Consider the following 132500-nt stretch of genomic DNA (forward strand, 5'->3'; position numbering starts at 1 on the left):
AGAAGCCAAAGGTTGTTTGTAAATGAGGTGCCTTTTTAAAGAATGTCCTTCTGTAGTTTTGTCTGTTATATTTGACAAATATTGTATACTACTTACTGTGTGTTCTTGTGCTCCATACCATGTATTATGGTAATGCCATATGAAAAAGAGAAAGTGGTTGTGTTTCTGGAAAGTACCTTTTTAATAGACTTGTATTTATCTTGAAACCACACCATAGTAGGAGTGTCCACCCTCATTGAAGCACTTGTATGAACAAAGAAGGGCACGCACGGGAATAGTCTGAGAACTCCTCATGTTCATGTCCTGGAACACAGAATCACAACAAAAAAAGAGCATATTATCACGTCAGCTGCTTTATATTTATCCTGTTTTTTGTTTATTGTAACGTTTACAAGGAGCCACAGAGTCTTTTTTTATTTTTTTGAGCAAAATCTTTAAGAAACTCTTTCACACCTTCTTCAGACTGATAAAGTGCACACACTCCAACCAGGTGGTGAGGAAGGGGTCCAAGCAGACCGCACAGCAGCTGCTGTTGGCCAACATGGCGGTCAGAAATGGGTGGAGGGGAAGCATCCTGTGGACTAGAGAGGACTTGTTCCGGTCCTCCCGCAGGACACGTCTGGCAGCCAGCTCCTGGGAAACAAAGAAGATACCAAAACAATGTTATTTCATAACACGAAGCCATTTCTTGATCGTTCTCACACCGTTCATGGTTGAGAGGATACGTGCTGTTCAGTCTGCTGTCCTCCAGAGTCACTTTACCTTTAATGTCAGCACTACCACATCCTGCTCCGACCACATCGGCTCACAGCGCACAAACCAGTTGTCTTCAAAGTACAGCTCCTTTAGGTGCAGCAGGGGAAACTACAAAAAAGCAAAGTGTGTTGTTGTGATTCCATGGAGTTCACTATGACATCACATTATGCAAATCATTTAGCTAATACTGTATACCGCACCCCAACAGGGAACATGGACAACTTGTTCCCAGCCACATCCAGAACTTGGAGTTTAGACAGTGCCCCAATTCCCTGGATAAAAAAACAAGTGTTTGGTTATCGATCTGCCAAGTAAAAGGATTCAAATTCTACCTTGTCAGCAGTTTAACTTGAAGTGGCCGGCCTTTCATTTGCATTCATTTTTAAAATCAGATTGCTAAGTAAATGCCTGGTCACTCACCTCTGGTAGGCTGCTCAGCTTGTTTCTGGCGACATGCAGCTTGGTGAGTTCTTTACACTGGTACAGCTGCTGAGGTAGCCGAGACAAACTGTTGTAAGTCAGGTTTATAACAGTCAACCTGGTGAGATGACCCAACTCAGCAGGAACCTCCTCCAGCTCGTTGTCCAGCACACTGAGATGTTCAAGCCTGCCTAATCTAATAAAATAAAGGGTTTCCCCCCTCTCTGTGGGTTAATTTCACGTTACTTGTAATCATATGTTTTACAACATTACCGCACAACAGTTGATCTTTGATACCTTTTCATCTCTGGAGGAAGTCCTCGGATCTGGTTGTGGTTCAGATTAAGCACAACAAGTTTTGTTAAGCCGCCTGTAAACCAAAAATATGACAATAAGGGGTCTTCATCTTAACTTTGTTCCTAGTTACCGTAAAAAGCCCATCCAAATTTAAAGGCCTGGTCCCTTTAGCTAACCTGCCGTTGCTGCAGTTTAGACAAATACAGGCAGATCTCATGTAGAGCCTTCTGTGTATTAAGTGTTGATTAGTTTGCATATCAAAAATATATTAAGGGTGTCTCCCTCTCGCCCTGAAGTGTCAAAGAAATGTTAAATTAGTGATTTGTATTTCAATTGTTTATCAATGTCCTTATTTGGTTTACATTTAAATAGTCCTACTAGTGTGGATTCTATTTTATAATCTTTCTCTTTTTTACTGTGCATGGGTTTTGTTTGAAAATAATTAAAGGCCCGTCTCAAACTGACACCTGTCCCAAACAAAGCAGGGTCATCTCATAGACTGAAGTAAATAAAAGCCTGGGCTCTTAATTGAAGTTTTTACGGTAATCATCACAAACTGTGTGCACCTACCTATCACCTCAGGTGGCACTGCTCTGATTTGGTTGCTAAACAGATACAGTTTCTTCAAGGACTCCAGATGGCCCAACACAGCAGGAACCTCCTTCAAGGCATTATTTCCCAAATTCAGCTCAGAAAGCTTGCAGGCATTACAAAGAGAAAAATATTTTATCACTACTAATCTGCGTGGTGTGTTAAACATTTAAAATTTGTTTAGGAGTTTTTCCAGTAAAACACATAAACTTGGAGGGGGGGGGGGGCTCACGTGTTGTAGAGAGAGCAGCTCTGCAGGCAGGCAGCTGATGGAGTTGTTGTTCAGTAGGAGGACTGACAGGTTTGTTAATCTGGAAATACACTCTGGAACTTTCTTCATTTTCTTTGAACTTAATGTTAATGAAGTTGCTTTGCCATATAAAGCTCTGACCACGGAGTCGGCCATTTGGAAAACTCAGCCTCAAGCTATCGCGTTCACGTTTCCATGGCGACGAGGAGACTACTGTCCAAAACATGGTCCTGAAGGGTTGGCTGTTGGGCAGCAGCGCCCTCTAGTGGTGACAGCTGGTGGCAACCACATGGTGAACTAGAGAGGCTCATTAAGATATGAAATGAAATGTTTTCTGTTTGTGTGGACAATAACATAAAAACCACATATAAAACACATTTTAAAATCTGTCTCCTTTTCGACCTCCACACAGTTCATTTCTTTATTAGTTGAAGCAAAACACATATCCCAACCTTTAAATGTTTGTTGTATGTTATATCTCTCATAAAGGCAAATGTAAGTGTAGCCTTCAAATCATTTCCATTTAGTCTAACAAATAGAAAAATTATATATTTCTAAAATATCACCCAGCACACTAGAATTACTGAGGATCTTTTATTTGTGTGTAAGAAATGTGTCCATCTAGTACGTCATCCTGTTAGTGAGATTGTATGTGTGTTGTCTTGTTGTCCCAGGATTGTATAATGTGTTTGATGTTTTGTAAGTATCTGCTTTTTAAGGCATGCTCTTTGTATGTGTTGCTGATAAATGTGCACTGTTCTTAAAAAATAAATACATTTAAATAAAGACCTATTACCTTGAATTTACATGTTGAGTGCATTACAGTATTTTACATTAAACTTTGCACCACTGGCATTTCTCAACCTTTAGTGACCACATATAGGGCACTGAGTGTGTAGCATTATACATACATGAACAGTTTACCGTGAGTGAGTACGACATATTCAGTATGTTTGAACTATTCTACAGAATGAAACAGAGAACTTTGGTAAACCTAAGAGAGATCTCTTGTGGTTTGATGCGGCATGTGTTTGCTGAAGGGTTACATTCTGCTGCCATGTTTCATATTGTGTCTGTTTTGATTTTACTGTTGATGTTTTCCTTGTATATGTTGTCTTCTGTGTGCTCCTGCTGCAAAGCATTATTCACCTTGTGGGACAATAAAGAATCTGAAAGGATTGAGTAAAGCGGAGGAAGTAGTGTTCAGGAATTACTTGAGTTTTTTTCTTCCAGAAAAACAAAAAGACGAAGACAAGCTCGTAGAGGTGATTTTCTCTGCATTTGAAACGTTGAAAATGATGCGAAGACATCCCTTATTAGTATTGTTAATGTTTATGTAACATTGATAGTATGTACAGGTTCATTCACTTCATTCCTGCAAGATTTCAACAGACCTGAGGGTGACTATCTTTACTTCCTCTCATGTTCTGAAAAGTATTCAATGTGTTGCATCATAGTTTCCAAAACATTTCTTAATAGAACCCTGGAGGTTTTTGTGACAGTCTAAAAATGTTCATAAACTTTTTATTCTACTGTCTGATATTTTTCATGAGCACAATGATGTTTTTTTTTTCTTTAATGATAAACAGTTTTCACACTCCCCACTTTCTTTTGACCTCTGAGCAGTATCTGACATGAATCATTTAACGCATTCTGAAAACAGCCATGTCTTTGAATTGGGGGGAGGGGGGGGGTCTCACTCAAAATACATTTGTATTGAGGGGCCCTTATTGTGAGTGATTCAAACACTCTATGCGTCACACACATTGGATTACATCACACCACGACTGAGCCGTCTCTCAGCTGTCCTCTGCATTCGCCGGTTCCTTTAGCCGCTCCACAGAATTGTAGTGCTCTCCAAGTCCGTAGGCGTGACGCATGTAGCTGCAGCCGTGAAGAAAAGTGGATTTAGAAACGTGAAATAAACTGCCAGTAGAAATAAAGTTTACCTGTTATATGTCCACCATTAAAGGCTTTATATGCGATTTTTTTCATCCAGCAGATGTCGCCATTGAGCACCAGCATGAAACCAAAACAACTCGCTCTGCATTGCTGTTAGCATGCTAATACTAGCGATCTTTATTATGCTCGTATCTTCACACTGCATGTAAATTTACCTGAAATGAGCGTGATCTAGAAACACAGTTAAGCAGTGAGTACAGTATGTTATTCTTATTTTCTCTAGTCCCTCAATTAAACAACTTTTATACACGAGGGGAGGAGTCAGCCGTCGTCCCGGCGATGTAAACACACTGAAGATAGGACTCTGAAAGCATCACAGACAGTGGGACTCAGGTGTCACACCCATTGTAGACAGTCATGACTCAGAGTTATTTTTAAGTTATATATTATATATATTATATTTAAGTGTGAAAAATCACATATGAAGCCTTTAACAAACACAGTTTTGGATAATCAAGCACTAAAGCCTGCTATGTTTTGGGGGGTGGTTAGTGTGGTGTAACAACCCCAAAAACATGACTCGTTACATTTCCAAAAAGAAATACACAACTCACACAAGAGTGATAGGATCACTATCGAATTCCTCTCCAATTTTGATCGCTGAGGAGTTTGCCTGAATCACTTCGATTGGCAGGCGAAGCACCTGGGTCAAAGCCTGCAACTGTCGAGGAAGAAACATTCAAAGGAAAATTATAACTAAAAAAAAGTTCACAAAGCGACAGTACAGTTTCATTCTCTGTACCTTTAATTTAACTACTCACCTCTAGTTGTCCACCCCAAGCTGCTGTGTGCTCCACCTCGCTGCAGTAATGCTCAAACTCCTCTGGAAGTACACACACACAAACACTTGCATGAATACCTTAAACACAGATGAATACTTAGAAAGTTATGAAAAGAAAACACAAAAGCACTACCTGTTGTGTACATGTCTCCGGTGTTCGGCTTAGTGAGGAAAGGCAGGAAGTCATCCGCATGGCTTCTCATGTGCTCAGCTGTTCGGGACCGCAGATCTTTCACGCTCATGACAATCTCGGGCTAGAAGACATCGGGACAGAAAGCTGAAGCTCTGAAGCTAGCAAATAAAACATAAACCAGCACTCTGAGGTTTTTTCAGAGCAGCACAGAAGTAGGTGTATGTATCACCTACAGCTTAATCGATTAAAAAATAGAATGTACCTTTGATCGCTTTGCCAGTTGGTCTTCAATGGCGCGGTACATGCAGTGACCGTCAGAAGAGATCTCCTTGATCTGAAGCTGTTGCAGTGCGAGTTTCTGGGCCAGCATCAATCCCTCCTGGTGCCTCACACCCTGCAGGTTCAGCACCTCGGCCTCGGCAATCCGGCTCTCCCTCTCCTTCTCCTGGGCCGCCTTCTTCTCCTGAGGACGATCATTTGAAAAAGTGTTTTTAATTAGTCATGCAACCATGAAAGAAAAAACACACACACACATTGAAATAACCAGAACTATTTATTAAATATAGGGAAACAATTAACATTCGTCCAGCTGACCAGGAGAATGTAATGTAGATTATTTTAGTGGTGTGTTTTGTGCATGAAAATTCTAGTAAACAAGCTCGATTGCAATCGCCCCCAACATTTTACACTGACTATGTCAACATAGAAGTTACACTGCTATGGGCAAAAACAAACAGCACATGAAGTGTCCTGTTTGAGAGGGAACCTGTTTCTCACCCTTCTCTTCTGGGCCTTAGTGACACGACCTTGTGTGACGTCTTCTTTTTCTCCATCGTCCATCTGCAGGTTTTCGACTCCATTTAACACCGCTTCCACCTATAAGATGCATAAACAATGATATTTTAATATGAAACAATGGATTCTGTACACCATTTGGAATGATGCACATTCTAATAATATGATATATCTTTATGAGGCATGTTGTAAAGCATAGCTATATGAATACAGATGTTTACCTTTGTGTCCCCTGTAGAGTTCAGCAGGCTGAGTTCCTCCTCATGTTTCTGGTTTAAATCTGCCTCCAGCTTGGCGATCTCATCCGTCATCTGTTTCCTTCTTTTCTTGTCATTTTTGGGAACTGCATTTTTCATGCTCTGGATCTTAGCTGGAAGTGAATCACATTCAGAGGGGTTGGGTACAGTGATAACATCCCTATATTACCAGCAGCAGTTTCTTCCCTCTGCGATTTCGTGTAGGCAACTTTAACCGAAAAACACACAGCACAAAGAAGTAGAACATACCTTACAATTTACAACACAATAGAAGTGGCTTCATTTTACGTGATCTACCTTGCAGATCTTTCTTTTCCTTGCGGTGCTGCTTGGCCAGCTGCTCCTCTGGACTCTCGTCTGTCTCTCCGTCCATGACTGGATTTAGTTGAGTTGCTTCGATGGGTCAAATGGAGATGCTTTGACGTCACTGTACAGCGCATTAGGTTACACGATGTGATCCACACAACACATCAAGTGTGCCGATATCATGGACTTGCATCCATGGTTGACATGGCCTTATCCGGAAGAAGGGAGGAGGCGAGGCGGAGCTTTCTTCTCCTTCTTCTTCTTCTGTTACAGGTTGGCAAACATCAGAATGGTGCACTATCGCCCCCTACTGGTATGGAGTGAGGATCAGCCTATCTAATGTGGACGACTTTCTATAAAAAATAAAATAGAAATAATATATTCTCAATCAACTAAGTTTTTCTGAGATACTGAAATAAAATTAGAGTTATTTCTGCATGTTTTCTAACATTTTACAGCTGTCTATCTCATATTTCTGACAGTGTATAACCCATTCCACTGTTTCCTCGTGTCCAGTTTCCCATCCGTATGTTTTGCCATTTGAAATAATGTGTTATTTTATCTAGTCCGTCCAAATCTTAGTTAAGATATTATTGTTTAATATCCCCTATTTATATGTGTACTTCTAATTTAAACAACCTTCCTTTTGGATCCTGTAAAACCATCGTCCTTGCCTTTTCTTTCTCTCGTTGCTTTCTTCTTTGTCACCTGTGTTATCTCGCCACCTGTTGGCTTGTTTGAATTATATTCTGGTACAGCAGCCAGCTCACATAGGTGTACATTTCTAGATCCATTTGCATAGATAAATATTTATCACATATGATCTCAAGAGAAGCGAGAGGGAGAATAGTTGGTCCTAGATACAGGACACTTTAATTTGGTTAGGTAATCTTTTTTTTTTCTTTTTTTTTAACAGCTGTTATAAAATTCCTTTGGGCCACTTATAACTATTGGTGTTTGTTTTATAGGCTATACTGCAAACAACGAAAATTACAATAACAGGTTTTGAACACAATTTGATTAATATGAATGTATTAGTATGAATTTATTGCAATGCCACACTTTGCCAAAAAAGCTATTAAAAAAACAAACAAGAAACGTGTGAAAACAAGACTTTGCAATGTGTCCATAACTATACAGAATCAAATATATTTTATGGACACATTGCAAAGTCTTGTTTTCACACGTTTCTTGTTTGTTTTTTAAGAGCTTTTTTGTGTGCAAACGGTATAATCGTTAATATACCATGGATCGCAAAATACAACTCAAGCTAGTCTTTATTTTGTTAGAAAAAAATAGATAGATAGATAGATAGATAGATAGATAAATAGAGATATGTATAGATAGATAGATAGATAGATAGATAGATAGATAGATGTATAGATAGAGAGAGAGAGAGAGAGAGAGATATGTATAGATAGATAGAGAGAGAGTGAGAGAGAGAGAGAGAGAGAGAGAGAGAGATAGATAGATAGATAGATAGATAGATATATGTATAGATAGATAGATAGATAGATAGATAGATAGATATATGTATAGATAGATTGATAGATAGATAGATAGATATATGTATAGATAGATAGATAGATAGATAGATAGATAGATATATGTATAGATAGATTGATAGATAGATAGATAGATATATGTATAGATATATAGATAGATAGATAGATAGATAGATATATGTATAGATAGATAGATAGATAGATAGATAGATAGATAGATAGATAGATAGATAGATAGATATATGTATAGATAGATAGATAGATAGATAGATAGATAGATACTTTACTGATCCCGAGGGAAATTCAAAGCATCCAGTAGCAGGTTACACAGACGAACATGACATGAAACATTTGTTACAAATTAAGTCTCAACACAATCCCATACATATATATTAACCCGAAAAAAGATTTAAAGAATACCCCTGGATGAAACAAACTTAAACTGTGCAATTAAAAATAGACTTACACAAGAAATGTACATAACCCGTGCAGGGATAAAAAATATATGTGCAATTTAAAGCAAGAACCTATAAACAGTTGAGGGAAAAAAATCTGTAATTAGACCTGAATATAAAAAAAAATAAGAAAGTGTTGACCTTCTGAAGTTGTGTTGTTTATATATGTACAGCAATGTTTTAAAAGCAGAAAGTGCAAAGTTATCAAACACAGACATTAAATAACAGGCAGTGCAAACATTAAATTAACATTAATTAGTAATGTATCCACTCGTACTTTAACACTAAATTATAACTAATTCAAAATGTGTGGGGTGTTAAATAGCAGAGAAACTCTCGGTGGAGAGCAGACGTGCAGTGTGACGTGGCACGGGGGGGCGGAAGAGCTTGTTTGTGTTTTGGTTCTGAGGGGAAGTTGCGAGAATAAAGAAAGGAGGAGACGTGACGGGATTGTTGAAATTATTTTTCTTGGGTCCCTAACATCATCTCGCCATCGTGTCCTGGGCTCCATATTTAAAGACTACAGGCGTGGTATTTAAATATCCAAACATCGCCTGGCTCTCAGGTAACTGACATGAATCGACAAGTTGTGTTTCCATCGGGGACTGATGTTAGCTAGCTCTGAAGCTAGCTGACTGCAGCTAATTTATGGGATGTTAGTTAGACAGCAAAGGGAGTGTTGTCTATTTTTATGACTCATTGGCTTTAACTATTCTAAACTGGTGTGCTGCCATAAATTACGTCAGGTATAGCAAGCTGTATGACAGGTTTATAATTGACCATGCTATGCTATAAGAGCTATCTGGATGGAAACAGGTCAGTGGGTGGAATGCTAACAGTGTTTTCAGTCTAATGTTTGGGTTTGTGTTGACCATCCCTTTAAATAACTTTACCAAAACAACAATTTACACTCATAGCACTAACTAGCAATACAACAACTAGCCTGACAGTCGATTACTTTGGCTTTGTTTTATGTAGCCGAGCCTGTCGCAGTGTATTTGGGAGGCTAACGCAAACAGTCACTTAGGTAGCTAGGGTTAGCTATCAGCAAGTATGCTAACTAGCTAGACAACAAAAACAATTGTGAAAATGGCATCCCCCTTCTCAAAATATGAACAGATACATGGCTACAGCTAAGTTGGACAAGCTCGTTTAATGTGAAATAACAACAATATAATAAATCCGCATATATGCTGTGAGCTATATTACAGCACTCTCTCTTTTAATTTAGGGAACAATTCAGAGGAGACATTGGTTTGTCACCATTGGGTTAGGGTTAGCTGTATTAAGACTGTTCTTTGTGATTGATCATGAGAGAACATGTAACAGGGCGGACAAACATTTAGCTGTCTCACTAAAACCGACATCAACAAGATTCAAGACTTGTATTTGTCACATGCTCATACAGATGTGCAATAAACACTCAAATGACTAATACACATATACAGTAAAATAGAATATAATGTAAAATAAAATAAAAAGAAATATTTGAATATACAAAATATAGAATAATGTAAACAGTGTAAAGTGTCCAGGGTGTCAAAGTGCAACACTGTAGCTACTTCAACCCCTGTCTCTGCTTGTATATGAATACAACAGTATCTCTTAAGAAATATTCTATCCTACACCGTACAGTCCAATATCATGAAAAGCTTGACACTTAGAAACATAGTTGTTGTGTATAACTGCCTCTGCTTTACCTGGTCTCATGCACTACATCACTTTATTCTATCCTTTTTATATCAGGATTCATCCAGCTCTGGTTACTTTATTCCTGATGTTTCTTATCCATCAGTGCACTACAGTCACTTTATTTATCTCATTTTTACCTTTACAGTTATATTGTATATATTAGTTCTGTTGTTATAACTTATCATTTAGTATTTGCCTACTTGCACATAGTTCTGTATATATATATATTTATTTCTTGTTTACTGCATATAGTTAGTATCTGTTAGTCCGATCACTGTCCACTATTATCTACTCCTTTATATTTTGTATTTTTAAGTTAAGTCTAAGCTTTTTGAATTGAATTGAATTCATTGCATTAGTTAGCATACGTGAGCATGACAAGGTGTTGTTGGTTGGTGGGGGTTGCAAGTCCTTTTTTGCAGTTTGTGATCAAGTTCTTGAACAGTGAACAATATGCCCAGGACAAATTCTTCTAGCAAAACAACACAGACACCGTGATTGTCTCCTGACAACAGTCATTTGTTGAATACAAAACTGTCAGCAATTCAATTCTTAAATAAGTTACAAAGAAATGCATGGCATGCATCCATTCAGAGGGCCATGCAGATATGTCACAGTCTGGTAATGTGGCTGGGTGAAACTCTTGAAACTGCTGCAGTCTTCCTTTGCTTTATATTACTATGTTTGGTTGCTATCGGCTTTGCTCTCTCTGTCATGATCATTCATTATGGAACTGCCTTACAGTTGTGGGTCTGCCTGTACTTATTCATGCTTAAATGGGGGGTTTGCATGTCTGTAGTGCTTTCCACAAATAATGAATTGCTTTAGGTGGTTACCTGCAAATAGTTTAACTTGAACATTTACGATTCACAAATATTGACCTAGGAGACAGGCTCAATGTTTTGTTGGTTTCCCCCCCCCCCCCCCCCCCCCCACTCAAGTGTTCATGGGGAATCTTCAGTAGAAGCCTGCTGTATGAATTGGCCTCTCTTCTAAACATTTGCCGAGCAGGACATCAAAAACAGTGATGCTGCACTAAAGCCTGTATCTGACATGTTAAAGACAGGGTATGGAAGACATCACATGCAATGCACTGGCTCTGTTATGACTTGTAAGTTAGACATTTTCAATCAGGGCTAGTGGGACCTGACAATCACTAATAACAGAATAGAGAGAATCAACGATTGTGCAGACCGCTTGAAAGAGCTGCAACTATGAAATGACTGGCAGCTGTTTTTTTTAAGACAAGCTTTTTTAAGGTACAAGTTACATTTCCTGTAAAGTTAGAGGAAAATAGTCTGATGTTTCTCTCACATGAAAATAGATCAGTCCTGCTTTATTTGTTTCAGTGATGAAAGTTTTTTTATTTTTAATGCATTTTTATGCAAACCTTTATTTTGATAGATCCAGACCTTTTCTTTAAAAAAAAAACACCGCAAACTGCCCACACTAAATGATTAGTGTTTTTAGAACACTTTATGCACAGAAGGTTACTATAATTATCTCAGTATGTGTCATAGCCATGTGTAAAATTCCAAATATGTAGTTCTGTTTTGGGCTGTGAGGGGTCCTTGTTTCAAAACAAAGAAGTTCTGACTGCTGATTTGAGTAACTCTTGACGGCTCAAAAAAGTGTCCGCTGTCATCAGGGTTGCTGATAGTATTCTCTACCATTTTAAAAATGTGCCTATTTGCTTTAAATGAAGGATCACATGACACTTATTCTAAAAGGGAAAGGTTTTATCATGTTTAGTATTAGAAATGATTAGCAGCACATTGCTCTTTGATGCTTTAACTCCTTTTCTCTCGCTTTCTTGCAGCAGAAGTCCTGATAGTTGGTTTGGCCCACAGGACACCCGAGGATCTGCCTAGGTCATGGCCAATCGGGGAGGAGCTACGAGACCCAATGGACCCAATGCAGGGAACAAAATCTGTCAGTTCAAGCTGGTGCTGTTAGGCGAGTCAGCTGTGGGGAAATCCAGCTTAGTGCTCCGCTTCGTCAAGGGTCAGTTCCACGAATTCCAGGAAAGCACAATAGGAGGTAAGCGTAATATCAACAGAACAGGCGCACTTTTGAAGGGCTGCCATTTGTTTGTAGATCAAATGAGTTTTGTTTGTGGCTGCATTTGACTGCTTTGGGCTTTCTTTTGCTAACTTGCTATTGTCACTGAAGCACCTTTAGGTTAGACCGAGAAAAAACTCCTCGAGTCATTTGCAGAAGTTTTGCTCTTTATTTTTAAAGTCAGATTCATTGTTACATATTTACAGTACAACTAGCATTGATTTATCAAATCATTGGTTGTCTAAAATTCTTTCTCTTTAAAGAGGTCATATTATGCCCTTTTTGGGGTTCATATATTTAATTTATGTACCTACTAAAGTATGTTCACAATAGCTAAAGTTCTAAAAAAGTGTCTGTTTTCATGTACTGCCGCTCCATGCACCGGCTCGCTTCTGACTCTCTCTCTAAGGCTCTGAAGTGCCCACGTTCAGAGTCCTCACGTGTGCCAAGTCTGATCTTACTGGTCGGCCTGTCGGCTCTGCCGTAATTGGTCAGTTGCTCAGCACGGTTCTCGGAAATGTCACGCCCCTTTTACCATATTGGGAATGCAGCCACTTTGGCTCCGTCCGAGGGGAGCATAAACATTAGCACCTTAGCACTACTGTGCTACCGCAGGCTACGGCATATCGTGGGTGTGCTACAGAAGTTAACGGGCGTGCAACATGAGCTGCAGGGCTTGCCACAACGAGCCAATGGGCTTAGATCTGTGATCTCACACTGAAAATGACGTCGGAATGACACATTTTTCCGAGGGGGGCTTGAACCGAGCGTTACATGCGGCTAATGTTACAGCTAACAGGAGGACGTAGGAGAAGCCGCGTTTCCACAGACTTTTTTTGCACATAGATGTGCCTAAACATACACAGGACACATGGAAAACACACTAAAGAGCATATAAAACCAGAAAAAGCAGAATATGGGAACTTTAAGTCGAAGTGCTTTGTTTTTATACATTTATGATCTTTTTATGTTCATACACGATTCAAAAAAAAAAAAAGTGATGTTTTGACTCACTCCTCTCCTTGTCCTCACATTTCAGCTGCCTTTCTCACCCAGACAGTGTGTCTAGATGACACAACGGTGAAGTTTGAAATCTGGGACACTGCAGGTCAGGAGCGTTACCACAGTTTGGCGCCAATGTATTACAGAGGAGCACAGGCCGCCATCGTCGTCTACGACATCACGAATGAGGCAGGTATCACTCGGTAGTAGTCTCCCCCTGAAGAAGCGGAAGGTTTCAACACAGTGTTTATATTGAAACGCGTTATTAAGAAGCAAATATCTTGTGCAAATGCCCGTGACGTTACATCACTGACAGATGTCACTTTGTTTGCTTTGAACAGGAGTCCTTTGCACGGGCAAAGAACTGGGTGAAGGAGCTGCAAAGACAAGCTAGCCCTAATATAGTCATTGCTTTGTCAGGCAACAAGGCCGACCTCGCCAACAAGAGAGCTGTCGACTTCCAGGTCAAAGAAAACACACACACACACACACACACACACACACACACACACACACACACACACACACACACACACACACACACACACACACACACACACACTCTGTGGTTTTGTTTCCTGCAGTTACATTCAGATCATACATTACAAGACACTGGTTCCATTTATTTTTGCCACTGACACCTGCAGTCCCAGTAAAGCACATTTCTTTTGATTCCTCTTCCCTGTGTGCCCGCTTGTTTGCAGAAGCATTGAACACTAACTCTGTTTACGTTTTGTAAACAGGACGCCCAGTCCTACGCAGATGACAACAGCTTACTTTTCATGGAGACGTCGGCCAAAACATCTATGAATGTTAATGAGATATTTATGGCTATTGGTGGGTATTTTTTCTGACACTTAATTCAAAGATGAAGCCAGTGAATTTAAGAAAAGTAATGTGAGCTTTTTTATGATGTTGTGGATTGGGTAATGGAATTTTTCCATTTCTGCACCTTGCAAATGAACCGTTGCGCTTTGTTTTATTGCTGTTCTTTTTCCTTTTTTTTTTTTTTTCCGCCTTCAGCAAAGAGATTGCCGAAGAGTGAGCCACAGGCCGCAGGAGCCAACAGCGGGAGGAACCGAGGAGTAGATCTGACAGAAGCTGCTCAGCCAGCCAAGGCCCCGTGCTGCAGTAACTAATGTGAAGAATGACCCTCAGACCAGCCTGAATAGCAGTAACTAATGCAGCTGATGCCCCTGAACGATTTACTAATGCAATGTGTTGTACTCTTATCTCCAGTGCTCTCATTTGCAAATCAGGAAAAGATATCCCCCTTTCCCTCCTTTTTCTTTTTTTGTTGTTACACGGTCAGTTCCATCACACCTCACATAGCTCTACGTCTTTTCCTCCATCGCGGCTCCGCCTCTAAAACAATTCTCTCCTACTTTCTGCCATCCAACTTTGAACATCTACCAATAACGATTGATAGATCACTCACAACAGATATTAAAGACATTAGTGCACCTTGCCTTTCACTGTGTAGATATGAGTTTCATTTAGAGGACGTGGTCACTTCCCTGTTTTGGGGATAGCTTAAGACTTTACTACTGCATTTCTAAAACCTGTCTTGTTTTTGTTCTTTTTTTTTTTTTTAAACATTTTCGTTTGGGTTTTTTGGATGTTTTTTCTTTTTAAATGATAGATGCACATACTTGCTTACGTATAGGGCCTAAATTGGTCAAACAAAAAAAACAGTTTGACCCTTTGTCTGTAGCAGCACACCAACGGAGAACAGGAGTGTGGGCTTTTGAATCTCTGAAAGGAAAGGCTGAGAGGAACCCCAAGCTCCAAACCTTCTCTCCTCTCATTAGGACCCTTTTTTGTCATGAAATTAAGTAAACATTTGGTAACTGTAGTCCTCGTAGATTCTCTCCCTGTCTGTTCCACTTTACCTGTCCTTTTGTCCCCCCCCCACCCCCCCTTGACCCAGACTACCACTAGTGTATGTCCTCTTCCATTATCCTTAGGCTCCATTTTGGGGTCATGCCTGCTTTGAGCTATCCCTAGTGGCATTGTGCAATGTTTCACAGTATGAACTCTGTGACTTGAGTGTCTGCAAGGATCAGTGCAGCACAACAAAACACCCGTACATCCTCCTCCTTATCTCTTGACCCAGTGTCATTCATAAAGACCATCCCTTTGTTGAATACTTTGTCTCTCTGTCGTTGGATGATTTGGTTTATGCAGATTGTCTTGAAGTTGTAAAGCGTAAACATTTCTGGGCTGTGCTGGGTTTCCACCTGGTAAAAAGAAAGGTTAAAGGTAGCAAGCTGCAATATGTGAATCTGCTTCTTAATCAACTTTTTGTTTGTTTGTTTCTCAATTAGGAAGTGCTTTAGACACAATTGTGTGTCATTGTGTACAAACTGGGCCTGGGCCAGCTGGCTGATGACAGACTCCTTCCATAGACTCACTCACACGTGCCCATTTATGTGTGTGTGTTTAGACACACACACATAAACACACTCATCCTATTGACTTCTTCACCCTGAAATACTTTGTACATAAACACCCACAAACACACTGTCTGTTACACCACTTACTTCTGTTAAGCACACACACTTTTGTTTATACCCCCATCCTGATTACACATATACACACACACACACACACACACACACACTTCTCCATGCAGTTGTGTGGTCAATAACTTTCTACAGGTCGATCTTACTCATGCCTTGCACTATTGATGCTCATGAATATATCTTGTCATAATTACAGCCAGTTTGATATAAATATATATATAAATATAAATATATAAATAATATACTGTAAATAGGGTGTTGCGGTGTAGTCAACCTTTTTTTTTTATTTACCAGTGACAGGACTAATGCTTGCTAGGGAGTTGGCTAGATAATCATTAAAAAAAACTGCACAGTTGGCAGGAAAAAAAACAGCTACAACCTGGGTTTGGAGTTTTGTTGCTGTTCCTTTTTTCACACAAATGGTTAAATTATAATCTGTGGTGGTCTTTATAAATGTATGTAGTGTTATTAACAAACAACATGAAATGGCATTTATTTAGTGGTCTGTCTTGTACCTTTTTCTTAACGGAAAGGAAATAATCTCTGAACGTTTGGTTTCATTTTTTAATCCCTTGTCATTTCTTAAATTATTATTTTTTTCATGCGACTATGACTTGGTTTGTTAAAGCTCCAAACGGAGACAGACACAAAAACAACAGAACAGAGTGATTAACGAACAGTCGCCCCCTTTATAAGATATCAGTAACCTTTTTGAAGATATTGTAGGAACAGGCACAATGGTAGATTCATGAATAAACAGTGTAACAGATGATACGGTTGTACAGTGTATGGTATTCTTTGCAGTGAACACTTAATTACAGCCAGAAAATACATTTAAATGCAAGCATTTTACAGTACTGTTATGTAATGATGAAATAAATACTGAAATAAATTTGATCATTTATTATTGTAATCAGGCTGTTTGCATGTGTGTGTATGTGGAAATGGTACTTCCTCTTAGATATTACACTGATGGAGAGTTTTCCATCTCAACAGTTTGATGCTCCTACACCTCAACTCTCTACCAACCTTACAAAGTTTTCTGATAAGATGCAATGTTCATAAGTTTAATTACATTTGAATGTCTCTATTTTCTGGTTAATTTATATTTAGTCTTGACTATTGTTATTGATTCAACCTATTCTATCCTATTTCATGAAATTACCAAGAACATCCAGTCACCATGTCTTCTGCCAAGGCTCTGCAAAGAAAGGCACATTTGACCTTGAAATGTTCCTATAAACGGTTGCATTTTGTGACCTCTCCTCTGAATTAGGTGGAATTGGACTATCCCATTGAGTCCCCTAGCGGAGGAAAATGGGCCTACATTGAGAAATTGAAAATAAGGATGAGCGCCATGTCTGATCCTCCGCTTGTGGAATAGAGCTGACGGCAGAGCGAATAATTCCCGGGCCGGGGGTCCCGTCGGGGGTTCGGAGCGAATCATGGCGGACAGCGCTGGGATTCAGCAAGGTTCGCCGGCCATCGGGGCTGCGGGCCTGGTTCCGGCCGCTCCTGGAGCCGGGGGCACGGAGGGCTCTGGCGCCGCTGGAGGATCCGCACGTATCGCCGTGAAGAAGGCGCAACTCCGCTCCTCACCTCGGCCAAAGAAACTGGAAAAACTCGGAGTGTACTCATCCTGCAAAGTATGCTTTATATGCAAATACCTGACTTTGTGTACACTGCTGTTTTTAACGGATTGGTTTTTGAAAAGGCTATTTCCTGGGCTTGGTTGCAATAGTTTACAAAATGCAAGCGCAGCAAAGGAAGCCATTGTCGCACTTCATTTTTTTCATTTAGCATGCACGAGCCAATTATCGAAAAAGCGATATTAATAAATAAATGAACGAGACGTTATTTGAAGTGGCGGGCTGGTTAGCAGGTTCCCTCCAGCTGCAAGCTGTTCGCTGTTAGTACAATGTTACTATGTTTCTGTCGTGGTGGGGGGTTGGTGAACGTAAACATTGGCTTGGCGCTGGTACATGGGAGTAGCTGGCTGTGTGCACAAGGGCTGCATCCCACTTTGTGTGTGTGTGTGTGTCTGTGTTTGTGTGCGTGGTGTGTTCCTCGAGGAAACGTTCCGGAGTCGCCGTGCCGTCTGTCAGCGCACGATGGTACAAAGAGAGGATTTTATTGGGTTTATGCAGTGTATCATCCGCAGAGAGGAGGGACGGGGTCTTTGTTTTGACAGGGTGACAGCTGCCGGGGGGGCGGAGTTTGTTGTTGTTTCATTGCGCATGCCCAGTACGGCAGCTCCAGCTGACGGTGACAGGCCTCCTCACCCTACCTCACCTCCTTGTGTTTTTACTAAGTCTGTCTTAAGACAATAACAATACACTGAGCTGCATAGTTATAACAATAGTTCACGCTGCTATGCCCATTAACTGGACAAGAAAATACATGAAATAACATTAAAGAATCCAACTTTACAAACTAAATACATAATACATTCTGCATGTGTTTATTCCTACTCATCATCACAGTTGAGTCTGAATATAAACCGCAAAGACTGAGTGGTTGATCCACCTTGAACTGTTAATGTCACATGTTTCGTTCTAGGCTGAGGGAGCCTGCAAGTGTAATGGCTGGAAAAGTCAGAACCCCCCTCCTACACCACCTCGGACTGACCAGCAGTCCAACACAGTCAACCTGCAGGAGCCCTGCCGGAGCTGTTCTCACACTTTGGGTATTTGAACCATAATCATGTTTCATTTTTTATTGAACTTGTTAAACATTATCGATAATGGTGTATATGTGTTGTCACTGCTGAATAAAGTATTTTCCCTCTTGGAATAATGACATATTTAATGACTATATTTACAATATAACAACCATTTGAATTGATTTTATTTTTTCATTCTAGGTGATCATGTGACCCATTTAGAAAATGTTTCCGAGGAGGAAATGAACAGACTGCTAGGTATCGTCTTGGATGTGGAGTATCTTTACACCTGTGTTCATAAAGAGGAGGACGCTGACACAAAACAGGTCTACTTTTCCCTCTTCAAAGTAAGCCTCTGCTTTAAAAATATATATATGCACTGTATGAATGTACAGGTTTCCTGCATGCAAGTGTACAAGTGAACACAATGCTTTATCTTGTTTGTTTTTTTTAGCTGTTGAGGAAATCCATCCTACAGATGGGTAAGCCAATGCTAGAAGCACAGGAGAGTCCTCCATTTGAAAAACCCAGCATCGAGCAGGTGAACACATGTCTATATGAGCTTCAACTACAACACAAACGCAGCACTATTCAACATAAAACTTTTTTTTATTTTTTATTTGTCCGTGTAACTATTTACTTATTTGACCGTTTCCAATTAGGGGGTAAACAATTTTGTGCAGTACAAGTTCAGCCACCTGCCATCCAAAGAGCGACAAACCATCATGGAGCTGGCCAAGATGTTTCTCAACCAGATCAATTACTGGCAGCTGGAGACCCCCTCCCAGAGACGCCAGAGGGTTGCCAACGACGATGTAGCGGGATACAAAGCCAACTACACCAGGTAGCGGCCCTGCCAGACACCATGTAAACATGAATCACATCTATATACAGCCAGGAGGTTGAAACAATGTTCTGTCTCGGCTCTAGGTGGCTCTGCTACTGCAACGTGCCTCAGTTCTGTGACAGCCTCCCCCAGTTCGAGACCACGCAGATCTTTGGCAGGACCCTGTTGCGTTCGGTGTTCACTGTGATGAGGAAACAACTGTTGGAGCAGGCCAGGCAGGAAAAGGACAAACTGCCACCTGAGAAGCGCACACTCATTCTCACACACTTCCCCAAGTAAGACAACAAACAGACACAGACGTGAGACCTTTTAATTTCAGAGAGATTTATTCAAACAAAGAAAACTGTAGGATGGAAAAGTAAAGACGACATCCTCAGTAGCAAGGCTCACAGAGGTAACACAAGCATGCCTGGCAGCCTTTGTCAATGAAGGCAAGTTGTGTTTTTCTTTTTTACTTGGCTCAGGTTCTTGTCTATGCTGGAGGAGGAGGTGTACAGCCACAGTTCTCCCATCTGGAGCCAAGACTTCTTGGCAGGAGCGTCAGGAGGGCAGATTCCGATCCACACAGGTAACACACACCCTCACAAGTCCACCGTTGCAGTCGCTACATTTTTGAAGGAGTTGTGGACAAGGAAAGAAGAAATATCACTTAATATAATTTTAATTTCCTGTCTGTTGGGATGTAGTCATCAGTGCGCCTCCTGTAGCCAGACCGTTGTACTACAGCACCAGTCCTGTGTCAGTGGACCCCTCCACCTGCGGCAGTGTCAGTCCTGCCAGGAAAACAGCGTCTGCACTAGAGCCAAACCCAGGTATGACAGGCAACCCTATAATTACTCGAAGGTTACAATGACTCCACACTGTTACATAACATCTCATGTCTAACAGTCAACAGCTACACAAAGGACAAATTGGCCTTTTGTTTTCATCTTTTTCTGTATTTGTGGCGATTACACCCGACCCTTTGCAGCTAACAAAGATTTGTCATATAAATGGGAATACTTGATAGACCATCAAGTGCCTCGAAAAAAGCACACCACCTAAAGTTCATACACACATTTGATAAACTCCTCTGTGTCTCTGGGTCACAGTTGGAGAAAAGCGTAAACCCTCTGAGCCCCTCAACCATGAGGAAAATAAGAGACCCAGGGTGGTTGGCGACATCCCCATGGAGCTCATCAATGAAGTCATGGCAACAATAGCGGACCCTGCAGCCATTCCAGAGGTAACCAGATGTTCTTTGTTTGGATGTCCAATCGCACGGAAGCCGATAAGTGCATTCGTCCCATTAGCCCGCAGCTACAGTTGGGCAAAGACAATTGAAGTAAAACAGATTTTTAGCTTAAAGGTCAAATTCCTTTTTGACAATTTGAAATAAGAATCTGTGTTCGACCGCGCCCCTCTCTGGAAGGGGATGTGATTTGGGGCTTTCTTGCACCATGCCCAATTGTGTACAGTGAGAAGGCAGACTCAAAGCAGGACGAACACCTATAGCTGTGGGAGCTTCACCCACCTGGGGGAGGGGCTACTGCCCTTTGTGATGTCACAAAGACAAAATCTCCAAACGGCTTGTCTGAGCCCACATTTTCTGAAAAGTGGAGCAGGCAAAAGACAGAGTGGATGGACTTTATTCATAATTGGGAGGTTTGCAGACAGACAAGGGACATATTTTGCATAATATGTGACCCTTTAAAAGTTGGGAAAACACTGTCCTGCTTTTAAAGAAAAAACTTTCTGACTGTCACAGAGATGATAGAAACAGTTGTAATGGCGGTTATGTGAACGGCGTTCTTCTCATCAGACCAGCCTGCTGTCCGCTCACTCTGCTCGTGACGAAGCAGCCCGCCTAGAGGAGCGCAGGGGGGTGATTGAATTCCATGTCATCGGTAACTCCCTCAACCAGAAGCCCAACAAGAGGATCCTGATGTGGCTCGTCGGCCTCCAGAACGTCTTTTCTCACCAGCTGCCCCGCATGCCGAAAGAATACATCACACGGCTGGTCTTTGATCCGTGAGTGTAACCCTACTCTGACATACTCACACATGTAATGAAGCAACTACAATCCATGTCTATATTTGTTTGTTTTTGACAGGAAGCACAAGACTCTGTCACTGATCAAAGATGGCCGCGTGATCGGGGGAATCTGCTTCCGGATGTTTCCATCGCAGGGTTTTACAGAGATCGTGTTTTGTGCGGTCACTTCCAACGAACAGGTCAAGGTGAGAGTGTTTCGGCTCTTCGGCTTTTATGAGTTCATGCTCTCTGATTGGTCCGCTTTTTAACCTATTGTTGCCTTTGTTTTGGCTTCGTGGTTGTAGGGTTATGGGACCCATTTAATGAACCACCTCAAGGAGTATCACATAAAACACGAAATCCTCAACTTCCTCACTTATGCCGATGAGTACGCCATCGGCTACTTCAAGAAACAGGTAACATGTTTTTACAGTACAAGCTTGTATTTTTGTCACATAATGCAGTATACTTTCTACATCTTTCCTCCTGGAGTCTCACTATTTAATCAAAACTTCTCTTAGACCGGCAAAAGAAATATAAAGTCCCTGTGAGACTTTCAAGTAATGGTGCTTTTGGCGACCCGTGTAGAGTTAGTCCTACCTTTTTTGCTGATCTCATCATGTGTATGTGAAAGAAGTGTCTAATACGCAGCAGACAGTGAATCTTTGGAGATGACATTTTTAAAGGCTGTTTCTTCAGCGTGCTGTTCATGTCCTCGTCTGACACCACCTCTGCGGCAGGGATGATAAGCATATACAATTACAAATCTAGAAATACTTTAACTTGTTGCTTATGGTCCCATTTGCTTATATTGAATAAGCAGCATAAGCATATTACCAACTAAAAACTTAGGCAGGTCAGCTTTTTAAAAAAGAGCTTTAAATTCACATGATTTCAGATGCAAATCACCATCTTTTAAGATTTTTTTGCCGCTTATATTCAACCGGTAACACATTTCTGTTATTGTCTTCAAAGCTATAAGAATGGCTACCTCTTGTCACTGAAACGCTTCTTTTGTAACATTCTTTGAATTCCTATTACAAGATATTGAAAGTATCATAATAGAAACGATTAAAACACAAGATGAGTGTGGTTTTCCTGAGTGGGCTTTTTAAAAAAAATACTGCTCTAATTCTCTCTCTCAGGGTTTTTCAAAGGACATCAAGGTTCCCAAAGCCAAGTATGTGGGCTACATCAAGGACTACGAGGGCGCCACGCTCATGGGCTGCGAGCTCAACCCCAGCATCCCCTACACAGAGTTCTCTGTCATTATCAAGAAGCAGAAGGAGGTGAGTGTTATTATTTCATCCTTTTTTCTATTTTTGTATCTGCTCTTACTATCTTTTGAATCATTCCCTCGTGTCTCACTCAGATCATCAAGAAGCTGATAGAGAGGAAGCAGGCTCAGATCAGAAAAGTCTACCCGGGACTCTCCTGTTTTAAGGAAGGAGTTCGTCAGATACCCATTGAGAGCATCCCTGGCATCCGTACGGCCACTTACTGCTTCACTTTTCTTTAGCAGATTATGTTTGTCTTGCACTTTCTTCTTTTAGCATGAAACATACGATTAATGTCAGTTTCTTTACATGAACAGGTGAAACTGGCTGGAAGCCTGTGGGTAAAGGGTGAGTGTCACTCTACTGAACAACATTTGAACATTCAGTTGATCTTATTCCTGACCCAGTGACTTGGCTGTGGTATCCCATGAAGCACAAGTTTGGATCCTCAACTTTGTGACCTTGAAACTTGGACGAACAGGTTGGAAAAGATCAATCATATTTCTTTGACTTATTTTACTTCAGGAAGGAACTGAAGGACCCAGATCAACTGTACAGTGCTCTGAAGACCATCCTCCAACATGTGAAGGTAAGGCTGGCAGACACACACACATCCATGAAACGTACCCGTAACACATTCACGGACTCATGTCTTACCAGACTACTCTGTATGTCTCAGAGCCACCAGAACGCCTGGCCTTTCATGGAGCCAGTAAAGAAAACAGAGGCACCAGGGTACTACCAAGTAATCCGCTTCCCCATGGGTATGTATGCAGTGGACAGGATTTACTTTTTAATCCCACATTGTTAATAATAATGAGTGATTAAAAAAGTACAGAAAATAGTGGTGCGTTCCATTTGATCTCAGAAGTTGGAATTTCCAAGTTGTCGGTCTGATACGTCAGTTTCCAATTGGAAATTGTAGGAACTTCAGAAGCCTCAGCCAAAATCCAACATGGCTGCTACATGCATCAAAAGTAAAGTTTAAGCTGTACACTACAGTGTTTATTGGAAATGTAGTCTTGTTTCAGTGTAATCGATTACACCGATAGTATCTGTGGACATTGCATGTTAAAAGCTAACAAAACAAAGGTACTCCATGAGGCGTTCATGTTGCTCCTTTGACTTCTAAGGCTCTGTTTACACTTCTTTTTTTCAACTGCCAGCACCTTTTTTACATACAACCCTATGGAAAAAGGAAAAGGGATGATGCCTTTTCAGAAAACGCTGCGCCCGACGCCTTTTTTCAGTTGAATTGTTTTAACTTTTCAAAACAGGATGTAGATCTTTAACAATAGTAAGTGAACAAACCTTTGACACTGTAACATTTCAAAGCGGCATAAATGAGAAGTGTCCTTTCCTTTTCCTTGCAGACCTAAAGACCATGAGCGAGCGTCTGAAGAGCAGGTACTACACAACGCGCAAGCTGTTCATGGCCGACATGCAGCGCATCTTCACCAATTGCCGTGAATACAACCCGCCAGAGAGCGAGTACTACAAGTGTGCCAATTTACTGGAGAAATTTTTCTACACAAAGATCAAAGAGGCGGGGCTCATCGAGAAATAGACGAGAGGAAGAAAGAAGTTCCTCCTCACCTTTAATGAAAGGATAAGACAATCCTCAAACTGTGTGCATGGAGGAGTTAAGAAATGGACTTCTGATGCTGTAGCGCATAGGATTCAGGAACACTTTGCGTTTTGCATCCTTGTCATTTTTTGATTGCATGCGGGTCCAGAGCTGAAATCTGAAGCTTGATATTTTCACTGAAAGACGGGCCACATGGGAAGACCTGCAAGACTTCAGGAAAAAGGAAACATTGTCTTTATATTTCATCACATCATCCCGAGTCCCATGGAAAAACAGGACAGTGGGAGATTTTGGGTAATATTTTTTTAACGACGCAGGAAGAATCCATAACTACTTCTGTTTTAAGACATTGAAAAGGTAATACAGGACGACAGCTGATTGGAGGTTCACCATACACCTTACTTTGTCTCTCTCTTTCTCTCTCTCTCTCCATTCGTTCACTTCTCTCTCTTCCATCCTTTCATTCCTGGCCTTTTTAAATGTCTGCCTCATCCCCTTAAGTAGACTCAGGTAGAGTTGTCATTAGCAGGAACCACATCTTCAGTGTATTAAGTCATAGTAACATGAGAGGAACCTGACTGAGTCTCTGTTACTGTTAGTGAAGTTGAATTTTGTCTGTGATGAGTTCATCCTGCCAAAAAGAGGAATACATACTTTAATCTGTACAGATTAGAAAGAGTACAAAGCGCTTACACCCACTGTATCATTGAAATGTGTATATAGCATATATTTTGGGTTTTGAAACTAAAAGATAATCTTTTTTCCCCCCCAATAAGCCACTTAGGGCAGGTTGTCTATCAAAAAGCACTTTTATTTTTCCAAGTATTAGTTACCACAAGAGCATCTTTTGTTTGACATATAAATTACCGCTATGGAATAAGGACTAATTCAATTATCTAGAGTTTATTCTTATTTATGTGCAGTAATTTAAGAACGATGCTAAAGAAAAGGTCTTAATTTATTCGTTTTTTGTTTTTTTTTGTCCTGCAGATGGAGATTGATCACTTTATACTTTGGAGATAAACGAAAAGATTGTGCAATACTATGTAGTTTTGCTGTTTTGTAAAAAGGTGTTTGTACTTTTCAGACTTTAGGAAAAAAAAATACATTTTGTAATATGTCTCGAGAAATGAATCCATGCTCTTTGTACAATTGGTTTTAATGACATAGTATTAGCCTATTTTCTAGACTGAATTAAACAGAAGTGAGGCTTATCTGTCTGTGGTTTTATTTATGACAACTGCTTTACTAACAGAGTTTATAATTATGTAATATTGATATTTTTAATGCAGGTTTGTTTCCTAAAGAAAGATATTTTACAATGAAACTACATTTTTGAAAAACCCAGACACAAACAGAGCTATATCTAAACTTTGAGATGTTCACATATCATGATAAGGAAACTCCTTTCAAAGTACATTTTAATGAAATGTAGTTCACTGTTGTTCCACCAAAGCCATTCATTTAATAAAAACATTTATCGTCACATCACACAGTAGTAGATAGAAGAGACAAAGAGGAAATGATTAGACGATAATAACATATACTCATATACAGACCTTCAGAATACGACAGATAATCTTACTAGAAAATATCGCCGGTTAAAAAAAACAAAGAGCCATTACTACATTTTCCAAGAGAGTCAAAGATAGGGACAAATAAAAAATTAATGCCCTGCGAAATAAGAAGCAACTGAGTCACAAAATGATTTACTTTGACATCTAAAACTTATCATACAGCGTTGCTTTTTATACAGAAAAAAAAACAGACAGTTAAAAACAAAACTCCACCAGCTCTTATAAAGATTATCTGACAGTGCACACCTTCAGTCAGAGTTCAGACAGCACAGAGTAACTGCTTTCAGCGGCATCCAACAAACGACTCGTTGTATTTCTCAAACGGCTTTTTGCTGCTCGTGGACTTCCTTGATTTTTGCATAGAGGTCCTGCCAGACTTCTGCTTGAAAATAGGAGAGCAGAGGAACTGCAAGTCTGTGTGCTTGTCTCCGCGCCGTAGTTTCCTGTCAAGATAAGAATCTAAATGTTAAGCCTTCATACATTAAAAAAACATCAAAAAACACAAGAGAGGCATCAGTGTGTTAACTTACCCATTCAGCGAGGGTTCCTTGTAGTCCACCGTCATGGTGCAGCGGCGCTTGCGAGCGACAACAGGGGTGGAGCATCGTGCATCTGATTGGCGGGTGGTACCACAGGAGAACTTGCGATGGGCTGCAGGGGACATATTGGTCACATCACACAGACTCAAGCCCCTCCCTCCAGTCCTTATACCAAGCCCACCTATGAAAACGTGAGGAAGATGTGATCCAGAAGCAAGAAATAGTGAGTGAGATAAAGCAAATGGAGATAGAGGGAATAAGCCGAAAGTGTGATCAGTCTCCCCAGTGCTCACCATGTGACAACCGAGATACAAGTCATCACAGGGTTGGGAGGTGACAAATACACTCACGTTTCTTGACTGTCCTGACCCTCTGGGGTGTTTGGTGAGGAGGAGCTTCACAGAAATCTCCAAAATTGGACAGGACGCTGTCTATTCTCATCATCTCCGCCTCCACTAGAGGGCTCACAGGAAGCAAACAATCCTCTGCAATGACCTTTGTGTGAGGCTCTGAAAAACAGATACATGGAATATTCTTTATTCAGCTCAAATAGACACAGACGCCCCAAAATATAAGCCTTTTGACATTTTTCTACACATTTGTATCTGACATCTTTGTCACACAAGAAGGTCGTCAAGGTAACAGACAAAAATCAGCTGTTGCAGGAAGGTAAATCATGAAGTCAGATACATTGACGTTAAAATAATCTTCAATATATTTTTTCAGTAGACGAAGTAAGTTGAAGACCAAAATCCACTCAACAGATGGTTTTGAAGATTATAGCCGGTTACGCCACTCTTTATTGTACCACCCCTGATCCAGTAGAATGTCAGTGTTTCCCACACATAGACGATACCTGGGCGGGCCGCCTTTTTTTTTTTTTTTTTTTTATGTATTCATAAAATTTCAGAACATGCGTGAGAGAAAGTGCAGGGGAGAGAAAGAGCGTTGGAGAAAGTAAAGGCGAGCGGAACCTCACTGAGTGCACAGAATTTTAAATTGTGCCTGAGCCCTCAGCAGCACCGTGCAACATAACTCCAGTAAAAAAAATACAGAGAGATAAGACGTAGTAAAACCAAGAAAGCAGAATCACATCAGCTTCAGAGAGTGGAGAGATAGAAGGTTCGCTGTCCGTACATCACTCTTGTAAATGCACCGATTGAGGGGCCTTGCTCCTATCAAAAACTGAAGCTTCTCATGGCTTCTTTTTTTTTTTTATGTTAATGCTGTGCTGAACTCCTATAGATAACGAGTGGAACTTTTCAAAACCCGAGGCGTACTCCTGGTGTTTGTGTTTGTGCGTGGATAATATGAGCAGATTAAAGTTCATAAAGTTTGATTATAAATACAAACCGAATATGAACTATACCTTCCTAAGATAAGAGTATTAAAAAAAGAGGCCTTGTATTTATTTAACTAAACTGTTTTACAAGTTGGTAAAACCTGATGTTTCCTTACACATAAATGATTCCCAGTCTCATTCTCACCATGAGAAATATAGGTTATTCATTTAACACCAGTATTGGAATCTGTACTTCAGTTGGCAGATACCTAATCCTCAGGTATCAGATCATATTGGAACTCAAAACGTTTGATAACACTGCTGTCAGAGAAACTATTTCCTCACCTTGGGGGTTTTCCTGCCCTAACCTTGCTGGGTCAGGGCTGTTAGAGAAACTGGAGTCAGGGGAAAGTTGGAGATTAGTTTCTTCCTTTTCCGGTTCTACTGCCTTAGGACTTTCTTCCTCATCTCTAAAGACTACAGAACACAAAACATTAAAGAAAATGTTCAAATTCATGTGTAAGGATTTGCTCTTTAAACTGTAAATATTAAAGGAAAGCTCACCAGAGATCTCCTGTTTTGGAGGGATGTTTTCTTTCTGTTTGATGACTTTAGAGGGCCGGCCTCTGCGAGTAGTGATCACTTTGGTCTTTTCAGGTAAGGTCAGTCTTAACCTTTTCTGAGGGACATAAAGACTGTCCTCTGACTCAGAAGATGATGATGATGAGCTTGACTCACCCTGTTTGGAAACCATGGGTGAAGCCTCAGTTTGGGCATGTCCTCCATGTGAAGATTCTTCACTGATGGGAGTGGCCGGCTTATTTTCCTCCACCTTTGCCCTGAACGGTGTGACGTGAACTGTTTCTTCACAGTCAAAATCAAATGTGTCATTGAATCCCAGTGAAGTGTTCAGCTTATTGCCCTGTGAGGGAGGAGCTGTTTTGGCCCGTGTGGCCGATCGGTCCCGACTTTTGGAGCGGGCTCTGGGTTTGGAATTTTCCCAGGGCTTCTTTAACGGAGCACGGTCTGGCTTCCGGCCTCTTTCTGGTTTCCGAGGAGCAGTTTCTGGTTTGGCACTAACCTGCTTTTGCTGGGCCTGTTTCCTTACAGGCCTCTGCTGGATGGTCTTTTTTGGTGGGTCAGGTTCCGGAGTAGAATGCTGAAACTCCTCTGCAGGGTCCACAAAATCTGGTTGTGCTTGCTGTGGCTGATTCAGATTGCCATCGCTACAGTGAATAGGACTCGCTATTAAAGAACCCAAGCCCGAGACAACATCTCCCTCGTCCAACGACCTCCTTTCTCTCACACGCTCAGACCTTCTCCTGCTTTGTCTGTCGACATGGCGACGCCTCACGCCCACTGTGGACGGGAGTGTTGCCTGCCTGTCACATTCAGACTGTGCAGTGTTTTCAGAGGGCTGATGGACTTTGAAGAAAATTACACACACACAAAAAATTACAAAATGAAAGTTGCACTGGTTTACAGAAATCACAAGACTAGTATATAATAAATACAGTGTAAAATATTTATTTTCATAATTCTTAAAAGACTCAGTTATCCAGTGAGCTGCTTATCAATAATTGTATTCCATGGATTAGTCTAAGAGAAGCTTTCAAAGCAGAATCCTTATCCGTTACTATTAGAATTTAAAAAAACTAAAAAGATACTTCTCTAATAATATGTCATATTTTGTGTGTCAGTGTGGGTATACCTGCAGTAATTGGTGAGGCTTTACACACAACAGGCTCATCAAGGTTCTGTCTGGTGCGCTTTCTCCTATAAATTGAAAAGAATACATTACTAGTAGTCAGAAAATTAAAAATAAATAACATCATACAATTTTAGGCCATTTTTTTTGCTATTTAAAAGGTTACCTTTCTGAACTCTCGTGTGGTTTTGGTTCATCAGAGGTGATTGGATGCTTTGTCTAAATTGGCACAAAAAGACAAGATAATACTTATTTGTATACAAGCAGAAGCAGGCATGCAGTACTTTAAAATGTACTTATTAGCCAGGAGTAGTTCAAAAAAATATTCAGGGTAGACAAAATAGGTCCTAAAGGTTCACCTCTGAGGAACTCACTGCCAGAGCCTCCTTATCTTTGAGCTTCCTCTTGAGCAGAAGCAGGTGAAGGAACAAGGCCTGTTGCTCCCTTTTCAGCTGCAGGATCACTGCATTAGCCTGCCTCACTTTCTCCTTCTCAGCCTGCAGCCCTACAGCCAGAGCTTTGTTGTTCAGCTGGACGCCTTTCAGGATGTTGTGGGTGGTCGTATCCACTAGGAAAATAAAAATTAGGAAGGATGTTACTTGTTTGTGACAAAGAGTCCTCCTGCTGTAGAACAGAAGGTCATAGCACGACATCAATAGAACAACAGCGTTTCATGAAATGTCAGACGGTTGATTGAATGTTTGCAGTGACTTGTTGGTGTATTCTGTGATAAAGAAAATGTGTTTTGTAAAAATAAAAGTCTGTTTAGTTTAAAAGTACTCAGATGTTGCTGTGTGACATTTAATGATGTGTGTTGTAACATTTCAAAGTCTTTTGTGAATTGTTATTGTATAATGATATATATATATATATATAAATAAATAAAGACTATTGCAAAGTATGATTTTGTGATATATTGTTGTTTTGATATTTCTGTCTGTGCAACTTCATGTTTTGAGATTGTTGGCATACTGTATGTCCATGTAATTCATATGACATCCACGACCATACGTTTTCATTGTATTTAGATTTTAAGATCTAGCTGTGGGTAAAAGTTAATTAAAATGTGAATGTAAATGTCCTTACCACTGGTTTTGTTTATGATTCTGGACCGTCCTCTGCTGGGAGCTGAGGCACTAGCTAACCGTCTGTTCCTCTTCTCCTTCATCTTCTCCTTTATGTCCTCCAGACTCTGCTGGAAGGACTTCTTCAGGACCCGCTCCTTCGCCATGACTCAAGGTCTTTGGTTCGTTTGCAGATTTGTGACGTTATCCAACTTGTCAACAACGAAGCATACTGTTTAACCCTTAGCAAAACAAACAGCTAAGCTAGCGTGCTAGCTCGGTGTTTAACGTTAACTACAGTCACAGCAGCACAGCGGTATTTAACGAAGCAGCGTAATTTTAAACCTACCAGTGTTTATGTCGCCTAGTTCTGTGGAATAGTTATACAATTAACAATATGTTTGAAAGACTTAAGTTAAGCCGGAATATAGTTTTATTTTAATAGTTTATTTTATCGCAGCACGTCCGTCTCTTCCGTTCGTTGACGTTCGAATTCGGGACCGCAACTCCTGATTGGTAGAAACTTGTGATTACGTCACTTCCTCCACGAAAAACGCACTATTCACCAAGCGTTCGGGAGATGGCGGTAGTTTACAGCAGCGCTGACCATGAAAAACACAACATTGCAGGGGATTTTTTTTTAAACATATTTGGTATTCATATTTCGTCTGCACGTTCTCATCTATTGAGACTTAACAGCAGGCGTCCAAACAACACATCACATATCTAATTATAAATTCCCGGCGTTTCAATCAGCCTCTTTTCACCTGTTTCCTCTCTGACTGTTTGTCTGCTGGAAAGAAACAAAGCAAAGTGGCGCAAATCCACTACTCAGAAATGGAGGTTTTACAAAATAATTAAATTACATTACTTTATATGATGGGTCAAGGCCATTTAGCCACTCAAAAATGACTAATTAAGTAGGCTATTTAGGATTGAGTGAAGCTTATGTGCTTAGTCAGGTGCATATGGAGAGAGCTGATAACTGTAGCCTTAATGTAAAAAATACTCTGCCAGTCAATGTTTCAATTATTTTCCTAAAGATTTTCTAAACTCCCACAGGTCTTTGAAAATCAGAATATTTATATATAAATGTATAGAGAAAGTCAATTATAAGATGAACACAATCTTAAATTAAGTCATTAATATGAAATTATGCCTAATTGTACACAGTTAAGAGATTACAAAAAATGTCATTCAGATGACACACAGCCTTTAAAAGCCACCCAGCCTCCATGCCTTTTTGAGACTTCCCAGTTTTTGCAAAGCTAATGGTCGAATTGGTTTTGTATTCCATATTGCCTTTTTAATAATGTCTGCATTCAAAATAAAAAGAAAGAGACAGAAGGAGGGAGAGAAACATAAAAGGTATAGGCAGATAGAGAGCCAGAGGGTCTCAACGGGTTCTCGCTCATCTTGCTTTAATGGACAAATCCATCACACAGCATCACACAATCATTTCATGCCAACCGAACTAACCACCTGTCTGCTGCCTACTGAGAGACTTATTATCACAGGGAGAGAAAAAAGACAGGACGGTGGGGACAGGTTAGAAGAAAAATTCAGGGAGTGTTGTTGAAGCTGGAGAAATTAAGGCACATGTCGATTAGACATAGGCCTATATCCTTTTTTATGTAACGTTTTTTTTTACACTTTTTTCATGGTTAAGAGATCACAATGAAATCTCTGTACAGTGAGGCTATCACAAGCTCACTCATCATGGTCCTTGATGGTCCAGCCAATGAGAATGTGTTTGTTCAGCTAGATTAAAAGAAATAAGTCAAATCTGCCCTCGCATCAGCAGGAGTCAAAACTACACATCCCTACTGTTTACTTTGGAAAATGCTTGTTTGGTGCACAATTTATGGAAATGAAACCATAACACAGGTTTTGTAATAAACCCCGACAGCAATCTTTTAACACAGAAAAAACTGTTTATGACTTGTGTTGTGGCTTATCTGTGGGAGAGATAAGGGGGCCTACTTTTTCGCTATTGTGTGCCACCCCACCCAACCCCCATTTTTTTAAACCTAAATTATATTACAAGGACAGGGACTTCAAATCAACATCTTTATTATATAAATAATATATATTTATATCTCTATAGGACCCTTAAAGCAAACTAACACAATTATCTGTATTACATCATCAATAAAACCACTTGAAATAAAATGTAAAATAATTACAAATAAATACATGAATAAAAACAGAGTATTTTAATTAGTATGATGAGCTCACTCCTCAAAAGTACAACTGCTTTCCAAAAATACACATTTTCTTTAACTTTAGTCTTTAGTAGAACAGGTACGCTGTTCAAAACTAGATGATGATGAAGAGGCTTATCTCCCCCCAAAAAAACTCTCAAACCTGTATTATTAAGCAATTAATCTCACACTCATCACTGTGTTGCTGAAGTGATAACTAGCCCCCCCCCCCTCCCCCCAGTATATAAACTCTCATATGTAGCATGGTCAAAATGCAAATAAATGGTTTTAAATTGGTAAATCATGCATTTACTTCACAGCCAACATCCTCTCCTCTCATTGAGTTTCATTATTATGCAGATGATACTCAGCTTTATGTATCAATGAAGCCCGATGGCACCAGTCAGTTATGTAAGCTAGAAACATGCCTTAAGGACGTTAGGACCTGGATGACCAGACATTTTTTTCTACTTAACTCAGACAAGACTGAAGTTATTGTGCTAGGCCTTAAAAAACCTCAGAGAGACTTTTTCTAATGATATGACTGTCCTTAATGACGTCAGCCTGGCATCTAGCACCACTGTTAGGAAGCTAGGAGTTCTATTTGATCAAGATATATCCTTTAGCTCTCACATCAGGCAAATTTCAAGAACAGCCTATTTTCACCTTCGTAATATATCCAAGATCAGGAATATCCTGTCGCAAAATGATGCAGAAAAACTAGTTCATGCATTTGTTACCTCCAGGTTGCATTATTGTAATTCTCTTTTGTCAGGGTGCTATGGTGGGTCTCTAAAGACTCTTCAACTAGTCCAGAACGCTGCTGCTCGTGTACTGACTATAACTAGGAAAAGGGACCACATCACTCCTGTTAGTGTACTATGGGAGGTAAAGCCTTCAGTTATCGGGCTCCTCTCCTCTGGAATCGTCTTCCAGCCGGGGTCCGGGAGGCAGACACAGTCTGTATTTTTAAGAATAGACTTAAAACTTTCCTTTTTGATAAATCTTATAATTAGGGCTGGTGCTGGTGTAGACCAGCTCCTAGTTATGCTGCTATACGTAGGTATAGGCTTAGACTACCGGGGGAACTGGCACCTTGAGCTCCTCACTCTCTCTCTCTCTCTCTCTCTCTCTCTGCATATACAGTACATCATATTACTATCTATCTGTAAATCTCAGTCACTAACCACTTACTTTCCTGGGAGCTCTTGAGCTCTCTTAGGCTCCTCGAGATCGTTGGTTGACCGCCTGCCAGAACAACCCCCCCCTCCCCACCGGATTGTTGATGGACGGCTTGCCTCCCCCCACCCCCTTGCTCCCTATCCCTCTTCCTGCAGCTTATCCCATCTCTCCCCCTATCCCTTTCCAAGCCCGGCGCAGTCTAGGCCTGTGAAGGCTGTTTCATCATGAGCCGGGGATCCAGCCGAAGATTTCTGCCTTTTAATAAGGCAGTTTTTTCTTAGCACTGTAACTTTTGCTGCTTTGCTAAAGTGCTCATGATGGATAGGCCGGGTCTTTGTAATATAGCAATAAGTAAGATCTTTTACCTGCTTTTTGTAACATAACAATGAGTATGGTCTTTTTACCTGCTCTTTTTTATAATGTTAAAAGACAAAGAGTAAGGTATTTTACCTGCTTTTTGTAAAATGTCTCGAGATAACAGCTGTTATGAGTTGACGCTATACAAATAAAAATTGATTGATTGATTGATTGATTGATTGATTGAACTGTGATCATCATAAGAGCAACATTTGCTGCTTCAAAGGAGTGAGAATTGGTTGCGGTGACTGAACTGTTGTTTTTTGTTGCCTGTACAGCTCCAGAGATGTGTCGACCCAGACAGATGGTGCGGTGCAGCAGCTTCCCTCTGCATGCTCAACTTTGTCTGCCCATTTGAGCCAGAGCCACTACAGAGAAACCCCGCTCACTCAGGCAGCTCCTGCAGGGCCTGTTGAGTAAAAAACTTTAACCAGATTTAACCTGCAGATATGAATTCATGAATATTCTGTCAGTCCTCTTCTTATTTTTCCAAAAGCAATCAGGTGAGCAAATGTGTTAACTCAGAGGTTATATTCAGGAAAAAAATCCACTGCAAGTGAGTGGGAGGGGCTGATGGCGTTTATAGTCTAACCATCAAATTACTACGGCAAATTCGTGCACATAATGAAACAGTTTCATTTTATTTTCTGCTGACCAATATGTTCATATTTTTCCTTTCATTTATACTTTTAACATGTCCAATTTCATGTGGCATTTAAAAAAAAAGAAGCTTGACAAGATTCAAGATTGCAGATTCGGTTTATTTGTAATTTTTCTCATGTGCATACATGCAACAAAATGGGGTTCTCCCAACCCCAAGCAATATGACAGAAAGAAGACATGTAATAAAAACACAAATAAACCTAAAAATCTTCTAAGCAAATCAGCTAAACAGTTACAATTAAAAAGCAGACATGAAATAACATAGGCAGAAAACAGATAGCACCACAGCCATTTATAAGTGTCCAAAGTGTAGTAATTTAAAGTGCAGCACATGTCCCTCTGATACTGATTATTGTGACAGGGGAGAGGGGCACAGTTTGTTAATGATCATGACAGCATGTGGAAAAAGAGTTGAGCATTTTGCTTGATTTAGCAGGAATGGACGGCAGGATGGAAAACAGTTTGTGAGAAGGATGCGGGGGGTCCTTTATGAGAATGGGGAGGGGGGCACCAATAACTCAGCTTGCTGTCTTCACTATCCTGTTTAGCTGCTGTTGTTCGACAGCTTTACAATTTCCAAACCAGGAAGTGAGTGAATATGTTAAGATGGTTTCAATAGTGTCCCTCTAGAAGGTGGTAAGAGCTGGAATGGGGAGACAAGTCCTCTTTAGTGTCCAGAGGGGGTGGAACCGCTGTTGAGACATTTTTACTATGGCTGAGGTGTTGATAGAGTAGGTCAGGTTGTCAGCAAGGTACACACCCAGAAACTTCATGTTGTTGACCCTATATAGCTGCACCATCAATAATCAGAGGCATATGATTGTGCCTGATAGTCCTCCTGAAATCAATCACCATCTCCTAGGTCTTATCCACATTGAGAGCCAGATTGTAAAGTTTGCACCATGACGTTAGTTGTGCAACCTCTACTCTGTATTTCAATTCATCATTGTTCCTGACAAGTTCCACTAGTGTTGTGTCCTAAGCAAACTTGATGATGTGGTTGGTGTCTAACTGAGCACAACAGTCATAGGTTATCAGGCTGGACAGCACGCGACTCAGGACACAGAGACCTCAGCTTCTACCAGTTGTTGTGGTAGGATGGTATTAAAAGTCGAGCTAAAGTCGATGAAGAGGGTCCTGGCATAGGAGTTCTTCTCTCCTAGGTGATATTGCATCTTCTGTGGATCAATTTGCTTTGTCTGCAAACTGTAGGGGGTCTGAGTTTGCTGGGAGGCTTGATGTGCTCCATTACAAGGCGTTCAAAACACTTCATGCCAATGCGAGTTTGGGCAACAGGACATTCATACAGGTGGGGTGAGACGTGTTCTGGCTGTTTTGAGGCAGGCAGGCAAGGATTCTTGCCTGCGGGAGATGTTGAGGATGTCTAATAAGAACTTTCAGCTCTTCTGCACAGTCTTTGATAACACTCCACGGCATGTTGTCAGGCCCTGCTGCTCTCCAAGACTCAAGCAAACACATGCTAACTATCTCCTTTTTTTTAAGAGTAGTTTATTTTTTCTATATAATCCCTGCTACTTATGTCAAGTGTTCAACCAGCATCTCACATCAATAAATCTTGGTCTCCGCTTTTTTGTTTTAAAAGTTAGATTTTTGTAAATACAAAAATATTTTCCAATAAGCATGTTACTGTCAGCTGCAAGTTCTCTTCAGTCCCCTAGCTAACTTACTGTGGGGAAAGTAAAGTATTGTTTTTCACATGTTTTGATATATTAGGCTAAGTGTACATAAACTTAGAGCAACCTTTAGTTGTAATGTAGAAGTATTAGCTGTGATCCAGGTTTGCAGTAATTACACTTGGCTAAGCTAAATGGCTGTTAGCTTCTGCTTAAATGGTAGGAAAAATGGTGTCAAACTTCTCATCTATTAACTCGGTATAAAAGTAAGAAAGACAGGTGTATTTGTATTTGCCCAAATGGTCTGATATTCTTTTAATCAATTAAATATTTATAATTACAATGCTCACCCTGTCTTAGAATTTATAAAGGAATATGGGGGATCAAATGTGCTATTGCAATTGACTGTAGCCTATATCTTCAGAATTTCCACAATATTTGTTTTTTGGTATATACTTAATAATCATTATTTATTCACCACTTTTTTAATGCTGGCAAAAAGAAACTGTTAGGTCGAGAATATCAGATTGTAGTTGTTTTTTTTTTTACTTTTGTTTTCCAGTGGAGCTTCCTTCAACCTTTGTTTTACCTTATGCCCCTTCTGTTACACATCATTGCACTTATATCCAAATAGACCTACTGCGAGTTTTTGATTTGTATTAAAGTGCACTCCTCATAATGCTGCATCCATTATAGTCTCTATGTGCGAACAGCAAGCACAGCTGCCCTCACATGGCACGCACAGCTCTGCTTTGTACCTTTGTACTCTCTCCAGGTAGAAAAGAATGTAAGAATCCTTGGATGCCTAGTAAGACTTGACACCTGTTTATGTGTGTGTGAGCGCTTACATTTGACAGAGGAATGGGAGGCAGGAAGGCGTTTGGGAGGGTAACCATGAATGTTTTGTGAGAGTATTGTGTCTGACTTCAACATCAGTTTTTATTGGTTTTATTGGTAATGTTGTCCTTGTCTGTGTTGTCTTTCTGTGTGCTCCTGCTCTAAAAAACAAATGAATTAATCTGAATCAGATCTGAATAACAAAAGAAAGATGACAGAAATTGAAAGAGATAATGCAGTGAAGATTTGCCAGTGACTGATCCGGGGACTTCAGGGAGTTCTGGATTCTGACAGCCAGTGAAGGATTGAGCATCCCACACACAGATGTTCACAATCATTCCCCCCAGATGACTCCTAATAATAATAGTAATGACCGCAGTGACACATGGGAGAATCAGGAGGCTGTGATTGATTGGAGGATAATTCTCTGAATTGGCCTGTGGAATTATTTACTTTGGAGCAATGAAGGAACGACAGAGGGGACGCTATCTCGCTAATTAATACCGTTTAGTGTCAGTTGGCTGAAGACACAGCAAAAAGAGAAGATAATCTGAGAGGTCATAGAAAGTTTAAAAGCAGAGTTCGTACAGCCAGCTGACCTGATGGGGTGACTTTAGACTTCTGTCTCAAAAGAAATGATGAACTAGCTATTGTTTAAATAACATCCAAATGGAGAGTCCAGAGTAGAATACTTCCCAATTATTACATTTGAGAATAAGGCTGACTGAGATGTAATAAACGTACATGTCCTCATCTTGGTGTCAGTCCTGAAGCAGCAGTACCACTCCTTCTATACTTTCAAAATAAAAACACATTGCTTGGTTTAGAGTGAACCTTGTCAGACAATGAAGTCAACCAGAACAAGCTGGAGGAGATACACAGATTAACTGTACTCTAAAGTCATGAATATTTTTCTGTCTTCTGAGGCTAAATAAATGCGATGGACGTGTCCTTTCTTTTATTTAGGGAAATATCCGAGCACAGACTGAGGCTAAGGTCTGTGTCTGAACGCAGAGAGTTATGGGAGTCTAGGAGGAGGTGATGACGGACTGAGTCTTGGCGTCTCTGCTGTTCTGGCAGCGTCTTAGTGAACACGTACGCACAGGAGCTGAAAGACTGACGTTTACATCATGTGAACCTTATTTAATGATCTTTTGGAAGACATATATATATCGGAGAAACACAATCGATGTCAGAAAGGTAAAGGATTCAAACGTGCGTATAGCCACAGGTATTGTTTATTGCAAAATAGTGAACATTCAGTCAAGCATGCTCTGATCGGCAGTCATACACACACAGTTAAAGTCAGCAGGGAAGTTAAGAGGACCTATATGATAAGTGTGGTAAAAAAAAGGGGGGGGGGGTGATACATTGCTGTCAAAATTAACATAGATTTAAATAGTTTTCATAGGAACCTGAATACATGTGTGTCTGACAAGTCAGTAGCCTGATATTTTTACATCATTTTATCCCCATACTTTTTGAGTTTTCATATGCAAATTTCATTTGATAACCTCTGTGCAGACAAAGCCTCACGGCCCCTTTCAGATCTCACACACACACACATATCAGAAAACACTTTTCCCCACTTTGTTTTTCCTCCATCCTAAGCTGCCTCGTGGATTTGGTCCCAGCCAATAATATCCCTTCCTGGTCCATCACAAGCACAGTGCGTGCTGTTGAGTGAAGAACAGTAAGCACTGTCTTGGGTGTGTGTTCTTTTGGCCGTACTTTCGAGCCGTCTGATATCTCAACCTGGTCAGTAAGGTGAAAACAGAAGCGGTGTGTGCGTGGAACAGATGCTGGGTCTGGGTGCCGGATGCAGCAGCGCCTGTGGGAGGGGCTGACTCTGAAAGAGGGCGGGGCACGAGTTTGAAGCAGTGGGGAGAGGGAAGGAGGGCAGCATTGCCATCGCAGCGGTTGCGGCAGAGAGTTGACGCTGTAGTAGACACGAGACCAGGGGTTTGGTCATGTCTTGGTTCTTCTGAAGAGCGAGGCGAATCTGAGGAGGAAACAAACAAATTGTCTCTCTCACAAGGAAATTGAGAAGTTCAAGTAGGACACTAGAGAAGTCGGAGGAGATAAAGTCTTCATAGCTGATCTGAACATAACCCATCCTTTTTCCTCTTATAACGTCATCGGATTAAAACACAAGACTCCTTCCATCTAAATCACTGGCAATTTGTCCTATTAAAAGTAGGGAGTGGATGGTCTGGAAAACAAACTTGTGAACACAAACATAATGATGAGGGATGATGGTTAATTTAAAATAAAAAAAGAAGGACTTACTGCCTGGAAACTCTGGTGACGCTGGGTGGGAGTGTAGGGGCTGAACTTGGGCTTGGCTGGCTTGCCTGCTGCTCTGTCTTTGTGTCTCCTGCTGCTGATGTGCTGTGGGTGGAGAAGAGAAACATGCAGATGAACAGACAGGGAAATAAAGATAGAGGGACAAAGATAGAAGAGAGAGAAAGTATAATCACAGAAGAAGAAATTACAAGGAAGCTGAATCAAAGCTCCTTTTTTTGACGACGGACGGACGGACTGTTGATATTCAGTTTGCAGACTTTGAAAGTAAATTATTCACGAGGGGCGGGTTTGGAGATCTTTTTGATTTGATTGACGTGCACAAACAGATGGCTACGGCCAGCGCTGAACACAGTCAGCAGCGAAGAGCTGAATATTCATGAGCACCTGGCCAAAATAAACTTTTTCAACGGCTATAAAGACATTCAACACTCAGCATTCATATCACGTATAGAGATGCTAATAGTGCACTAACATGCTGAAAACAGACCAGGCGTAGTGTGTAATTTATTGAGTTGACTGTGAATTTAACTCACCTACAATGACAGTTATGTTATAATTTGGAAAAAAAATCCACACAGGCCTGAAAAACACTTTCTGTATTACATAAGAAGTAGAGTGATGACAGCTCTGTCTGTGTCGCCCCCGTGAAAGGGGTAAATCTGTGAGACAGATGACCTTTTCATAGTTTTACATGTGTAAGAGGGACTATCAAGCAAGAAGTGTGACACATCAGATTCTCACCTACACAGTGTTCAATCTAACTGAGCAACAACAAGCAACTATGGTCAGTGAGTCATGTACTATACAAAACATATTGGTACAAAAAAAAACAAATACAGTTACAATACTCTACCAAAGTTCTACTATAAGGCACTTGTATGAGTATTGTCTCCTTATGATTTACTTAACTTACTGAACTCCATCGCATTTATCACACAGTTTAGTTGATAATCTTTGTATATAAAAAAGGAATTAAGTCATATAACAACACAAGTCTGAAAATACAAATATTTGTTTCTGCAGAAGAACTCAACTCCCTCTTCTTTTTTTCCCATTCATCACATCTATTCACTGACCTTTAGAGGGGATGTAGAAAATATATATTACTTGTAAATGTTGCATTACAGTGGAAATAAAGTGAGCTCTAAAAATAAATCAGAGCTCATTCAAATATTTTGGATTTTTATGAAAAAGTAAATTGTAATATCATCAGCATATTAAGTATAAAATGCTGATGAGCAGAACAAATTCTGTACACTCTAAAAAAACATAACAAATAGTAATGGGAACAGAATTTCCCCCTGGGATTAATAAAGTATTTCTGATTCTGATTCTGGTGTATATGTTTGGGGCCCCAGACCAGTAAGGGGGGCCCCTGAAGGCTGACAAACTTTGAACCACAGCAGTGGCTAAATTTTTTGCAATGACAGTAGGAAACCTCCCCAAGGGGGCCTCATCGGAAAGTACTCTTGTTGCTGTCAAAACCGAAGTTTTCCAATGAAAGTCATCAAAGAAAAATGAAGAGGAATTATCTGTCCATCTGCTGGTTGGAGGGCCCCCAAATTAATTTCTGCAATGGGCCCCAACAGACTCTAGAATCACCACTGTGAGCAAGTCTGTACCCAAATCCAGACACCCAAACTTAGCTCTGTCATTGGATGATTCTGTTTAAATTGCTGTAAAAACTAAACCTGCTTTTGTAGTACATGTAGATTTTAGCTACTGACCTGTTTGAGCTGTATCTCAGAGTTGACGTGCACATCACAGATTTCACAATGGAAAGTTTTGTTTTGGAGTCCCGTCGTTGACTCAGATGGTGCAGCCAACTTGGCCTTGACGCCCATCCTCGGGAAGGACTTGATGGCTCCATCCCCACTCCTCGCCTCCAACATCGTCTTGTGCTTAGTGCCTGAGTGGATACGAAGTCACATCAACCTTATGTCTTATGAGGCTTGCCTATAGAGAGATGTCAGCTGTGCCTACAGGTCCTCACCGCTGTTGTGGGCCTGCAGCTGGGAGGCAGAGTTGACGGCCACTTTGCAGAGGGAGCAATAAAGTAGACGCTTAGCTTTTTCCTCTTCTGTTTCCTCTTCTGGAGTCACCGCCGCCTCACCGTCACCTTGTGTCTCCTTTTCTGGCCTCGTCCGACTGGGTGACATGGAGGGCTCGGAGTGTGCTTTCACAGTTTCAGTGGCGCTGTCGCTGGATGGCGACACCTCTGAGGAAATGTTTGAGGCTGTTGTTTCTGGGGGGGAAAAAAAAGATAACACACAAAACAATCAGGTAAGTGAGCGGGCAAGGTTGATTTATCCACTTCTAAAATGGCAGAACTTTTACACAATAAAAAGCTGCAATTTTGCGACATGCTCTGTGGTAGAATAAACACCCATCAAGCTGATTATGAGCTTCCCTAATCACACTAATAACCAATCATTTCCCTGAGGATTTGCATCCAGGACTGAAACAAACATTTTTGTTCAGAAATGATTTGCCTCTTCAATCTTTTGTGTGACTTGACTTGAAGAGCTTCCCTAGAGGAGCGTGTGCTGATATGAGGACTCACTCTTTGCTAATAACAATGATTAGCTCTGTTTCATTGAGTGGGTGTCTGTTTGGTACCATTGACTCCCCACTCTTGAGAGGCCAATGAGGCTGTTTGCTGAAGTAATCCTGAGGGGCTCGTTCACTTCCAATTGGAAATGATCACTGATTCTTTTACTCTTACAAACAAACTTTCATATTAGTGTCCTTGAGTATAATTCTCCTGTTTTTTTTTTGCTGTTTAACTTTCAGCAAAATGTATTATTGCCATTCCCAAACTCCCACAAAGGTAGCACATCAGGACTGGGAAGCAGTTGATGCTCTGAATCGCATTTATTTCAGCATGTTTCCATGAACATGAAAGAAAACTACCCCCTGATCAAATTCAAAGCTTTGTCAGTGCGTTTTGATCTCCATAGCCACTGAGGAGGTCAGTTAATGTAGAGAAGAAGAAGAAGAGCTTCACTTTCAAAGTCTGCACTGTGAAACGTTGAGCAGCAGGAGGCTTAACGCATCAAAGAGTTAAAGTCGTGACGGGGGAAAAGAGGGTCTGAGCCTTACATTCCTACACTGCATTTAAAGCTGTCATATGTTTCATGTCTGTTCACAAGCACAGACAGACACACACACACACACACACACACACACAGTTAAGGTATGCATGCTTGCAGATACACACACCTCCTGATGTTGTGTCGGAGCTGAAGGGCTGTGAGCAGAGCAACGGGAGGATTTGCGATGTGGTTTCCTTGGCTACGGGGTCGGAGGCCCTGATCTTTGAGTCAGGGGCGTCAAGAGATTTCAGCCTTTTTGCATGTTTGGGCCCACTGTATTGGAAAGTAGCCTGCACCTGTGTACAAAACAACAAACAAGACAACATTAATGTATTGGACCTGATTATTAAGCTTTGTGAACCTGACAGTATTCTATATTTTCAGACACTAAACACGACATGAATTTCAAAGTAAGTGATATTTCTTTTTCTGGCAATGCTCTGCTGCACCTTCTTAGAATTTCTCTTTACTGGTGACATGATATTGCTGTTCAGCACATAGTAGTATTCTTATGTGAATAATTCTGTGGTAATCACAATGAAAATAGGAACTTTCCGAAGGTCATGTGAGGTGTTTGAAGCAGCTTTCACCCAGTAAGAGAGCTAAAAAAAAAAGAAAAAAAAAGGGCAGGCCTACTTTACCACTCAACTGCCAGGTAAGGGTGTGTGTGAGAAACAATGTCAACTTGAGAGGTAAACAATTACAAGTGTGTGTTTCCCACAAGACAACACCCACTTCAGAGTTGATCCTCAGTCGACACACTCCGCAGGCACTGGGCTTTCTCTTCAGAGGTGAGATCGCCCCGGAGCCTGGACCAATCAGAGCTTTATGGACGGAATCCATCTGCAACAAACCAGAAGTGTAACTGTGAGGTCATGACCGGCTCAGGATTGTGTAAGAAAGACAAGAAAGAGAAGTTAGTGAAAGTTAATGTCCCCCAAAGTGTCAATGACAGGCTGTCTGCGAGATAATGTGGATTTATTATATGCATATTATAGGTGGGGGCCAGCAGCATACATAAAGTTCCTTTCACATTTGCACTGTACACATGAAAACTGCCCTGCATTAACTGTTTGACTGGAGTACATGCTTGAACACAAACGGCCAAATCTGTTCACCCTGACTTTATCCAGACTTTTTTTTACTGCCAGCCACCTGGTGAAATGTGCGTGTGAAGTCATGGTGAGCAAATGTTCGAACTAAGCAGTTCTTGAACATTCCCTTGTGAGTAATTGGGCGGGGTGATGACATTGTTATTCTTTTCCACAGTTGTGTTTTGGTTGCAAAAAACAATCTTGTGTTGTAATGACATTAAAACAGAAAGAACCAGCCTTTTAGACTCCTCTGGTCAACACAGTCACCCTCCCCTCACTTACACCAATCAGAGTATATTGAATTGTGAAACCACGTCTGGCACAGGTAGTCCCTCTGTTTATGAAACTATCAGGGCCGGACTGTCCTGAAATTATCTGTAAAAAAAAATCTCAGGAGTTCATGTGTAGAAGCGGCTTCATATTGTTCATTAGAGAGAACATAAACTGACCATGTGGTCATCTTGGGTTTGGCTTAGTTTAACATCACATCGAGATTTTTTCTAATAGTGACATGAAAAAAACTGCTGGTACACTCAATACTGTAGAATTATTCCCACTTAATATTAAGACAGCTATATGAAATAGCAAATTCACAATTAACTCTATAGGTAGTCAGGATTATGGACACTATGGCCCATTGTTTTGATGTGGTTTGGAAATCCGCTGATAAAGTAGGAAGTACACAAAAACCTTCCAGGAGGGCTGATCAGGGGTCAATAGACGTGTCAGATAATCAAGGGACTTTCATCCTGAGAACTAGGCTTTGTTGACTTCTTTTAAGTGATGCTTTATAAGATGGCTATGTAATGCCTGTATACTGTAGTTACGTTAAAACTGATGTGTTAGTAAGTTTCATTATAGACATCGACTCTCAGGCAGGATCCAAAGAAAGTACTGGAGCACAGGAATCACTTAAGGCACATGTATGTAGGTGTAGGTCAGGATTCTGCCTGAGAGAAGGAGTCCACTCAGTTACATATTGAACATCTAAGGTCCCTCTCTGAGAGCACTGATGTCAGAACAAGTTACCCTAAATGAAGAATGCAAACTTTTTGCTTACATGAATGCCTCTATATTTTAAAATTTTCACACAATCCTGAAGCCAGTAATAACTACCATGAATTCCACATGACCACAGCCACAGCTTCCCATGATAGATCTTTAACTCTTAACATTTTACAGCCGTCTTCAAACCTACAGGTGTGAGGGGAGTGCTGAAAACTAAGGCTCACCCAGTGTTATGGTGCTTTTGTCCTTGCAGAAAGTTTTTCCCCCCACAGTTATAAATGAAGGTGGGGCAAGATGCTGTTTACTTTAAATTCATGCATTTTATGGAAAATTTGTTATATTGTTTTGAAATTGAGTGCTGTTTAGAAGTATGAACAAACAAAAATAACAACAAATAAACATGAACCCTTCACTAGTTGTCTCGGTTTCTTTATGAGTGTGAGAGTGAGGCAGTAAACCTCCCATGTCTCATGGCATGTGTGTGTTAGTTAACCTAATTACTCTACCAGGGTCTGAGCAAACGACACTGTGCATCTCTAGACATGATCTGGAATGTTAAACAAGCACATGGCAGTATAAAAGCATACTAGCCTTTGTGGAGCACAGCAAACCTATTACCTGTGATGAAATGTAGGCAGTCATATAACCAGCCACAACCAAGACGGTTTAATGGAAACGTGGCTGAAGGTGACGTTAAGATTTATGTGTTATTACAGCTCAGCCAACTAGTCCTCCATGCCCTGAAAACTCAAAGCGTAGCAATAAAAATGGAGATTCTTCTCGGTTCTGTCGTGCCAAAGATGAATTATTCGCTCAGAAAGCAACTAAATCTGACTGTAAGAGTTTGTGGGTGTGAGAGTTTTAACTCATTTTCTTTGATCATCACTCCAGGCGGCTACTCGGGAATATATCTCTGCAGTCTCTTATCTCTCTGTTTCTCAGCAGCTGTTGGTGTTAGACAAATAAACACATGGAGGTCTTCCCTGTTTCATAATCTAAATCACTTATGCATACAAAGAACTAGAAGCAATAACATGAACTTATGAATAAAGGGATAAAGGGATAACAATAAAGCCACATAAATGTTAATCAAGAGCTGGAGTTTTATATTTCACTGAATGAGCCGAAACATTTTAAAGTGGCTTAAAGCCCGTCTCAATCCTTCCTCAGGTCCCATGGACTTCAAGTTTGACCTTCTATCAAGAATTCCTCCCTTCACCCCTCCATCTGCTCCCCTGTAAACCCTCTGCCTCTCCCTTCTTTTCTGTCAGATCAAAGTCCCCCTTGCTGCCTCCCTCTGGACTCCCACTCTGCTCTCTGGACGAGCACCTGTGGCAAAGTCATTTTGCCCTTCATACTCATCGCGTCTTGTTTCCTTCTTCTGTACACACTTAATCAACAGCTGACTGAAAAGTAGTCCCTCTCCCTCCTCTTCTCCACCACTACTCCTATACAAGCTGCTAATTGTGACATGAAATGCAGCAGATTCTCTTGCCATTCTCAAGTCAAACAGATCAAAAGCTCTGATGATAGCATTCTGCTGTGTTCCAGGTTCAAATATGTAGCGATGAAGACAATCAGAAAAAAAAGTGAAAGGACATTTGGCCAGATTTCAATTGAAACAAAAAAACAAAAAAAACTTTCGATAGCCTAAAGCAAGGCAACAGTTTGTGTAATCATCCAACCGCTGTTCTCCTGCCAAATCTTTACTATTTACTTTGGCTGATTAATCCTGCATTCGATTGAAAATGTTAGCAATTAACAATAATGTCAGCTGGGAACTGAAAAATGCTAATATTAGCTGTGTCTTAGCTGTAGCTAGAGGAGTCCTCAGAGAAGCATATTTGTAAACGTAAAGGACAGTCAAGTCACAAAACTGTTTGCTAGCTAAGTTCAGCTTGGAATTTATGCCTCTCTTATTGTATATTGAAACACTTCAAATGCAAAATATTCAGCCAAGACGAGGTTGAATACCATATTAAGTGTTGTCAAATACAAGCTAGTTTTGTTATGGGTGAAGTCGGGTCAGCTAAGTCACAAAAGCTAACATAATAACTCAAACAATTCTTAGCTTACATAGCCTGTTTTAGCTTAATTAATTGTCTAGGAATTGTAAGCCTTCCCCATTAATTATAGAATATGTTACTATTATATTATTATTTTGGATTTCCAAATTGAATTTAGGTTGACAGTTGAATTAAATCATATGTGAGGATTTAAGAACTTATTTTCTCAAAAAATGTTGAACTTTAAAAAACGTTTTAAAATCAACATGTCCAAAGGGGGAAGTCTGCAAACATGTCCATGTTCAATCTGAGACAAATGTGCATCTTAAAAAGTGCACTTTATGAGTATAACATTAATTTGGGACAGAAGCAAATTTCCCGATCAAATCAGTTAAACATTAACGTTTAATCAACATCTAAAACATAGTTTCTGTATTAATTTGCATACAGTATTCTCACACACACAGCTGTGTTGGTGTTTCAGACAGTCAGCTCAAAGGAGTGAGCTATAGCTAAAACATAACACATAAAGCTAAAGCAGACTTTTATCTGGAATAGAGTCAACATTTAAAATGATGAATGTTCCTCGATCTACATAGTGTACCATGTGACAGGTGAGAACATGACGTCAAGCACCAATAAAGAGGACGGGTTGTGATAAATGAGCTGCAGCTTTTCTGTTCTTTGTTATTTAAATTATGATTTGCTTGGAAAAGAAACAAAAAAATCCATCAAATACGAAGCCAACAAGTCCCCTGATTGTGGCTCTGGATCCCTGGCTCATGATATACAGACACACTCTGTAGTAACCATGACGACCCACATGTGGGCATCAAACAAAGTTGTCCAGCGCTTTACATAGGCCAGCACATGTGGCATCTGTATTTGATAAGCATCTGATTTTGCCTTTAAATTATGGTGAGCTATCCAGTTTAAAACACATACAAGACTAAAGACTTTTTAATGTTTTTTTTATTAATTAATATTGAAATCAAAACCTTAAAAGCACCTGAGAAAGTTGGTATTGTTGATTAAACAGAAGAAGTGAAATGATTAAACTGATCGAGTAATTTGGGGAACAGAAAATTGAGCAGACATTGATTTGATTAACTGTTTCAACTAAAACTGACTGTTTCCTCTTATAATCCTTATTTTACTGTTTGTTCTTATTAAGTATATTATTTCTTCTGAAGTTTATATTCTCTGTGTTTGAATAGTATCATGTTTCCTCTATTTCTATTTCTAATGTTTCTGTTTTAATCCTAAAAGTCGAGCCAGGGACTGGGGATGCAAATAAGCCACGGCTAAACCTGTATGCCTGGCATCTACTTTGTGTTTTATGAAGCAATGTTCATTGCATGTGTCAACATGTTTATTTTTTTATGTTAGGCATGTAGCAATGCTCCACTTCCACATACAGAAAAAGAGTGAAAGCTATAAATCGCTATAATAACACCAAGCTAAATGCAGGGACTGTAAAGGTCAAGAAACTTTTTCTCAGGGGTGAGATATTCCTTCAGCTGCAGAATTGGAGATAGTTTTGGAGTTGAAAAAAGGACAGTCTTATAAATAGGCGAGATGGGATGTGACTCAGTGGGGAGAAGGTGATGTGAGGTGTTTGAAAGACTCTTGTCTATATAAGTCAGACAAAGGAAAGTGAAACATTTTTTTAATTGAAATAAAAAGAAATGGAAAGGTTTGATATTGTGTGTATGTTGTCAGGAAATGTATAAAATAAAAATAAGTAATGGGCATGTGGAGAAAGTGTGAGAGAGCTGAAGAGGTCAGGGTGAAGAGTGGAGAGAAAGATGAACACAGACGAGAGAAGAGTTGAAGGGAACAAGGTGATGAATGAACGCGGAAAAATAATAAAGGCTGATGAGAAAGTGTGAGAGAGGAGAGCCAGAGCAGATTAGATGTCTGATTTGGACTCTTTTGGTAGGACAACATTGACTGTAAAAAAAAAAAAAAAAAGGACATAGTCTCAGTGACGTCAACCAATGGTTTATAAAGAGCCTTTTTATAGCCAAAAGATGGCGGTCACCATGTTGGAAATGCTGACTCTACCTGACTTTCGATCAATCTAGAGACAGTCAAAGAAATTGAGGTTCCTTACAACAAGCCCGCCTGTTAGTCAACTCAGAAACGTCCAGAATTATGCATAACTCCAAGGTTACAGAAGATCAAAACTTAGGATTTATTATAAATTCACCCTTCGCAGTAATTTACAAATAAAGAAATGAGCAATCAAGACCTTCTACCAGTACGTAAAGTTAATTCTTCTGTAAAAATAGGCATTTAAAAGATATGGGATCCAGCCTCAAGCGGACACTCAATTTGTCTTATAATCGGTTTCTTCCACACATCTGAAATCACTTAATGGTTTAAAGATGAGACAAAATGAAGAGAACAGACTCACCTTTTAACTTCATTATAAGGTTTTAAAGGAATTTAAATATTATCAAAACATTTTCGGTGATTGAAACCGTTTTTTGACTGTAGTTGATACATCTCAGCTAAGTAGTGTACATTGACTCTATCAGCAAAAAAACTGAAGCCACACATCATTCGACCAGCAGGAATATGCTAAGACATACTGCACGATTCTTGTATGAGGCAGTCCTCCACCTTGCCTGACACATTCATCCTCCTCAGGGCTAAGACTTCTGCTCTCCTCCTTCAACCACCACAAACACTGGGGGCAGACAGCGACAAGAAAAAGCTGTGTGAGGAATACCAAGGAATCAGCTCCACCTCCCGGGTTCGGAGGAAATGTCATAACTCTGTGCATCAGAGGTGATATATTTGGAATGGAGTGGGCAGCTGTAGCTCAGGCATCTGTGTATTCAAGCTGTTGTGTAAAATAAATTCCTCCATGCACTTGCAGAAATCATCCTCAAGATGAAGAAGTTTTGGGTTTTGATTATTTTGAGTGCAGCGGAGTACGGTTACTTAAAGAACTCACGTCGTTGAATCCAGGCAGCAGGTGAAACGGGAGGAGGGACTTGGTGTCTACAGAGGGCGGGATCCTGCCCAGCGTGGGACAGGCGAGCTGCGGGAGAGCCCTGTGACACACGTTACCTAGGAGACAGCATGGCAGGGAGGTGACAGGATACATAAACATATGGAGGAGTGATTTAGGAGAGATGAGGTGGTAACTATTATAAATTAGAATAGTATGATAATGATAAAAGCTAAAAGACCAAACAGGATATAAAGGATAAAGACATAATATGTAAGTTTTGTGGTCTTGAACATTTCCTCAGTATTTTTTCTTTAAACAGAAAAATAATCAGGGTGGTGTGACAAATAAATAAAATATATTTGGTCGCCTTTTAGACTCCTTAATGTCACAAGCACAACATTTTGCTTTATCTAAGTGAGCATCAATCTTGTTTCAATCATTCATAAATAAAGTAAAGGTTCACCCAGATCAAACATCATCTCATTATATTTAACAACACCCACTCATCAGCTCTGGAAGTGAAGTCAAAATGTGACACTTGTATTCAAGCTTAATCCTGTTCTTATGAACAAATATGAGCTACGTCAACATGCGTATGTTTTTTTTTACATCCCTCTTTCTTGTTTAAACACGAGACCTTGTGGCACATTATTGAAGGAAGAGCTATAGCTTTCCTCTGTCATTAATAATCCAACATAATATAATGTTTAAAAAATGTAACACCCTGATTATAGCCTTTCTGCATAATCTGTGATTATAATTTAGATACTTTACCACATGGTGCTAATAATTCTATAGGCTACATTTCTTTAATTAAAGTAAGTGCTGCCTCCACCATTGATGATAATTACATGTGTGATTGATTACAGCATTTTATTGAAATGTTTTAAATCAGAACTAATTAGTGCTTCAACCAATAATTATTTGTTCATTATTCCCATGCCAAATGCCTTAAATATAGTTCTAGAGGTAACATTATAAAATGTCTTGTTTTCCTTGAAGAAATGTTCTGTTAGATCATGCATGAAAGACTAAAAGGTGAATGTCACGTTTGAGCATCTGGAACCAATTTATATAAAAATAAATATTATTAAGTTGCTTCCTGGTTAGTTTTCAGAGCAAAAAGATATTCCTGCTTTGGCACTTATAATGGGATCTTTTACCTACATTCTTGATTAAGCATGTAACTGTTCACATGAGATGGTAGAAGAAGATATCACCTGTAAGCTTTCTTTAGATGTCCAGTTTTCAGACTGTGTGCTTTCATCACAAAGACACTGAAGTGTAATCAAATACTCTACAGGTGCTGAATGGCGGCTATGTCTGGGCCTGATTCTCTGAGCTTCACTACAGACTGATTCAGGACCACACCTACGGGTGGCCACCGTACAGGCCACATAGGCAATCATCATTATCAAAAGATCACAACACTCCCATCCGCTCTGCCATAACTGCGGTTGCCTTTAAATAGAACTCAAGTTGTTTGGACGCGCGCAAATTTCGTCAGGCGGTTGCCCATGGATACGTGAATGCTGATGAACCTCTGTGCAGTTTTGTTGTTGTTTGTATTTAACCCGTGAAAAGGTCGGCTGATGCGGACGTGGTCAAAACTGCAAAGCAACAAAAAATCGTTAGTATGAGTTGCACGTCATTGACGGCCGTATAAAGTCATGTTTGCATTTTCTCGGTAAAAAAAAAAAAAAGGTTCATAAAAAAGGGTAGATTAAAACTTTTTCGTGAAATCTTAATCAACATCTCACTAATGTGTCATGTTTAGACCTCGTCTGTCTGTCATCAGTCAGTAGCCAATTTCAACTGCGTAGAGAGTTGTTGTTTTTTTTATTTCTCACTGTCCCTCCCTATAGGCACATATTATATATATATTATTATTATTATTATTATGAGGCGTGAGTTTCTGATCCGTGGACACCTGACGTCACCGGGGCTCTCTTTCTTCACGGAGCCCGTGGCGTGGGGATTGCACTTTGAAACTTCTCTGAACTTTTGGCTGAGGTTAAGGCATGAAGTTAAGTCAGGACAGAACAGCATGCATGCTCAATTCTTCAGATAGGCTATTCCACATTTTTCGTTGCCTATTTGTCTGCTTTATTTTAAATACTTCCGCGTTACAATTTAAAGCAGTCATTTGTCTTACTTTTTTCAAGCGAGTTTTTTTCCCTTTAATCTGAAATTAAAGAAACAGGGCCTATCCTGCAATTAAAAAATATATATTAATGGCTAACTGTCTTCATTTTAAGAAATATAGTCTATCTTGCAATACCTGCTTTCTCTTTTTATTTATTCTCTCAGCAGGCTCCTTGAGGGCTATTGAAGAGTAAAAGCTTGATTAAAACGCTCCATGATCAAATATAAAGATAAAGACGCAGGCTTTTAATGCACTGAATGAGACTCACTTTCTTTTGTCTGTTTCACTGAGCAGGTGACTGACTTCACATAGCTCACACACATCAACATAGCAACAAGTCAGCTATTATAAACAACAAAAGAACTCAGTAGGGGTTGAACATTTCACTTACCAAAATACATGTCGGCACCAAGAAGAGAAATCCTGTTGCTCAGTGTGAGAATGAAATATCTTTCATCTCCATGCAGAGATGAGGATTTTGCGTCCTCTCCCTCCACGCTCTGCCTCTGCTCTCTCTCTCTCTCTCTCTCTCTCTCTCTCTCCTGCAGCTACATTGCTCCCCATCTGGATTCCCTCCTCCTCTTAACTGCCCGCCTCTTCCTTATGTGCTCTTCATCTCTTCACGATTCGTGTACAAGACTCCCCCTGTTGCCTATTCAAATCTCCCAGGAATCTTTTCTTTTTTTTTAAAATTCAGTAATCAGGAAATGGCTGTAATGAGTGTACGGTAACACACTGGATTCATACAACAAACCTTGATGTCAACACAGAGAGCAGGAGGCACATGTGGGTTTGATATCTCAACATAACACCACAACATGAAATTAAGTAATCCCGTCTTTAAGAGTAACAGATCGAGGCTGTCAAGGACTAAAAGAATGAATGTTGCACATGGGAATTTGTGGCTATCCTTACACGGTTGTTTGCAGGCTCCCCCATTTGGCCCCTGTGCTTGTACAGTAAGGAGCCCCTCTTCCTTCTCTTCTGTAAATGCTTTCCCATCTTCACTTTCCTCTCCAACCTTCGGGGTATTTTTAGATGCATCCCAAAGCTTTTCACTGCACAGAGAGGAAAGTACACACAATACATAATTTACAGTTCAGCTAAAAAAAACACACAACATGCTGTCATGCATTTATGCAGCCTTATGAATGCCCTCACCCACACTGAAGAGGATTTGAGTTTGTATCTGCAGGGAATTTACATCGTTACTCCTCAGCGACCTTGGCTCAACTTTCCTGTCCTGTAGCCAGATCGTGTTTCCCCCCTCTGTGTCAGGAAAGCAGACAACAACACATGTTTTCCCACAATCTGCAACTCCAAGGGGATTTAGCTCAGGAAGGCTATCAGTTCAACAACTGTTGACCTCCAAGTGCACACACAAACAAACACACACACATGGCCTTAATGTGCTCGTCCACCATAACTCATAAGCAGTTTAATCAGCTGAGAATAAAATAATTGAAAACAGATCACAAAGGGCCTCTCTGACAGGGTTGAGTCCAGACTTTTCTGACTGGGGTGACCATACAGTGTCACTCGTTCATGAATATTGTATATATTATATGTATATAATATGTATATATTTGTGCGCACACATAATAGTGTACATTGCCGTTTCTTGCACTGATTATTTTAACCAACATAACCACATTTCATAGTTTCATAAAGATGTTACATTCCTGTTTAGGATTCTATTTCATAGATTTAGAAATACCAAAAGATATTATCAGAAAACTCAAAAAAAAGATCCTAAGAATTATCTAAAAAAAAATCGCCATAAAAAGTATCAACAAAGGAAATGTGCTACATTCAAATGTTACAAAAAGTGGCAGACTGTAGCAACAATGTGTCATTTCAACACAAGCCCTGCCTCTGCAAAAAGCTCATCATAGTGAATGAATTTAGGGTAGAACCTGGGGTGGCCAATCAGATTTCAGGGCCTGTCCAATCCCAGCCCCTGCTCTCTATAAGGACAAAAAGCACATTAAATCTATACAGTGGAATTCAATAATGCAGAACTTGAGTGCATGTATTAGAATAACCGTGGTATCTTTATTCAGCAAATTCCTCCTGGCTGAGCCATGTGAAGCAACAGCTGCCTGAAGAGGAGAAAAAGACACTCATGGAAATGTGCAGTCATAATATACCAGACTGAACATCTCTTTTATTGTATTGCCAGACGTTTTGTGTTCCCATGAGAAACAGCAGAGCGGCGAGAGGGCTGGGTGGTATTAACTTAAAGACACACATTTGGAAGCTACAGGGTTTCATATTTTAGAACCTGGTGGCTCATTTCTCTTCTCAAGTGTAGGAGTTGAATCCAATCAAGGAGGTGGTGAGACATTTTGTCCCGATTGCTTCATTTTTTTTTGAACAGCTGTCACAAATTACAGACTTTACTAAGCTAACTGCACTGACTCAAACATGACTTACCTCCTCCCCTGCATATGTCACCTCTTGAGCACAAATGCCCCCCCCTTGTAAGGAAGCTCACCTGTCACACAGATGATTGTATGTTAATGAGAGTCCTGCTTAACACTTGTTTCTGGTCTCATGTTGCAGCTGAAAGCTTCACTGGAATACTAGCTCGCTGCATCACTTTACACCTGCAGCCGTTCAGCATACCAGCCTCACAGGCAAACATTGAGGCTGTCATGGCAACTGAGGTATGTGATATTATTTTAAGTGAGGCTCTTGGCTCAGTGTGACGCTGGCAGCCTGTTTAATTACACGCAGGAAAGGAATCGTGTGACCCCAGCTGGGGCTCTTGAATGGCCAGCAGAGAGAGACAGGCTTTGTTATGACATTAGAGGCTTTTAAAGGTGCTAATTGATTATTTTATGCGTTTGGAAGTGGAACAGCCAAACACAAGTTATTCAAAACAGCTGTTTTTTTGGCATGCTTTTATCCCATAATAAACTGAGCTGAAAACCAAACAGCTTAAGTTGTCATGCTGGAACAATAACCACACATTTTCTCTGCCGCCACCTGCAGACGATAATCAAACTCAGTCAGAGCACCTACCAGGCTACCTCTTTCTTTGATTGGTCGGCATGACAACATCCCCATGATTATCAGCATGCATTAGTTGAGTTGCTTTTATGTGTAAATGTCAGCTGGTGTGGAAATGTTACATTTTGTATTCACTGCTAATATACTGAAATATGGACTCTGGAATATTGTGTTTGCATACACAAATAAAAGCATGAGGACACATAAACCCAAATGGAACATCACCAAACTCAACTAGAGCTATAAATCCTGCTGTGAATAAAAACAACCTGAACTTTAACATAATGCTATTATGAATCTCATGTATAATTTCTGTCCAATAAATACGCTGTGTCCAGATGTGGTTGGGAAAGTTATTTTTGGTTCCTGAAAGTTTTGTTACAGAGTTCCATACTGTATTATTGGACAGCTGTAATATGCAAAAATACCCCTTGGTGTGCATCTTGGATACACACCAAGGTACACAGAGTACAATGGAATTTTGTTTAAATGAAAATGTGTTGTGTCTCATGTTACTCTATTAATCAAACGTAAAATAAACAAATGAAATAAAAAAAAAAAAAACAGAAAGCCAGAATAAACAGCAGGAAAAGCATGTTAGTAAAGACAAAACGCTCTGAAATCAGGACCTGAAATGTTCTGATATTTGTCTTTATGAGCTGTGTGTGAACTAGAAGACCAAATGTTTCAGCCCAACTACTCTGATTTGTTACTGTCACCTACCCAATACATTTTCTGCTATAAGTTTAGGTAAGCCTATGTTTGAACACAGAAAGAAATTCATCTCACACGGTAAAAAAACTAATTATTATAACTTAAAAAAGTTAGTGTCCGGGCTGCCTTCAATTTTAAGTTAACTGAACTTAAAACGATAATTTGAGATAAATGTGTGATTATTCCAAAGAAATACAATTTTCCTTAGTTTTCAACTTGTTGATTCAAAGTTATATTAAGTTGACCTCTTTTATAGCGCTAGTTCTTATAATTTGGTTTGTAAACTCGGTTTTCTATATTTTGGTCAAATAAAAACCCACCTTTACTTTAAAGGCTTCATATGTGATTTTTCACACTTAAATGTAATAGAAATCAAGTATATCCTCTGAAAATAACTCTGTGAGTCATGACTGTCTACAATGGGTGTAACACCCGAGTCCCACTGTCTGTGATGTTTTCAGAGTTTTCAGAGTCCTATCTTCAGTTTGTTTACATCGCCAGGACGGCTGGCTGACTCCTCCCCTTGCAAATAAAAGTTGTTTAATTGAGGGACAAGAGGAAAGAAGAATAACATACTGTACTCACAGCTTAACTGTGTTTCTAGATCACGCTCATTTCGGGTAAATTTACATGCAGTGTGAAGATACGAGCATAATAAAGATCACTAGCATTAGCATGCTAACACAACAATGCAGAGTGAGTTGTTTTGGTTTCATGCTGGTGCTCAAGGGCGACATCTGCTGGATCAAAAAATCCCACATAAAGCCTTTAATATGAATCACTTTTATTCCACCCTTGTAATCTTCACACACGTAATGAAACTTCTCACTATTTTCTGCGTGACAGATTTTCCACTTGTTCGTTTTGACTTTAAATATGTCCAATCACACGTAACATTATTTATACAAAGGTGAAAACTGTCATCATAGTGTTTGTTTCTTGCTTGGTCTGCCATTTCCACAGCACCCTTTTTACATCATGTCCTGCCTCCTTAGACACCCCCACAAAAAAAATCCTGTCTATAGAAAAAGTCTCTTGCTATGAGATACACGACAGGCGACTCGAGTGGATTTCAGGGGCAGTCTGTCCTGACATTCTCAGGAGTTTATTTCTAAAAACATCTTGAGAGTAGAGGAAAAACAGCCAGGCTGTAGGGAGGGATTATGGATTCTATAAATTTGTGTTTCAAATCCATGAGATCCCTGCTCCATGAGGTCACCAAATGATACTGTCACTGTAAATTTTGAGGAAAGGATTCCCCACAAAGCACAGGAGGAAGGAGTCTCGTAACAGCCCCATGTTGGGTTCAGCAGAGCCGAAACACTCAGCATTTTAGCATTTACAAGTTCTGCTTTCAGACCTTACGTTTTACAGGCTACACATGTCAAGTAGCCGGGGGAAGGTAATGTCAACCACATGTCTATGCTATCTCTCTTTCCAACACCTGTGAGAGCTTCACCTTGAAGGTGTGGTCAGAAATTGGAGACACTTCAATAATTTAGTGGTAGAAAAAAAAACCCAAACAGCAAAAAAAAGTGCTTGTAAATATGGAATTTAAGATTTTGTATGAACATAATTCTTATTTTTACTCTGAAAACAGGAAGAGATTAACATAAATCATGACCATGCTTGTAACCTGTACAGCCTGTTCAGCCTGTGTGGATTATTACACCAGACACTTTTAATAGGCAATAAATAAACATTTACTGCCCGCTGCACAGCCTTCAAATTAATATTAGATCAACTTAATATACATTTCACTGTGGTAAAATTATCTCAGGCAGAAAAATCTTGCTTTAAGAAACCACACACACACACACACACACACACACACACACACACACACACACACACACACACACACCATAAAACCATCAGAAATCTGTGTATTTGTGAGAAATTTAAAAATGTATTCCCCATTCAATGGTCATATTAAGTTGCGAAGAATGCAGCACAGGTGGCTGCCATAGCAACAGACTCTGAAGACATGAGCTTAATTGAGACGAACTAATTGAGCTTAAGTGAGATGAACTTCAGAACAAGAGGGTGCTACAACTGTGACTTAGCTTAATACTGAAAAGGAAAAAATGCATTGAAATAAACAGAACCAATACTTGAAATACAATTACATCACCAGTGCCATCTAGAGGCTGAGAAGAGACAGGACACCTTTGACAAAGGTTTGTTCAGTGGTAAACAGCTGACTCTGAGTGAAGTCTGCTAAAAACTTGACAACAGGATACTTGTGAGTAAGATGTGAGTCAGTGATTTGTTCAACATCATTTTTGGAGGTCTGATGGAAAGTCAATTTGTGGCCTACACATTTCTCCATAAGTCAAACAATATCCCTGGTTATAATTGTGGAGGAGCCCATTTGACAGAACATAGAACACAGAACATGGCATTAGCAGTTTTGAATCTGGTTAGCTGCAAAGGCTGCTCTGCCTTCAATAGACCTGACAAATTTGACAAGCTCTCAGTCTATTAAGGATCTTTTAGTCTGCTCCACACAGTGAGTACATTTTATCTGCATGTGACACTACTACTACTATTTTTTTTATAACTATGAGCCTTTTGACATAATCCTAAAACTTCTGCTTCAGCTACTGCGAGTTAAACTTACTCAAGTTTTGTTTTACAGTAAAGGCTAGGCTGGTTTCATGAACCTCAATGCCCTGTGAAGACTGTAGGCTCACACAAGCATAACTAACCAAAAGAAGCACACCTCAAGGCGTACACAGTAACCCCCTACATTTCTGACAAAAAAATATTTGAATGAAAATTCAGAAGAAAGTTCCTAAAAAATGATGCAGATAATACCAGAGACTCAACATTTCCAACAAAACGTTCACAAGAAAGCATCTGAGAAAACTCCAGACAAATATTTCCCAGAATTTTTTATTAGAATACCAAAGATTACAGACAATTGGGACTTTTTTGAATTTGAGGAAATTCCAGAGGAAAATTTCCCCAAAAATTACTGACCAAAATGTTCACAATGTTGTTATGTTTACAATCATCAATCCCCATTAGCTATAGCTGCTAAATACTGTATGTCATCTTCAGGCAGTATCTCACCAAGACTAAAAAATAGATATGTTTCCATCCATCCACCCATCCATCCATCCTTCTATCCATCTATCATCATCCATCCATCCATCCGTCCATCTGTCAGTATGTTGTCCATCCATCTATCTCTATACAATAAATTCATGTCTTCATAAAATAATAACATACAGACATAATAACATAACTTTATTTCAAGTTCATCCCAGAGTTTTCCTTTATAAAAACAATACAACTTTACATTCCTTTTTAAAAAATATGAAGATTAGATAAAGAAAAAGGACCAATGCACAGCTCTACTAAGTAAAAAAGTGTTTATTAGCCACCAACAGAATTCTGTCAAATATAGAATTTCTCAATATTCATTTATTGTTTTTCATTTATATACTTTACATCTACATTTTGAGAGGTTTGGTTAACTCACTCTTCATACGGAGTGTAAATGATGTCATGACAGTCAGGTTGGGTGCATAGAGCAGATGTGTGCTAGGAGCTCTTACAGCAGCCCCTGCTCTCCTGTGCCTCCCCGATGGGTCCGATGGGGTTGGTTATAGTTACAGCACAGATGGAGCCTCGGGTCACCTCTCTGCTGTTCACTTTCTTATGGATCACTTGACATAAAAAAAAAAAAAAAAAGACAAATCAGTAAGCAAATCAAAAAGCTGAGTTGAACTGCGGGCTGGTGTTTGGGTTCATTGAATGAGCTTCTGTACCTGTGAGGATTTCATTGAACGCCTCTTCGACGTTGGTGGAATCCAACGCTGACGTCTCCATAAACATAAGACCTCTCTTCTCTGGATTTACACAAAAGACAAAGATCACACTAGAGGTTGTGTTTATATACTGCATATTAGCCCCGTAGTGATTATCTTGGGCCCTTTGGAACGCGTGCTGTTTTTATATTCTGCACTCCCTCTTGTGTGAATAAACTAACCTGCAAAGTCCTTCGCCTCCTCTGTGGGCACAGTCCTGAGGCTCTCCAGGTCTTTCTTATTTCCCACCAGCATGACAACAATGTGAGGGTCTCCATGTTCCAGCAGCTCTTTTAACCATCGCTCCGTGCTCTCGTAGGACAGGTGCTTTGTGATGTCATAGACTAACAAGGCTCCGACTGCTCCCCTGTAATAACTGAGTCCAGCAGAGACAATCAAACAGGATTTAGATTTCAACAGATGGATGACAAAGGCATCCGCCCAATGAATTGAAGAATCGTACAAACTAGATGTCATGGAGTAGGTATGATGTGTGTGTGTGTGTGTGTGTGTGTGTGTACCCACGCTGAGGTGATGGCCCTGTACCGCTCCAGCCCTGCCGTGTCCCAGATTTGGGCTTTGATGGTGAAATTGTTCATCTGGACAGTCCGCGTGCTGAACTCGACACCGATGGTGGTGCGGCTGTCGCGACTGAACTCATTTTTGGTAAAGCGAGACAGAAGGTTGCTCTTTCCTACACCGGACTCCCCTATCAAGACCACTACACAGACACAGAGGGAAGGTGCTCATTCATTTTCAATACTGAAGAGCCACATGAGGGCTTCTCAATGACTGCTTTATAAGACATCGAGTCAAAAACATGACTGTTAAGAGGTATAAACTGTAAGCTCCTGTGAATTAAGATGTAAATATCTGTTATCTCTACCACAACTAGACTTTCTGTTTTTGTTCAACCCATGAGAAGCCACGGAACAACTCTACGGCTGACTTTCCATTGGGGGGGAAATGAAATCGCAAATCATAGGTGGTTCATTTTTTATGACAAAAAATATACCAACAAATATTCTCTTAGCGTAGCAGTAAGAGTAAGAGCATATGTTTATGAGGCCAAAGGTTAGATGTTTTACAGCTAAATGGACAGAGAACACTTCCTGATATGTTTCAGTCAGAAACTGAGGCAGGCCATCACTGTCTCAGTGACACCTGATATCATTACATACACACGTCTATGTATGTGTTTCCATACAATCACAGCTTAAGCAAACACGACTCACCTTTGTAGACATAATTATACGACTCGTCCGACGTCATGCTGCATTCAGTGGTGGAAGTTTCCTGATTTGGAAATATCCTCAAGCCACATTAAGCAGGGAAGAGCAGGATAAAACCCAGAAAGACAAACAAATACAGCTTCTCTTGCTTACTCTCTCTTCAGTGCGGAGAGAAAGGGAAAGTTAAAAGGTGAAAATTTAGAGGGAAGCAGGTCGAGCTGCACCCACCTGCGTCTTTCTTTATTCGTGGACATGGGTGACTCCTGTATGAGGATAGACAGTCAGGCAGGCAGGCAGGGCAGCAGTCTTGTGGCCTGCCAATCCCTCATCAGCTGACACCCAAAGGAGGGCTGGAGGGGGAGGAGAGCAGGTGGAACAGGTAGAACCACTGGCAGGAGCAGGCTCCACCCTCTACTATGTTCTTTTAATAAGTCAGTAGTAACTCGGCTTATTTGAATGACAATAAACCATAACCTGACAGGTGAACTTTGCCATGTTGTTGCCTTCAGGGTTGTTTGTACATGAGATTGATTTTAATTTTAAAGCCTTTAAACAAATTCAAAACGGTGCAACCTATCCTGGTAATTCCAGGATAAGAGACTACGTCATTGTTCTCCTGACTACTGACTGCAAACTACTTCATATGAAATTGGGTTTACACATTTCACAGAACCATACAAGAACAAGAATGCCGTTAATGTTCTGGATAATACATATAACCCTTTTTTTTTGTATTGAAAAAAGTGAACACATTCAGAGGCAGTTGAATGAGTTTAATTCCAGAGTAATTCCCCTCTATGAAATTGTCGATCTACACAACACTTTAGAGACATTTTTAAGGTTGCTCAAAGTTTTCTTTAATTAAGTACAATCTTAATCCTATCCAGAAATCTGCCTTCAAATTTAGGTTCAAAGATCTATTTCATTCTGTCTATGAATGTATTGCTAACAATGTTTTAAATTAAAGGGGAACCTGTTGTTGTACCACATAAACTTGGCCCAACATACTGTACCATTCAATATGTATTACATGCATTACCAAAGAAAAGAACAAGTGAAGCTCACATTTCAATACGCAGTACTTCCTATATGGAAAACGTTAATGTAAACAAGCACTCCTCCTGTCTGCACATTGTTAATCGTTTTGCCATAATTCGTCTTGGTGTCTGAAACCTCAGGCATGAAAAGTATCAGGTAAAGATGAGGATATAGTCAATGTATTTTGTGGCTCATTCACAGGCATCAGTATTTAATTCATTCTAATCCACAGTTCAACTTCTCACAGTCAATTTTAATTCAACAGAAACAAAGACAATTTAACAACGTGATATCAACGTAAAAGCTGAGAATTGAAATCAGTGTATAGTAGGAGATTCTTTCCTGCATCGTTACATCTACACGATTATATATCACAATCAATTGACACCGGGCATCAACTCTTTTTGAGCATGTTTTTATTTTTTTAGTACAGTACTGTTAAAAGTTAGTTCCAACAAGTTCAATCGGGAGATGGATTTTTTTCTTTCAGCTGAGGTCAACAGACAAAGCAAAGCTATTGAAGCAGTTGCCGAGGTTACCACAACTACAATGCTGAGATTTTTTTCATTTAAAAAAAAAAAGGGAAAAAAAGACAACCTATAACTTGATTTTAGAAACGTGTGGCGCCACCACACCACAATTGTTTGTAAAGCCGTTCCATTCTTTACCTCTTTACTTGATTTCAACTTCGATGTGAGACAAATCATAATTATCTCTAGGTACTAACTGCACCTCAAAAACAAGGAAAATAGAATAAAAAGAAGAATCAGATTAAAATGAAAGGATAGCTTGTTTGTTTCATTCGTTTATGTTCATTTTAACAGCGTCCTTTTTGTCAGAGCCGTTAGGATGTGAAATTTGACAATGGTTACAGTTCCGGATGATGCTGTGAAGAATTTATTTGGGCTACTAATTGACCGACTGAATGGAGACAATGCTCTGATAGGGCAGGGAAGGACAGAAGGCACAGCAGTGGTGCCTCAGAAGGATAAACATTGTGCACCTGCAGGTGGGCACTTTTGTTTGGAATGACAAATTACAAGTTCAGGGTAAAGTCACGGGTGTTGATTCTTAAGAGATTGCAATAAATAGTAAAAGTTGTTGGACAAAACCAGCTATGTCTGTATAATGTTGAAAACTATTTAAAAAAAAAAAAAAAAAAAGGAGGAATGAGATTGAACATCTGTACAGACAGATACCTTCCTGCTCTTGTCGAGGTTAACTGTGTGTATACCAGAAAACTTCCATGTATTGAATTGCTACTGTTAAATGCTAACAAACTGTCATGTATGAAACAGAGCCGACAGCCAATCACATCAAATCGATTCAATTTGTGTTAATGTCAATGTCTGTCTGCAACACTAAACACCAGTTTAAAGTGGGGAAGAAAAAAAAAAAACAATGACTGAAGAAATGGCTGGGAATCCCTTTTCAGGAGAGGTTTTCGCTTCTTTTCTCAGCATCAGAACACCCTCGAGGTGAGAATGCTTCAGTTCGGCTCAACAGCAACACTCTGGGTCAGAGATCTGGTTTGATGATGCAAAAAAAGGTGAAGTTTGGGGCCTGGGGAATGATCTGAATCAGATGTAGAACGAGAATTTGCCCAAGTTTCTTCTGCAAAGTTTGGGACGATACACTTTAATTTCTCTCATTTTTCTGTAGATGCTGGGTGTGTTGATGAGTCAGGTTATGTATGCACGTGTCTGTGTGTCAAGATGTACTGTATGTCTTTACGAGGGCTGTGAGCCAAGCAGTCTCTCAATGGCGGCGTTGATGTCTCCTCCGGTAGCAATGAGGGCCTGCAGGTTGGCCTCACGGTTGATGAAGCCCATGGCGCTCAGCTGGTCTAGCTGGGACTGGAACCGCACCTCGGGGGTCTGGGTCTACAGGGGGGAAATAAATGGAGCTTAAAACACTTTTCGACACAAAGCTGTGAGGGATGCGAGATCAGTTTAAGTGAGTATTAGTATGTACCATTGCACTTCCATCGGTAGCTCCTCCAGCAAACATCTGGAGCATCTGTTGCATCAGCTGCTGCTGGGCGGTGTTCGTTCCTGCACTGCTGGGTGAAGAAGCCGGGTTCTCAGTGGGCAGACCCCCTCCTGTGGGCATGCCCGGAACTACACCAGTGGGCATGCCGGGAACTCCACCTGTGGGCATTCCAGGAATTCCCCCAGTGGGCATGCCGGGAATCCCACCAGTGGGCATGCCAGGAACTCCGCCTGGCATCAAACTGGGCCAAAAGAAAAGACAAAACTGTTGGTAAAAAAATAAAAAATAAAAATCCATGATATTTGTAACATGTGTATATGTGGGAAAAAAAACCTGGGCATGAGGCCTGGTGCTTCTGTCTGCAGCGTCTGTAGACCCTGTTGGATCTGCATTAAGGCCTGCATGGCTCGGGGATTGGTCATCACTGACAGGGCTTCTGGGTTCTGCATCTGTATCAAAATAGAGGAATCAAGTAACAAAAAAAACAGATAGCAGTGTTTTTATGGTGCCTTCACTTAAAAAAATGACAGTTATACTGTTGCAATTCAGTAAAAAAAGATTGAGTGAAATGTCAGGATGTGAGAAGTGTTTTGATCCGACAAGATATTTTTTTTTACCAGATTTTTTACTTTTTAATGAATATGATGTATCGAGTTACATAAAAAAAGGTCATTCATCTTGTCGTGGCATGAATCTCATCTTTAACTAACATGATACCTTGTATTGTTATCGCATGAAGAAAAAACGATCCATTTTATAACGTGATACTGATCCTTTTTTGTAATTTGCATTGCAGCAATACATATCCTTTAAAAATAACAATTATAATAATAGCCTGGGTAACATACATGCTATGTCTAAAACTCTGATTACAGAGAAACCACTACATACTGTATAAATAAATAATACAAGGCTCATCAAAAGATTTATATAACAACCACAAACATAACAATGTTTGTCTTTGAGACAAAAGTTCAGCATGTGTAGATAAATATCTGTATCAGTTTCACAACACTGAGGTCAAGGTCTACATCAACATGTTACCCCCTCTGAGCCACTCAGTGCCATTCTTGTGTTTCTTACTAGGATTGTCACTGTGTAATGTTAAAACTAAAATAATTTAAAACCAGGAATGAGTCATGGGACTGAACGGTGTGTGGTACCTGCTGCAGAAAGACGGGTAACTGAGCTCGGAATTGATCCTGCAGCTGTGGGTTTCCAGCAAACAAAGGGTTATTCATTAAAACCTGGTGAAGAGGAAAAGAAGGACAGTCAGGTATTGTGTCATTTCACATCCACAAGCTCCCCAAAGAATCTTTTTCTTTAACGTCAGTGTTAGTGCTCAACTGTAAGGTCAATTTGGTTGAACGAGAGTCAATCTGGATTATAAAAGCTGTGTTGTTTATTATTTCTTAAGGTTAGCTGCAAATGTAAGTTTGAGATTAACAGACAATCCGCTCTTTAGAGAATGTACTAAATAGCTGACCTTATTAGTCTAATGCACAACAGACCTAGCTTTACCCTTCTAGTAGCAAAATTACTGAACTGCAGTGTCAAATGTATTCAATCGATTCCATATGAGGGACACAATCTGAACAACAAAGATAAATCATAAATAATCTAAATTTCCTGGTTTTGACTGACTCTGTTTGTTCACACATATTTTTATTTTATACCTGGGAGGCCAACTCTGGGTTCTGAGACAGTGACTGCATCATACTGCGCATGTAAGGAGCAGACAGCATGTTCTGCATTAGCTGAGGGTTTTCTGAGATCTGCTGCAGTAGACTCTGCATGCCCGGGCTGTTGAACATCCCTGAAACGTACAGAGAGAGTTTATTGGTACTCTCAACATTTACAAGAGGTATCTACATTGAAATAAATGACTCAGTATGCAGGTGTATTAAGAATAACGGCCATCTATGTCTTACCATTACCCAGACTGCCAGGATTGATGCCCAGAGGGTTGGACACACTGGGGGTGGTGCCCCCAGGGGTGCTTGTACTTCCTGTGGTGCCTCCTCCGCTCTCAGTGGAGTTAGAAGAATTTGCCGGCCCCCATGGATTAGGAAGGGGCTCCCGATTCTCTGTCCGCGATGGCTGAACACCAGACTCAGAGTTCCCACCTAGAGCTGAGAATGGGTTGCTACCAAACTACAGAAAGAGAGATTTTGTACTTCAAAATAAGGTTTACATTAAAAACTGTTCAATAAAATGACAATAAAATGAAAGTCATTTATGTTTGAAAGTCCTTGCAGAGGGAAAGCAAACAAGGATACCTGTTCCCTGGCAGCGCTAAACATGGGTTCTTGGATGTCTGTGTACATCCTCCGTAAAGCATTGTAACCTCCTGGGATGCTCTCCAAGTTGCTCAGGGCTCTGTCCTGGTTTCGCATCATTTCCTGCATCATGGCCGGGTTCCTGGCCAGCTCCATAGTCTAAGTGGGGAGATAAAGGGAAGATGTCTTATCAATTTATGTGATTTTATTAATCTTAAAACCTGTAAAATGTTATGAAAGACCAAACAGGATTATGCAAACATTCTTCTGTGGCTACAGTTCAACACATTTTGATGGCACATAAAATAACGGAAAAATCGCCTCATTTACATTGCCAGTTCAATCACCGACATCTATGCCCGTATTGCGCCTGAGCAGGCTTCGGAGTTAGCAACATGCGTGTAACAGGGTGGAGATGATGGGGATGTTAAACGTGGGAGCCAGCAGGATGGGAAAGCACTGTGTGCTTAATTGTTTAAATGGCTTGCATCGTGCTGACACAATGCTGTATCATTATGTAAAATCACACATTTGGATACTAATATTGTGCCGTTGCCGATTCAGTGTACAGCTCTGTGAGGTCACTGTTGTGGACTAGCAATGTTAAAAGGCAAATTTCCATTTGAAATACACAAAATGATAAATGATAAATAACAGTGGCTAAACTTTTGCAAAAAGAGTGAAAGAGTTAAAGTTCTTTTAAAATCAATTTATTTCTTCCTATGCAGTCTCTTTCCATGTGTTTTACCTGTCTCATGAGCTCAGGGTTATTAAGCATGTGGGAGATCTCTGGGTTGCGTTCCATCAGCTGTTGCATCTGAGGGTTTGCCATGATCATCTGTCTCATCAGGTCTGGGTTGGACATCATGTTCTGCACCAGCGGGTTCTCCATGATTTGAGAAAGCATCTCTGGGTTGGACATAAGCTGTCTCTGCATTTGCTGCTGCAGCTCCATGAAGTTAGCTGAGCCCATGCCCATTCCAGCGAGGCCAGACAGGTCACCGAATCCAGCTGAGGGAGGCCAGGTGGTTCAGTGGTAGTTAACTTACCAACAACATCTTCACGGTGTTTAAAAAATGAAAGGTGTTTGAATGTACATAAAACTCACTCAGGATGTTTGGCGTCTGTGTGGGAGGGGGGGCAGTGCCAGTCGTGCCTGTTGTGGAGGAGGCATTGGTACCTGGACTCGTGGTGGAGGTATTGCCTGCTTGAGTGGAGGATGAGCTGGATGCTGAGGTGCTGCCGCCATCCCCTGCCCTATGGGGGTAGGTTGTAAGTGAATGTCAAATTTAGTGCCTATATAAATACATAAGTGTCTAAGTGTATAAATCCTTAGAGGCCAGCAGCATTAACTTGTGATCCAGCATGCAAGCGTGATCACATTATTTGTAGCCTTACTTGTGTGCTGTCTTTATGACTAGGTGAACTGTCAGGCCGTCCTTGATGCCGTGTTGGCCGAGGCTGTCCCCATCCTTCAAGATCTTCCCTGCAAAAATCAGAACCAACTGGTCCTGTTTGGCTTTGAACCGCCTTGAGATCTCTTCTTTAAACTAAAAAAAAGGAGAGGAATATGAAAAGAGATAATAAATGTGAACAGGATAAGAGGGCAGTGTGAGAAAGAAACAGGAAATTAAAGGATAACATTAAGAATAAGACGGTTGCACTTCAGTGCTGCTTGAATAGGTTTCTGTTCTGTTGCAACCTTAAGGCCTTAAATTCCTATTTCTAATTAAGGCCTCTGTACTTATCCTATTAGAAACGGTTGGAACACTCCAAATCTGCTAAATCACTTTTACTCTTTAACTACTATTTGAGACATGGTTAGCACAGTAAATGCCCTCATCCTTAAGGTGGCTGCTTTCTTCTGTTTCTTTCATTTTTTACTTTTACAATCAGCTACTTGTAGTACTGAAATAGTCTAGCAGTAACACTTCAAAGAAAAGAGCAGCATTTAGTGACACATTTGTTATTCAGATGACATAGATAGATAGATATATGTATAGATAGATAGATAGATATATGTATAAATAGATAGATAGATAGATAGATACTTTATTGATCCCGAGGGAAATTCAAAGCAGCAGGTTACAAAGACGTACATGACATGGAACATTTGTTACAAATTAAACCACAAAACCGACGCCCCCCCCCCCCCCCCATACATATATATTAACCCGAAAAAAGATTTAAAGAATACCCCTGGATGAAACAAACTTAAACTGTGCAATTAAAAATAGACTTACACAAGAAATGTACATAACCCGTGCAGGGATAAAAAAATATATGTGTAATTTAAAGCAAGAACCTATAAACAGTTGAGGGAAAAAAAATTGTAAAAAAATGTAATTAGACCTGAATATAAAAAATAAAAAACTGTTGACCTTCTGAAGTTGTCTTGTTTATATATGTACAGGAGGGATGGGCAACTTCATTCACAGCAAGGGCCACATTCATTTAATTCTCACTGCCACAGGGCCAAATTGTAGCATACAAAACACGATTACAGTCAATTATGTCTCAAATTTAACGCAACATATACCAGTGATCAAATATTATCATGGACATAGTTCTGGTTTTCATGATTTCATGGCAGATTTTAGCTTGTTTTCTTCATGTTTCCAATTAATTGATATGTAAAAATTGACCTGAGGGCCACATTGAGGGTTGATGGGGGCCGCATGTGGCCGCCAGTTGCCCACCCCTGATGTACAGCATTCTTTATCCACCAATACACTGGTTACACTGGTTTCCATAGAGCTTCTTATGAAACACTAACCATCAAACAAAAATTGATCCAATGCAGAATTGTCTAATTAAAATCACAAAAACTGTGTGTGTATTTCTTCAACATATTTCTCTTTTTGAAAGTACACATTTTAAGTATACCTCTTTGCTTGTTTGGTTTATGTTTTTTTGTTCTTTTGATGTTGGGGGCTTATCAAACATGAAGTTGCAGACAGGTTAGATGACAGCACTGACTTCTGGAGGTTAGAGGATGAGTTAACTCAAATGTTTGATCATGAACACACACACACACACACAACCAGACCACACATTAAAGATAAAAGCTCGACCAGGCAGATTCAGTGTTGCTCCACTAATTGCTCTGTGGGGTCTTGGTAACACGTCGTCAAGACGACAGTAGTTCTGACTCGATATTCCCCAGAAAGCTGAATGACTCAGTGAGAAGCTTCTAGACTGATAGCAATCTGTAGCAGCTTTCAAAAGCTGTGAAGCTAAAAGGGGGAAATGAAAGTGGCGTAGCTTTCATTTGATAGCCCTTCCATTGTTCTATCTGGTGTTTTATGCTTGTGGCTGTTACGTTAGGCAGAGCAAACGCGTCTCCCATCAGCTGACACTTGTTTGGCTTCGCTAATGTTCGCTGAGCTCACAAGCTAACTAGCTAACGTTAGCTGGCTAACCGGTTAGCCTCTTCATATGTAACGAGGTTAAACATCTATATTCAGCGTCAACAACACGAATAACAGACAACTCCTGTTGACACAACCAGCCACATGTTCACTACACACAAACCCCGTAAGTCCACACACAATGAGTTAGCCGGTAAGTGAGACGACACATGCTAACGCGGCTAACTAGCCTCCTAGCTGAAGTTGTGGGCATGACGTTAGAGCACGGCGCTGAACCGCCAGCTGAGAAATCTACAAACCTGAGTGACAGAAGCATCTTCTGCGATAGCGATTTCTTCTTTGTCTTTAGGGGTTTTTACTGTGACTTTTATAATAGTTCCCTCCGATGACTCAGGTTTATTATTGTTGTTATTTCCAGGATCTGCGGCGCCTTGGTCAGCCATCTTTACTCCGCCGATGGAACAGCTCGGGTCTGGCGTCAGCTTCCGGGTCATAAGAGGTCAAACCTCTTTCCAGAACGAATATCAGAGTTCTCATGGTTCCCATGGTTCCTTACCTGTTTGCTTATCTCAAGAAGGTCTTAAGATACTGTCTGTTTTCCCTGTACCTAAAAATAGGTAAATATATGTTTGATGAAACATTTTTAGGGATCCACTGTGCTTCATTTTTCATTGGGCAGTTTTCAGGTTTTGCAATTCTCTGGTTTTCCTTTTGAAGAAATGTCTATAATTGGCTGGCATCTTTTAAATTGAGTTTCCAGACAGAGCTCCTCATGGACAATTTCTTTTGCTTTATCAAGTTTTTTTTCAGGTTTTATGAAGAAGCCGCCTGTAAATGAATATCTCAAAACATGTTATTGATATTGCTTGAATACAAACTCTAAATAAATAAATATCATTTTATCAAGAAAGTTTGTTGATTTATTTTACCCCAGAGCCTACTGAAAGTTTAATGGCTGTGACAAATTTTAAAGATGTGCAAAAACCTATAGTCTATTTTATTTGCATTAAGTACTTAATGTGTCTTTATCATCATATTTTTGTTCAAACTTACAGGTAAATGCGTAAGAACTTGTGAAAAATGGAGTGCTCCGGGGAGGTCCATCAAGACGACTGTTTAATATTTTAACTTTATCTCTTTGTGGCAAGTACTGCATGATGCTTTGCGAACTTCTTTTATGACCATGCTGTCCACATCAAATGTAAGCTGCTAAATCTTAATAATAATAACAATGTGGTTAATACAAATAACATGTATTTTTCTATACTTAGAATGTTGTGTATTTTAAGCCACTTGTGAAGCATTTAGTAACTTTTTAAAGGAAATAGCTTTATATGTATATAGCCTATATAATCATGATTACAATATAAAAATGATTAGGCTATTATTATAAATACACGCTAATGGTCGCTAATAGTTAGGCTCATTTTAAGGGTTCAGGGTGAGTAGAAGTATAGTACAATACAGTTAGAATTTAAAGAATAATGTAATTTCTGCCTGTTTGATGGTTGCTGACCCCTTCAGTAGTCACCTACACTCCCCTCTGAACTTGAGTTTGGCCAGAGGGGAGTGTCCAAACAGATATTCCAGTAACAGCTATTCTCAATATAGTTTGTCTTTAACTTTTGTGGGGTTTTTTTTGCTTTTTTTGTTGTTGCTTTTTTTCCTGCTCACTTTCTAACTCCAAATGCACACATGTGGAAGCTGCTCAGTAAAGCCTCAGCTCTAATCTTTTGGACACAAACATTTCACTGGATTAGCTTTAAATCCTTTTTTAATTGGCTCATCCCTTTCGCAATTGGTTCATCATTTGGAGTCAATTCTCACTATTTTTGTAGATAGAAAGACTGAAACACTAATGGAGCTGATGTTACAGATTTAATCTTGGGGGTATTCTTGAATGTCAAAGAATAAACATACAATATTGTACATTGTTGATTGTTTTCTAGTAACAAGATTTTGAAAGAAACATCTGTTTCGCTCTTGAAAAGAGAAAATGTTTGAGTGTGAGTATGCTTTTGTTACACTATTTATGTAAGTTAAATGAATTGCTGCAATTTTAATTTTCTAAATGTTTACCTCAATACAGTGTTAAATTTAATATTAGTAAAAAAAAAATACTATAGAAAAGTTTTAGAGACATTGCCTGCATAGAGCGCTGCCTCCATATGTGTCCCTGCACGTTGCCACAGAGTGACAGTGCTGAAAGAAAAGTGTGTGTTTCAGCATGTCGCATTGACACAGACAGTCCTGCATACCTTTGCACATACCCCGTTCTAGAGCACACCATTTACAAACAAACAAAACCCCAAAAGAGAAACATGAACTAACACCTATATTTCAAAGCCTCACACACGCACTCAAACACACACACACACACACACACACACACACACACACACACACACACACACACACACACACACACACACACACACACACACACATCTACAGGGTCACATGCACTGTGGCCCCTTCAGTGTCTCATTCAAGTTCATCCCACACAGGGAGACAGATGCTGCATGCGATTTTGCTTTCATCAACAGAAAAAACGAGGGGACAACTTTTGTGGGTGAAGTATTGTCTCTGACTCCCTCTCTCTTCCCCCCCCCCCCCGAGTGAGCAACAGCGCTTTCGCACCCTATCTCTCTCTTTCCCCCTCCACCCTTTTCTACCACTACCTCGGAGAGGATAGGGTGCATTTCCAGAAACAAGGTAAGGGATCAAATTTCAGGCTGTTTTTTTTGTCTGCATCCTAGAATGATACATTTTCATTTGTGATGACAGTGACTGAATAGAGGTGGACAGAATCAGATAAAACCTGATTACTACTGAACAAGTACTGCTGTGGCATGAAGCTTGGCAAGGGGAACAACAACAAATTGCAACGTTATACAGCTTTTACCGTGGTTTCCATTTGTACCTTTACATCTAATTGTGATGTGTTCACGAAAAAATAGGTAAATATATGTTTGATGAAACATTTTTAGGGATCCACTGTGCTTCATTTTTCATTGGACAGTTTTCAGGTTTTGCAATTCTCTGGTTTTCCTTTTGAAGGAATGTCTATAATTGGCTGGCATCTTTTAAATTGAGTTTCCAGACAGAGCTCCTCATGGACAATCATGAGCTTGATTAGGCTGGTTATATTTCATTAGCACTAAAGTGTTATCTGTGAATCTGTATGGAAGTGTTGAGTATTTATAGATTTTTAAAGATACAAACTTCAGTCATAGAGTGTGGTTATTTTATTAGTTATATATTCAGCCTTCTAAGTGGATGACCTTGAGACAGTATTTGTGTAAACCTTGTGAGAAACAATTTAAATTGGTCTTGAGACGCAAAGAGTGTATTTGGAAATGTGTGTTATATATGAATATTAAAAGATACAATTAGTATTGTACCCATAATGTTCATTTGTCTCCCTTTCTCACAGTTGCTCTGCAGTGGCCCCATTATCACAGCTCAAGATGTACAGCTTTATGGGTGGGGGTCTGTTCTGTGCTATTGTTGGCAATATCCTGTTGGTTGTCTCCACTGCAACCGACTACTGGATGCAGTACCGTCTGTCTGGTAACTATGCCCACCAGGGTCTGTGGAGGTACTGCATGTCCAACAAGTGCTACATGCAGACTGACAGCATAGGTAAGATCCTCAGCTGAGGGTTTTTTTTGTGTGTGTGTGTGTGTGTGTGTGTGTGTGTGTGTGTGTGTGTGTGTGTGTGTGTGTGTGTGTGTGTGTGTGTGTGTGTGTGTGCGCGAGTGTGCGAGTGTGTGTGGGACAGACACAAAAACGAACACAAAAATAATCCAAAGCATGAACAGATTTGTATTTCGGTTGTTCTGTGGTGCTTTAGTGTGACTTCATAAGATTTGTCTGGATAGCAATGTGGTTGTGTCCAAGACATTTAACATTGTCCCTGTACTCAAAAATTACAAAATGCCATTGGATGCCATTTATGCTGTCTGCTACTTAAGATTTCAGAGTGAGATTTTGTTTAGTTGCTGAGAATGAGATAATATTCAGACTGATATATTGACAAAATGTCTTCATCTAAAACATAAAATTAGGCTATATATATATATATATATATATTTATATATTTATATATTTATATATATATATGTATAAGTACAATATTTGTGTATATATTATCAACATATATTATATTTTTTAATGTATCTATTAATTGGAAAATGTATTTTCTGATACACAAATTGTAACGTGTGCTGTATGTGGATAGATACCCTTGGCTCACTTTCACATCATCATCCATCCATTATCTGTTGTCTATTATGAGGACAAAAACACATTTGAAAACATTACAAGTTTAATTCAAGTGTTGATAATAGTTGTTTAAGGTTTGGTTGGGTCCATAAATATTTAGCGATTTCCTGGAGGCAACTGTGTTCTCTTAAGTTTTGGAATGATTATTTTTTTACTATTTGGATAAAAAAAATTAAACGTGCCTGCACACAGACCAATACATGTAAGCTTTCATTAGAAGAAGACCATATTCAGCCAGTATTGATTAAAATGTTAGTTTTATGATTTCTCCCTGTCTCCTCTCAGCTTACTGGAATGCCACCAGGGCCTTCATGATCCTGTCTGGGATGTCATGCTTCGCAGGCATCATCGCTGGCCTCATGTCCTTCTCCCACTTCTCCTCCTTTGAGAGGTTCAACCGCTCCTTCGCTGCAGGGATCATGTTTTTCGTCTCCAGTGAGTCTCGTCTCCTCTGAATCGACACACTCTTTTATACTTAGCTTAATCATAACGGACCTGCTCTTCCCTTTCACACCTTTAGCTTTCTTTGTTCTGCTGGGTATGGCCATTTACACCGGAGTGACTGTCAACTTCCTGGGGAGGCGATTTGGTGACTGGCGCTTCTCCTGGTCTTACATACTTGGCTGGGTGGCCATGCTCATGACCTTTTTTGCAGGTAAAAATCAAAAAGACTGGGAGTCAATGTTTAAACATAAACCTTATACGACTCAAAGCTAAACACATAACTTACTATGAAATATTACAGACAATAATATTTTTACTACATATTTTGGATCACACTGAAATAAAGTTATCTGAAGAAATTATCATCAAATCAATATCACCTTTGCAGACATTAGTTGAAACTATAATAAAACAGGACTTTTTAAATTATAACTTTGTGTTCACACACTCGTTCTGGGCTAACCATATACTGAACATTGCCTCTGTCTGTTGCAGGTATTTTCTACATATGTGCCTACAGAATGTGTGAATGCAGGAGAGGAACGAACCAGCGCTAGAGGGAGACAGACACAGTTTGTTCATTAAAAACAACAACACAGGACAATACCACTTTGAACGGAGGACAAACAGAAGGCAGTCTTGACTGATCTACTGAAGATTTGACGTCTGCCGCTGCTTCTTCTCCCTTTGTTGAGCTCTTCTTATTATGTTTCATTAAAGTCATTTTCTTGCTATAAGGATTTCTTTTTCAGGAGTAGGCATTTTAATAGACGTAAAACAAAAATAAAACCAATGAAATTATTATGACTTGATGGTGTTCTGTAACTTTTTCCATACAAAAACTTAGTTCAAGCAATCTAGGCATGAAGCATTTCATGAGTGCTGTTTCCAGAAGTGTATCTCTCCGCCTAAGCCAGGTGTACTGAACACAGTCAGTTACCATTACAGCAGACAGCGTTTGTCTTTATTAATCAATCAATCAAGCCGCTTGTGTAACTGCATAAAAGCAATATCACTCTCATTATCTTTGAACAAATCACAGCAGTGCTGATATACAGTGCAACATCTTTCCTTCACATTGATATTGATATTGATATTGATATTGCTTAATTGCCATCATTTCAAACTTTGCTGTAATGAGGAAACTTGTAGAAAGTTGCCACACAAATATCAATTATTTTCCCTTTCTAACCTCACCAATCATATCCACTTTTATACACAAAATAATGGCATCATTAGCTTACATTTTATTGACACAAAAAGAAGCTGTATGTTCAAAGTCACAATTTAGAGTATTTAAAAAAATTGCATAAAAAACTCCTGCACATTAACTTGCAAAGTTTTTAGTCCCGACACATTGTCAGTAAGTTCAATGCAAGTACAATGTGCATTTTTATCCTATGCACCTGTTTTATGAATAGATGTGCAAAGTTTTTATTTAAAATTTAGGGCAAATAGTCGCTCCAAAATCATCGCTAACACAAAGTTCCTTTTTTCATTCATTCAATAACGATTTTTCTGACATGCTTGATTTCAGGTTCAAATTCCTTTTGCATTTTCATAAAAATATAATATTAAGATTGATTTATAATGTTCAGAATGATTACAAGCTGTCTTCTGTGCAGATGTAACCATTGTCCATGTTACACTGCCCTATTCTATTTCAATAAATGTTCTTCAAATGACCACTCCATCCCAAAAAGAAGACACCCCAGTTTTCAAAAAGAAGGGTACAGGGCTGTGTTGTATGGCCAAGTGTGCTTCTAGTTACTTGTACTGAAAGACCAACAGCAGGTGGCAGCACTGATTCACTCAACTAAAAGTACTGCTACCTGCTGTAAGACTGCAGTTTGAGTCATATTGCTCAACATCTTAACATTCAGGTTAATTCAACTTCCAGACAACTGAAAACATGTTTCCTGAAACAAAATATTTCATATTGAACCCTGCATGTTTGGAATGAGAGGATATTGGTCTACCCAGCAGAGAACAAAACATCAAAGGTATACAGTACATATGTCAGCCTCAGGAATTCTCCTGAAGCTATTTAATGTGCTCATATACTTTATTAGATCTGACAGGGATTCTTCTAAACAAACAGAAATGCACCATCATTATGAGGTTGTTGTTCATGGGAACAGGCTTTGCCTCTGGCAGCCAACATGATCTTCCAAAACATGTTTGTTGACATCCCTTGAACACTTTCAAGTATGGACAACACATGGAAAAGTAGTGTGACGCTGTTTATGTGTTTTTGTGTGTGTGAGTGTTTGTGTGTGCTGCCTCAAACCAGAGAAGAAGAACATGTTTCTGGACCGGGGCAGGGATCAGGGTGGGGTCTCTAGCCACTGATTGTTCCACTGTTTCTCTGCCATTAATAACTGCTTCCGCCTCTTTCTTGGTACTTGTCCACTCCTCTTCATCAGCTGGTAGGGAGAAGAGCAGTAGCGGCTGAGGTAATGAATGCTTTGGCTACTTGATGACGCAGAAACAATGAGAGAAATGTAAACAGTCAGTAGACAGATCCCTTGATCCAAGTTTCCATACTTGGTCAGCATGGCTGCTGTGAGGAGATAAGCTCTGAAATATCACATGCCTTTTCTCCAAATGCTTTAATATACTCTTGACTCCTAGCTGTGGGATGAAGTCAGCTAAATTTTAAATCTTAAAATGATGCATATAAAACTATTAACTGCAGATGGGAGGCGTAATGCACACTTGGGCTGTTAAACTAGAGGAAGTAAGAATCAAGTTACAATTTTGAGTAATAATCACAATATTTTTAGTTCATTGTGTCATGAGTTGTTTTTTTGTTTGCAAAGATTGTTATATTGTGTTTTTAGTAGTCAAAATGACGATCCATTCTACATCTAAGATTGTCACAAACAATTTGCAAAAAAAAAACTTTACTTACACAAAAAGTGCAATTTTCTTAAGCCAGAATAAAAGAGTTGGATTCCTTTTAATAAGTGACATCATCTTTCTCATTCCGCTGTATATGTGCAATATTAAAGCTCCGGTGAGGAGTTTTTATCGTGTAATGAAACAGACTGAAATGAATACTACAAAAGCTAACAAGGCCATCAACTACAAGATTTATTAGTCTTAATTAAATTGAATTAATGTTATTTGTAAAGGGACCATGTACAATAATAAACAAACATGTTGCCATTTGATGCATTCCACCAGAATAAGCTTAAAACTACTTCACATCAGCAGTCCCTCGGCAGGTCACCATTAAAACATCACATAGTTAGAATACATCACAGAAAAAGCTATATTGTCATTTTTTCAGGATGCTGCAGGGTAGGTGTCATCCAAGGCGATAAACACTACGCTGCCAAAACAGTGAGTGAAACGTTTGACTGTTTAAAGAAAGCATGGTGAAACTTTGTCAACATATGAGCAGGTCAAGATCAGCAAAGGTATACAATGTTTCACTTTGTCCACAAGGGGCGCTAAAATCTACACAAAGTGAAAGTTATTCACAGGGGCTTTTTGTCTACTTTACGTGAAACAGGGATGTTAGTATTTCACATCATTCCCCTTCTCTAGAAGAAATGATAATGTTGAGCACGGAAAATTGCAACATAAGAGAAATATTTATTCAGGCACGAAGCAGTGTTACTAACAGACGCTGACAAGACTAAAAGTGTACTTAAAGTTAAAGTATGCTTAAGGAATGTAATGAATTAACTCTACTGTTATTAAAAACTTGAATAGGTAATTGATTCACTTTAGGAGTGCAAGTTTAAGTTCAGTTCTGAGGAGTCTGAGCTGCACAGCAGTGTTTGTTCAACATGGAGTCAGTGCAAACACCTGGTAGTTTTCACTGACACAAGCTGTTGATCTTTGTGACAATTTGCTCATTATGGACAATTTTACAGACCTGCAATCTGTCGCCCTTTAAGTGGGGGAGTGGGGTTCTCTCTGGAGGTAGGCGCTCTGTCCTTCTCTGAGGCAGATGTTCATCCAGGTGTTTAAATGGGACTCAGAATCACAGCTTCACAACATTATACCACATATTGACATGTCAAAGATCGGGGAGTTGTCGAACACTTTATGTTTTTCAGAGGAGTCTTTTAAAGATAGTCTAATAATTCAATGTTATTACCTAAAGAAAGGTCTCTTTTATGTCATAGAAATGTCTTTGTGACAAATGTCTGCATTGTCACATTGTTTGTCTGTGTCTTTGCTGTGTCTTAATATCAATAACTGCAGTTTTTTGTAATGATGTCTGACACAGTACTGAGTTCGAGTTCTGCTTATAAATTTGAACAACAGCCTTAATCAGATCTTTGGACCATTATTATAAGACAATAAAAACAAAAACATATACTATATTATTAAGTATTAACAGCACATCCTGGAGAAATGAAAGTAGATAATTACCATACAACTTAAAGCCCTTGTTAGGAGTTTGTATGAAAGGGACCGAAATCAGAAGTAATGCATTTTTACAACCTACATGTCTTAAAACATGTATGGACAAAATCAGAAAAGAGAGCAGAGGTATCACTTTGTCCACAGGGGGCGCCAAAATGAACAAGCGGAAAGTTCCTCAAAGTGGCTTAAATCTTTTCTATGATTTTGAAGGCAAAGTTGGAAAACAACACATTACAGAGCCATCCAGTTATCATTGTCACCTGGTATACCTGGATTTTTTTCTCTCAATCTGCCTGCTTCAGTAAACCGGGTGAGAATATGACTTCTCTGAAGAAACTCAGGCTTTTAGTTAGGTCAAATTTCACAAATCATTCAGACCAAAACTGATGTTTATTGAGCATATACTCTTGACGAAATTGGAAAAATATGGACCTATGTATTCCTGATTGATTTAGCATATTCTTTGGCCTGCTGGTCCACTTCACTAGAGTTCAGAGTTATTGCTCCCAGTGAGCAGAGAGTCCGCTGACACAGCAGGACCTTATAAAAACTGTCCTCATCCCACCCGGCCTCATCCCATAGAACTTCCCCCTGAACACCCTGCACCCATTCCTCCCATTGTGGCTCGCTGATCCCTCATGTTCCTAAAAATCACTCACCTTCTCTACCATCCTCATGTTGTTGTTTTTTCATATTACTGGTTACATCAATGCTCCAATGATACAGAACTTCAGGTAAAAGTCCTCACAGGAAAACGGTGTTGTTAAGGAAAGACTTTATTGTGCAGCACAAGTGAACATTGCATTTAGTGCACACAATGCAAGAGACAGAGCGATAATAAAACATGAAAACACGGGAAAAACAAAGAATAAAAGAATATAATTTACATAACTCTTTATAAATAAAGCCAACACATCAGTGAATGTGGAGTGGTTCATTTTACAAAAAAAATACACAACCTCTGAAGGGAAGTCTGCTGCAGCTTGGCTGGGTAGTTTTTCCAAGGATTGGTCGAGTATTTGGAGAAAACTGTCGCTCTCAAAATTATTTCAAAATCCCACATTTATTTTTAAAATGCTCAAAATTTGGGTGGTACATGTGTTGTTCTGAATACAATTAATTGAAAATGGTTAGGCATACAGTAAGCACATTTCCAAATGTTTTTCATCAGATAAAGCATTTAAATCCAAGCGGTTAATGATGAACCTAAAAATCCATCAGACTGCTACATAACAAACAGACATTTACAATAGGAACCCCTCTACTCAAAGGAAACTAGATGAGTCCAACTTTGGTCAATTTCAAAAAACGTCCCTCTGCATGAAAAAGTCACTTGTCTGTTTTCCTCAGACCACTTTCACGGAACAGTTAATACTTTCTGTAACCTCTTTGAATATCTCACAGCATTGCTTCTCTGGAGGCAGGAGGCCATTTATTGAAATACCCCGCTCCAGTGGTGAAAGTCTGTGAATTGTGATGAAGCAAACCAATGCAAATCTTTGCACTTTTGGTGAGAAGTGTAACTTTAACCTATCAACCAAAGTGTTGTCAACTGAAAAAAAAAAAGTATAACAAAGACCTTCTTTGTGCTGAAAGAAGATTACAGTAGCAGATGATTTATTGTAAACTAATGTGAATCTCACATTGATGGGTTCCTCTTAATTGTTCACGTGAGAGGTAAAGCAAAGATACAGTTCACTTCATGAGAAATATGCAATAATTGCTCCGCCACATTGCACATTTCCTGTCAATCCGGACATTTCCCATAGCTTTAATCTACATCGGCATTAGAGATCACAAGGCGTGATCATATTGGAAAGGAAAAACCCTTTTGAAGTTACTGCTGAAGCCCAGCAGGATGTCACTCGAGGCAAGTGGTTAAAATGCACCATGTTTTCCTTGTCAATGGAGGCTGCATTTTAAAGTATTGACTACAAAATCCCTCAAACAGCCTGAAAACTGTTGAATTCGAGGCCTCAGGAAGAACATTGATGGTTTGAGTGTTTAAGCAGGACAATAAAGATGATGTTTAAAATATGAGAACAAAAGAAAATAGAACAATCCTGTGACCTGTGTGACTTGAACCGGTGTTAAAGTGTTAGATATATGTGACTTTACACTTTAATTACATAAGAATGCATCAACCTAAAGACTCTGAAGTCGAATACTGTAGCACAGACTTATAGCAGCAGCATGCACCCCCCCCCCACCCGCCCCCTTACCCCCACCCCCTTCCCCCCACCCCCTTCCAAGCCCATTCACTCTTCCCTCCATCCTTAGCATTGTGATCGCAGAATTGCAAGCTAAAGGAAACACAAACAGGAAAGCAGCTGAGTGATAAGTGTGTCAAGAGTTACTACATATAATATGCCTCAGAACATGTCGCATGATAAAATACAATCTTCAGCTCAAACTGTAACAGAGCATATTAAGACTACGAGAACTTGTTTCTGCAGTGGTCAACACAGCTTGGTCCTTAAAGGCTTTACAGTCTTTTTAACCAACTGTTGTATCAGTATTGAGTTTTTCTTGTATTGTGAGGTTAACATTGACAGCGTGGCTTTCACTCGTTCGTTTATCTTTGTGATGTTTTGAATTCAGCATGACTTGAATTATTCACATCTCCTGCAGCCATGTCTAAATGAAAAGGTTAAATCCTATTGCTGACTGTCCTTAAAAAAGGTAAAGATTTGGCCTTTCGTTATTCTTTTTTTTTTCAAACTTCTTTGTTTGCTGGCCATGGTAGGTGGCACCATAAATCCTCCTGATATCCCAGGTTTTGTAATCTTATACTCCGCGTCAAACCTCCTACTGTTTCCAGTGTCGGATTCTGTGTTTTTACTGGACTGTGTGAGAAACTCTACCTCCTAACTCTACACAAGAGTCCTCTCTAAAACCGAGGGAATGAGCCCCACCGGGTCTATATGTTTCAGCATGGCTGACAGGTAAATGTCAGTAAGGTCATCTATGATATATTATCATGTTACACACTTTGGCTGGGCGTGTCTCTCTCTCGAAAAGGTCTGATGTCTAATAATCTGGTACTCCAATTTCCCCTTTTGCAAGCGGTCCCTCTGAAATCAGGTCTGGGTAGATTATAGATTTAGAGCAAGGAAAGACTGAAGGTTCAGGTTGACAGAGAAGAACATGAAGGAATGAAAAGATCACTTTGAGCTTCTGCTTTTGTTTTGACCCAACTATAGAATAAGGCTGAGGATTCTTGGATGTCTTGTCTTTGGATTCAGTTGGTACCTGAGGTGCCTGATTGCAAGGCAGAGCAGATGAGATTAAGCTTAGTTTGGTGCAGAGTGGTGCGGATTTTCCCTAAAGGAGTGGAGATGGAGGACTAAAAGGATTTAGAGAGAAGTAAGATAAAAAAAAAGGGGGGGGGGGGGGTTCAGGGACCTCTGGTTATCCCAGCCAGCTTTATGGGTACGAATGTGCTGAAGTCCGTGGAGTCCACTGGGTTAAAAACAAAGGTCTTATTTTATTTGCTTACATCTGCGGTGTCTCTAAATTTGTCGGCGACGATGGTGGTGGTGATGGTTGTGCATGTCCTCCATGGTGATCCTCCCCCACACGCCGATCACAAAGGTTTCAATCTCACACTCGTTCTCCCCACGAGCGATGCGGAAGTAGCCATTCTCGCCCCAGTTCTTTCCCCAGGAGTTGGCAGCAATCTGAAAAAGTAATGTACAGTCCTACTTAGTCCTACTTTACAGACTTAATGTACAGTCCTACTTTAAAAATGTCCATATTTGTGACAACAAAAAAGCTGATTTTTGCTGCACAAGAAACACTTTTGGTTTCACACTTACCCAATATTTTTTCAATGTCCCATCAAATTTCCTCTCCTCTCCCCACCTGGTCAACAAAGCAGAGATGATTACTCAATAAGCATTCAAGTGAATAGCATTGGAGAACAAGATATCCTCAAATATCAGCTGTGCAAGAGATGCACGACTATTATTAAAGCTTGGACACTTTCCAACAAACATGTCTGATGTAAACACTTCTCAGGAATGTGTCCAACCTCGGACACATTTGGCATCTCAAATGTAGAAAACGAGGTAGGGTCTATATCTGTTCAAGTCGAGGAAGCGAAACCTTTCATCTTGATAACAACATCCTGAAAACAGAGTATTTATGGCTGGACACCGCCTTGTTCTACTCCTACATCATTCCAATCCGAAGAACATGGAGTTCCTCCTTTTCCTATGCCATTTCCTACCTCGGACATAAAACAAGAAGTGGAGGGAAGGTTTCAAGAAGTGAACGTTTTCTTAGTCCCATCAATACACAAACAAAAATATATGGTTGACCTCAGAGGCCTATCTTTACCTTCCAACTATGTTCTCAGGAAACCTTGGCAAGAGCCCATACATTTCCATCATGCTTTGCACTTTGGGGTTAGCTGAGCCAATGCCAACTTTTAGACACCCAGCGTTTCTGCTCGTCACGATCGGAACATTTTCCCCGGGCCAATTCCCATCCTGTTTTTGCACTCCGAGCCATTCATTTCCCAAGAGACTCCCGGTGCCGAATCGCTTGTTATCTTTTTAAAGGGGATAGGAATGCTGGGAAATAGAGTGGCTGGAGTAGGACTCTGCCAACTGGGTAACCTGCCACCGCGACAGAAGATAGTGCCAGCCACCTAGCGAGTGACTTCATTAGCTCAGCGTTTCCTAAACTGTTGTCAAACGTCATATAGAGCAGCAGCAGACTCATTATTATCAGCTGTGTAAACTATTGAAAACTGTTAATGTGAGAGAAGATGGGATTTGAGTTTGTGAGTACACACACACACCTGCATAATTGTGTGTGATCCCATAGGCATGGATGGCTCTCTGCACTTGTATCAGAATGGACAGATCCAGACAGACTCGTACCACTGCTGATCTCTTATCTGACTCTGATCAGCTCACTGGCTCACTCGGAGACAATGATGGGCATACCGCTATGCCCACGTGCCCCGCCCTTCCCATACGCCCCTGACCTTCTCTCTCCCAAGTTTGATCCCCGTCTCTCTGTCCGGTGCGGTCGGGATCAGCAGCCCAGACAATGCCCTTTCCACCACAGTGGACCTCAATGCTCTCTCCACAAACTTTCCCAGGCGCTGGGCTTAAAGGAACGCATCGCTGTGGGATTTGGCCTGTGTAAACAAACTGATGCCTGTGGCTGGCAGGTTGGAGCTCAAAAAACTAAACACACACACCACCTCCTTTACTTTCGCTCCATCCGCCCCCCAAACGCCCTGTCACTGCCACATCCACCTGTCCTGAGAGCCACAGCATCAGTGGAAGGAGCCAAACAGCAGGAAGCCTTCAGGGATTGTCATTTATACCTTCCTCTGAGTCATTTCAACCTGCATACCTCCAATGTTTACAAAGTTAGGCTGTAGAGATTTTATTACAGTTCATTTTCGAAATATCAGAACATCGCGTCCCTATGCGATGTAAGTGTTCAGATGTTTGTGACTCAAGTTTGTAAGTACAGGTTTTAGGCTAAGGGCTAAATGGCTGATGTGTTTATTGTACCCATGCCTAGACATACTATCTGATGACATAAAATGGAATTTCATGAAACATACATGCAAGACACAAGCTCAAAAGGGGACATAAAAGCGGCTCTTAAATGTTTAGTCTGCTTCAAAAGCCAATCAGATAAAAGAGAAAGGCTGCTTTTATCTTCAAACTGAGAGCCTCTGTCTGGAGTTTTTTTTAGAAATCAAGGACAAGCTCTGATGCCTGCGTGTATATCCAGTCAAGCAAACATTCCGTAGCCCCCATTAGACCCATTACGAGGTAGGTGATAGTTAGGTGAACAGGAATGTATAATTTTCATGGCAGACACATTTTTCAAAAACCAGCTGTTTTGACTAAGAGAAACTCCATGAAAAACATGTTTCAGGTTGTTCTACAGGTCAAGACCCCTCCTGGTCCATCACTTGCAACCTGTCCATCTGTGGAGGGTCTTGACAACAATGTGGCTTCGAAGATCGGGAGAAAAAAGGGGACGGTCAGTGAGTCAGACGGGCAGGGGAGTGAGGAGTGGTGATAGAAAAGTTCAGGCAGGAAAGAAAGGAGGAAGGGGAGCAAAGACAGACAGCAGGGGTGGGGGCAGGTGATGCAGGTGTGTCGGCTGTCTACCCGCCCTGCATATTTGAGGTCGCCACAGTTATAGATAGAGTAGGAAGGGGGGGGATGGGGGGGATCGTCTGGGGCAGACAGAGGAGTGGAGCCAAGGTGTGTCTCCGAGGGTAACAGACAGGGAGGGATGTTTGTTCACACGTACACACTCGGCTTAATGCTAACACACATGCAGGTGAAGCTTTGAATCAAGCAGCTACTCAATTAAAAACCTGATTCATCCTAAATAAACACTTTGTCATGTTGAAGTGGCTTCTGTTAAACATGTTGCAACAGTGAAAGCAGACACTTGAAGACTTGAAACACAGTAGACAAGGGCTTTTTATCCACATTCAATAAAGATTTGTTAAACTTGTTAAACAGATGTCGACAACTCCCACTTAACAAAACCGATCATCATCAGAAGGTCTAGAGTCTTGGCAAGTTCCAAAAATACATTTTTCTGCAAGAAGCAAAATATCCTGCTTAGCGTCATTGTATTGACACGGCGCTCATTTTCCTCCGATATCAAACGCAAGGTGGAAAGCTCAACTTCCAGTTTTAAGTAGTTCTGCTGTGTTCTATATGCAAAGGGAACGTGACATGTTGTTATCAGATTAAATATGTCCCCGTTGATCAGCAACTTACAAGAAAACACACGACATATCTATTAAATCTAGAGGGGGGAATATGATAAACCCTTAGCTAAAATTACACAACAGCTAACATTAGCATTCAACCACTTCCTAGCTAACTTGGAAGTTCCTAGCTGTTTGATAGTGTGACACATTAAGGTGGCAGAAAATCAGAGGTGATGTTAGTTAACTTAATTATTAGCATATGTAAATGACTGTCAGCTGATATAAATGCTGGCCCCATGTGGTAATGCTGTTTTGGAATTGTTTGAATGCTCACATTAGCAGCTGAAACGGAGAGCTGTTAGTAGCCTATTTAGTGGTTTCTCAACTTTGCTGTTTCACTTTTGCCGCTCACAGACAGCCATTTGAATGGATTTATGGTAGCTGACTAATAGGCTGTTGATTCAGGGAGGAGTGTCAGTAATACATGTTTTGTACTGTTGGATTGTAATACCAACAACTTACCCGATGATTCTGGTTGAGTGTGTTCCATGTTTACGGTACTGTGGCGGTTTGGTGAGACTGACGTCAGTGTGTTTGTAGATCCCACTCTTGTAGACAAAGAAATCCTCGTGGACCTCCATAATTGCTGCAAGATAAAACAAGCAGGGAGAATTAGTTGAGGAATATAACATAACCCACTCACACACACGATGAGTATCTTTTATTGAGGCTGCCGAATTAATCATACAGGGAGAGATACGAATCTTATTAAAACAAGCATTGATCTGAAAGTTATTACCTAATTTCATCAAACAATTTCAAATTCCCCCCGAGTCACATACCCAGACATCCAACACTGTGCGTGCGTGTGTGTTTATGTGTGTGCCGATGTGATTTCAGGCGTGAACTCCTTGTGACTTTCCTATTCCAGCTCAATGAGAATAATTCTCCGGATGTACTTTGGAGAAAGTCCCTCTCTTTTGGAGATGTATACCTGCAAAACCCCCCAAACACACACACACGCACAGACGCAAGCACACACACACCCACACGCAGAGTTTTCCAACCTCTATTTATCATCCATTCACACTAACAGACCATTCTTGAGTACACAGACACGTACCTCTATGCCTTTGTGTCAGAGAGAAACTGAAAGCCAAAAAGGAAACTCAGCATGAAGCCAACACATTCTCCTGGACTGCTAAACAATATAACAAGGCTGGCACAGGCTCATAGAGAATCACACACACACACACACACACACACATACATACACACACACACACACACACACACGTGACTCTTCTATGTAAGTGTACTTGACAATGGTCCAGATGGGCTCCAGACAGCAAGGCAGGCTAGTAAAGGAAGGTCAGTTCAAACACACTGACATGAAGGCCCATCATTTCTGACCAGGTGACCGGGGTCACAGTTGAAAACGAGGGCAAGAACCATCAGGATGACAAGGTCAAACATGATATCATCCGAGGTCGGACACCCAACACAAGCCTTAGAGGCGCATGTTTTTGTTCCCCCTGAGGGTGTAGTGTTGTTTTCATTTATTTTTAAAGAGCAAATGTGTTGCATCAATATGAATATGTTGGCTTACCTTGCACAGGACCGTTATCCATAATTTCCTTCATGATCTCCTTTTCCTGAGAAAGATGATAGAATCAGGAAGAGAGATAAGATAAGAGAGACAGACAGAAGGATCATTACATGTCGGTGAAATGGAGAAGCTAAAAACAAACGCCCCCCTGGATGTTAAAAGTCAGTTAACAGGATTGAGTCCAGGAGGGCCCTCTGGCTTTAATGCCTGGATTATTGACTTCACAGGCCATCAGCAGACAGAAACAACAGGCTGTAATGATTTTGAGAAGCATTAGCTGTCGTTAAGCTCTGACAGATATTGGCTGATAAAACCACATGTTGGCTGCAGCTCAGTGGTTAAAGCTTCATGCGGAGACTGTTTCTGGAAACAGATCGACTACTGACACATGATACTCCGTTCTAATAAGGATGGGAAGAGGGATTCTCTGCTTGCAGTGGACTAAAATAAGTATTACATTAATACTTCTAGCTTTTAAACAAGTTTCTCATGTTGCCTTTTTACATCATTTTAAGTACAGTAGAGTTTATTGTCTGATTATTTTCTTTGATGTTACTCAGAAACACACAGTCAATTTATAATCTTACATCATAATACAACTCATTTTTGGCTGAAGTTGATTAGATGAAGACACTGGATACTGGCAGCAAACACAGAAATCAAAGTCTGATTCATTTTGATTCTTAAAAACTTCCAAAGTACAAACAAAACACATTACGTTCTTATTCTATATAATGTTTCAATCTACCTTCCCCCATCCTGAATCCACCTGCCTGGACCTGATAAACGCACCTTCTTGCCCTCTATTGATTCAGTGAGGAGTGCTGCTGAGCATTAAGTTCGACATTCCCAAGTTCACTCACAGCCCAGTCAAGTACGCATGAGGAAAGCATGCAAAAACACCTACTGTAAAAAGCACGTGAAAGAGATTACAGTCTACTGTAGCACGAGGAAATCCCTCAAATGTACAGAGATTGCATGAAAGCGGCTGGAGATTCAGGAATGTTGTGCTGCGAAGGGCGTTGCACTGATGATGGACAGCTGTGAATGAGTGTCTGAAAGAATACCTTGGGGAAGGGGTGTTTGTGTATCTGTGTGTGTAGTTTAGTGTTGCTCACATTGGATGAGAGCCTGTAGGGCGGTGTGGACTGGTAGATGTCGTTTTGGTAGATGTGCGTGTTGGGGCAGCGCTGCGTGGCCTGCCTTTTCCCCCGGCCAATGGAGCGACTTTGCATCATGCAGCGTCCAACCTCTGCTGGCGTCTGCTGCGGGGGCTGGAACGGATAACAGTCCTCGGTCACCACTCTGTGAGACGAGAGGACGATTTGAAAATATGAGTCAAACTGAAAGTAAAGCAATCACTGAGACTTATTGTATATTGCAGAAGAAGTCTCTACCCTCTACGCCGGAGGTACCACCAGGCACCATCTATGCGGCCCCCTGCACAGCCCCCCTGGTTACGGGTGTCACAGGAAATAAGATTTTGGGGCGACAGCCGGGGAGTCATGTGACCCATTGACTGGATGGATATTCTGTCTGAAGCCACAGCTGTGAAAAAGATGCACACCATTCAATATTTCATTGCAAAACCTTTTTAAAAAGAGGTTAGCGATATTCATAATTGTTAAGGATATTTCAAAATAAATGTAAAATACACTGTATTTTTCAATGATTTTTCCTGCTCTACCTGCAGTTGAGAAAGCCCAGGAGGCGGCACAGTTCCCCTGGTCCAGTGGTTCGTGAATCTTTCCGGGCCATTTCTCTGCTGAGTTGAAATAAAGCGGCAGAGGGTCGTTCTGAGGATCCATGTTCATCTGACAGAGAGAGAGAGACAAAGTTTGAAAAGAGAGAGAGAGAGGTGGTTAATACTAGCCCGGAACAATCAAGTCATGAGAGCACTTTTGCTAATGCACTCTGAGAAACCAATGTTGAGATGTGACAGAAGAAAGCTTGAATAATGATTAAAAGGGAACTATAGTTGAACTTGCTAAAATAACCTGCAAAACTGTGGTGTGGAGGAGTAGAGAGTTATTATTTGAACACAACGGAATACAAACTTTGTCCTTAAGTTAAACTCCTTTGTTTGAAAAGTTTAGATCACATAAGTCTACTGATGCACCCTCTGATGGGATTAGGATCATTCAACCCTGTGTCAATCATCGATTTTATTCCTCACCAATTTAGGTGCTCCTATTTAACATCATGGCTTGCCTCCAGGCACCCCCCTCCCCTCTGTCCGATAAGGAAAACTTTACACTGAGAGGGACATGTGTAAATATGAAACTCAGGAAGATTTCAGAGGCAGTTTCTGACACAGGACCAGCGGAAACTCAGACTGCTATATAGACTCGTACACATTGTGTGCTGTCTCTTCAGTCGATTTGATGTTCACGTAACTCAAGTTGTTGCTATACTTTCCATCCACAGAGCACTTTGGTGGATGCAACAGTGGGATTTGTAGTTTTTATTTTCCCTGAGATTTTCAGTAGTGTGTGTGTGTGTGTGTGTGAAAACAGCTTAGATGCCAAACAAACCTTCTCCATCAGTCCTAGCTTCAGGTTGGATGCTCTGAAGTAATGTGTTATCGCTTGCTTATCCCCTCGTTGCATTCCTCTGTTTAATAGTGAGGTATGCAGAGTTTAAAAGGACACCTGATGCATAACTTAGGAATGTGCTGCTGGTCAGACATTTGTATGTGTGGAAGGTCAAAGTCCAGAAGCACACACACCTGACCCCAAGGAGTGATAAAAGAGTGCAGGGATGATGTGTTATGTAATGAATGCATTGATGAATTCATAACATCCCATCCCTTACGTATGAGTCAGGTGATAGAAAGAGAAGACGAGAGGGGAGAGAGATTTCTGAATGGACTGTGAGGCTTTGAGCCGGATCCTGGCACAGGTAGGGACACGTGGACAGCGGAAGAAAGAGGAGGGGGAGGAGTTGTTCAGTATTTTGGTTGTGGAATGCAAGCATGGGGGAGTGAGGATGGATGGATAACGGGATGGACGGATGGAGGAGGTGGAGCTGCAGACTACAGAGACTACTCGCAGACTCCATTTGTTCTACAGGCAGCCACCGTCCTCCTCCATCTCTCTGCGTGTGTGATGTTTTGGTTCTGTCTAAGGTAATCTGTCTGGGTCGAATGTAAACAAAGACTGAGCGGATCAGAGGAGGACGAGGTTCCAGACTGAGACAGAGACGGCATCACAAAGCAGCGACAAGCCACCATAATTAAGAGGAAACATTTTGATCAGCGCTCCCTTGTTGTATTGTGTTTTCAGCCTGCATATTGCAAACCGCATGTTTAAAGGTAGCATGCAGTGGGTTTTGAAGGGCAACGTCACAACACAACTGCAGAAATACATTGAACCCTCTCTGCCAGTTCTCCACACACACATCTATGACCTACATGTGTCACACACACACACACACACACACACACACACACACACACACACACACACACACACACACACACACACACACACAGTAGTACACACAAGTTTCATATCACAAACACATGTTTAAATTTAAAGCCAAAAAGTATAATTGATGTAAAATGTTACTTGCTGTTTGGCAAATTATGTAGAAAATAAAACTTTGCTGTGAAAGCATTTTCCAGGAACATGTTTGAAGAAACACATTCGAGTGAAAAGGCGCCAAGTTTCTGATGACACCAAAAATGTCAGCCTTAGATTATGGAAAGCATATAAAATGTAATGATGAGAAGCAGCGGAGTTTATGTTTGCAATACCATTTCTTATGAAACAGCATTAAAAAAAAATGACTGCAAACTGAAAAAAATCATCATATTTGTTGAATGTGAAACTATGTTTGTACTTTGTACATTCTTACTGAAGTGGAATGTTAAGGAGAAACCTGGGGCGACGAGGTCTCACCCACTAGTAACAAGTCACATGATATACCTTTAATCACCGTATTGAAGCATGTTCTCTCTCAACATCTTTTTAAAAGTAAGGTCAGAGGTCAAAGGTTAGTTCCAAAATGAGAAGAGATACATTATCATGACTTGCTTGAGGGCACTTTGGCAGGATTTCTACCCTGAAGCTTTTTTCACCCATGTCCCTCACAGAGTGAAGTCGTGGGTCGGGTGGCAGTCGTGACTTAAAAAGGACAGGCCAAGATGGCAGACGACCATCAGAATCTTAAGCCATGATGACTGTTTTTGCATTTATATTACTGCTAAATGAATGTATTCCTAGCACAGTGAAAATGAAAGCGAGGGGAAGAAAACGTGCAAGCGGAAAACATAATGATAAGTTTCTCAACAGGCACCAAGATGGTATCTATTGTGCACCAGTCGCAGGTTATAAACAAAATAAAACACCCTCTCATTCACTAGCAGTGAATCTTTTTTTTGAATATTTCCTAATTCAAGTGAAAAATGTTGCTGTTTGCATTCTATTATAACCAAAAACCCTGTTTGAGGATGGAGACAGTCCTGTACCTGCATCTCATTCATGTTCATTATAGTCCTGGAGGGTCTTTGGGTGCCCAGGCGGTACCTGATGCCCTCATCAAGAGTCATCCCGTGGAGCTGGCTGTAGTTTTCTGCCTTCCACCTGAAAGTAGACGAGGAGGTGTGTAAGAAAAGCCATACTGGAGACCTTCAAATACCACCATGTATGTGTTTGTTTCTGTGTTTGTATTTTACCCATAGTTTCCTCTGTTGACGGCTTGGATCATTTCAGGCTCCATCAGACAGGCGTTCTGCTCGCATTCCCAGCGTCCTGTGGTTCCACATGTGCTGCAGAGGACAGACAAAAAGTAGGGGAAAGAAATGAGACCATTAAAATATATCAGACTGTCATAAAAATATTCCCATATTCAGGCTCAAAGTCAGTTAGGTCAACAGCTTAAAGAGAAAAATACAAACAAATATGCAGAGACTCATTGGAATTCACAAATAAGAAAGAAATACTGCTAATGGAACGACTTTAACTTGTAAAAGACTGGGAAAAGAACAAATGCGGGGGTGAGAAATTGAGGGAGAGGTCAAAGAGACGTTAAGCCTTTTAAGGCTGCAGAACATAGATCCATTTTTAGCCAGAAGAAAATCAGAGCGACTGAAGAAGTCGAGAAGATGACAGAAGATAAGGAAACAGGAAATTGATGATGACAATGTTTCCTTTAGGAATTCTTAAAAATAACTTATACTGTGTACATTCTGATGACTCATTGCATGTGAGTGTGTGTGTGTGTGTGTGTGTGTGTGTGTGTGTGTGTGTGTGTGTGTGTGTGTGTGTGTGTGTGTGTGAGAGAGAGTGAGGTCAGAACAGCATTAAGACCCTTTACTTTAATAATTTATTCATAGTAAGTGCACCATTACGTTTGAAGAGCCCATTTAAAATAGATGTCCCCTTCTTTTAAATAAAGTATTGTGTACTGGTATAACATCTCAAATTGTGCTGAAGTATATGTTCATTAAAATGCCAAGCTTCAACAGTATTGATGAAACAGATCTTGAAAGACAACCTCAAAGTAAAATGTACTCCAGACTACTCACAGGTACGTCATCCCTTCAGTTTACCTGAAGCAATACTTGAAAGTTGATGTGATAAAAAATGTTGGTGTGCCGCAAGTTAGCTTAGATACCCTTACCCTGGCTTGATCTCAAGGTAGCAAACAGAACTCTGCCTAACAGCATCTCAAAGGCTCACTGATCAACACATTATACCTTTGTTGTATTATCCATGGAAAAAAAGTAAACATTTTTTTTAAGCTTTATGCTAAGCTAAACTACCCGACTGCTGACTTTAGCTACATGGTTATTGTTTTATCACAATTCAACTTTCAAAAACATTGAATTAACTGATTTTCTGCAATGACAGACTATACCACATTGAAGTCTGTCACAACGAAGAGAAGATTCAAGGGATTATCATTCAGTCACCATAATTTACTGTGCTATGGTCAGCAGAGGTTTTTGGAATTTTATTTCGTAATAAATGAGTGTGTTGTAAGAGAGAAACAACAAGGGGTGTTTCCCACAGACGTGCATAGACCTCCATTCTTAAAGTAATCTTTACATTCACCATCATGTTTACAGATAAAGGAACCTGCCCGAGAGAATCATTCAACACAAACAGCTAATGACGAAGAAGCCAAAATCCCCTTAGTCCCGATGGAAGCCTACCAATTGTTTATCACCTCTTTAGACTGCACTCCTCCCTGCTGAGAAACAAATACTTCACTCAAACACGGTAGAGTATAAACTGATTGGAGAGACAACAACCTTTCACCTCTCCCTCTCATCAGCAGAAACACGAACATGCAGGTTGACCCGCAGGTCAAAAACAGCAATAAATTTACGCAGCAAAAGTGCAAACACACACATGTGCACACATAATGACATGCATAATGACAGACTCATGGAGAAAGGGAATACAGAGTGTCACTGAGGAAGAAATATGAGGGCTGTTGGGACAGTGGGAGGCCATTTTTCACATTCTTGGTCACACCAAGACACCCTTTTAACCCCGAGACCTAAAACATTCACACACACACACAGATATAATCAAATACACACACATGAGGCTGATATGAGGGTTTTTCTGGCCCTAACTTGCCACTGATGCTACCCGATCAGTTGTGACAAATTTAAAAAAGAATACACTGATTGCCTGTTAAATCGACGATCTAAACCTGCAATCCTGTTCCACACATGCACAGAACTCCTGAAAATGTCCCCAAAATATTCCAAGTGGAGCTCCGTATTTGAAGACAAACAGGTGAGACAGGATGATGGGGGTCATAGTCTGTGATCAATGCAGCCGGTGGAATCTTGGCTCACGTAATGACTCTGCCTCATTATGCTCTTGGTTTGCCAGTATGACCTTTTCCTCTACTTTATTTTTACAGTAAGTACGTCACAAAGCATTGATGTAAAGGCAAAAACCGCTATCATGGCATCACACTCTGGTGCAGCCACATCAAGTAACAAGTGTAAATCTACATTTATAGATCTACCTGCTGTAATATACTTTGTAAGGTTATCTGTTAGTAGTAGTAATTTATACGAAGCAACTTTGTAATAAACTATGTTTCAGGTAATAAATACACAAAATGTATGCAGCTCAAACAGACCTTGTGTATTTTATACTGCCTGAATATATTTTTATTTGTTAAATGTCACCATGATCGAGTTCCTGCTTAGGATACATCAATATTTACAAAAACCAGTGTTCGACATATCAACACCAGTCTGGAAACTATACAACAGTGAAGACAGCCAAGCTTATATTGGATGATGTCCCATCTGAAGTGGACGCATGCAGAGATAGTTTATCCTTTGGGCTGTGTGAGATTGTCGGTGTGAGCAGGAGCGGCCATGTTTCAGCCCATTTGGAGTGGATAAAGACTTGTCAGGAAGTGAACGGCTCGGGGAGGAAAAGGCCTCAGCTGGTGATCTCATTAACGTGCTACATCTTCACACACAACAAGGACACTGGTGTGTTCATATTACATGCAGAGTCAGGTTGTGCAGCGTTTCTAAGCTGTCAAGTGTTAACAAATCTGCTGGGGTTAACTTCAGGAAAGTCAAAGTTTAAACCAATTAAGATACTGATGTCAAATTGGAAGGTTTTGACAGATTGTAGCTGTGCTATTTGGCTGTTTGACAAGGCTTCCAAATTTGCTCATATCAGTGGATAGTTAAGACCTGTAGGAGGTTGGATAAGGGCCTGCTGGAGTTTGACATCTGCTAATGAGAGAGATTGGAGGGTAAACAGGGAGAGCAGCATGTCTTCACAAAGAGGAAGAGGAGTTGGAAGGAAGCAAATTTGGGAAATCAATAAGTAGAGTATGTGGGAGTAGGAAATGGGAGTGTGCATGTCCCATTGTGCCAAAGTGGTGGTGCAAGTTTTCAAGAGACCATGTGTGTGTTGCCTTAACAAGCATGTGTGAGAGTTTATGTGTGTAAGACTCTTTTGTTTGGAGGTGAAAGGGGGAGTTAACACAGACATGCTGTTGTCCTGGAAAACTGGAGGCTATTTTTATCACACAGCGTGTTTTTTGGTAATGCTCCACAAGAGTTTCAGTGAGAAGTTTATCACCTCACTCAGATCCCTTAGGTCAAACCTAATTCAGCTGCCTTGATAAAAGTCATACTTCAAGGCTATCATTTTGACAACGCTCAGCTACTGGAGTCTAACAGTTACAGGTTTAGGATGTGGCGATTAGTGGGGTCAGGGACGTTTTTGCTAGACATGTCATGAGTTTGCTCATGTTGCATGTACTTATAACAAATGCCCTATAATGGGTGCTAAATCAACATTTGTGTCCAAGTGTTCATACACTCACATGTACACATACAGCAACTTTTAGGAACCTCAAATGACACACAGGTGTGAAACCTCACTGAAGCACGGGTGAGGAATTCACTTTCTCTCCACTCACTTAACCTCCACCCTCTTCCTGTTGACTGGCATCGATATCGTGAACAAATATGACAACAGCCATATTGACTTTGTTGGCCTCAGGGTGTAGAAGGCCACAGAGATAAAAAAAAAAAAACAACACTTAACTGTTACTGAGAGCTTATCTGAAATACTTTTTTTTAGCAACTCTTAACTTCATGTCAGGGTCGTGAAGTCAAGAGTTAATCTGTTTATCTGTAGCCCTGAAATGGAAAATAGAAGTGTTGTGTCTGAAATCACACACTCATTCCCTCCTCTCTACTCACTCTATTGAATTCAGTGTAAAGGACTATAAAGACCACCTATTCAGCACAGTTAAAAAACATTTTCAAATTAAATCGAAGTAAGAAATTAGACAATGACAGTCTAAAATGTGCAAATTTTTAGACTGTCAAGTTTTTAAGAACTGTTTTTTTTTTCAATACACAAACAGTCTACAGTAATGCCAGGATGTGTATTCACGATGTTACCATCACATTTTAGCGTATTGAAAAGCTAACATGAAACATTATCTAACATGTACTTAAATTACAGCCAAGGCTGATGGGAACACCTTTAGTTCTGATGATTTTTTTGTTGTAAAATGGATTATTGGACACATTTTGACTTGAAGAGGACACAGATGTTAGCATCAAATTTCATCTAAAAGTAGTGCCAAAAGGTGTTCCAGTCTACCAAAGTGATGAAATTAGGGATACTGACAGGGACAGACATCCAAAAAGTTTTAGGCCTGAAGGCTTTGGTTTCATTAACTTCAAATGTGCTTTATATCATTTCTTAATCAACAAAAGGCCTTTTTCACAACAGTTTCATATAGACAGAAAAACACAGGTGTTACCAGTTATGTAAGCAATGGCTTTGTTGACACAAAAGTCACAAATGACAGCACCCAGAAACTTAACCTTTCAATGGAATTCAGCAATCATTAATTTATGATTACCATCTGTGCTTTTCTTCCTGTACGATGTTGTTAATCGTGAATACAGTTGTATAAGTAAAGGTAGTTCAAGTTGACAGGGTCAGTTTATATATGATGATCATGGGATCAATGCAAGATTTCCACTCGGATCATGAATGTTGCTCCATAAAGCCACCAGTGGGTTCATTATAAGAAACACATGCTGTGCACACACTTACTGTATTTCGTAAACCCACACAACTTCATTTTAAATTCCTGCACAGATCCCTTAGGTACTGTACGCCAGCGCAAGTTTAGAGAAATGTGATATTTGTCATTTGTTGTTATTCCTCATTCTTAACAACATGGTCTCTTGTGTTTTACTTAATATCAGCATGCAATGGTTAATGTAGAGGTTAGAAAACGTAAATACAGAGCGCATACACAAAGAGAGGGGGAAATGTTATTTCAACAGTAAGCTACTCAAGGGAAGATTTATAGGAAAGCCCAGGATTTAGGGTGTTAAAAAGACACAGGGGAAGAAAGAGGGGTTTACATACCACAAATTGCAGTTCTCTTTGTATGTTTGCCCTGTAAAGAACTTGTTTCCATTTCTTTCACAGGTGCCTGAGAGGAGAAAAAAAGAGGGACAACTTAATATAAATGGATTTTTAAAGTGGCTGAACAAAAAAGATTATTCCACGAATCCAAAATAAAGCCATGCTCTAAATACAAAGATCCTACAAATACAGCATTCACACTTAATACCATACAATCACAGTGGCAAAATGTCTTCAGTAGCACAGAAACTGTTACTGTTCAAAAGTGTTAACAGTAAACCCCTGGTGTGTGTGAGTGTGTGTGCATATAGTCTGTGAGTGTGCGGAGAGAAAATGTGAAGTCTAAGGAGCTCTGAGCTCCAGTAATCCAGTGTAGGAATGTGGCGTTAGCTTCTTTCCTGCCTTCCCAGGCTTCTTGGGCCCTCGTCATGCTTTAACCAGCTCACGCTCCACTTCACCACCTCTAGAGAGACTGAAGAAGAGGGCTACAGAAGAAGCTCCTTCATTACCTGCAAACAAAGCTCCAAAAATAGGCTGTGTTGACGGATGCCAGTTGTATTAATGTAGGGGGTTGCTAATCATTATAGTTTCACAACTTGCCTATTCATTAGAAACTTGAAAGAGTCCAGAGTGACATTTGGCCATATCCGAAAGTGAAACACGATAACACATTAGCCACCAACAAGGGTAATGTGCATTCCAAGAAACTCCTAGCTAAAATAATGTTAGCTAGGATGTGACTAATTAACAGTATGCAAGCTAGCTAAAAGAACATTAGCAAGTTAGCATTACCTTAGGAGTTGCCTTTTCGATTTTTTTAGGTAACATCACAGTATTGGTAGCTGGAACAGCCTGTTCCCCCTAACTAACAGTGTAGGCCTATTTAAGTGGCTAAAGCGTTAGCTTGACCATAGCTAATTGGTCAACATGTGTTGTTTTGACCTGAAATATTCAGATAACCTTCTGTTAATTGTCTATTCCGTATTGAGTCAATCATAACCTGGATTGTTTTTAATTTATTAACATTATAACAATTATAATACAACTTGGAACACAGTAGTATGACATTATAACAGCATGAGCCTCCTACCCTGTGTATTAGCACAAAGGTAAATATCAAAGTTAAAAAGCCAATGAAGTCCACTCATCATCGTCACAAACTATGAAAACTGATGAGCAGTGATCATACTTTTTGCATAAATGTGAGCCATTACAGTTAAAGTTTAAACCGTTCTCATAACGATTGTGTAAACTATACTGCCTTGGTGAAAGATTCACGACGGGGTCTATCTTCTTGTTGATTTACGGTGAAAAGTGTTGTCAGTGTGAATTACATATGGAATTTAGGGTATGAGCTGGCTGAGAATTTTTACAGTGTACGCAGGTTTCCTATCTCTCTGGTGCGAGGCCCAGAGCTGAAAGTGTGATTTATGAGTGAGGCCCTCTGATATCCGTCCCCCCTGTCACAGCTGTCTCACACATCACAACTCAGTCTCTGCAGAGCTGCAAAAGTTACACATTTACAGAGAAGGTATTTATATGGAGGAATTTCTTTGACCTAAAGGTGATTTCATGTCGTGTCTAATGTATCCGAATGCACGCTCTTAGTCATACATGGTGTTTGTGTCCAACCTTGTCATCCAGGGAACCTGCACCTGCACCCTCCCCTCAGCCTCCCATCCTGCACCCACTGTCTGTGTCTCCTCCTCCTCCCTCCACATAGTCCACATTCTTTCTCCTGACCTCCATTCATCCCTCCATCCACCTCTCCGCCCTCCCTCTGTCTGGCTTTTCTAAGAAGCCTACTGTTCCCTCTCGGTTCTCAGGTAGGTCTCTGCTGTTGCTGGCACATTTTACACCTCCGCTTTGAGAGACTGACTGGCTCTAGGACTATGTGGGGAGTCCATATGTTGGTAGTATGATGCTGAACTTAGATTTTTTTTGGGAGAACAGGTAAGGGTCTTTTTCTTTAGTTTTTTACCCCGTACTTACAACTTATTTTTAACACTCCCTTCTTAAAAAGGAGAGGAGCTCTTACAATCATTTAAAAAAAAAAAAAACGATGGAGTCTGTGCGGTCATAAAGGCCTCTTGTGCCATGTACAAAAGAAAAACAATACTGTCTGTGCAAGTGAACTTCATTCATTCTCATCAGATTAAAACTTGTAGCAAGACCTGTCCTGCCAAATTTGACCACCATCTTATGTTGTCGAACATATTACTGCCAAGACACAAACATTGTTAAATATGATCTTGAGCGAACTTTGAGGGGTAATAAGCTTGCAAATCTACGTTATCCCAATCCCTTGAATGCTTCTCGCTTGTCAGTTAAAAAAAAGAAACTGCAATATATTTTTTGGTGTCCTGCAGTTTGGGATTGTGATCCTGCACAAAGTCTTTTAGTGGGGTGTCTGTGCTGCTCTTTGAATAAGCCTGACTAAGTGTTTATGTTAGCTTGTGTGCCCTTTCTTCACTTACCAATAAAAGGTGGCTCTATACCTAAACAGTGACCCCAGAAGTCAGGGCAACAGTCTGACACGGTGCGGTTGCAGAACAGGTCGCAGTAGCAGATTGTGTCCAGATAGGGAACAGTGCACAGGTCATCTCTGCCGGGGCAGCAGCCACCTCTCCTCTGGCAGTACGAGCCAAGCGGGTCCCTGATGCCGCCAACATGGAGAGGACTCGCAAGCTCCCTTTTGGTTCTTCTGGATATGATTCTGTCTGCAGAGCTCTCTTCCACCACCAGGAGCAACACCACCACCGACAACAGGAGAAGCTTCATGATGGCAAATCTGTGTAGAATAAAAAAAGATGTTATGGTACACGTAATACTAAACAGGCCTGTCTTGAATTCAAACTTTGTTGTAAAGTGGAAATATTTTAGTGAAAGTTAACCTCCTTTTCACACTTTACAGACTAAGAGGTGAAGAAATTAAACGGAGCATAACCGAGTTATGATTTACGCCAACTTCCCAACCTACCCCTGATTCAAACACACACACACATACCAAACAATAAACACTCAGTAACACTCTAAAGACACATTTAAATAGAGCCTTCAGCAAATGGTCCCACATGATACTTCAACTTATTTTTTCCAATTTTCCTTTCAAGCAGCCAAGACAAACAGCCTCTAGATATGAAAATACGCTTAGCAAGAAAGTGATGGAAAACAAGTACACAATGTAAGAAACAGAGGTCTTTAGATATGTTGAAAGATGTATGATTGGGTCACTTCAGGTCTCAGGGTGAAAAGTTATTTAGCTATAATATAGCTCTTCATGTGATTCGACTTATGTGATTACCTTTTATCATTATATTAATCCTTTATATAGTAGGGGCTGGTGTTTGTTAAATCCTGCACTATTATGATTTTTATAATTCATTACTGTTTGCACATAACCCCATCTGAACTTTAATCACATTGCATTTAAATATTTTATTTTCCAGAGGCACATCAGTTCAGTTCCCAGTATGATGGAGGTGACATTATTATCCAAGATTAGCATGTTATCACAGGAGAGGAAATAAGTAATGTCCTCCTCCTGTCAAAACTAATCAGTCCCACGAGAGGAAAGCTGTTACAGTACACGTGCAGAATCAATGTGGACCTCTGACACAATGACGTTTATCTGAGAGCCATACAAGGGCTTAGTAATGGAGTGACAGGCAGAGTGAAACATACAAATATAGTAAATGTCTTCTGCAGCCACATGAGCTGGTGTGATCTCACTCGTGCTCCAGCTGTGTGATGCTCTTGGGACAGCAGAGGAAACTTAGCTTCAAGCATTTCCTGGTAGAATTACCTTGAATTGTAACATCTAGAGAAACATCATACATTTTTTAACAAAGCAGGCTATGTGGGCAACAGAAGGTAATAAAAAGTCCTTACGATTATCTAAAGTAAGGTCCTATTTAAAAATAAAAATAATGATAATAAAAAAAGGGAGCCTACCAAAATCATCAAGTGGTTAAAAGACTCATATTACATTAACCTTTCACCAGTTGTGCCACCTCATTTCTGACTATATACAGTCCGGTATACAGCATCCGGTGATACTTTTGAATAATTTTTGCTTGTAACTTTGACACAAGAGGTCAAATTTAACATAACTGCAGTCTAAATGATATCGTTGATTTTAATCATGACCATATTTATTTGCTCATTTATCCATAAATGCTTCTTATAACACCTTTAATGATCAGGTTTGTGTGTGTGAGTCTGGAGTGAGCATCTAATTCTCGCTTGTAGGTTTAACAAAGGTCAAACACTCATCCAAATGTGTGGTCGATTGTGCAGATGTGTGTTTGTGTGTGTGCGTGCATGCATGCGTGTGTGTGTGTGTGTGTGTGCATTGGTCTCAGGTTACCAGATGGATGGGTCTATGTGAGCTGGACAAAGTTGGAGGGGGTCAGCCCTCTGCTTACATAAATAGGATAATTAATTAACCAATCAGATTTCAGAGCACAATGGACACTGCACATAAAGCAGAGGCTCCGGAAATGATCTTTGCTGCGTTGTTTTCTGCATGACTGTGCCTTTAGTTGAAAATGCACACACACCACACACACACACACCCAGACACACACACACACACTGGAGCATATGGCAGCATGGGATGGGCAGGTCTCCTCCTTCACACAAGTGTTTTGTTGTGGCAGACTCTGAGCAGCAGTGCAATAAAACACCCACCAGTCTGCTCAACGAGCTGCAGGTCAAACTGTGAGTGTAAAAAACACAAGTGTTGATCACACTGGCTGCTGACTGTGCCTTAATAAGTACCTTCCCATGCAAAGCTATTTATGTAACGTATAGAATGTAAAGCTCCTGTGAGGAACTTACGTTTTTATATATATATTGGCAAACCCAGTGGACAAAGAAGTACCTCTTATCACTTTGCTAATTAAAAAAAAAAACAATCTAATCCGGCTTCTTTAAACAGGGAAATTAATCATATACATTGAGAATATTTGCAGTGTAAAACTTTTTAAAAGCCTGTTTTTGCAGTGTGTATTTATATTTTTTCACCTGATACCCCCTGGCCGCTTTTAAAAGCATTTAAAAGAAGTCTGTAGAATTAATAAATCTCATCACTTATGTCAGTCTTACTTTCAGTCTGTTTCGTAAACAGTTAAGAACTCCTCACAGGAGCTTTTAAATGAAAATAAATAAATAAAATAAAATAATTACAGCGGCTTCGATAAGACCATTTGGGTCATTGTTGCAGGAGAATCAATATTCTTATTTCTCCTGCAAAATGCACCAATTCAATCACAATTACGAAATTAGGTAAATCTGGCATGCAGGCCTACACAGTGCTAATCAACAGTTAATAAATCTTTTCATGCATATTACAACGAGGTCACAGAACCTCTTTTTTTAATGAAACCGGGTTTTAAAGTGTTACAGAAGCTGCCATATGGCCCATCAAGGCTCCAGACAGCTGCAGCCAGGCTACTGATCCCACACTGGAGATAAACCATTAGCACAAGAAATCACATACATACACACCTCACACTCAGATACATCAATGCACACATCACACTGTAATTATTATTTTATTTCATTTTCTGAGGATCCTCTCTTAAGTGTACCTTCATCTCAGTGTCCTGAACCTGCTTGATTTCTAAGCAACACTTTAATTTGATCAGAAATAGAATATATAGTTAGGACAACCAGATTTCCAATGTGTCTTCCTTACCTTTAGTGGGATACAGCTATTTGGTATTTGCTCCGTTTGTCAGGAACACCTCTTAACTTTTTTTAAAGTCTTTCATTTTCAAATGAAAATGTACAATGCTGTGGACAAATCTAAAACCTGGGCCTAACAAACATCTCAATGGCTATTAAGGGGTAAATAAAACATATTCGTATTTTATAATGTACATGAACCAATCTGTGATTATTCCATGCAGTCAAATGTCTTATGACTCCACTACCTTCCGGAACTTTCTTGCACAGCTGAACTCAAGATATCCGTGCACCACCCACCAGATAATTCAGGCATCTTGGCTCAGCGTGTATCTATACAAAAGCCCTTTCAGCTCTATTGCCCTCCCCTCTGTCACTCAGTCCTTGACTTTTATCTGTCTAGCTTAATATTTTAAAAACACACAAGGTCCCGGGTAAAGCGGATAGCCTTCATCAAATCTTACAGGTGTCTGCACAACAGGTGAATGATGGGAAAACGTGTCTTGGGTGTATTATGAGTGTCATTGGGGAAAGGACGCACACTCAGTGAAATCATAAAAAAGGTCTTCCATTCATTCTCTCAAAGTTATTAATAGCATGATGGATATTGTATCCCCACCCGGAAGATAAATATTGTGTTATTGAAAAATACCTGACAAACGTCAAGGAGGGGGGGGGGGGGGCTCTGAACTCAGAGGAAATAGAGATTAGCAAAAATATGTTTGAAAAGTTCAAATCTTGTATAAATGACAGATAGCCTATGTCACATGAGATCAGTATGACCGCGCTGCACCTGCCTGGCAGAAGAAAGCTGCTGTAAGTTAAGAAAGAGAAAAGCTGTTGTTACCTTGAGTTGATAGAGAAATCTTGCTTTTGTAATCCGATAAAGAAAAAGTTTAAAAAGTACTTCTTTTTTTTCTCCCTCAGGAAGTTCTTCACAGGTGGCGGTAAAAGGTTAGTCTCTTTCCCTCTGTTCCCACCTCTCCTGCTTTCTCTTTTTCACTCACAAGATCTGCTCTGTCACAATCTGTCTTCTCTATATACAGGCAGGCGGCAAGAGCAAGCCACTCCCCCCCACCCTCGACCCCCCTTCCAGTCTGCCCTGTGTGCCCTCCCTGTTAAATCTGTGTGCTCTCTCTCTCTCTCTCTCTCTTTCTCTCTCTCTCTCTCTCTCTCTCTCTCTCTCTCTCTCTCTCTCTCTCTCTCTCTCTCTCTCTAATACACTTACACATATTCTTACAGGTATGCTATCTCTTCATGCCTTCTTTCCTCTCTCCTTATCTGACTGAAGCCTCAAATCTGGAAGTGAAATAGTTGGCACCAGACATTTCTGAGTTCACCCTCCCAATACTTTTTCTTCTTCTCCTTTTCCTTCCTATTACTTTCTCTGACTGCAGTTTCCCCTTCACTATCTGTGTTTGTGTGCCTTTGCAGGGTCAAACCTGCTTCTGCTTCTGTGATACATACAGTTGTAAGCGCTGCTGACATCCTGTCCTCCATCTAGTGGTCAAAGGCTGCATACTTTCTCCTCAGGCAGCCAGGAATTGTGGGATAGCCCATGGAAGGCCTCCCAGCTTCGAGAAGGATGCAAACTAGCCTCTGGAGGTGAAGTTTTGTGAGGCTTATTGGGCAGGACAAATACTCTGAATGAACAAAATATCACAGATGTGATCTCCGTACATGTTCAATGTGTTACTCATCTTGAATCTGTTTGTTTTGTTTTCTTCTTCTGTGCAATAGCACACTCTTTACAACCTGAAAAGGAAAAGAAAGATTAAATCGGTTAGAGATTTGTTTGTATGATTTTGTATCCATGTATTTTGGATTAAACCAAACTTTTTTACTTTTTTATTAAAAATTAAAGCTCACATGAAGAACAATTTTTGTGCACCCTGTGGACGTCTTACCTCTTGGCTTATTTTGATTTGCAGTTGGGAATATTTGCTATAAAATAAAATAAAAATTTCGCTTTCTACAGCGTGCATGAATTGTTTTGTTTGGTACCTATACCTCAGATAATAATAGATCATCTTCGGATGGTCTTTGATTTTTATGTAATATAGAGACATCACAGTTCATTTCTGTCTGATTCATAAACAGCTCAAATCTCCTCACTGGAGCGTTAAAGACACACATCTGCAACTACATTTTCTTCATATCAAGCGTATGTTTAGTTTTGGGTCTCCCTGAATAAGATTGCTAAAAAAGTGTTGGAGGCACTTGGTGGTCCACAAAGACACAGCTGTGCCACAGACCCCCCTCTGAGCAGATCAATAAACCACAGGCTGAATCAATTACTGTGACATTAGTGTAGGAGGTATGGAAAGGGCTTCCAAAAAATCTAATCTCAGAACAAAGGATAGCGTTGACCACACAAAGCTAAATAATGCCAGCATGTAGAATTAGCACATAAATGACACTCTTCTGAAAATGCAGCGTGTCCTCTCACTGGTCATTCATCCGCATCAGCCGTGGCTCATGTGACCAATTAATAACCTAATTTAAATATCCGAAAAGATGTTCTGAATTAATAAGGAAAATAAATAAGATGGCGAGGATGATGTGCAGTTTTCTGTTTCAATAATGGATGAGATGATAACACACCTGAATAAACCTTGATTCACATAGAAGTATTTATTACCACATGTAAATCAAGGTCAAATAAAAGAAATATTGCTGATCAGGTCAATTTGGATTTTATTTAACAAAAAGCTGTTTTTTTTCATATGCACTAAGAGACACTTTCTGCTGCTATTTGTTGAAATACAGCACCTTGGTATACTATACTTACTTACACTGACAGACAAAAGAGTTGGATATAAAAACCTACATAAACTGCTTGAGGCCACATCCTTCAGGTACAGACAGCCAATGTGGTATAATGTCTCATTTTGACATTTTTACGAGATGTCACTGAATGATTTATGGTGGTTTGACTGTACAAATGTCTACCTGAAACTTTTTGAAAACTGGTTGATGTTGAGAAGGGCATCCACATGAGTTGATATCGTTATTTAAACGTCAGACAAGGCAAGGCAAGTTTATTGATAGAGCATACATACAGAGCAAGTCAAAGGGCTTTACACAGTTAAAAAAACATAATACATTACATTTTTTTCATCACCTGTAAACCAATGAATGCAAACTAATGGTAAATGGACTTCAGCTTGTAGCCTTTCTAGACTTCTGACAACTTAAAGCGCTTTTAAACTGCATGTCACACCTATACATTCACACACTGATGGCAGAGGCTGCAGTGAGACCATCAGAAGTAACTCATGAACACACCGCCGACGAAGCAACTTGAGGTTAAGTATCTTGCCCAAGGACACATTGGACATGTTGCTGCAGGAGTTGGGGATCGAACCCCCAACCTTCCAGTTGAGACAAGACTCTACCAACTGAGCCACAGCCGATCGGCACTCTTGTTAAGGACAACATTTTTTTCTCTTGAGGTTGCTCCCGAACACATGAAATGTTAAAATAGCTTTTTAAGTCACCTCCTCAGTTGCACTTATTTGTTTGACGCTTCAAATCCCGTTCTGTTGTCTGAACAACCTTTTAGCAAGTCTCTAACTCTTTTATACAGGGACCTGAACCCTGTATGTTGTAGTTGCATTCACAAAATTCATAAATGATAAATAAATAGTAAACATATGAGAATAACTTAAAAGTAAATAATATTGATTAAATTAAAATAATTGAGTGAAATAAAACTAAGCTGAAGTGCCTATTTCAAAAGGACTAAATAAAAAAATGAGTTCCAAAATAAGTTAAAATCCGTCTGTGCTTGAATATTGATTAAATTATAAGAATTAGAACGTATGTAATGAAAACAAAATAAACAACAATGGTTCAGATTTCAACAACTCGTGTTAAAATTACTCCAAATAAAAAAAACGGATAAAAGAGAGGGTTTTTTTCTTTTTAAAACACATGCTGTCTTGTTTTCCATCTAGGTTATTTTCTCTAATATTTAAAACAGTGTCTTTAACTGACATGATAGAAAATAAAAGCTCTCAGACAGTTTCTGTCAGCAATATAAGTACAGATGAGAGATTTCTGGGTAACATTCTTACAACACTATAATTATGGCTTTAACACCTCTTAAAAAACTCCAGGAGAAAGGCACTCTGAGCTATGTTTACAGTGTTTTATTTATTTATTTATTTATTTATTGTCCCCACCTTCTCAATCATTGCTGCATATGTTGTTTGTCCTCGACTGATGATTCAGTAGTAACAACATGTAAAAAACTGTATGCTGTGTAGATTCTGACATCAAATGAGTCATGTAGAAAATGGCTGTGATACTGCATTGACCGTAAATGCACAAGAAGTTGATTGTAGCCATCTGTAGGAGGTGTGTGTGTGTGTGTGTGTGTGTGTGTGTGTGTGTGTGTGTGAGGAGCCTCAGATGATCTCTAAATGACCCCTGAATCAGACGAGGGAGTGCGTTTGTATGTATGTATGTATGTGTGTGTGTGTGTGTGTGTGTGTGTGTGTGTGTGTGTGTGTGTGTGTGTGTGTGTGTGTGTGTGTGTGTGTGTGTGTGTGTGTGTGTGTGCATGTGTGATTCATGTCCAGTGAATCACCTTGGATGGATGTTACAAATAATTTGTTTCACAAGATCAGTAGGCGGTGTGTTGTAACACTCATGAATGAGAGTACATTGGATATGTTCAAGCGTAGGCCCTGCAGTGACTCAGGCCTTAGTGACCCTTCCAGATGTTTAAACATGACACTCCATTCGTCAGGGCAGTAGAAAGAGAGGAAACAGATATCAGATTAGCAGTGCTTCTGTATGTGAGGACATTTCCCAGAAATAGACCCAACTGTGGAGGCTGAGGACACACATGGTTACAATAGAGGCTATACATACACAAAGAAGCCTCAACAAGGGTAATACACACTCATATGCACACCAACATTGATGTATGTGCACTTACAGATGTGCTAAATGAGTAGACTGAAAAATAACTTTTGTTTAAAATACTATAAATAAAAAACTTTATAATCCATATCCAACTGTAGTGAGTAGTAAGCATACTCACATGGTTAGCTGGGATTAAATCTCTGAATGTAATGCTCAATGAAGGCCCGGTATTGTTTGCCAGTGATGTTACATTGAAGAACTTAACTCTCACCTGCTGATAGCTAATCAATGGCCCTCATTTAAAGGCTTAATGTGTGATTTTTCACACTTAAATGTAATAGAAGTATATCCTCTGAAAATAACTCTGTGAATCATGACTGTCTACAATGGGTGTAACACCCGAGTCCCACTGTCTGTGATGTTTTTTAGAGTTTTCCGAGTCCTATCTTCAGTTTGTTTACATCACCAGGACGGCCGGCCGACTCATCCCCTCGCGTATAAAAGTTGTTGCATTTCTAGAACATGGTCATTTCGGGCAAATTTACATGCAGTGTGAAGATACGAGCATAATAAAGATTGCTAGCATTAGCATGCTAACACAACAATGCAGCGCAAATTCTTTTGGTTTCATGCTGGTGCTCAAGGACGACATCTGCTGGATCTGAAAAATCGCATATAAAGCCTTTAAATCCTGCAGCCAAACCAAGCGGCAACCTCCAGTCTTGAAAATTTAAGCCAAATGCAGAAGTGCAACATCCTGCAGTACGACGAGTGTCCTCTTGAGGCTGGCTCCAGGAACACCTGATGTCACAGACACGTGACTGGCAAAAAAAAGCCGTTTATACATCAGAAATAAAACATGTTTACAGCCTGGTACAGAAAAACGAAATAGGTCTGATCAGTTATTGTCATAACTGGCACACACTGTGCGGGGGCTGAATTTCTTTTAAATGACCCCGTTGAGATTTTGAAAATGAAACCTGTTCTCCATAGTTAGGCGCGTAGCTGACATGATTGACAGGTAGGCACGATGTAACGGTTAGTCAAGAGGCTTAAAACCTGCCTTAGCTTCGACTCTCAGCCGGTTGTTAGGTTGACTGAAAGTTAGGGTGAGACAGGAATTCCAGCATGGCTACGGCTGCCGATGAACCCCCGGCTGTAACAGATGGCTGACGTCAATCAGGCTTCGTCCATTTATATTCACAGTCTGTGAATAAAACAGAAAAGACATCTCAAATGATGGAATTATCAAAAATCAAGCCACTTGACATCTGGAAACTTTTAAAATGACATTTTTTTTAAATTAACAGTGAACATTGATGATACTGTTCTGATGCTTATTGATATACACACAGGACCCTAACCTCACTATAAAGCTAGTGTGGGTTCATAGTTCCAGAGGCTTAAAATGTGTTTAAGAGGAAATTTAAGAAAGATCATCTAAAATTGGGTTTGGACTTGACACTTGGCGTGGGCAAAAGACACAAACACATGCACACAAACAGATACTCATCCTGAGGAACAATCCCTCTCTTTCTTCTGACCATTACGTCACAATCCTCCCATGATGCCGTGATTCCCAGCTGCACTGTGTCAGGGTGGAGGAGTGGGGAGTGGTCGACACGCGTCCATCTTTACTCTCTCTGGTGCATTTCCTGTTCCAGGAACATGCAGGATCTGATTGTAAACAACCACGAGCTGACGGGAGACCCGTGGCAGCAATGATCCTTCTAGATGTTTCTAAAGCAGTTAGCAGCAGGTGTGTGGAAAAAACATCCACGTGTCAGTGTCAATGAGAAGCCCAGATATCTGGAGGAAAATCAGCGTTTCATTGTACTGTTTGTTCTCTCTCTCTTTCTGCAGCTGGAGCTGTGGCAAAGTTCTGTTTTCGAGGAAACACAAACAACTTTAGGAATAGAATATGAGGCACTGCTATACCTGTGCCTTTTCTCCTTCTAATCCTAGAGTTCAGATCAGTTTCAGGCTCAAATTATTCTTTCACTTTGGGGAAAAAAAGGTCCTACCATTTGCTTTTGTTCTGCTTATCACAATGACAAAACACCTCTGAAGGTCAGTTATGACTACAGGGATGTGAGTGGTGCAGAAGTAAGCAGATCTAAAACACTGAAAAAGAGATGATAGGGCAATCTGTGCTAAATGTTTAACAAGATCCAACACTAAACAGAGAAATTGCACCCACTAAAATCTCTCTGCATTTTCAAATATGACAGGGAATCTTTTTGTTGTTGTTAGTACCCAGAACTTTCCTGTTTGCGGGACACGTTTGTTTCCAAGTTATTTTGAGTCAAAAGAAATTGCTAATTGGATCTCTATATGTTCAGTGACGACCTTTTTTGTCATATGCCTAAAGCAGTGGGGTGTAGGTCACAACAAGAAACAGCACAGGGGTGTGATGTTCCAGATCATTAGAACACATAGAAAGACAAGTGACAAGCTACTGTTGTCATGGAAACAAATCCTTGTCTCATTGCTTTTAAATGAAATGAATTCAATAGACTTTTACATCGGCATTAAAGGTCCTATATGGAACTTTTTAAATGCAACTCGTTTTTTATCGCCCATTAATAAGCGAACGGTTAACTGGTGTGAAAAGTAGATGTTCACTGTCTCTCTGTGTTGCCTGTATACAATTTTTACTTGGGTCAGTTTTTCCACGAAAGCTACAGGAAGTGACGTTATATGCGCATTCTCGACGCCCTCCTCCCTCCGCTCCTCTTACAGAGATCAACAGTAGTGTATGTACGAGCACCCCAGGGAGAGCGAGCAACAGGTTACTGGTGCAGTTCGCCTAACGGCCTGCGGTGTCACTACAAACGCAGTATTTTTTAAAGTTAGCTCCTTTAAACATCCTCTAATGTACAACAAGTGCAGTGAATATGTTTTGTGGGTGTTTGAAGGATTATTTTACAGCCATTTGTTGTTTCAGTAAAACATATTAACCTTTAACTGAAGAGAGAGAGGTGCAGTAAAAAAAATGTAGACTAACCACTAACCACTATCCATATTGTACAAGTATAAATAAAACAGGAAAGAGCCGTTTTTCTCTTCAGCATCAAGCACATTCATCATCATATGGTTGAAAAAAAGAATTGCTCAGCGTGATAGCAGGATGTAAGACACTGAAAAGGTCAGTCAGTCTGTCACCTCAGCCACCCTCTGTGCATCTGTCACATCAGATTCATGTTCATTGTGAAACATGCAGATTGATTGTTGCTGACTGAGAAGTGAAAGATCCTGAATCATTGGAAAAACTGAACTGCTTAAAATGTCTAAGCACTTTTATGTCAGCAAAAATTAAATACTGACTATGCTTATTAAGATCCATAAATTACAAGCTCATCAGAGGTTTCAAGGCATTTTGACCCTGTGGAACACATCCACCAAACTTTGAACTTTAAGACACTGACTATATAGTGTATGTGCAATCAGTGTTTGTCAGCATCATGTGATGCTTCTTTAATGCTCAGATCACTTGTTGAAGAAATGCTTTGCATTACACCACTTAGACCTATAAGTCTTTGGGTTGTTTAAGGACTACGATGTTATGATGTTATTTTTTATCTGGTGATATAATTTATTTAGTATTCCCTTAAAGCTCCTGCCAAGAGTTTTTTGCTAGTTTTGAAAGAGACTGAAATTAAGAATTGAAAATGCTGATGATCCTTGTCAATGCCATGCTTACCTCTATTGTTTTCACTCTCTCCTCTCTAGTCTTCCCCTGAAGCTTCTCCTTAAACTTCAACTTGAACTGAACTCAGGTGCCCAGATACACATCCCCCCCTCTCCTCCAACTGGCTCCCTGTCAACCATCACATTGACTTAAAAAATCTCCTTTTTACATTCAAGGGTCTCCATAACCTATCACCTCCGTACCTCTGTGATCTGCTTTATACCCTCTGATCTTCCTCCTCCATGCATTTCACTATACCTCCTGCATGATGAAGCTCTACAGGGTCTTTCTTGTGGAATTATCTCCCAAAAGCCATCTGTCATATTGACTCGTTCGCTACTTTCAAATCCTGCACCTTTTTAGAATTGCTTATTCAGTGTGACCATTCCCTTTCTCCTGTTTTTAAGTCGTCTGTTATTGCAGATAGTTTTAATAAGGTCTCGTTATTGTGCTGTTGTTATTGTTTTGGAATCTGTAAAGTGACCTTACGTCTCCTGAAAGGCACACTTATATAAAATGTATTAATAATATTTATGTATAAAATCAAAGGAGACCATCAATGAGAAGATGATTATATATTATCTATAGGCTAAAGGATTTTAAATGCCTCTTAAAATTGCTGCAGGATACTGTAGGTGGCAGGCAAGGAGATTAACAGCATACTGCAAACTGCCTTTTGTTTATATGTTCCTACATTTTCCAAAGCAAAGATTCACACATATTTTTGACTGTTACAAGCAGGGTGAGATTTTTATTTTATTTAATACTAGACTAGACTTTAGACTCACTCACCCATCAAACACAGTCCCTATAAATCAATTTAAAAAAAACATTGTTGGTATTTTACTGCTTTAAATCAAACAGCCCTAAATCTTTAGTGCTACAGATAACAAATCATGCAACAAAGTCATAGCCTGGAGGTGACTGACTAAGTTGAGACCTCCAACTTTTTGTTTCCCCATTTATATTCCAATAAGTATTGTATTGTATGCAGCATGCAGAGGCTTGTTTCATTCTTGTGATGTTTTTTAGCCACATATGTAACGTTGTTAGAGGTGTTTTCATGCTACCTAAATGCTAAAATGTGGTTAAAACAACATAATTCAGAATCAGAATCAGAATTGGGATTTATTGCCAAGTACATTTACACATACAAGGAATTTGACTTGGTGTGTTGGTGCTAAACAATTAACAAATAAATAAAGCAGAACTAGCAACAACTTAAATAGTACAGTATAAGAAGCTATTACAATATATAAAATAGAATTCAAAGATGGAAAATACAAAAAATAAAAAACACAAAATGTACAAAAGGTGCAATGTAGGAGCTGTGCAGTGGACTAAGAGAAAAAATCTTACAGTGTATGTATCCTACTCACAGATTGCATGTAAAGAAATACATTTAAAGTCCAGTGGGCGTTAATTTAACGCATAAAGAACAGTTTCAGCATTCACACTACTTTGATGTTTTTCTGACTGTGGGGGTGATGAGAGTCTGGGTTATGTGGGAGGAGGGGGGGCAGGGACATTCATGAGGCTGACAGCAGAGAAGAAACTGTTCTAACTTGACTTACAAAGGAAAAAGATTGGACAGTGAAGAAAAAACTTCTATTCGGATTTGATAAATGTGTGTGTGTGTGTGTGTGTGTGTGTGTGTGTGTGTGTGTGTGTCTGTGTGTGTGTGTGTGTGTGTGTGTGTGTGTGTGTGTCTCCTGAAAAAAGAAAGGAATAGCACCTCGTTCCTTGCCTATGATGTCATCTCTTTACTTTAAACAAAAGCTAAGCGGAGGCATCAGCTGGTGCATCCATCTCTCCATCCCCTAGGGACTGACCCAGACGTTGTGGTCTTAACACCATCGCTCAATACCTGACACCCACCCTAGCACTCATCTATCCATCCAACCATTCACTGAAGGTGCTCATCTTTTGTTATGCACCCATAACAGATCTAACAGACCTGGTCAAATTACCTATTCAAAGCCTGTATCACACCAGCATTTAAAAAACGTTTTATAAAAATAAAAAAAACATATTTTGCTATATCAGAAGCCTCTGCAACATTCAGATTGGAGGCAAGACTATATATCGCAATATGAAGCGGCTTTCTGAAGAGGGCTAGTGTAGGACTTAGTGGAGGATAATGTAGCTTTTTAGCTTCATTGGTATTTTCCCCTTTCAGCTTGCAGATTGTAGAATTTGGCAAATCAAATCAAATTCTTGATGAAGAATAAATAAAGTCACATATAGTGAATATGACACTAATTGCTAGAAAACCATGACAAGAAAAGTTTATGAAGGTTAGTTTGTTTGAACTGTGCTTCGCTGACCTATTAATACATCCTTTTTTTAGGAAATGATTCATCACTGCATGACTCTTACTCAGCTTGTTTTCTTAAAAGATATGTTTCCACAAATAAAGTGGAGGCATGCTCGTCCCTAAGAAAGAGTTTCTGTTTTACTTGGATGAGACAAGAACTCAGAGGGCCAGCAGAGAGGCTCGGGGGTGGCAGCAAAACTCCTCAACTCTCCTGAGTCTATCATCTGTTAGTCATGTCTTATGAAGTTAACTGTAACACAAGCAATACACTGACCTCCAAGGCAATTTGAGCCTGAAGAAACATCTCATGGTTTGGATGAATTTGCTTTGCTTGTTTATCCTGGTCATTTAAAGGCTCGCTGAGAGTTATTTTAGGCCAACATTAGAGATTATCTGGAAATGTGATCGTCATTCATTCCTCTTTCTTCTCCCAGTCCTCTCTCAGGTATCCTACTTGTTTACAATTACAATTCACTCTCTGGCTTCAGTGGTTTGTGTTCAAACACAATGGGACAGTTGAGGGGTCTATTTGGCTACGGGAAGTGGGTGTGAAGGGATTAAACAAGACATTATCAAGGTTGTTGTGTGTTGCTGCAGAGCCTTGCATTGCTTACAGGGCAGAAGGCAGCAGGCAGAGAGTGTATGAGCAGAGCCCCTTGTTGTTTTCTACAACAGGCTGGCAGAGACTTGAGATTCCTGGACGCCTGCAGAACATCGAGCAGCGTGTTCCACGTCAGGCAGTTTTACACAGACTGTTGTCATGGAGATCAGGGTAGAAATGGGCTATAAAGAAATTACAAGAAGCGGGACAAGGACAGTTGGCTGTTTTCACAAATGTCAAGAGGGCGAGGATGTCACAGACAATATAAATGGAAAGTGTTGTTGATATGATACTTTGGTCATATGTTTTTTAATAGAATGGACTGACATGGTTTCACCCTAGTTATTGTGTATTCAACCAGATACTTGTGTCCACATTGAAAAAAAATGGTAAGTGCATACATGCACTGTAGGCACTGCTCCTCTGGACATGTTGAGCTTTAGGTAAAGGACATTTTGACAAGAATTGACTAATAGGGATAAATAATCTCTCTGAGAAGTCACAAAACACTACAACATCAATTAATTCATGATGCCTGAACACAATTTAAGGTCAAAAGTACATGCATCTGAACACATAGTATTAGTCGTAATTCTGCCACATGATCACAAATAGGTTAATATAAGGTCTCATGTTAAAGATCTTTGGCACCTGTTACATCCACTCAGATGCTGAAGTGATTTGCAGATGCTGTTCTGTTTATGCTGGTTTCTTTCCAGAAGTTATTGGATAGTTACACCCACCAATTGTGTATCTCTCTAGAGCAGAAACAATGTTGTTGTTGTTGATCAGCTGATCTTGTGACTGGAAATTTAGAGCAACCATAAAGCATTTGTATGAACTTGTTATGAACTCCATGGTTGCTAATAACCTAGTTTGTTTTACTCAAAATTTCTGGTAACACTTTTTAATAACCATCATCTATAAAGGGTAAATTGATAGTTAATTAACTTTAGTTAATAGTTATTTTACTGTTAACAAACAATTAAATGAACGTTTTGTAGTGCTATAATTTATGTTGTGTTAACAGTTTACTCTTGCACACATTATAACATGTTGTACTATATAGTGTTTGTTAATGATTACCAAATGATTTGTAAATCATCTAATAATATTATTTTGAAGCTTATTATACCTTTAAAGCATCTATAAACCTGTTTTAAATAGATAAATAATACTTAATCAATGGTTAATAATTGGTTTATAAACCATCTACTATCATTATCTGGATGGTTATTATAAAGTTGCAGCTGATGTTTATAATACTTAAAGGTGTGCTATGTAGATTTGGTCGTGAAATTTGAAAGTTGGAGAAGTGAAACGTTTTTTTTTTCTGAACTTAAAACACAAACTTTAGTCAAAGAAAAAAATGGGTCCCTGGAACACTGTTTGGAGCTTAAAGCTACCAGGAGAGTTACGATTCCACTGTTGCGGGCCCACCACCATAATGTCTCGCCTAGCATTTTATATACAATGATGTTCCAGGGACCAAATATTCCTCTGAGGACGGTTTGTGTATAGAGTTATGAACAAATATTACATAATCTGTACACTTCTCCAACTTTCACATTTCTCAACCAAAACTACATAGTGCACCTTTAAGAAATGGTTAATAAATCATGTGTAGCACATCTATTACTATTATTTGGATGGTCATTATAAAGTTGGAACAAGATTTTATAATTGTCCATTGCAACTTTATAATAACCATCCAAATAATGATAATAGAATCTTGAAAAAATATTTAGAAACTTTGACAATGTGTTTCAAATCTCTGCTCCATGTATCTCTGTCATTTTTTTATATACCGCTGACAGGGTCCAACAGCGCCTCCACATGTACCGCGACATACTCAGGTCAGACTGGCACATGCCGCATATACCGTGGCACATGAGTTGCATATGCCGGTCTGGTCCACTCATATGCCACGGCATATGCCAAAAATATCTCTTATAACGTGGCTGTTAATTGTGAATGACAAGGCGCTACAATTTGTAATTATAGTGCCCCCTCCTGGCGGATACCTACCCCTATAAGGTTAAGACAGTGATAGCGGTCAATAGAATGTAAGGTAAAACTAAAAGTGTAATCAATATGCTGCCCAACATCTACACCAGTCATAATTATGCTGGTAAACAGGTTAATGCTGTGTTGACACCATCATATAAGCCATTAAAAATAGCCCATTTCCTCAAGGCATAGGTTACAAGTGGGATCACAGTTGGGATTAGCTAAGAGCTTTCTGGTAATTTTTACAGATGTTATCATTAAAGCACAGAAAAATCAGTGACAATCTTATCTTCTTTTTTTTAAAGTGTGGCCCATTCCACCTTCACCTCAATTTTTTTTCTTCTATCCCTCATCCATTCTTATTCCTCCTGTGGCATGTTACTGCATGGCTCCCAAAGGATTCCCAGAATATTTTAGATGCACTATCACTGGATGCAGGAGGAATTAATAAACAAAGGCAAATAAGAGAGTGTGCTCAGAGGAAGACATAACAAGGTGGCTTGGATTTCTGATCTAACCACTTCTTGTTTTGCGTCCTTTTTCACTTTGCGTAAAGGCATTCAAAAGACGAGGTTTTCAACCCGGGGTGAAGAACCTAAAAAAAAATTCTATGGGGCCGCTCAGTGACTCAGCATTAGAAGAAGAAGTAATGCACTTCTGTTAAAATCTTCTGTTAGATTTTTTTCTCTTCTTTTAAACTCTTCACTGCTTTTTGTTCAAACTGTGTCTCTGTCACGTTTAAATGTGTTAAGGCATTGTAGACCTTGTCTACACTAACACTCAGATAGTTAATTAGTGTATCAATATAATTACTTCAATAACTAAATACAAATAGAATTAATTATATAATGTTTCTGTTTACAGTCTGAAAAACAATTTAAAACAGCAATACAGGGCAAATTTCACCACATTTTTGTAATCATGTAGAGCAAATATTTTCACCAAGTGAAGCATAAATAAACCTAAATACACAAAAAATAAAACTGAGGTTGAATGTGTCTGGATTTATGAGTCACTCTTCAGCATCACAATGAGCCATACAAACGCAGCAAGCTCTCTATTCTCTCTATTGCACTCGCAGCCAGAGCTGCCCAACCCTGTTTGACCCTGAAAATAATAAATAGATCCTTAGACACAAAGTTCATTCTCACAATGACATCATTAGGAAACTTTTAGATACTAGAGTCATTATCAAGTACTCAAGCAACATTTTTCCATTGTTCTCCAAGTCCAGGCGCAACCCGTGTTTCTTTTTCTCAATAGTAGTGGCACACCATCTGTTGGTACACTCTAAGTCAAATATACATCCAAACATTTTGAATCTTTAAAACTTATTTTTTTCTTTGGCATTATTTTCTGTATTCTAAGGGTTGTTAGCTTTTCAGATTGATAAAATGTTGAAGAAAAGAGGAGGGTTACTCGATGGATTTTACACTTTAATATATAGCTAAGAAATCACTGGTGCAAGGTATGCTGCATCTAAAATGCAGCATTTTTATTTTCTGCTCTATGTCTTATTGACAGAAGAAGATCGGATGACACTATGAGAGACACACCATAAACAAATACTCAAGGTTGACCCCATGAAGACAGAAGCATGGCTTAAAGTGGTCATTGAACTGGAGCCACAACATTTTCCTTTAAGTGTTTGAGTGACATCTGAGAAATGAACCACAACATGCCAAGAGAGTCCAGCTCAGATTATAACTGAGTGTTGAATTATGATCAGTTTTAAGTTTATTTTAAGCTGTAGTGACTCCACTGAGACAGTACCATAAACATTGGCATACGTCTCAGAGGGGGCACAGGTGAGTAGGGATAACCATCTTGAAATTTACACAGTCACTTACAATCTTATCTAAACAAACACTTATCTCTTGTCAGATGTAGAGATAACAGAATAGTCGCACCACTTTGACAATTTTTCTGGCCATAGCAGAATTTAGGAAGGAATTTAGTAAAAAGCCTGAATATAGAGACATTTTCTGTGACCATTTATATCCATATATTTGGATGGATGCCTACATACATACACAGATGAATGTAACCCAGGGCAATACTGTGTACATAAACACATCTACTGTATGCTAACCCTGTGCAACAGTATGTGCATACACGTCTGTACATGCAAATTTGGTGTAATAGGGCGATGTGCAATCACAGCAGCACTTTATAGTTACAGGCTCGAGAGCAAATGTGCAATCTACCTCAGTAACTCATAATCATGTGCATTACTCAAGCACTTTTGAACTCTAATTCTCTGGCACTTTATGCCCCATAGCAGACACTTTAAGACCTTCAAGCACTTCAACTCTGAAGGTCACTTTATCCTGGTTTGTTTTTAACAATATAACACAACCGCTTTATAAGCTTGTATAAATGTGTCTGTCAACTAATGTACAGTTTATGTTGTTGTTTGACTCGTTACTTGTTGTCTTGGTATTTGCTTGTCATTGTGGTTATATGTAATTTGTACCACCAACCTGCCAAGGCACTACAGATGGAGATTATCTTAGGGCTACCATCGAGAATATTAACATGTTTATGTTCATTAATGTGCACTGTGTGTTAAGGAGCTAAAACCTGTGGGCTCATTCATTCATGTCCTTTATCGGGATATGTCTTCCTTTAATATTTTGGTGGAACAATATGGAACAACTATTATTTATTTGTTTGTATTTTTAAGTTAATAATCTGACTGGCTGTTTGTTTTCATTTAAATAAATTAAGATCAGGGCCATTGTGAGGATATTAGACAAAACTTTCTGCCTTCATTTTTTTTTTCTCAAACAAAAAAAGCGGAGAAATCATTAGGGTATTTGTATTGTCATTGAATCCTTTCAATATTCAATTATATTTTCTGTAAATATTTTGTCCTCGTACAGCGGTCCAAACTATCTCCACTCAGCCAGACAAAACATTTTGATGTGGATACTGAATCCTTTGTTTCTTTTCTCTGTTATTTAGGCACTGAAGGTCAAACAGATTGAGCCTAGACGTACGGGAAAGGGACCGTAATAAGCTCCCAAAGTTACCCAGACTTCTTCAATACGTACATAGGAAATTACTTCACCCTCATCGGCATAAAAAGCTTGTTCCCACTGTTTCCATGGAGAATTACTGCACAGAAACTATAGTGAGAAACCCCCATTATCATCATTAAACAAAGAGGCAACATCTGTGATTGAATCTGTATGAGTGACATGGAAACATGTGATCACAGTGCGCAATCACCTCTGAAAAACATTCCTCAGCTGTTACATTTTCTCACCCGCATCACCCTCCATCTTTTGCTAGCATTTATCTGTGACTCTGTTATTTTAGGCTTTTTTCTGGCTTTTTTCTGGAGTAGAAAAATCAATTTGGCACCACATTCTCTCTCATTTGGTTCCTCCTTGGGCTGTTACAGCTGGAGTTGGCCTCATATTTTGTCTGCCATATGTTCTCATTATAGACTTGAAGAGACAACTAGTTCCCTGCTCCCTTAAGTCCACTTATTATTGGTATGGTCTTTTACAGTACTATGCTACCTGTATATTTAACATTTCACTTTAACATATATATCTTTGATTGCATAGCCACGAATTTGCATAGCTCTGGATAACCCCCTATATTGTTATTGCACATTTACCACTGTCATCACTGTTTTTGCAAACTTACATCTCTTACCTCCAGCAAGTATTTTTACATTCAGTTGACAAGCCTGAAAAAATGTTGTAATTAATGTTTCATTTTTTTAAACCAGTAGGAATGTTAAGTTAAATCCTTGATGTATAAATCTCTTCCTATTCTTATTTTTTATATTATAAGTGCTTATTTATGTATCTATGTTGTTTTATTTGCTTTGATAACCTGCTGCTGTAACACCACAATTTCCCAGTTTGGGATCAGTAAAGTTATTCTATTCGATTCTATTTGTTACCTGCAACTTTTACCAGTTGAAATAACAAGAAATTGCCACATTTTAGTCTTAACCTTTGAATATTACTTCTCCAACGAAATGGCTTTACAAGGACAGACTTATCTTAAGGATGTTCAAGATTGTATCTGACCCCGTGACCTCCTAATAGTTAAGTCTTGCTACACCGTCTCATCCCTCATATCATCAGCTAAGATTTCTATTTTTATTTTTTTGAAGCTGCTTGACTTAACATGAACTTTAAAGTTGGGAAAAAATGCACATTACATTTTACAGCATTACAAAATGTTAGAAATAAGAATCCAAACAGATAACCTGTAGTCTCATATTTTAATTATATGAGCATAAATATGTAGGCATTGTGAACAAAATAAAAATACAACACAGCATGATTTAATAACTTGAGGGTGTCTCCATTCTAGATATACTTACTTCCTTATGGGGAATATGAGGGTCCGGATATCCTGTACTGGAATCTGGATCAAAGGGTCCCACATCCTCAACCATCCTGGAATGTTGTGAATGAAATGACCATTTGAGTCAGGATGAAACAAAATATTTGTAGGGATCTGTCGAGAGTAACAAGGCTTAAAGGGCAGAACCTGTATTTGTTGTATGGGAGTAAACATACAGTAACTATGGATCATACAAAGGCAATCCCCCTCAACAGGTGTGAAGCTGTACTCAGATGTTATGTCAGAGGAAGTGTTAATGTAGTCTAAATGTTAGGTTTCTCATTAAAGAGACTTTGCTCTTTTTGCTCCCGTTGCTCAAGTGGTCCTGCCATATTGAATAACACAATGTAGCATTTTGTCATTTGTGGTAAATATATGAAGCCAATGTCTATACACATGTCTGGAGATCAATCTATGTTTCACCGTAGGGCTTTAAAAACAACCACTTAGAAGCAAATGAACTATTCATATAGTGACTTATTATAATAGAAACACATGAAGGGATTTTTGAGTAGAAATAAAAAGCAAAAAACAAATTACTCCTGATAAATCATCTCCAAGCAGCTGTCATTTTACTAACTCACGTTTTATGCTATTTTCTAGGTACACAGTTTCATCAGCTTGACTGGATTTGATCACTTCTGATGGCATTCTTCTTTGATTACTTCTGTGGTCTGGTATGTTTGACCTCTGAACCTTGTCAAATGGTTTTCATCTGCCATGCACAGCAGGTTAGTTGACTTTGAGTTAGGATTTCTGGCTGTTTGCAAGGTCAATAAAATACAGAAGGCTTTTTTTTTCTTGGCTCATATGTCATTATACTTTAGCAGAGATGCTGATTATCTTTGACAGGAAAGGTCTATCTAAATGTACAAGAGCAAGAGGACACAGGGTCATCACGGAGACGACACACTGAGGTGAAAAGGGAGAAAAGAGGGGAAAACGTATTGAGATATAAAGCAGCCTGAGCCCAGTTGAAGTGTGTTGCAGGATAAGGCTGCTCTCTGGCGGCCGTGCAGACGTCTCGCATTGGGTAAACTTGTATTCCTATAGGCCCTATAAAATAGAATAAAGAAACTCGTGAGGATACTTAAATAAAATGCAAAATTGAAGACATTGGACGCGAATGCTAGCATTGGTTAGCTTTTTAAAAGAAAAGGAAAGAAAGGGAAAGTTTTCAGTCTATGGTCGGGACTGGCAGCGTTCGTCGTTGTCCAGGCAACGAGTACACGGATCTTCTGAGATGTTGGAAACAGTAAGATGGACCACTCCGTCACCTTTCTGTAAAACCGAACCAAACTGTCGCTGGTTGGCCAGGCCTATACACCTGCTACTTTTCTCGAAACAGGAGCGAGTCCTCTTCGTTTTGCAGCAGCTACGGGGAGAATAAATATGGCAGGAGAGAAGTTTGAGCAAACTTTTTCTTTTACTCCTCTTCCCTCAAAGATTCCCTCCTTCCTACAGGACAAAGACATTTCAGCACTGTTAATGAAATGGTAACCGTAAATAGTTGGCGACATATTTGACAACTTTTCTAGTATACCTGTGTTAGCTGTGGTGTTGGTTGTCTTCAGGTCGTCTAGATAACGGATGGTTGTGTTCGTTCTTTTTTAGGTCCATGTTTGGGAGGATTTCCGCTCAGTGCTACAGCTTTGACCAGACATTTAACCCTTACAACAGTGACAAGTTCGCACAGGTAAAAACCCCTGATAATAGATAAGGTTGTTTCTCAGAATGAATTTAAAGAAGGCTATTAGCGTGTATCCATAGGGCAGACTATAGTCTCTTATAGTCACATAAATATCACCCATAGTTATCCATAATAGATCATTATAAGTGACTTTCATCATTCTCAGTGATAATGTTATTACTTTTTCCTACCCTGAAAATAGATTTAGTTCATTATTTGTATATATTTATTTATTTTGCAGAGAATGAAAAAAAATATTAATTACTGGTTTTGTATTTTGATAAAGTCTTTAAAAAGCATTGTCATCACTCTGTATGCAGTGTTTCTTCAAAGATCCAGATGTTTTTTCCAGTTTAAAGAACATAAAGGATGGAGCCTGGGTGCCACTGGGTATGACTCAAAATACTAATTGCAAGGAATTGATCTCATCTCCTGTACATTATATCAGTCAAATGTGAAAGGTATGTGTGTTTCAGAAAAGGAAGTAATGTGTGTCTCTGTGGAGCCTGTGCCATGTACTCAAGTCTCCATGGACCTGTTTGACCCCATCTACCTCTGTGGGATACTGAAGCCCTCTGGATTTATAGTGAAATGCTTTCATGATGTCTACCCCGACTACGATGAACTTAGAAAGGTCACTCTCTCTTTTTTGCTCAACTGTCTGTATCATGTCTCCTTTTTTTTGTCTTTGTTGTTGTTTTTACATTGAGTGAGATCATATCTTTATTTGTTCCTCCAGATGTTGCAGGAGGAAGACTCTGAGCACTACTATGTAGTTGGGAGAGAGGAGCGAGGGGAGTTCCTGTTTCGACTCTTCAAGCACCTGTGTTTAGGAGGAGAGCTCTGTCAGTACGAGGACGTCATCGATTCATACATCAGCACCACAAAGCGAATCTACAAAGATCTGATCAGGTAGGTAGAACCTGAGCGCCTTTATGGTTGGGCTTGAAGTATCCAATAGGTTGACCTTATAATCACTGCTTTCATTATTTGTTCTAATATTTTATTTCTACCCTTTAATGCTTAGTGTTCAGAAGGATCCAGAGTCTCAGAAAATCAGTGTCATCTCCACAGTCCTCAAAGTCTGTGCCCATGTGAGTAACTGCTTGAATGTCTGTTTTTGTCACCTTTTATGCATAGACAAGCATATTTAAGGATTGACTTACAGAGTCATTATAGAGAAACATTATCATTATTTTAACCTTTATTTCACCCAGAGTTATCCTATTGAGATACAAACATCTCCCTTACAAGGGGAGTCTTGGCCAAGACAGCATCAAAGACCAGACCATAACAAACAAAAATAACATCATTCAGTAAAATGAGTAACAGCCACAAGTAAAACAATGACTACTTCTGACTGGCTAATGATACAAAGCCATTGTAATATATCTTGTATGTAAATATTTAATTTGTTTACCAAACCTCTGCACTTATATTGATTCATACACAGTGTAACTTGGTCACCATAGAGTGTAAGAGATAAACTGGTATCTTACCAACCACACCATTAGGAAAACATAATGACCATGCTGCTGTGTAGAAGCTCTATATTAGGAGATCTACTGTACATATGAGCTGTCGTTCCAGGTTTTCAAGAATGTCACATTTTGTGGTTATCTTTCACATGGAAAGGAGTCATAGTTCTTCTCATTATTTGCACTCATTTTATATTTTTCTCTTAGGATGACTCTGGATGTTGTTACCCTGGAGGGCGGGAGGAGGAGCAGACATTTGCCTATTTGATTATTGACCCCTTCAAAAGACATGTGACTTTGTTTTATCACTGCTTTGGTGTCGGGGATTTCTCACTGTGATAGCAGAGAACAGATACATGGGGAAAACTGTCCCATGTAGAACTTACTAGACTCCTTTTGGAAATCTTTTTTTGTATCAAAAAGAAGTCAGATAGGGATGTAGATGTCTGCTGCTATTTACACATAAAGATGCACAAACCTGTGTGTCTTTTTATCTAGTTTGTATACCCGTACATGATGGTATTTACTTATATTCTGATTCTAGTCTTTCTTGCAATAAAATTACTATTTATAATAATTTAATGCTTTTGAGGCTATTTTATTATTTTGTGTTCTTTTTGTACACAGTGTTAAGATAGGCCTATTAGTGAGTTTCGTCACTTTCAACTTACAAGATAAAAGAACGGTGGTATAGTGGTTATGTCTGCAGCCTCCCAGAGGTTCAGGGATCGAGCATTGACAAAAATGTTTTTCTTATTTTAATGCTTTTAGGTTTGTGCGGGTGATAACACAGAACTTTCCTGTTCATAGCTTTTTCCATGACAAACAATGAAAGGCGTTTCACCTGTTAAGTCAGCTTCACTGCAAACTCACTGCAGACCATGCATTTGAGCTGTTTGAGAAAGATCCAACGAGTGGTGAGTGTCCATAACAGGCCTACACAATGCTGCTGAACACAAAAAGGCAATAAAAGTTCAATATAAGATTACATAATTCCTTTTTGTTCCACTTTTCACTCTCTTTTCAATTATTTAAACTTTTCATTTTACCCTTTTTCTTTATCTTTATCTTTTTATTATTTTGGGTATGTCCAAATATTTTTAATTTTCTGACTGAGTTCCACCAACAGAAGTAAAAATAATTATAATTTTTGTAAATGTCAAACAATATGCTCATGACAACACTTATAATGCTAAATCAAAAAAGAGACAAAAGCCAGCATACAGTCCAAAGAGCTTTATTAAAACAAATAAATTAATAAGTTAGTAATTTGAGCTATTTCTAACTGCAGACACATATTTCATATCTCTTTAAAGATCCAATACAGGTGTACATTAGACTAGAAAACAAGATAAGCTCCAAAGTTATTCAACGGCTAAATGACTTAAAATTGGAAGACTCTGTTGGGTTTGCTTATTGCTTTGATCAGTTTTTGTTTCATTTTAACAACTATTTCAAAAACCTACAAGAGCGGTTAAAGGGCAACGAGCTGGAATGTCAAAATGGCAGCAAGTCAATGAATCATGGATAGACATCATGAAGATTAACAGCGAGAAGAGGAGAACGTGCACATCGAGGCATGCATACTGTAGCATTCAGTCGGTGAGACAATCAGTTACTGGTTTTCATACTTGGGTTTCTAGACTAGCTCCCCCTAGAGGTAGTTGTATGGAAGCCATATTTCTCTAAGGTGACATGCTTATGAAGGGACACACATGCCCGCAGAGCTAACAGATGTTCATGCCTCCTGGTGTTTAGGTACAGTGAGGGTGTTGATGCAAGGAGGTCCTGGTAGAGTCACAGAACATAGAGAATATTCTCAGAAAATATCAAAGATTGCAGCATTCATTTAAGACTTGTACCTTAGAAATCACGTTTTGAAACAATTTTTGATTTTAGATCTAGAAAAGATCAAAAAAAGCATGGCTATTCTGTGAACTAAACATTTTAGAACGAGGAAATAGAAGGCACAGGTCATTTTCTTTCATGTTTTGACTCGAGACTTTTACAGGAGACATCCTAACGTTGTTTTATTCCTCTAATACTGGGGCCAACACTGACAACAACATGCAAACTGCCATACATTTTGATGAAGTTCGACATTTCAAATGACAATGACATCATATCTAATAATGCCTCTGATTGGTAAGCATCTCTTCTATAATGTAGGCCAAAGCCATCTATTATTTTGTTTGGAAAACATTCAGAAATGACATAATGCCAACTCTCTGCTCATACATAGATCTAAATAGACTGAGCTATGAAGTTTAGTTCTGATTATAATGGAAAAGTGGAGCTCCTGAGTCAACTGGCTTGACTGATTCAATTAAATGAATCACTTGCAGGGGCAGAAGAAATGTTTTCTCTGGCCAAATGCAGCACAATGATTTGTTGCTGACATTAAAGACAGACATCTCTTTGTGTGAGTCGGATCAGCTGTGTGTGGTTAAAGTTGTGTCATCAACCATGATTCAACTTGACAAAAAATACTACATTTATTAAAAGATCATATTTGACTTATTTAAATATATTATTTATAATCCTACATTCACTTTAATAACCAAAATCATTCATAAACCATCTATCATAAAAAACATTTTTACTATCATAGGTTACACAGAATTGAGTGCATGAACAGAATTACAGTAAACAATCAAAACAAAGACAAAAACATGTCATTTATATCAAGTGCCAAAGAACTTAAGTAAAGCAATTGCTTTCAATGTGTATTTTGTGTGTGTGTTTGTGCATTTTGCACTCTCCAGTTTTGTCCAAAAGCACAGATTTGCATCAAGAATCTTGAGGAAAGAACCACAAATTTGATTAAAAAGGACTGGAAAGGATAGTTGAATCCTTGCAAATTTTTTGAAGCTGTAAGACTGGATCCACTTCCTAAGACTTTTGCATTCATGAGGACAAAGGCCTGGAGTTCATGCATTAGACCAGGAAGCCTTACAGTTTTGTTTATGGTATCAAAATTGCACAAAACTGGCCGAGGAGTCTCTACAGGTGGTGACTGCAGTAGACTAAGAGAAAGGTTGTGATGAATATTAGGCTGGATCTCTAAATGTCAAAATTCTGACGAAGGATCAGTAAGGTTTTATCTACAGAACTAGTTCATGGGACATGCAAATCTGGAGGACAGGCTGCAAGACAGAGAGGCTTAATGGGTGTCTTTATGAAAAGGTTACTGAAGTACTAAAAAGCAAAAGTAGCCTTTAAACAAAGCGAAGAAAGGATTTTGGACCTGTGAAAGTACATTTAACTCTATTATATCCTAAATAAATAGGACTCAAATGATCGGGCAAACGGGGAATAGCATCCCTTTTTTTTGCATGTGGGCTTGTTGGAAACATAAAAGATGAGACCAAAGACAAAACACTGTACACATCAGCCGCTTCAACACATTTTTCCTGCTTGCATTTTACAAGTTTGGGTCACTCAAATCTGGATAAAAACATTAAAAAGCACTTGTTTTGGGATGCAAGTTGTATTGCTTTGGAGGTTTGGTTGATTCGGTCAGGTGTGTGTGTGTGTGTGTGTGTGTGTGTGTGTGTGTGTGTGTGTGTGTGTGTGTGTGTGTGTCCAGTCTGCCTGTCCAAGACTGAGGGGGCAGAGGCCCATGTTGAGGGATTCTTCTGCACTTTCTTTAAAATTCTTATTTTACAGTATGAATGCACAGTTGAGCAAGGAACCCATGTCATCATTCACATCACAAAGTGGGCAATTCTTAGTCAGTTCATTCAAGCAGCCAAGAAAAAAAGAAATGACAATGGGGGAAGATGTTCTTCAAAAATTACAAAAAGCCACAGCCAAAGGTTTCCATATCTATATCTCTCTCTCTCTATATATATATATATATATATATATATATACACATATAAACATATATATATAAATATACATATATACATATAAACATATATATATATGTAAATACACATTATAATGATATAATGAGGTTGGTGGGTGAAAGTGGTTCAGTAGTGGTTCAAGTCTTTAATGTCTTCTCATGTTCAGTTGAGAGGCTTATGTGTGGTCAGCTTTGGCTGAGGCTCCTTCACAGGTGAAGCCCTCTAGTGGCCTCTTTCTGTATCAGCTCTGGCAACACATTCACTCCGGTAGAGAGAGGAGGTATGAAAAGAAAAAAGACATATCCCAGACTGATATGAAATCAAGTGAAGAGCAGACATTTGAGGCCTCAGCTGCAGGAGGACGTTCTGTAAAGGGTTTGTATTCAAACAGCCCCAAAGACTGCTCAGGTCAATGTCCTTCCAAGTTTCCGCTCTCTGACATGGAGATGTTGAGTGTGTTTGCGGAGGGGAAGAGGTCTCTTTGGTCCGTGGGGCTGTGGTAGTCGGATGTCAGGTCCGGGTCCAGGAGGGAGGACAGCGTGACGTTGGAGGAGCCTTTCTTTAGGCACTGGGAGTAGAAGTTGAGAAGGAGGTCCAGCTTGTTCTCTATAGACTGGACCTGAACAAACACACACACACAAATACAGGTAGGAATGTGTGATCTGGCATTCTCTTTTATCCTGTTTTTCATGACATCTAAAGACTGTTTCCTGTCCAGATAAATGTATATATACTGTATGTTTTTCTAGCAGCATTGCAACACCTCTTCATTTGTGACTTTGTTAATCAAACCCTCTTGGAAGTTTTACAAAAAGAAAAGTTGTACGGCAACTTTCTCTTCCAAACACTTAATGGCATTCTGTCCTGCTGCTTTTTGCTGTCATGATTTGGTCTCATTTTGTTTTGTATTTCAGCGTTTAGGTTTCCATGTTTTTATTTCTTCTGTCCATCCAAGTGTGGCTTGTTTCCCCTGTGTGTTTTTGTCTTAATGTTTCATAGTTTAGTCTAGTGTTTCCTGTTTTATTTTGTAGTTTCTTATCCTTGTGTTTCTTTGTTCTAGTGGTAATGTTACATTCTTGAGTTCTGTGTGTCATTAGTGTTTCATGATTTAGTTTGTAGTTGTCCTCAGTGTTTCTTGTATTGTCTTCCTGCCTCTGTGTGTTTCCCTCCGTGTTGATTACCCTCATTGTCTTCACCTGTGTTATTAGTCTCACTCTGTGTTTCTTCCCTCATGTTGTCAGATCATTGTTGTAAGTTGGCTGTGTTGTTTGTTGTATGTTGGAGTGTCAGTGTTTCCTAGTGTTTCTCAGTGCTTATCAGTTTTTGGATTTTCTCAGTTTGGACATTTTGATAGGAAGTTTTAGTTTTTGTCTTTTTGTTTAAATAAATAGTTTTATGAGTTTATTCTGCACTTGGGTCCACCTCCTTGTTTTCCCACACCCGTGACATTTGCGCTTCCATTGTTCTTTCAAGCCGCTTTTTGCCTGATCTACTAGATTATCGGTAAACGAATGCAATCCATTTAGAGAACACCTCTCAGATCAGACTCTGTTACCTGTTTCTCCACCTTGACTACACGGCCCATCATGCTCAGCTCATCCAGTGGGTCCAGTTCTGGCGGTGTCTTCTCTCCCTTTTCAGGACGAGCCTTCTTATCAGGCTGGACGGCTCCTCGCCCAATTATCTGGTCGACCCTTTTTTTTTTTACAAAAACAACACATTATAATGAATATGAACGAGCCTAAGAAAAACAGATAAAGAATTCTGTGTATTTTTCCAAAATGTCAAACATTTTACTGGAAGGCACAGGTAGCTCTGAAGGCCAACAAGAAAGTGAAGTAAACAAATATTATAATGAGAACAAAAACAACAATTACTCATGGAAAGATCCAACAAGGGACCCTTCAGTTCTTGCCTAAACACATAAAACCATTATTCTAACTCAGACTTTTCTCCACAAAGAGGCAGTTTTCATCAACAGAGCAGCACACACCTCATCTGCAGGCTTTTAATACGTCCCAGCATGTCCAGGTGTCCTGCAGAGTACTGCTCTATGACGTCCTTCACATCATACGGGCGCAGCGTCTCCTTAAACTTCCTCTTGGCCACAAGGAACTTCAGGATCCTACACAAACACACACACAAACCAGACTCGCTGTTAATCCCCACAATGAGCCTCACACACCACACGCACACATGGGCGTACTGTAAACCTTTAGAGAAAAGCAGGGGCAGGACAGCTATCGAACGATCCGGGGACACCCTGAGAATAAGAAGATTAATTGCAGCCAGAGTGACCTTATCGTTCACAAACAGCCCCATAAAGAGAGAAGCGATGCTTTTACTAAACCATGTGGATATATTGTGGTGATGACAACATCTCCAGGAGACATTTACGTGTTGCTGTATCAGCAATTAGCACAAACCCACAGATAGTAAAAGGCAACACACACACAAACAGAAATCTGTAGAGGTTTCCCTGCTTTTTTGCTACTTTGTCAGTACAGCAGCAGTGTTGGTGCCACCTTTGCTCCACAGCCGCTCTCACTCATCCACACCCACATCCAAATGTGTGGAGGAATCACACGGAGGAATGTCGACCCAGCGCTGCTGAACACATTACTGACAACACCCTGTGTCCTGTTTGGACGTTTGGCTGGTGGGGGAGCAGGATGTGCAGGAGATAATGGAAAGGACGAAGAAGAAAGTTTGTGTGTGTGTGTGTGTGTGTGTGTGTGTGTGTGTGTGTGTGTGTGTGTGTGTGTGTGTGTGTGTGTGTGTGTGTGTGTGTGTGTGTGTGTGTGTGTGTGTGTGTGTGTGTGTGTGTGTGTGTGTGTGTGTTCTTGGCGGGTCATTCAATTCCCCCTCTTATCACTTATGCGATTAGAAGCTCAGAGATGCCGACTCTGCAGAACATACAGAAACATCAAATGTAAGCAAGACAAAATACAGAGTCAAGCTGTCATCTCAATTGTTGATGGATTTCTCAGTGGATAGAGAGAGAGAGAGAGAGAGAGAGAGAGAGAGAGAGAGAGTGTGTGTGTGAGGACAATGGAGAAGTTTATTGTCCTACATTTTTTTCAAGTAAGTCCTATCCCGAAAAAAACAGACCACTGAATCCACAATGATACATGTCTATTTTTGCTCAAAGATCAAAGGTCTGGGAAGCGAAAGATCAGAAACACTCAGCTGTTCTGAGATAAACGTGGCACACATTCACAAAAAAATACAAAACTATACTAACACTATAGCATTCCCCTACACACTCTTATAGTGAGAAGCATGTGCACACCAACACAACTACACACACACCCGGGACAAGCAGGAGCAAAGTGACATTTGAACTTAGACACAGCGGGTCATTTTCTGAAATAACCTTTGTTGAGGTCTGCAGCGCTTGCACTACAGCAGCTACAAACAGTTTTGTGCAGAGACAACTTGCTGCAACAAAGAAGAAGAGGAGGTGTGAGTTGAAGGAGCAGCGGAGAGAGAGAGCAGGAGGAGGAGGAGGAGGAGATGCAGGTTTGCAGCTGGTGGCCTAGCAGCCATCAGCGCACTCTTCCTTCTCACGCAGCACTCTCTGTTTCTTGATGACTCCTGCGTTTGGGGTATTTTTTTGCAGGAGTCCTTTTCTAATTTTGCAGGTAGATGCAGATTTCTTTTTCCGCCAGGGTGGGTCTCAGGTGTGGGTGCAAGAAAAGGTTGGGGAAACGGGATAAAGGGTGGGGGGTGTGTGGAGGGGGGGGGGGGGACTTTTGATTTGTATCCTCCAAGGATTTCCTTGAAATGCTGACTCTTTTTCTCTGTCAATGGAGCAGCTTTCAAAATACATGGTCAGATTTGAGTGCGCCCCACACACACACGCCAGAAAGAAAGTCACTGGCAGAGGTACAGGACAGCTGGCACTGCTCACTGAAATGTATGCTACCATCCTTATGTTGGGAACAAGGAGGCTTAAAAAACGTAGCGATGATGGCAGGAACGAGAAGTGTCATCCGTGGCCCAAAAATACTTGCACAGCTAGTCCAAATATTTTATTGCAATTCAGCAAAGGTGGAAACCTAATAGTCGACGACGGCAAGGTTTTATCTGAGACCTTTTAAAAATGACTGTTATGCTGACACTAATCCTAGGTGGGCCAGGTAGAGTGGGCAACTGCAGGGGCAAGTCTGGTGCTTTGCCAGAGTATGCTATTACCTGCTAAGCAAACAAAATATAATGCAAAAGCTGCAATATACAGAACATTCAATCATTCTTTGGAGAAATATTTTGCCTACAGCATGACGATGACTTAAGAAGAAATGGTTATTAATAAAAATAAGCATGTACAAGTGATTTAATAAAGCAAGGGAGAAAATGTGAGGCCTCCGCTCTTCTTCTTCTTCATCTTCTTCTACTACCTCTCCCTCTGAACATAAAAAGATGCAGCCAGGCACTGATAAACCACATGCATCTCTACAAAGGGAAGAATCAGCACTAATACTCTGTGCTATACAGACATCAGTTGTAAACCTGGCCTAGATGCTGCACAAGTGTGCATGTGTGAAACTGTGTGTGTGTGTGTGTGTGTGTGTGTGTGTGTGTGTGTGTGTGTGTGTGTGTGTGTGTGTGTGTGTGTGTGTGTGTGTGTGTGTGTGTGTGAGTGAGTGTGTGTGGTGAAGCACCTGCTGTATGCATACCTGTGCTTTCTATAGGTACTCCCTCATTTCTCTTGTCTGCAGCGGCACAGAGCATCGAAGGTCAGAGTTCTGCTGAGTCGAGTGCAACCTAAGACGGGGTCATTTAATACCCTCTTAAACAGCAGAACAATGATATCAGACATCATTTTATTTTTTATGTTGTATTAAAGACCTGGAAATATGCAACTGCTGTTTATTAAAACAGATAAAACCTTCAGCATAAGAAAATGTATTTATCAATTTAATAATAGCAATACACCTAGTCATGATATTTTATATTTGTGTAAAGATTATGAAGAAAAAAAGACGAAATGCAACAAATAAGGATCGATTGAAAAGAACAAATAGTAATAAGTGATGACGTCTAAGTGAATCATACAGGATTAGGTGAAAACACTTGTGAATATTTAAAAAAGTGTTTTCAGTGTATAATTAATGTCTCTAAGACACTTACACACTGAGTTTACTGACCACTTTAACTTAGTATCCTAATGTAGTAAAAAGTAAACAATTTGAAGATAATTAAAGACTTTTTGGGGTAGTCTGGATTTATATGAAAGAAACAGTGCTGACACGGACATCTAACATGGGAAGTGAAAAAAAG

General features: G+C 39.8%; 12 protein-coding genes across 24 annotated transcripts in view; 4 read left to right on the plus strand and 8 right to left on the minus strand.

The window, feature by feature from the left end:
- Positions 1-2483, minus strand: part of lrrc69 (leucine rich repeat containing 69) — a 7136-nt gene extending 4653 nt beyond the window's left edge. The window contains exons 1-8 of the mRNA XM_029281251.2: positions 2297-2483; positions 2044-2170; positions 1474-1546; positions 1177-1372; positions 957-1028; positions 763-864; positions 454-633; positions 177-303 (exon numbers count right to left, since the gene is read on the minus strand). Coding sequence (XP_029137084.1) covers positions 196-303; positions 454-633; positions 763-864; positions 957-1028; positions 1177-1372; positions 1474-1546; positions 2044-2170; positions 2297-2470 — 1032 coding nt within the window. The 5' untranslated portion in view covers positions 2471-2483 and the 3' untranslated portion in view covers positions 177-195. The remainder of the gene's footprint in view (positions 1-176; positions 304-453; positions 634-762; positions 865-956; positions 1029-1176; positions 1373-1473; positions 1547-2043; positions 2171-2296) is intronic.
- Positions 2484-3627: 1144 nt separating this feature from the next.
- otud6b (OTU deubiquitinase 6B) lies at positions 3628-6789 on the minus strand. The gene is made up of 8 exons (XM_065948466.1): positions 6540-6789; positions 6207-6355; positions 5968-6066; positions 5453-5653; positions 5191-5311; positions 5038-5099; positions 4831-4937; positions 3628-4198 (listed from the first exon to the last, which is right to left on the minus strand). Exons 1-8 carry the CDS (start codon positions 6613-6615, stop codon positions 4114-4116), a joined length of 900 nt encoding a protein of 299 aa, XP_065804538.1. The 5' UTR covers positions 6616-6789; the 3' UTR covers positions 3628-4113.
- A 2092-nt stretch (positions 6790-8881) lies between these two features.
- On the plus strand, positions 8882-16701 carry rab5aa (RAB5A, member RAS oncogene family, a). 2 transcript variants are annotated; one of them, XM_020654240.3, is made up of 6 exons: positions 8882-9073; positions 12023-12240; positions 13301-13452; positions 13605-13727; positions 14007-14100; positions 14287-16701. In XM_020654240.3, exons 2-6 carry the CDS (start codon positions 12075-12077, stop codon positions 14400-14402), a joined length of 651 nt encoding a protein of 216 aa, XP_020509896.1. In that variant the 5' UTR covers positions 8882-9073; positions 12023-12074; the 3' UTR covers positions 14403-16701. The 2 variants fall into 2 exon arrangements, with proteins under 2 accessions (XP_020509896.1, XP_020509895.1); XM_020654239.3 differs by having other exon boundaries at positions 8884-9073; positions 12020-12240.
- Positions 16702-16838: 137 nt separating this feature from the next.
- Positions 16839-25389, plus strand: kat2b (K(lysine) acetyltransferase 2B). Its single transcript, XM_020654233.3, has 18 exons — positions 16839-17434; positions 18348-18474; positions 18652-18797; positions 18905-18991; positions 19113-19294; positions 19381-19572; positions 19762-19865; positions 19984-20109; positions 20389-20522; positions 21099-21307; positions 21390-21516; positions 21616-21726; positions 22456-22599; positions 22683-22797; positions 22905-22935; positions 23113-23176; positions 23267-23351; positions 23961-25389. The coding sequence occupies exons 1-18, from the start codon at positions 17234-17236 to the stop codon at positions 24152-24154; spliced, it is 2379 nt and encodes a 792-aa protein (XP_020509889.1). The 5' UTR covers positions 16839-17233; the 3' UTR covers positions 24155-25389.
- Positions 25390-25578: 189 nt separating this feature from the next.
- sgo1 (shugoshin 1) lies at positions 25579-30840 on the minus strand. Of its 3 annotated transcripts, XM_020654237.3 has the most exons (10): positions 30695-30840; positions 30368-30557; positions 29641-29849; positions 29448-29500; positions 29285-29349; positions 28138-28998; positions 27919-28050; positions 26642-26800; positions 26283-26472; positions 25579-26195 (listed from the first exon to the last, which is right to left on the minus strand). In XM_020654237.3, the coding sequence occupies exons 2-10, from the start codon at positions 30510-30512 to the stop codon at positions 26036-26038; spliced, it is 1974 nt and encodes a 657-aa protein (XP_020509893.2). In that variant the 5' UTR covers positions 30513-30557; positions 30695-30840; the 3' UTR covers positions 25579-26035. The 3 variants fall into 3 exon arrangements, with proteins under 3 accessions (XP_020509893.2, XP_020509894.2, XP_020509891.2); XM_020654238.3 differs by having other exon boundaries at positions 26283-26403; positions 30368-30840; XM_020654235.3 differs by having other exon boundaries at positions 30368-30840.
- A 7602-nt stretch (positions 30841-38442) lies between these two features.
- LOC109999236 (zinc finger protein 385D) lies at positions 38443-52392 on the minus strand. 2 transcript variants are annotated; one of them, XM_020654241.3, is made up of 8 exons: positions 52235-52392; positions 49698-49813; positions 43360-43467; positions 42752-42920; positions 41523-41774; positions 41257-41438; positions 39512-39613; positions 38443-39224 (listed from the first exon to the last, which is right to left on the minus strand). In XM_020654241.3, the coding sequence occupies exons 1-8, from the start codon at positions 52242-52244 to the stop codon at positions 38982-38984; spliced, it is 1182 nt and encodes a 393-aa protein (XP_020509897.2). In that variant the 5' UTR covers positions 52245-52392; the 3' UTR covers positions 38443-38981. The 2 variants fall into 2 exon arrangements, with proteins under 2 accessions (XP_020509897.2, XP_065804403.1); XM_065948331.1 differs by lacking the exon at positions 49698-49813 and having other exon boundaries at positions 52235-52389.
- A 6543-nt stretch (positions 52393-58935) lies between these two features.
- Positions 58936-60937, minus strand: LOC109999229 (ras-related protein Rab-25). The gene is made up of 5 exons (XM_020654228.3): positions 60626-60937; positions 59916-60111; positions 59573-59766; positions 59352-59432; positions 58936-59249 (listed from the first exon to the last, which is right to left on the minus strand). The coding sequence occupies exons 1-5, from the start codon at positions 60660-60662 to the stop codon at positions 59125-59127; spliced, it is 633 nt and encodes a 210-aa protein (XP_020509884.1). The 5' UTR covers positions 60663-60937; the 3' UTR covers positions 58936-59124.
- A 1122-nt stretch (positions 60938-62059) lies between these two features.
- Positions 62060-69811, minus strand: LOC109999231 (ubiquilin-4). The gene is made up of 11 exons (XM_020654230.3): positions 69602-69811; positions 67330-67481; positions 67040-67188; positions 66680-66942; positions 65932-66090; positions 65584-65806; positions 65329-65468; positions 64816-64899; positions 63986-64101; positions 63635-63893; positions 62060-63543 (listed from the first exon to the last, which is right to left on the minus strand). The coding sequence occupies exons 1-11, from the start codon at positions 69794-69796 to the stop codon at positions 63391-63393; spliced, it is 1893 nt and encodes a 630-aa protein (XP_020509886.3). The 5' UTR covers positions 69797-69811; the 3' UTR covers positions 62060-63390.
- Positions 69812-71859: 2048 nt separating this feature from the next.
- LOC109999237 (lens fiber membrane intrinsic protein) lies at positions 71860-74840 on the plus strand. Of its 2 annotated transcripts, none has more exons than XM_065948186.1 (5): positions 71860-72017; positions 72739-72947; positions 73875-74024; positions 74110-74244; positions 74529-74840. In XM_065948186.1, exons 2-5 carry the CDS (start codon positions 72773-72775, stop codon positions 74588-74590), a joined length of 522 nt encoding a protein of 173 aa, XP_065804258.1. In that variant the 5' UTR covers positions 71860-72017; positions 72739-72772; the 3' UTR covers positions 74591-74840. The 2 variants fall into 2 exon arrangements, with proteins under 2 accessions (XP_065804258.1, XP_065804257.1); XM_065948185.1 differs by lacking the exon at positions 71860-72017 and adding an exon at positions 72106-72262.
- Positions 74841-79177: 4337 nt separating this feature from the next.
- Positions 79178-103347, minus strand: tinagl1 (tubulointerstitial nephritis antigen-like 1). The gene is made up of 12 exons (XM_020654214.3): positions 103175-103347; positions 99114-99427; positions 96637-96703; positions 91416-91508; positions 91209-91323; positions 88425-88551; positions 88135-88285; positions 87856-88042; positions 86738-86783; positions 85651-85774; positions 82238-82283; positions 79178-82099 (listed from the first exon to the last, which is right to left on the minus strand). The coding sequence occupies exons 2-12, from the start codon at positions 99415-99417 to the stop codon at positions 81932-81934; spliced, it is 1428 nt and encodes a 475-aa protein (XP_020509870.2). The 5' UTR covers positions 99418-99427; positions 103175-103347; the 3' UTR covers positions 79178-81931.
- Positions 103348-120168: 16821 nt separating this feature from the next.
- On the plus strand, positions 120169-124163 carry cfap300 (cilia and flagella associated protein 300). Its single transcript, XM_020654231.2, has 7 exons — positions 120169-121691; positions 121810-121891; positions 122206-122275; positions 122362-122519; positions 122625-122797; positions 122913-122979; positions 123571-124163. Exons 1-7 carry the CDS (start codon positions 121588-121590, stop codon positions 123700-123702), a joined length of 786 nt encoding a protein of 261 aa, XP_020509887.2. The 5' UTR covers positions 120169-121587; the 3' UTR covers positions 123703-124163.
- A 421-nt stretch (positions 124164-124584) lies between these two features.
- LOC109999224 (potassium voltage-gated channel subfamily KQT member 4) overlaps positions 124585-132500 on the minus strand; it is a 43166-nt gene continuing 35250 nt past the window's right edge. For all 8 annotated transcript variants that reach the window (XM_065947816.1, XM_065947817.1, XM_065947818.1 and 5 more), the window contains 3 exons: positions 129211-129342; positions 128773-128911; positions 124585-127836 (listed from right to left, as the gene is read on the minus strand). In XM_065947816.1, coding sequence (XP_065803888.1) covers positions 127627-127836; positions 128773-128911; positions 129211-129342 — 481 coding nt within the window. In that variant the 3' untranslated portion in view covers positions 124585-127626. The remainder of the gene's footprint in view (positions 127837-128772; positions 128912-129210; positions 129343-132500) is intronic.

The sequence above is a fragment of the Labrus bergylta genome, chromosome 19 (assembly GCF_963930695.1).
Source record: "Labrus bergylta chromosome 19, fLabBer1.1, whole genome shotgun sequence".
In the NCBI taxonomy this organism is placed as follows: domain Eukaryota; kingdom Metazoa; phylum Chordata; class Actinopteri; order Labriformes; family Labridae; genus Labrus; species Labrus bergylta.

What these genes read in the sequence shown, in the direction of transcription:
- otud6b (XM_065948466.1), bottom strand. Translation starts at nt 6,615, where the DNA reads ATGGACGGAGAGACAGACGAGAGTCCAGAGGAGCAGCTGGCCAAGCAG. An exon ending in CGGAGACATGTACACAACAG is followed by an intron (nt 5,100 to 5,190) that starts GTAGTGCTTTTG and finishes GTGTACTTCCAG; the next exon opens with AGGAGTTTGAGCATTACTGC. An exon ending in CTTGGGGTGGACAACTAGAG is followed by an intron (nt 4,938 to 5,037) that starts GTGAGTAGTTAA and finishes CTTCCTCGACAG; the next exon opens with TTGCAGGCTTTGACCCAGGT.
- rab5aa (XM_020654240.3), top strand. Translation starts at nt 12,075, where the DNA reads ATGGCCAATCGGGGAGGAGCTACGAGACCCAATGGACCCAATGCAGGG. An exon ending in AGAGAGCTGTCGACTTCCAG is followed by an intron (nt 13,728 to 14,006) that starts GTCAAAGAAAAC and finishes TTTTGTAAACAG; the next exon opens with GACGCCCAGTCCTACGCAGA. An exon ending in TGAGATATTTATGGCTATTG is followed by an intron (nt 14,101 to 14,286) that starts GTGGGTATTTTT and finishes TTCCGCCTTCAG; the next exon opens with CAAAGAGATTGCCGAAGAGT.
- kat2b (XM_020654233.3), top strand. Translation starts at nt 17,234, where the DNA reads ATGGCGGACAGCGCTGGGATTCAGCAAGGTTCGCCGGCCATCGGGGCT. An exon ending in TCGGCTACTTCAAGAAACAG is followed by an intron (nt 21,727 to 22,455) that starts GTAACATGTTTT and finishes TCTCTCTCTCAG; the next exon opens with GGTTTTTCAAAGGACATCAA. An exon ending in TGGAAGCCTGTGGGTAAAGG is followed by an intron (nt 22,936 to 23,112) that starts GTGAGTGTCACT and finishes ATTTTACTTCAG; the next exon opens with GAAGGAACTGAAGGACCCAG.
- sgo1 (XM_020654237.3), bottom strand. Translation starts at nt 30,512, where the DNA reads ATGGCGAAGGAGCGGGTCCTGAAGAAGTCCTTCCAGCAGAGTCTGGAG. An exon ending in AATCATAAACAAAACCAGTG is followed by an intron (nt 29,850 to 30,367) that starts GTAAGGACATTT and finishes TTATTTTCCTAG; the next exon opens with TGGATACGACCACCCACAAC. An exon ending in GGTCAGGACAGTCAAGAAAC is followed by an intron (nt 26,473 to 26,641) that starts GTGAGTGTATTT and finishes ACGTTTTCATAG; the next exon opens with GTGGGCTTGGTATAAGGACT.
- LOC109999236 (XM_020654241.3), bottom strand. An exon ending in CTCCGACACAACATCAGGAG is followed by an intron (nt 41,775 to 42,751) that starts GTGTGTGTATCT and finishes TTTCCCCCCCAG; the next exon opens with AAACAACAGCCTCAAACATT. An exon ending in CTGAGATACAGCTCAAACAG is followed by an intron (nt 39,614 to 41,256) that starts GTCAGTAGCTAA and finishes CTCCACCCACAG; the next exon opens with CACATCAGCAGCAGGAGACA.
- LOC109999229 (XM_020654228.3), bottom strand. Translation starts at nt 60,662, where the DNA reads ATGACGTCGGACGAGTCGTATAATTATGTCTACAAAG. An exon ending in GTATAATTATGTCTACAAAG is followed by an intron (nt 60,112 to 60,625) that starts GTGAGTCGTGTT and finishes GTGTCTGTGTAG; the next exon opens with TGGTCTTGATAGGGGAGTCC. An exon ending in TACAGGGCCATCACCTCAGC is followed by an intron (nt 59,767 to 59,915) that starts GTGGGTACACAC and finishes TGCTGGACTCAG; the next exon opens with TTATTACAGGGGAGCAGTCG.
- LOC109999231 (XM_020654230.3), bottom strand. Translation starts at nt 69,796, where the DNA reads ATGACCCGGAAGCTGACGCCAGACCCGAGCTGTTCCATCGGCGGAGTA. An exon ending in TTAGCGCTGCCAGGGAACAG is followed by an intron (nt 65,807 to 65,931) that starts GTATCCTTGTTT and finishes CTCTTTCTGTAG; the next exon opens with TTTGGTAGCAACCCATTCTC. An exon ending in ACCCAGAGTTGGCCTCCCAG is followed by an intron (nt 64,900 to 65,328) that starts GTATAAAATAAA and finishes CCTCTTCACCAG; the next exon opens with GTTTTAATGAATAACCCTTT.
- LOC109999237 (XM_065948185.1), top strand. Translation starts at nt 72,243, where the DNA reads ATGTGTTCACGAAAAAATAG. An exon ending in CATGCAGACTGACAGCATAG is followed by an intron (nt 72,948 to 73,874) that starts GTAAGATCCTCA and finishes GTCTCCTCTCAG; the next exon opens with CTTACTGGAATGCCACCAGG. An exon ending in GCTCATGACCTTTTTTGCAG is followed by an intron (nt 74,245 to 74,528) that starts GTAAAAATCAAA and finishes TGTCTGTTGCAG; the next exon opens with GTATTTTCTACATATGTGCC.
- tinagl1 (XM_020654214.3), bottom strand. Translation starts at nt 99,417, where the DNA reads ATGAAGCTTCTCCTGTTGTCGGTGGTGGTGTTGCTCCTGGTGGTGGAA. An exon ending in GTCAACAGAGGAAACTATGG is followed by an intron (nt 91,324 to 91,415) that starts GTAAAATACAAA and finishes GTCTACTTTCAG; the next exon opens with GTGGAAGGCAGAAAACTACA. An exon ending in CACTCAACCAGAATCATCGG is followed by an intron (nt 82,284 to 85,650) that starts GTAAGTTGTTGG and finishes TTTGTTGACCAG; the next exon opens with GTGGGGAGAGGAGAGGAAAT.
- cfap300 (XM_020654231.2), top strand. Translation starts at nt 121,588, where the DNA reads ATGGCAGGAGAGAAGTTTGAGCAAACTTTTTCTTTTACTCCTCTTCCC. An exon ending in TGGAGCCTGGGTGCCACTGG is followed by an intron (nt 122,276 to 122,361) that starts GTATGACTCAAA and finishes TGTGTGTTTCAG; the next exon opens with AAAAGGAAGTAATGTGTGTC. An exon ending in TCCTCAAAGTCTGTGCCCAT is followed by an intron (nt 122,980 to 123,570) that starts GTGAGTAACTGC and finishes TTTTTCTCTTAG; the next exon opens with GATGACTCTGGATGTTGTTA.